Source organism: Plectropomus leopardus, chromosome 12 (genome assembly GCF_026936395.1).
Source record: "Plectropomus leopardus strain MGB_pleo_1.0 chromosome 12, ASM2693639v1, whole genome shotgun sequence".
Classification (NCBI taxonomy): domain Eukaryota; kingdom Metazoa; phylum Chordata; class Actinopteri; order Perciformes; family Serranidae; genus Plectropomus; species Plectropomus leopardus.
The window spans coordinates 17,233,403-17,367,075 of record NC_142187.1 but is presented as its reverse complement, the minus strand read 5'-3'; the positions used below and the strand labels follow the sequence as shown (position 1 = coordinate 17,367,075).

The 133,673-nt window shown below is 41.3% G+C and overlaps 1 protein-coding gene across 2 annotated transcripts; it reads left to right on the top strand.

Moving 5' to 3' along the window:
• The first annotated feature begins 15,343 nt into the window (after positions 1-15,343).
• Positions 15,344-127,097, top strand: LOC121952031 (ephrin type-A receptor 3). 2 transcript variants are annotated; one of them, XM_042498541.2, is made up of 19 exons: positions 15,344-15,530; positions 36,082-36,146; positions 43,311-43,511; positions 45,831-45,938; positions 47,669-48,020; positions 71,985-72,140; positions 75,887-76,222; positions 77,114-77,226; positions 79,776-79,938; positions 83,932-84,040; positions 98,467-98,534; positions 99,539-99,664; positions 99,800-99,985; positions 109,667-109,728; positions 115,463-115,672; positions 119,183-119,332; positions 120,025-120,218; positions 121,792-121,932; positions 122,149-127,097. In XM_042498541.2, exons 1-19 carry the CDS (start codon positions 15,413-15,415, stop codon positions 122,246-122,248), a joined length of 2,958 nt encoding a protein of 985 aa, XP_042354475.1. In that variant the 5' UTR covers positions 15,344-15,412; the 3' UTR covers positions 122,249-127,097. The 2 variants fall into 2 exon arrangements, with proteins under 2 accessions (XP_042354475.1, XP_042354476.1); XM_042498542.2 differs by lacking the exon at positions 121,792-121,932.
• The last annotated feature ends 6,576 nt before the right edge of the window (positions 127,098-133,673 follow it).

Genomic DNA, 133,673 nt, shown 5'->3' with positions numbered 1-133,673 from the left:
GTTAAAGTCGTATGTGAAACCAATATTTACACCCAAAATGTTCTCTTTCTCAGCCAAACCATGTCATTTTGGTGCCTAAGCATAAGAAAGCAAAAGTGAAACCTAACAAACTGGTAGCAGCTATTGAATGGGCTTATAACTACTTTTTGAACCTAATAAATGCAGCAGGTCACCACTGGCCCATATCTATGAGGCTTAAAACTACAGGTAGCAGCCATTTAATGGGCTGATAACACTTTGACTGGGGAATGAAAAGGGTACCAGCTCGCAAAGAGAAGTCAGCGACCTGTTAATTCACCTTTGGCATCAAGCCCTGAGCAAACACAACCAAAGCACAGGTGACCTGCAGCTGCTAAAATGACTCAACAGCTTGAAGGAGATGCCTGCAGAGAGGCTGTATAATTCCTTGTTCGCACAAGTAATGAAGAAAGTGTTTCTGCAAGATGGAAACATTCCAACAAGACCTGGTGCACAACCCACACAGAACTGATGATGTCCTTGCAGTCTTTCCAAGATTTTGGGATGTGAAAGGATCAGTGAGTTCCAGAATAAATTACGAACATTTTAAGTTCTGTTACACTTTGTGCACAGGCTCTAATCACATAATCAAAGTTTGTGTGTTTTGGGTATCTGTATGTAGGTGAATCAAGACAAAACATCCCAAAAGATACTCCAAAGATAGAAGGGATAGACCCTTTAAACCTGAGGTCATCAAAGGACCTGTTAGTAAGCAATTGCCAACCCAATGTGTGGTTATGTTTAGGCACAAAACCACTTAGCCTTAGTTGGGAAAAAGATCATTTTTTGCTCAAAACAACCGGCAAAATCAAGGCTGGAAATCCTGCTGATATCTCACAAAGTTAACACCTGGTTGTTGTTGGTCACAAACAGTTATCTGCATTGGTCTATAGTTGACAGCAGTCTTGTCCAGATGTAACAGCATCCACCATCCCTCCACCTCCCGATGACAAAATTAGCTCATATCAATGTAATCTGAACCCTGCTGCTTTAGAAAAATTGATATGATACGTATGAAACATATAAATGTATCTGTGGTTTGCAGAAACACACAAAGCCAACATTTTCATCTGGCAACTGGGATGAATCATAACTTGCTTTCATCAAAAGCTTTTATGTCACTCCTATAAAATGGTCTCTTTACTGTCTTATTGTGATATGTTGTGCTTGATTCTGCAGCATTGACGACCACCTAAGGAGAAGACATGGTCAGTGGCTGTATTTCATCCCAATTTATATTATTGAAGATAATGGAATATCGTTCAATAGCTCCACAAACTGCAGCCTCCAGAATGATCATAAAGTTGAATCAACACCTGTCCAGAACACTTTCACCAAAAACTAAACATCATAACCTTCACCTGTTGTATTCAACTGCATTTGTTTTAAACTAGCTAATAATGTGGAAACTGGATTTATATTAAGACATATATCCATCGCTGTCTTTTTATCCATTTGGGAAATTCTGACCTATACATGTTGATATATTCTTTGTACAGCTTGCTCAATTTTTCATGTTGTCCACTCCCAAAGATGATAAAGTATATAACATTATGGTTTGTAATAAACACAGACTATATACAGATGCTCCTCTGAATCTGATTGGGATTTAAAAACATGTATAAGACAGCATGGCGCTTACTGTCAGAGTCCACAATGATAATCTTCTTAATTTTAGCATCCCCTCTTCCCCGACAAGCATCTAACCCTCTGTACTTTCAGTTTCCTTTGTGAACCTTCATACTGGTGCACTAGATGGCGCACTTCCCCTGCAGTGAGTGAATGGGGAGCCGTGGGCTTGACAGCCTCTGAGAGAGTCATCCAAATTTAGCCCAGTAGTCTAGAGTGGCAAAAATACAACTACAGCAACCCCTAGGCTATAGCTGACATTATTCAGCTCTTCATGGCAATACAGAAGGTTTTGAGGCTAAAGAGATAAAATGTCAACTGGCCTTGAATAATTTACACATCCCATTCTTGACACTACAGTGCTTAAATAAAGACTACAAGTTTGATATTGTGCTTTACAAGAAGAAAAAAAAAGTGTTCAAAAACCGCATGTGTCTTTTGAGGGGCAGTGATGAATCCACTGATTGATTTTTGTGTCTGGTCGTCAGTCATTTGTCTCCCTTTGGTGGTGGCATTTCAAATGAGTCTGTGTTTGAGAAATATTAATAAAGGTGGATCAAAGCGCATGTGTCCCTTTTAGACCAGTAAATCTATTCATGACTCAACTGCAGCAAGGTCTCTCTTCATCTTGCTCGTTATTTGTCTGCTTTGATCATACAGTCCATATCTCTCTCCCTTGCCTCTGTCTTTCAGTGGGCATGCGCTACATCTCTGTTTGTTAAGCACATGTCCCATGATTGTCCTTTTTATCCCCGCCACCACCACTTTTCTGTCTTTCTGCCCACGTAGACCCCCCACCCTTCAAAACTTTCTGCCTAAAGCGCTCTCTTCCCCCTGTGACACCCTGCCATTCGTTACTCTGTTGGGTTAAGCAGGGTCATATCAAAGCCTTAATGCCTAAATGAGTGTGTGTGTGTGTGTGTGTGTGTGTGTGCATGTGTGTCCCTCCTGCTTGAGCTAGATTATTCTAAGTTCCTGACCTCTGGGTGGTGAGAGGGGCCCATGTTTGGAAACACAGGCACTTGTCTTTGTCTCCTGAGCCCGGTGGGGGAGCTCGACTAGGGGCCTCTCTTCCACGGACGCACTCGGCCTGTCCTGGGGCTGCCGGTCTGTCCTCTGATCCTCCCCATCGCCATCTTTATATTAATATGCCGTGAATAAGCAGACAGCTGGTTGGGCAGGCAAGCACACACACACACACACACACACTCATACAACAACAGGATCAGTTTGGCTTGCAAGCAAAAACATTGATCCTGAGTCCCCTCACTGTGAGTCAATCTGGCCCCAATAGCTATTCAAGTGTATCTGCTTGATCTGATGTTTCCCGATAAGAGAGATTCCTCCCAGGGTGTGTGTACGTGTGTGAGAACGAGTGTGTGTGTGTGAGAGATATTGATTGTTGAGTGACATGGCACTATAGATCCCAAGCAGCTGCTAAGAGTTTAAATGAGGCCTATAGCATATCATTAAATCTCTCTGATAATGTCAAAGGAAACTCTGGTAAAGTGTTTTCCCTTTTTGTCGTCCTCTAAAGTGTGTGTGCGCCTCGCACTGCAGGTGCTTGATTTTCATACTGTATATACAACCATAAAAAGGTCAGGGGTTGGCAGGCCAGAGGTAAGGAAGCTCTCTAATTGAGGACAAACAGATCGATCACCCTCCGTCTGATTGGGGTACGGTGGCCTTGACCTTATAGATGCAGAGGCCCAGCACATTTTGAACTCCTTATCAGTTTTTCTTTGACATTTAACCGAAGACCTGCACAAACAAACATAAAAAAATTCTGAGTGCTCATACCTGCTCTGTGTTGTGAGCGAGGGTCTGTCATTGCACAGTATCAGTATGGTCACTTCCACTTCACTCTGCCTCTGAAGTTTTATGTCTAAGACAATTTCTGAAAGGAGCATCCACTGATTTTTGATGTGGGTTAGACAGGGTGAGGCTTCTTTAACAAAAACTCTATTTCTTTGAATTCAGGGAAATGTAGGATCCAGACTAAATTTCGAGTTTTACCCATACAATGGCTAAAAGCATGCATACTTGATCTACATCAAAGAACTGGTTGCGTTGAAGGCTGTTGCATCGCCTCACACTGCCTTTGTCTCAGCCAAAAAATTGCACTTCACACCTCAAAGACCACAGCCAACTTACTGTCACGCTCTACACCTGCTTGAGATGAAATAACGCTCCATAGCAGCAGCCATCCATAGTCTGTATTCATCATTCAAAAAGGGAAACCAGAAGACCGACAAGATGGATTCAATCTGATATTGAAAGAACAAATGACAGTTTCGTTCCATACGCCCCAGGTCGTCCACTGCACTCTGCTACTGTCAACTGGCCTGCTACCCCGTCACTACAAAGGAGCCTGGCAACTGCTAAATAAAATCGAAAGTGATTGCTGACCTGGCTCCACAATGTTGGGATGACCTCCCTAGCACAATGCAGGACAGCAGAAATTCTTCCCATCTTCTGTGACAGACTGAAAACTCATCTGTTCAGACTGCACTTTGGCCTATAAAGTAAAAATAATCTTTATCTCATATTGTTTCTACATGTAGAACTTCATGTAGAAGTTCAGCATATTTGCTGAAATAGACCTACTTGGATGATTCTTGCCATTTTTGAGCTATATTCACATGGTTGAAAGCACTTAAGTCAGTTTGGAAAGTGATAGACAAACATTGCCATCCCTGGAGCCATGCCTCTAGCATGGCTAAAAACATACAGGTTAGGTGACAAAGTGACTGAAAATTACTTTCTGTTGTGAATATGTGGTGCCCTATCCACGGTGTTCCTTGCCTCATACGCCCAATAGGTAATTTTTTTGAGCATTTTCAAACTTTTTTTTATAGAGAAAATGACAGAGTTGACAGAATATGAATGGAAAAAGACCAGAGACATTGCCACCATGACATTTCTGGGTGGATTATTTTTATACACCTTTGAATGTGAATTTTTTTTTTTTTTCCAAAAATGATTTTTGATTAAATGGCGTATTTCAGGTTTGAAGAGCTCTGACTAATCTTAGCTGAATGCAGGTCTTTTAAATAAACCAGAGATGAACTCTATGAAACTGTGATCAAGTTTGCAATTTCACTGGGTGGTCTGGATGATATCTCTGTACTGATGCAGCATGTCAGCACTGAAAAGCATCAACCCTCCACTTCATACAACTCTAATGTGACTGCAGTAATTCCAGATGAAACAAGGCCACCACAGTGCCACTGAGTGGAAACTCTTTTTGCTCCATTCACTTTGATCAAACAGGGTTCGTTTTCATATATATTCGTATAAAGGAGTTTATGCACACACACATAAACACAGGCTTCCAGATGGCGGAGGTGCTGTGGTTATGAGCTGCGTTACCACAGGTAATGCGATCACAGCGCAGAAGGAATGATGTGTTTATATCATCAGAAGTGAGACAGGATGGAGGGAGGATGGAGAGCAGCAAAGGGGAGGGGAGGACAAACATGACGTTAAAAAGGGGGATTGAAAGGAGGTGAAGTGAGAGGGTGTAAAAGAAACACAGGAATGTACACATCAGGAGGGGGAGATAATAAAGTATGAAAATGGATGATAAACGACAAGAAAGAGAGGAGAAGACAGAGAGAGAGGAGAGAGTCTGTCTGTCAATCAGATTATGAACCAATCATTTGAGAGAGGATTGCTTTGACCTGAAACTTGCCGGATCACATTCTCACACACACACACACACACACACACACACACACACACACACATACTTGCAGATGCACTCAGTATCGTTTCCACACAGTTGCATGGAGATAAATGTGTCTCGCTTGCATCCAGTCTGGTGTTAAGTGCACGTATTAGGGCGTATCAGCATTCATGTATGTGCTCCGCGCGTGTGTATGTGTGTATGTGTGTGTCTGAGAGTAAGTAAGTGAATGAGTAATGAGTGAGTGATGGATGGACGATAATGCACATTTACCTTCTCTCACGAGGGCTCGAAGCGCTTAGATGTCTAGCCACGGTTCACACATACACACTCAGACACACAGAGTTGTGTTTGATAAGACGACTTCCCTCTTACTCATTGTATAGCATGCATAAATCTCTTCCCTGCTCCTCGTTCTTTTTTATGTTTACCTCTCGCTACATTTATCTCCCTTTATATGCCTTATCTTGGACCTTTGCCTCTCTCTCTCTATCCGTGTCTCTCACCCTCGCTGTCTGTCTCTTCGTAATGGAGCTAATTTGTTTAGCACACAAAGAGTGTCCGTCCATTAGCACGGGCCTGTCCGTGCCAAGAGAGATGGTGACAAATCACACCAACATGTGTATCTACTCTGTGTACATAATTGTGTTTGTGTGTGTTAGGGGAAGGTGAAAGAACAATCCACACTTCCTGGAAAAAAATGTTTATTTTTTTAGTTGAGAAATACTTTAACTTTGAATCAAATGTGACGTAATGTTGAAAGGGTCTGTGCAGCTTTCAGCCACTTTGAGCTCACTGTTTTTGGTTTGTCAGGCTCAAACTGATTTTTGCCAATAGACAGACTTCCTCCACACCCGCACTTCGCTTTATTGAATTAAGTGAGCACAGCAGGAAATTTGGCTGCTTTTGTGTTACCTGCAAATGCAATTATTTCCTGTAGCCTGCTACTTTTGCTATTTTCTGCCCTTTAGCAGACAAAAGTGACTTAATACAAACCTTTAGCCTTCTCCCTACTACCAAACATTAGCTGAGGCCAATATTTTCTTTGCCTCAAGCTTTTATTCTGTCATAGGTGCTACTTTTATCTTGAATTATTTGAATTAAAACTGATGATTCCAATGATATTTTATCTTATTTTGTTTTAGTTAAGTTGCTTTTGTTTACTTTGATTTATTAGTTCTAACTAGCAGCTCAACAGTTTGCTTGGTTAGTAGGATCGCCCCAAAAAATTTCCCCACCCTTTGGCAGCAACAGTTTTTGCCCTAGGAGGCTGAAATTTAGCATGCAGGTCAAGTGAATGTGTGTGTGAAGGTGTGTGTTTATGTTAAAGGCAATAGGCTAAAAGGGGGCATTGCAAAAGAGGGGTGTACAGTATGTGGTTAAAATTATTGTGAATTTGCACTTGTTATTCTCTGAGTAGGTACTCCCTATAGACACTAGCAGCCAAGCCAATTCCCAGAATAGATGTTGGCAGTACGGTTCTGCAAATCATGGATACCTTACATTTGTACATTATTATGAAGCAGATATGTGGAAATTTGCGTTTCTTTCAACAAAAGTGATGAAAGTGTGATGAGGTTTAGGGGAGAAAAAAACACTCGGTTATTGTTAGGAAGACATGTATTTTGTCATGTTTTGAAAAATACCCTGTTTTTTAGCCACAATCCTCACCGGAAAAGCAACAATGTCTTGGTAAAAAAAAAAAAAAAAAACATTCGCTTTTCATGGCACTATCCCAGCCAAAGCAATAGGTCCTTGAAAACATCTCTTTATAATGGCCGAAAGCCACTGAAGGACACAGCAATGACGCACTAAAAACAGCTAGTTTGGTTGTTTGTTGGTCGTGCTTGGCAGGCATCTCCAATAAATGCCTTACTTTCCACCATCCACTTCACCATCTGATAACAATGTTACCTCATACCGAATCACTTAAAAAATTGATATTATATGTAAGGAACATACAAATGTAACATGTCCGTTGTTTGCAGAAACATAAAATGCCAAAATTTGTTGACTAGTAAACTGACTTGTTGGACAACCATTACTCAGGTGAAGAGTCAGTAGTGAATCCAACAGTGTGTTAAATGAAAAGCATTGCACTGTTAGAATATGCTGTACATGCCATGGACAAACCTTTTTGTGTTGTTGTGTGGCAATTTGAAGGGCCTTGCATAGTGCATCAATTTCACAGTCAGAATTTAAACACTCAAGGAAGTAGACAATAGATTCAAACAAAATAGGAAGTAGCACTACAGGGTTCATTTGGGCAAAGTAGACCTTTTTCCATAAAGGACTTTTTCACTATAGCAGGAAAAGCAAACAAATTTTGTTCTCATTCAAGGAAATAATGACTGAATAATTAAAGCTGTCTCACTCGTCTATCAGTGTCCGTTTCAGACATTATTGGACCAAGGATTAACTGTCACTGAGGCATCAGCAGCTACAAATCCTAATGAGACTGGAGACCTGATGACGGCAGTTCTATGTGATCCATATGTATGACAGTGAAGCCTAAATCCCTATTCATATTCTCCTTGATCCCAGCCAGCCTCTCGATGTAAGGCACTGAGCAAGCAGGAAATGATTGAGCTCTGAGCTGGGCATCTCTCCCTCCTCTCTCTGCCAACAGACTGTCACTGTTTGGGCAAACTCCAATTCGTCATGATAACTCCATCCCTCCTTTTATCTATCCATCCATCCCTCTCTTTTACATCATTGATGTGATGTGACACTGGCTGAAGCAAATGACATAAATGTCCAGACCTGCTCCCTTTTGTACTTATCACATTAAAGATAATTTCATAAAGGATACAGAGATATTTTTCACATTCTGTGGAAATAAAATGTTTTGCAGATCACCTTATTTTGTTCCCAGATGTGGTTTAATTTGTCGCCTCACTTAACCTCCCCATAGTGAATCTGCAAACCAAACACCAGGAACATTTTGGCATTGTACATTTCTGCAAACCACGGATATGTTAAATTTGAACGTGATTACATTGTGAAAACATTAAAATGTCAACAACACCTGTAGGAAATGCAGCGATGTCTTGATAAAAACATCTGCTTTTGTGGCACAATCACTGCATAATCAAGGCATGACAGAGAGCAATGTCTTGATGAAAACAGTTGCTTTTGTGGTAGAATCCAGACATCAAAAGCAGTCATGTCTCGGTTAAAAACAACTACTTTTGTGGCACTATCCCTGGTGGACAAACAGCAACAGGTCACTCAAAAGTACATCACATTCGGTGGCTAAGACACCGCTGGAAACTCAGAAATGACTCGCTTAAAAACCAACCACTGTGTTGTTTGTTGGTCTTGAACAGTGCAGCTTGGCAGTCATCTCACCTAGGTGTCACACCATACACCACCCCCTCCCTCTCCCAATGACAAAGTCAGCTCATACACTATGTCACTTTAGAAACACTTACATTATATATTTAAAAAGTACAAATGTAACACATATGTGGTTTGCCAGCATTTTCTTCAGGCAGTGAGGCTGGAATCTGCATTTGTTTTCACATCATCGGCCAGTAGGTCAGCTCATGTAGGAATGTGATACAGGAAGGCAAGGTCAGTTTTCATTGATTGTCAAATCATTGCTCTGTTTGAGAAGGACACGACTGAGACGGTAAGACACTGACTGCTCTTCCCCCAGCCGACTTACAGTAAACATCCTTCTCTGGGCTCAGCTATATGCCAGCCAGGCAACATTCACTTCCCTTTTGAGTCAGCAGTTAGTCTGTGTGTGTAGTGTGAGTGTGTGTGTGTGTGTGTACCCCCAATATTTGGTCGCTAGCAACCAGAGAAAATGAGGAACACAAGGCCCAGATGAGAAGACACTTGGAACGGTGTGAATACCCTCCGCTCTCAGCCTTTCTATCTGTCGGTCTGTTTGTTTGCTGCTCTGTCTACATAGCTGGTATCAGTCTCAAGGAGATCCTCCCACTCTTTCTTGCTCTCTTTTTGTGGGTAGAGCTGGCAGAATTTCCCTCCCTGAATAGCTGTTTTTATCTCTCTCTCCCTCCCTCCGTCTCTTCCTCCTTCTATCTCTCTGGCTCAATGGCTGTCTGGACTGAGCTAAAGGGTTTTTTCTGGGGGGCTCCAGGGAAAACGATGTCGAGATATTTTCTTGCACACTATCTATGACCTCATGTTTAAGGATTGGTGGCCACAGTCAAAATCCAAACCTCGCTATTGGCGGTTCTAGTGCCTTGAGCTGCGGAATACTGCACCTCAAAATTAACAAGTACGCTTTGATTGGTTGTGTTTTTGCAGATGGGGGCCTTAAGGACCACAGGGTGGGGGATGCTGAAGGGGCTCCCGGGCCTGGGTATGCAGCGGAGACAGGGAGACAGACGGGGGCAGGGAGGGCTTTGTGCACCAGCCCTTTCCCACACTCCCTTTCACCTTTTGTTGTATGGCAGCACCAGGGCTCTCTGACATGACGAATCGCTCTGCCTGCTTAACTGAGACGCTGGCGGTAGGAAAGTAAGAGTGGAGTGAGGTGGAATGATGTGTGTGGTGTGTGTGTGGTGTGTGTGTGTGTGCGGTCTCGTCCTTTAATCTCCGTGCCTGAAACTTTCTCTGCTTCCCATCTACTGTCCTGCTCCTCTGCTCGGTCTGGAGCAGAGGAGAGGAGCTCTCAATTCTTCGAGCTCTAGATGGTCAGATTCCACAGCGGATGAGCCAGATTCACACATTCGTGCACACGCCCATATACACACTAATTCCTCTGCCCAAATGCCAGCACCAAGCTGTTGCCCATAAAGCGTTCAGCCTGTCACAATAGAGACATTACCACATGAGTGAGTGGCTTTGAATAGGGCTAAGGGTGTGTGTGTATATAGAGTGTGGTGGCTACGGGGGGAGTTCCTGGCAAGGCAGACGACCCTGTCATCACCTCTGCCCCTTGTAAAACAAGCAATCGCCGCCAATGACACATGCATGCAGCGCGCACTCTTGTACACACTCCTGCTACGCTGTGCTTATCCAAGTTTCATCTCCACTTTGTTACAGTGTTTTATTTTCTTGGACAGGAATGAAATGTGTGTGTGTGTGTGTGTGTGTGTGTGTGTGTGTGTAAGGGAGGGGAAGAGAGAAGCAGGGTGGCTGGTTAGCTGACTAAAGGCAGATAAAGTGAATAGCTGACCCATCCAGGCTGAGCAGGGTGAGGGGTGAGAATCCCGAGGTTGAAAGAGGACGGAGAACGAATGAAAGGAAAAGTCTTCTTGAAATGAATGAAAGGGCGAGGAAAAGATCAGTGCTTCCTGGTGGAAATAGATTCTGTAAGCTTAAGTCAAGAGACTGCAGATAGAGTTATGTGTGTAAAGGCGTACGGAAACACATGACACATTTCAAATGTTTGTTGTAGGCTTCTGTCGCTCAGCCCTGACAGTCAATTGTCACTGCATGCGTGCATGCGTGCAGCCTTGAAATGTCATTGTGAAAAAGCGGTGTTTTGCACTGGCGAGATCACTCTTCCACGAGACATGCAGGATGTGCGTGTTGGGGTGCACGCGTGTGTGTGTGGTAGAGGGACTGACAAGGGTTTAAGGGGCCGTGTTACATTGTCACTGCTGGAATGCATGACAGCGATGTTTTGTCACTGTGCGGATGACTGCAGCGTCATGGCAGTAGAAGAAGAAAGAGAAGAAGAGAGAAAGAAAAGGGAGGAAGGAGTGAGAAGAAGGAGGAGAAGAAAAAGGACTAGTATCTCTCTTTTTCCTCTCCCCACACTCAATGAGGAAATTAGGTCATCCAAGTAAAGCCATTGCAGGGAACAAATCATCATCATAATTGGACCCTTAACAAATCTGTGGAGGTGGCTGCTTCACACACACACACACGCGCGCACACAAGGAAAAAAAACACAAAAGCCGACACACCCACACACACACACACACACACACACACACACACACACTCCCATAGCAGCACACATGGCCGGGAGGGGGTAAAACAGAATTTCAGCATAAATCAGCGTATGTTTGACAGTTTTATAGCTCTTTCAGGAGCCTCATTTGGGACAGAAGCGTGATAGAAGAACGCTTCTTGTGGTAAATATAATTGTGGTCATGATCCTTCCATAAATCACAGCAGGGTTACATCACATTTGCCTGCATGCTGCAGGGGAAATATCCCAGTGCATCAGGTGACCTTTGGGATCTCTTTACCCCATTCTTTCAGCCATGCTGAGCATCCACAGCAAGAGGAATGGCACATTAGATATGAAAATAGGTTCTAATTTTGTCTAATTTATATTCAAAACCTCACACCAAAATTATCTTGGCCAAAAAATAGTCTAGCACATGACTAAAATGTGTCATTTTGACACTTTTTTTTGTTTTTGTACAGATTAAACAAAAGATGTATGTTAATGAGTGAGCTTTAGAGGTGCCGGTGGGTGGATTGTGTTACTTTGGACAGAGTCAGGCTAAGTGTTTCCTCCTGTTTCCAGGATTTCTGCTATGCTACTATAACCGATAAAAGCATCATTATTACTGCACAGACATCAGAGAAGTATTGATCTTCTCATCTAACTTCCAGCAAGAAAACAAATAAGCACATTTTCCAAAACACTGAACCCCTCCATTAAGAATTTGTCCTGCACTGGATTCAAATCTAAAATCAAAAAAGATTAAAAACAGCAGCGTGTAAAATTTGCAGGGGTTTAGTCGCATCAAGTGGTGAGGATCGCAGACTGCAACAGGCTAAAACTTCTCCCAGTTATAATTCCTTTATTGTTTAGGTTTTTACCAGGAGCCAAATTATCCACAGAGGTGTCCTTCTATCCAATGAGACATAGACCCGGTGATTGAAACGGATAAAAACACTGAACAAGCAGTTTCACATAAAAAACAATGTTTCTCCAATGCTCTTCAGCATGTCAGACATGGCCCACTAGCCTAGCACCTGCCAATCAGTGCTCACATTTTTTCTCTCATAACTTAGATGTTCAGGAGGTTTTTATCGGGAGCAAAATTATCCACAGAGGACTCTTTCTCTCCAACCCACGTGGTCCAGGTGATCTCATGTTACAAATCAATTCCAATACTGCTCCTCATGGTGGCTGACACAACAATGTTACTGGAAATACCTAAAGCCAGTGTTTGGTGGTCTGTTCGAGGCTACTGTAGAAACATGGGGGACTCCATGAAAGAGGACTCGCCCCCTATGTAGATATAAATGTCTCGTTCTAAGGTAACAAAAACGCAACAATTCTTATTTTCTGGCTATTATACATGAAAGAAAACAGAATTATTAGGTTCCATTTTTGACAATATATACCCCTAAATCCTACACACTGGTCATGTAAAAGCGAAAGTTAGATCAAGTTTCCCTTTAGTCTACTGTAAATACTAAGGACTAATTAGGAAAAATAAATAAAAAAAAACAACTAATCAGACGCCTAAACGAATTCTCAGGAAATTCTCCTCTTTTGCATATTTTGTGTTGATGCACTCCGGTTTCCAGAGTAATGTTATATTTTTGTGTTGCCCTCTACTTACAGGTGATAGATTTAGTTAAAACAAGAGAAGAAGCAGATCCTGGAGGCACAATATTCTGTATGAACACACACATGCACACACTCAAGCAATTAAGCGTGAGAAGTAGCAAGTCGCTCTTAAAGGCGTCCTCGCCCGACTGGGGCAGGGGTTTCACCACATGCGCTCTGTCAGGAGGCGATGTTAAAGAAGAGGAAGATTGAAAGGTTGACCTTGCACACTCTCAGCTTCTTCTCGCACATTTCACATGACAGGCTGCACACGTTATTTATTCATGTTTAAAGACAGTCTACTCGATACCAGCAGTGAGATTCACACACTCATTCCTGACACCCAAACTGCAGTCAAACACGTGTTATATAGGCAGAATAAATCTCCATAAAGAGTTTGATTGGAATCTGTTGTGCATGTCAGTGTTGTCTACTGCTGGTAGCATCTGCAGGAACTGAATCAGCTACTGGGCAAAGACAGAGAGAGGCAAGCCTGAGCTGACACTGATCCAGTAATTGCCACGTGCCCATGTTGCTTATCAAAATAATTGACAGTATTTTCTACAGTGAGATGGAAGTGTTTATCCTGGTGGTGCTACCCGGACAATACTGTAGATCCCAACAACTGTGGATCGGTAATGAGATGGTTGGGCTTTGTCGAGGCTTGTTCTTCCCAAAAATACAGTTCTGGGTAAATCCACTGCATGAACGCTTTCCATTTAAAAACACTATTACAACTAAGTATTCCAGCATACTCTGAATCAAAGTGATGGTAATAAAATTGAGAAATAACAACAAAAACCTAGCAACTTTGGTTCATAAAACAACTTTGGTGGAAATGGGAATTGATAAAAATGTATTGATACAAAAGCCATTAGCAATTTTGTTTGTCTTCATTGATTCCCTTATTGATTCCTGATCAATTTCTGTGTGGGAAAAAAGTAGGGCTACGCATTTTCAGCATGAAAGCAACTGTTTTATTATCTATGAATCCAAACACACTGTAGCAACAGTCAGTCTGTCATCATCTGGATAGAATGAGAGAATATTTACAGCATTCATTTTAATTCAGGTTTTCTTAGTCAAAGAAAAAGAACTGCTGAGCCTGCCTGTGTGGCTCTAATGTCATTTCAGCAGGGTATTTTACTCTCTGTAACGGATGTGCTGCTTGGTTTGCAAGCAGTGGCGCGAAGTGTCGAATACAGTACATGACCTGAAATTCGAGCCAGTGTTGCATGGAAAGATGTTTCAACATATTGCTTGTAAAATGAACATTTTACAGACATTACATAAAACACTTCTGACATGTTTCTTTGTGAAATGAAGCCACGTTTTGAACAGTCATTGCTTCTCTGCAATGATTCTTTCTTTTTCTTTCTTTCTTTCTTATTCTCTGTGATAGCATCCTTTACTGCTTCTAAAAGCGGGATGGGATGCTCAACTGCCACTATTTGAGCTCAAATAAGTCGACTATTAAATATGGTTGAGCAAAACAATAAATCAACTCTAACGATACCTGTGAAGGTCGAGTGTGTAGGATTTAGGGGGATATATTGGTAGAAATAACATATAATGCAATAAGTATGCTTTCTTTTGTGTATGATCAACTGAAAATAAGATTTTTTCTGTTTTCGTTACTTAAGAATGAGCTGTTTATATATAGATTCACCACCATGTTGTTATTACAATAGCCCAGAATGGGCAAAACAAACACTGGCTCCAGACAGGGCCATTCGTGTTTTTGCATTTTCATGTCGGCCACTTTAATTAGAGGACCATCTGCAAGGCACAGTATTAAAGTTCTGCTCATTTGTATGTTGAAACGACTTTATACAGTGTATTTACCAGTTTATATCACTGGGTCCATTTGTTTTGAAGAGGGAGAGACCTCTGTGGATAATTCAGCTCCACAGTAAAAACCTCTTGAACAACTGAAGGAATTCTACCCAGGAGAAGTTTTTAGCTCATTGCAATCTGCAAACCTCATTGCTCATCACCACCAAATCCCCCTAAATCCTACACAGTTCACCTTTAAGCATCTCCTTTGCAAAAAAAGGGGCTCTAACATTTCGAAAATATGCATATTAACATCTAATCCCAACAAAAGCTTTGGCTTTGATTCACATTCAGATTCAGATTCAGACAACCACATTGCGGTGACATTTATAGCCTATTATTACGTTTGAAGCTCCATTGTGCGTGGCTTCCAGGTTTGCCTTACATAATTTTGATTATGCCCTTGAAGCACTGACAATTAAATGTTTTCATGTTTAATTGGGAAAAAAATCAAAACTCAATATCGGGCCAATTTCCTAGTTCAGGTGGATGATTTTTTTAACAGTGTAACCTTGTGTGAGGAGTCTCCTGAGGTCGCTATACCACGCCAGAGCTCAGGCGGCTGATTGACAGGACTTGGCTGGCTGTGGACCCTCCTTCCCAGCGTCTCCTCCTCTCTCTCTCTCTCTCTCTCCTCCTGTCCTCTCCCCTGCTCTCTCTCTCCTCTCAATCGCAGGGCTGCGCTCACCAACTCGACACCGCCAACAGGGATGCAGCGAGGGCGCAGCGCAGCCTGAAAAATGGCACCACCACGCGTCCTGTGGATCTATCCATCCCTTTTCCTCCTGTCCCCCCTGCTTCTGCTTTTTCACGCGTTGTCGCCGTGCCGAGCCTTAAGGAATTACCCGGAAAATGAAGGTGGGTGCCCTGGCGAGGTTGTATATGTGAGTGTGTGAAGCTGAAAGTGGAGTGAGGGAGATGACTCTGGTTGTGCGCTGTGTTGGCGGATGAGGAGCCCCATCCCGCGGTTCCACTTGCCGTGGAGCGGAGCGGCGGAGGCTCCCGTTAAGTGCTCGGCTCGGTTATGAATGATGCATAAAGAAAAAGCGGAGAGAGAGAAGGGGCGAAACTGTTCGTCACGTTTTTCCTTTTCCGAGCACACTGACATTAAATTTGTATGACATATATACACACAAGCATGCTGAAGATAGAGAGCGCTGATGGAGACATTTCACTTTCTGACATCTCTCCACATTTCATGCATCTGTGTAACTATATTTCTTGCATTAACTGAGAAAGATTACACCAAAACAACATTGACATCTCTGCCAAAATCCCTCTCAATTATAGATATCTTCATTATAAAGCACTGATAAATGTTTTTCCCCCTTCTTTAGCCTCAGTCTGCAAATGAGGAGCAGCAATTACATTAAATTTGTCACACGCTGCTGCTGAGCCTCTCTCAGTTATTGTATTAACATCGATGCTCGGCCTGAAATGAGCCAATGCATTTACTCACTAACTACTCTTGACTGCTTGGTGGGCTGAAACATGGTTGGGAGCTGGATTGTTTAATGGGAAGTTGCACTAAATGGAGATAAAAGAAGAGAGCGACACAAGTTAAATGCACAATAACTGCTTTATAAAGCTGTTTGAGGGTTATTTAAACTTTTGTTTGCTGGCTGGCTGTCAGACTGTGGGAGTGGAGATGATGCAGCTGTGACTGTCATTCTGGGAATTATTTCACTCAGTGCTCCCCAAAGCTCCAGTAAGTCCTGTTTTGGAGCCAGGGGCTAAGGTTTTGTTTCCAGAATTGGGGGGGGGGGCTAAAACTGGGGGTTTGGGTGTCCTTTTCCAGAAAATTTTGAGTGTCAAACACTTAAATTGCTGCATTTTGGTGAATTTTTATTCATTGATGTGTGCATTTTCTGCATGTAGAAGTCTTTAATTTTGTCAAAACAAAAGTGATAATTTCATGTTTTCAATTACGAAGAACAAATGCACATGTTCTAGAAACTGAGGGTGACGTGTCCGCTGCTTCGCCCCCCAAGTCGAAACCTATGTCTATAGTGCACCAAAGCTTTCCATCCCGGTTATGAGCTTGATGATTTGCCTTTCATTGATATTTTCTTACTCACTCTCTCCCTCACACACACACACACACACACACACACACTCAGATGAAACAATCCAGTGATCACCTTGAACATGCACACAATGACACAATGACAGCCTAAGGTTTGATGGGATCTCCTGTCTCCAACAGTATAAGCTGCGCGTACGTACATGCTGCTGAATGTATGTCACAGCCCCGTGGAGTTCACATAGAACAAAGGCTCTAGAGGATAGATAGGGAGCGAGACGCACACAAACACACAGAGGGAGAGTGGAGGAGCGTTTTAACAGCGGGAGACAATGCATGTGAAGGAGACACTAACACACTGTTGAAATATTCATTGAAATGAGCGTGAATGATGAAACCAACTGGAAGCCAAAGGAAACTCTTGTTGATTTAGATAAACGGCCAAGGGCATCTGTGAGTTGTGTGTGTGTGTGTGTGTGTGTGTGTGTGTGTGTGTGTGTGTGTGTGTGTGATATGTCTAGCTTGATAATTTTTTGTGGTGACTGAAGGTTTTTCATAATACACACTTTTCAAATAATCTGCCAGGCAGTCCACGTCTGTGTGATTCACTTTGTCTTTCATCCTCTAGTTAGTTCTCTGTCCTGCTGTGTCAGACTATTGGCCTAATTGGCACCTATAAACCCAATGCCGGACTTATGTGGGAGTGTGTGTGTGTGTGTGTTTGTGTGGAGGGTGTGTGCACATACCCCAATGGGAAAGTAATTCAACGAAGCCATTTTTGTCAGCTGCTCTGTGCCCTGCATTTACCTTTTCGGCCTGCCAGTTTTCCTGCTGCGACTGCATACTTAGCTGAGGGATTGCTCTTCTTTGTGCCTGTATGTGTGTGTGTGTGTGTGTGTGCGCACCTTGTGTTTGTCTATGAGTGCGCATATTCTCCACCCACGTATCTCGGCAGTCATGTTATTCCAGGAAATCCTCCCTCTGAGTCTGTCGAGTTGAAGCAAGGCTGTCATAAAAAGGAGAGATAGAGCTCTCAAGGCTCAATTAAGAACACAGTCCCTTTGATATAGCTGATAGTGTTAGCGGGAAAATAGTGTTAAGCTGTCAACAAGCTTAGTTTACTACTAGAGCTATTGATCTGCTCCCAAAATTGTTGGCATTTACAAGAAGCTCAGTTGCGAGGGTGGACCGGCGGCGCACGGCGCTCCCGGAGAATTGATGTTTGAAACTGCTGCAGACCGGAGGACATGTAGTGGAAGAGGGTTCATTCATAAGTTGTTTTGGTGAGAAGTGTCCTCTGAAGGTGTTTTGACACTAACAGAAAAAGGAGGAGGAGTGGAGGAGTTTTTGCAGACCAGCAGAGGGAGCCCAACACACCCTCGGTCTGAACCCTGAGGGCATACTGATGTAACAGTAGGGTGGATGCTCGCAGGTCTCCCATGGTTCCTTTTTGTCCTGCTGTCCCGTCTTTACTCTTTTTCTGCATCCCCTCCTCCCTTTTTTTCCCAACTACTTTTATGCACCCAATCCTGGCTTTTTGCATCCTCCTGTTAGGGAAAGGAGTTCTATTTTTGCGTCTTCCCCCTCTCTCTAAATATACCTCCCCAATCCTAGAAAACACTGGGAGCGCCATGCTTCCTTCCACCGCAAGTGCATGCTGATTAGAGTTTACTAATAGAGGTGGATAAATGATTTAATTCCAAATTCTGCCTGAAAACTGCTGTGCAAATGGATGTGTAATTGAATTAATAATCAAGAGTGGGCAGGGAGGGAGAGGAAAAAACAAAACATGGGGAAAATGTGACTCAGGCATGGTTTATGTTATAGTCTTGAGGTTTACTGTAATCTGTAATTGGTCTCGGAACTACGGTACACTCCAAGCTCTTTATTGGATTGGCCTTAGGGTGCTGGGAGAAGGGGGTGCTGTATTGCTTTGTAAGGTTAACATGAGGGTGAGCGGTTAGTGCAGAGGCAAGCATATGTAAAGCCTCGTCTTACACACACGGCGTATGATTCACACGGGATCCTGACTGCGGTATGATGTTGGGTCAAAGGTCTCCTCTCGTTTAATTGCTTTAATCTATAATGGTTGCTTGTAGTTATCGGCAGAGTCATACCTCACTAAGTATGTGCGTGTGTGTGTAAGTCCGAGAGACTGCTATGCTCCCGTGTAACAACCGTGACCTTGGACAGAAGATGATATAGATCTACGCTTCCATCAGAGAGCAGCGGAGACAGACAGCGAGCACGAGCACCCTCCTGTTCGTCTTGTCTAGCTCCTCTACCCCAATCCATCTCTAATTCCTTTCTTTCATATCTGCCCTTCTCTCCCTCCTGCCCTCCGTCTCTCTCTCTCGCTCTCCTTGCTTTTTTTTACCCTTTTGTCTTCGTCTCTCTCTCTGACCTCCGGTTACAGTGTAACAGTTTGACAGTCGCTGTATGTTTTCTGTAATGATGTGGAGCTCCTATATATGCTTAACACAGGTCCATGCACAGGCACACACAGATGTATGTGCACATGCATGCACACACACCCACATACACTCATCTTATCGTAATGTATGGCTGGGGGGCAGTTTGGTGGTCTCGGTCCAGAGAATAGTGTCATGTATTCCCGGGGCTGGCTGATAGATGGGGTTATAAATACAGCTCAGTGACAGAGAGGGATTCTGCTGTGAGGGCTTCACCTCATGGATCCATTTTGTGTGTGTGTGTGTGTGTGTGTTCGTTGGGGGGTAAGCGATAAGAAAAAGAGAGAATACATTTCTGTGTGTTCTGTTGTGCACCCGCAGAGCTTTTGTGTTGTATTTGATAGCAGTCAGTGGTTGCTAAATATGGTTTTGTATCTAGCCCCTCCGATTCAAATCCTATTGTTTTGCCAATTTGAATGATAAACCGTTAACCCTTTACAGTCCCTTTATGCATGTCTAACCTAAAAGTTTGACATTACATGTATTCACTTTGCTGCAGAAAAGATAGACACCATTTCTTATGTCTTTATGCTAAATATGAAGCGATAAAAAGTAGCTTAGCTTAGCATTAAGACTAGAAACAGCAGATTCTGAAACAGCTCCTTTAAAGCTAACAAAATAAAGGCTGTGACACATCATGCCGATGGTCGGATGTCTGCCCTTGTTGGGCAAATGGCCCTCATCGCCGCGGTGTGTCCTGCACCATTGGCCCTTGTCGACCCTCATCTGCTTTTTTTCCAACGATTCAGCATGTTCAATCGATGGCGGCAGCCGTAGAGCCCATCAGTGACTGAAATTACTCTGATTGGCCATTCAGCTCAGCTCACGAGAAAAGAAACGCAAGGGAATTATGTAAACAAGCTGCTTTAGTCAAGGGGGAGTGAGATTTAAATAAACTTGTTATATGAGGTAAGATTTTTTTCTTTAGCTATGGAGCTCTTAACAGAAATGTGTCCTGGTGGTTTGTGTTCTTGTTCACTGACGCACAGTTAATATGCTTCGTTCTTTCCGTAGTGGGTTGTGTTGTTAATGTGCTAACTGGCTAACTAGTGTCATGGCGGTATTCCCGTTCCCGTTTTTTTGGGTGAGACAAGGCAACACAGCAGGGGGCTTTCGTCGCCACTAGTTCTCTGATGTCGGCTTTGCGTGTCACCACCTTTAACACATTATATCTTTGCAATCTGTTAACAAACAGACGTCTAAAAAAACGAACATTTGTGGTTTTACAGGGGTTGTTGTTGGTGACTTCCTGGAGTATCATCGTCAATTTCCAGCAGTTTCCAGAAAGTCATTGCTCCCGGCCAGGAAGTAGTCCGGCATACAACCCGCATAAAACTGCAGATAGTCATTTTTAAAGTATTAAACAAAGGAGAGATAACTGTTAACTGGTGAATGTTATGGTGAGCTTTAAGGCCTTTATACACCAAGGGAGTCTTGTATACCATTATTTCAGACATCAAAATATTATTTTGAACAGCTGTTTGTGTCGTGAGTGCTTTTACTCAAAACACAAATATTGCGTGATAATATAGCATTTTTTTAATAAGGTAGGTTTTTTTTTAATTTTTCATTGAAGATAAAAGCATCAACCAATCATGTTTTGTGGAACAACAACAGCACGGTGGCTCCATAATCCAAACATAGATGGCAAACTTTATTACTCCTTTTTAACCTTAACTAAGGCAGCGCAAACTAGATCCACTCCTCCTGCTCTTACTTTTCACAGTAAAAGCCCTAGACATATACACTGGGTAATAGTTTACCAGAGGGGACTGAAGTTTACACAGAGCTTTTCGCTAAAAGGAAACTCAATAAATTAGCTTAGAGTAGCTTAGGCCATAAAAACAACAACTCCCGGTAGTTGGTCCTCTGTCTCTGGGCTACCATCATCAGAAGGACCTCAGACTGTCATAATGACCTGCTGCAACCGAACAATAGTTGCAGCTGTTGCAGATTTGCATTTCTGCCAGTATGAATAGTTTTGATATATGTTCACAAGTGTCACAAAGTATTTTCCTTGTCACACTGTCAGTATGTAAAGCCCTTTAAAGGTGCCAGGCGAGCTTTTTCCCCCTGCTTCAAGCTTTTATGCTAAGCCAAGCTTACCATGTACTGGCTGTAGCTCCATATTTACTGGTGTGAGAGTAGTATAGATGTTGTCTAACTCTCTGCAAGAAAGTGAAAAAGCTCTATTTCTCTCAAAATGTCAGACTATTCCTTGAGAGTTGTTAGTGATATGTTATTCAAGCTGATCTGCAGACTGAGCAGTTTTAAAAAAGGACAGCAAAAGCATCTGAGCTACATTTACTGTTGTGCATATGTATATGCATAAGTTTAGTTTTTCTGTTTATGATGTGAATGCAAACAAAACCTGAGCTAAATGAACTACAGTATAGCCACAAATCACAGGTTTTTCCTTACTTACTTTCCCTCCTTGCTTTTTCTTCAGTGTTCTCATGTCTTAAAAATCTGTATTGTATTTCAGTGTGTAATTTATTGGATTTTTACATTTTCCACAAGTTGATACACAAGACAGAAACTGATTTTTTATGCATTATTTTAGTTTCCGCCAAGAAGGTGAAAATGTGTGTCTTAAACAGCTAGATGGGAATTTTAGGGTTGAATGATTTCCGTCGGATGCAGAGTTCATTAATGTCAGAAGAAGCCTTCCCTCAGTGTGTGATGTCTGATGGCTGCAGTGAAGTTTGGGTATAAGTGGGCCCCCACCATGTAGGCTGACCCCCTCTGTCTCTGAACAACCCTTAACTGCTGGTCAAATCACTGATCACTGGGCCTTGACCACTTTCTACCCACCACTCGTACACGTACACACACACACACGCACGCACGCACGCACACACACACACACACACACACACACACACACACACACACACACACACACACAACAATTCCTCCTTTTTTCCTCTCACTGCTCCTCCTCACTCACACCCTACCCTCCTTTCCTGACCTTTAATTTGGCTAAATTGAATTTGGTTGTTTCCGTACCTCTCCCTCTCTTTCTGTTTTTCTCTTGTTGTTTGCTCTGCGGGTTTGGCTCGTGCCGCGGCTGTGAAAGGCTGCATTAGCCAGCTTTACAAACAAACAGCCGAGGATTTGGGTCAGCCGTAGATATAGTATGTTTGCTGACCGGCGCTCTAGTCTTTTCTCTGCTGATGATGAACGGCTGTGAAGGTTTTATGAGAGCAAAATACCTGAGGACTTAAGCTGGATTGTAACTGCCAGGAAATATTCACACAGCTTCTCCTTCATTTTACTTTACTCTTGAATGTGAAAGTCAGTTTACATATATAAGGGCTCCTACAGCTTAAGACCAATTAGATTTAAGACTTTTTAAGACTTTCTAATATAACTCAGAATGAAATTTAAGACTAATTTTACCATAATCAAAAATCAAGACAAACACGAACTGACCTCAGTTATGTCGGGTTAGGGAAAATATTGCCCAAATTACCCTAATATCAAACGTGACTTTTTTGCTTCATGGCGAAGACAAGGGCAGAACAGGACTGGGAAATATTTGTTTTTTAGCACGTTTTCTTGCCATTTTGGTGTTTCCCCTCTGCTCATGACGAGCTTAAAAAACGTTTCGCATTAAAGACACCAAGCCTCGTATGAATTGCCTTTTACTGGTTCACCTATGGCAAAAAATATTTGTGAATTAGCGTATTTTCATTGTATTTGCACTTTCCCATGTGATTAGCTGGCTAGCAGACAGTGGATTATCTACCAGGCCAGAAAGAAAATATGAGTGTTGTTGATTCTGCTATCATGACATCATGAGGCATTTTATGAATCTGAATTCATAAAAAACTTAATATTAAGTATTGGCATTTTTTTTTTAGACTTTTGTAAGATCAATTGAAGACATTTTAATACCTATTTAAGCCTTATTTTTAGATTAATTGAATTAATGCCTTTTAAGACTTTTTAACGGATGTGCAGGAAACTTGTATTATATCAGCACATGCTCGAAATTGATTTATTTATCCTAGTATAGCTGTGAAGTACAATCCCACCATGACAGAAACTGCCATCATATAAAAACAGTGTGAAACTTGGATGACTGTTTCAAAGTTTTCCTTACTAGAAAATGTTGTGTTTGTAACTTTTCACGTCTTTTTGTGCAGCTTATCAGACGCCTTCTTGAGAGTCACAAATGGGACCTTATTTCCCTTTGTTTACCCCGTTAGCTAATTTGCCAAAATGTACGTTTGTCTCGCCACACAAGCAGAGCTTTTTCAATCAATACATGGATGTTAGCTGCGTCAAGTGGTGGTGTGCAAGACGTAATTGAGCAACAGCAAACTGGGAAGCTAACAGACTGTGTTGGTTTGGGGTGTTTTGTGAGCATAATTCCTTCAGAAATGCTCCTGCTGTACACCCAACCGCCTCACTTATTCTTTTTAGCGTTGATGTAAGCTTGTTCTGTCTCTGTTTACTATTTTATGGTGTCCACATCAGTGCAAATTGGTTTAAGTTTGATTTGACATGTTGCCAGACAGGCGATTATCGCAGGCATGTGTTATGTGGGTGTGTACCGACAGTAGCGACCTGTCCAAGCGCACTTTTATCTGACATGTGATTTCCAGTCCTCACTGCCGTGGCTCACTCCTGAGATTCTAGGCCAATTTACCCTCCTGTGACCAACCACTGTGTGACAGCCGTGTGCATGAGTGTGCATGAAAGTATGTTTCCATCAGGAGGAATGTCATAAGAGCTAACAAAGCACAAAAAAGGTCAAGAAAAAGATGAACACACAGGAAGAGTTTAGAGAAAGAATTATCTGTTGCTTATTAAGAAGAAAAGCCTTTTCTCTCACTGTTCATTCACTCTATTCACTCCTCACCAGCTATTTTACTTCACTCCTGCAAATGAATGGTAAGATGTGTCACAGTGTGAGTGTGTGCGTAGCATGTGTGGGGGCGTATGTGCCTGTGGTTTGTACTTTAAGTTGTTTCTGAATCCTCAAGGTCTCTGGATTGTGTGTGTGTGTGTGTGTGTGTGTGTGTGTGTGTGTGTGTCGTTATGGTTGTGTGCGGATGTGTTTGTTGCTCTTTGCCCTTGATGAGTTGCTGGCATACTGGTAGAAGAAGCTTATTAAAAAAAACAAGTGTCTGGATCTGACTGGGTGTCACAGTTCAACACCACAAGCGTTCAACCAGCACGCACAGACAAACCCGTACACACAAACACACACACGCACGTGCACACTCCAGAGCCTCTTCAAGCGACAAACTAGGGCAGTGCTCCTGTCATAGTCTGTCAGAATGGCATCTTTTCTGTTTTGCTGGTGCTGCCAGTGTATATGAAATAGCAGAGTAGGCTAATGTACTTTCTGCCACAGCTGAAGGGGGAGTGGGGGTCCAAAAATGCAAGCTCAACGAGGTACAGTTCATCACGTACACGAATATTTTCATAAACATTTTTAGCTTTGCGCGCCATCTGCCTTTTTGGTTGCCAGGCTTTTTTTTTTCAAGGCTTTGGAGAAGGTTTTCAATAAACCATGTGCATCCCATTTAGAAATCACTTCACTAAAGCAGCTGCCTTGAAAAAGAGCTTCTTAACATCACATTTATACCCGTGTGGGACTGCAGTGTAGTAGACATCTTATGGCTGTTATCTTGACTTATTTTTACCTGAAATTGGGTTAGATTTCTGCTGGCTTATTCAGGAAAATCCAACCTCACAGTTTAGACATACAGTAAGAGCTTTTGATAAATTATGCAGATAAATCTTCTTGTTTGTTTTGTTTCATTTTATTTTAAGTAGACATCTCTACGTTCAATTTCCCCAACACTCTGCAAATCACACTAAAGCAGTCTAGACTGATAAATAACACTACAGATACGTTGTGTAGTGTACTGATATGTATTTCAGATTTTTGTAAAGAATTGTCCCTTTAACAAATAGAGTATTGCACAAAAATATACAATATAAATAGAGTAAACTGAAAAAAAAACATTTTTTTTTACTTGTTCTGACATGAAGGATTTGATTAAATCCAACTAGATTTGATAAATGTCACCATGAGTTGTAAGAAATAACTAAAGTGTTATTTACATTGTTGTAAGTTGTTTTTATCATTTTACTTCTGCCCTGCCTCCACAGTTTATTTTAATGTTTCACAGCACAAATGCTGCAAAGTAGATATTATTTTAAGAGTCTCGCTCTATTAGCAAGTCAGTGATGCATGAACACTAGTGTCCCGATATAGGATAACTATATGGAACATAGAGTAAAGCACATGAAAATTATCCAGCCTTTTTCTGTCACACAATCACATTTATTTTTTGGTGTAACCCAGCTAACATATTTAAGTTTCTCAACACTATTGTGCATTGAAACATGCTCATATATGTTTCTATGGTTGAATTAACTGATGAAGATTTGTAGGAAATCCTACAATATATTGTTTTGAAATAATATAATAAATGTCAAAGGAAATTAGTATTTAAAATTAAATTAATCAATCTTGTCATCATTTATCAGCTTTGTTGTGAAATTTAAGGGTAAATGATTATAATAATTATCTTTTTAATGCTTTGATCCACTTTTCTATCAACTCACGACTCAGACATCCAACTATTATTAAGCCATGCATGTAATAGCTAATTTAATTTTATTGGTGTGTTTCACAGACTCCGTTTTTACCTTCAGTGATCTGCTCCTGTCTATCAGTCATTTGTATAACTATATGCTGCTGTGTAATTATCTATACGATTCAGTCCAACCCAATTTAATTTTGTGTTTGTCGAAGTGTGGAGGATCAACATTACATTTTTTTTCGAACAGAACAGGAAGTTAGAAAGCAGGGGTAATTGAATTGAATCGAAGAAGAATTAATTAAATTTAAATCCATTGAATTATTCATAGACACATTCGGTTTGCAGACAGCTATCACACTCAAATAAGAATAACATTTTCCCTCAGAAATTATAATAGATCCCATCTCATCCTTCCCCAAACTCTGTATGGAAAAAATGAAATTAAGAAAATTAAAGAATGGGATATGCCTGCTTTAGGGGAAATGCGTCGCACGCACACACAAACAGCACATAATACAGGCTGAAAATCTGTTTTAATATCTTTTGTATTTTAACTGCACCTTGGCGTATAACTAAAGAACACTTTAACAGGAGTTCAAAATAAAGCTTCAAACTCAGGATGTAAAAGGAGGGCCAAAAGATGAATATTTCCAAACACTTCCAAACATCTGTTATGTGTTATACAGCGATTGTGTTCATCAGTGCAGACTTTTAATACAAGAGCAAACTCAGTATTGGACAGCAAACAGATTTAAGTCTGTATGTTTATGAAAGAAGTTGAAGGACTGTTGATATAAATAATATCTGTATAGTGTAGGCATAAAGCACCTGATCAACTGGGGAAAACAAAATTTAGATTGTCAATTTATAACTCAACATGTTCAATTTTGAACGGAAACAGATTTCACATTTATATTTGAACACATTTATATCCCGTCACTGCTGGCCATACAGCTGTTCCTTTCTTGTAAAATGCATGCAAAGTGCAAGATGGATTCATGTTCAATATTTCCTCCAGAACAATGTCTTAATGGAAGTCCAACAAAAGCATGAGAGAAAAGATTATTTTGTATAACAAAATAATAGCAATAAAAAGTCTCTGGAGATTAGGGAGGGGTACTGAAACCTGTTGCCAATATGGCACTGGTCCCTAATGGGACCAATGCAGATTCCGGTGCCTCATTTCGGTGCCGGATTTCTTGCATAGCGGGCACCATTTTAAAAGTCAAGTTTTGGCCCCAGTATCAAAAAAATATACGTATACCTAACCCCACAAACCTACTTGATACATATCATCATCTTTAAAATACGTTATTTTGACATTCTCCAAGCCATTACGATTCCCCCATTTCCATTCAGCAACGCTTCCTTCAAAAATTCAAATAATGCTAGCAGTCTAACATCATGAGGATAGTGGCCAAGCCAAGAAAAATACAATGAGGAGTTTTACTGGTATCATGTGTTTTTCATAACATGCCCCTAAATTGAATCAAATTCAAATCATATTGTGGCAGAATTTGCGATATCAGCAAATATTGTAAAAGAATCGATATAACATCGTATCATAATGAAACTTAGAATTCACACCAGTAAAAATAAGGTAATCAGAGGAGGAATATAGGAGGAAGGAAATAAAATAACACACAGCTTCTATAAAATGGCATGAACAGAGGATGAGCGCACAGACGGAGAGAGAAAACTAAAAGAGAGCAGACTGATTGAGAGCCTCTGGTGGTTTGTGGATGAGTGGAGAGAGGACTGATGAAAAGACAGCGAGAGAGAAAGAGTAGCAGTCTCCGTATGACGCCAGCTTGTTCCTAAAGTTCAGAGCTCAACTCTTCCCACTCCTTCATCCTGCTCTCCGCCGGCCCGTTTGTTGCCCTGACAACACTCTCAATCGTTGAACTGCACTCTCAGTGGAGTGGAAGCAAGGGAAGGTCTGTGTGCGTGTGGCGGCACTTATACTGAGATATTGTGTGTGTGTGTGTGTGTGTGTGTGTGTGTGTGTGTGTGTGTGAACTCGTGCAGTTGTATAACTGTTTTATTTATTGCATCTGAGTGTATCTGAGTACAGTGAGTTGTCTCATATATGGAGAAAGCTGCAAAGCCTTGTTGTACTCGTGCACATACTTGAGTTTTACTGTGTATTTTCTTTTCTAGATGATTAGCAATTACTGTTTTTATGATGAACTAAATTTAATTAAATTACATTTTTCAAAAAGCTTACCAATTTATAAGTGAATGTTTTTCTTGTTTCATTTGGACAAAAATGGACACATCCAGGCTAATGTCTTGCCCTGTTATTATGCTAAACTTAGCTAAACTAACATTGGTCAGCTGCTCTTGCGGGCTTCATGTTTAGCGCACAGACATGAAAGTAGTGTTATTCCTCTCATCTTATTCTGTGTTTCCCCCAAATATTTTTCTGTAATAATGAAAGAAATATGGCAAACCAGGATTTCCCACACATTCCCACAATCAAAACATCTGCCCCCACAAACTGATTTTATATGTTTGGAGCTGGACCATTCATTACGAGTGCTACTGGACTATATATACTACTTTGTTATTGATAAAACCACACAGTAGCAATTGCTTTCACAAGCCTCTCTGCAGCAGCAGCTCCTTTTGTCCATTGATCTGATCAGCACTGACAGGATTGACATCAATTATCGACCCTGCGACTGCAACCCCTCAAACTGCCGCTGAGGGGGAAAAAAGATCTCATGACGAGTTGCGACTGCACTACACTCATGGATCCGCAAAAGTGTCCGACTTTAGGGTGGGGACACAATGCTCCCCAGGCATAAGCTACACACACACATATATATATATATATATATATATAGTGAATACCACTCACTGTGATTTTGAGAGCAGTTTAACTTATAATAATATTAGAATTTTGTTATATTTTTCTGTTATGTCTTACTGAATAGGCAGTGCTTAACAGATTCTGAATAGATTAGTTTACTGTTGTTTTTTTTGCTATTTTTTTTTAACTTTTTACCTCAGCTGAGTGGGGGTACACACCCATAAACCTCCTGAACACAGAAAATAAGAAATTACAGGCAGAGGGCAGACATTGCAAAAACATTCTGGTGATGACCGAGAGGGATTACTTAGACATACATTACATAGTTTTTTTTTTACATAGCATACATTTGAATAATAATTAGAACTCTGGAAATCAGATTAAAAACATAGGAATACGAATTAAATTGAAAATAAAAAAACTGTAACACAACCTCTGCAGTATAGCAGCATATCTTTAGATTATTTTGTGCTTAAAAGGAGTGATCAGCATCTTATTTGCATTTTCTCTCCATTTTTCTCCTCTCTTTCTATTACCGGAAGATTTTTTGCCACAAGAGCACCTTGATTAGTCTAGACTGTAGGTGTCAGCATTTTCTTGCAGCAGGAAACATAACAACTTTTGGGGGTGTGGGGACATAAAACCCGGCTGAAAATCGTTTTAAGCTGATTGAACGAAAACAACGAGGCTTACATGTCGTATCAGCATGTTGAATGTGGTGTCAGCAAGCCCCCCTTTATTATATATCCTGTCTACCAATGTAATATTTTGTGTTCTGAGCCGAAAAGATCTTATGAACTCATTATGCAGTCACATATTGTACTCTATATTGAGTCTGTGTGGTGGTCTTATTGAGCAGTCTTTTTCTTTGTGGCATTGGCACCATGCTAAAGTGTGTGTGACTCAGTTTAGTGAGTGAGTGTGTGTATAAGCATCCTGGTCTCTTTGTGCGCCAGTCTGGCTGTTGGCAGTGCTGTTTGATTCTTGGCAGGTGGATCACAGCTTCTTGCGGCCCAGCTGAAGCGGTGGATACCAACCAGAGAGAGAGAGAGAGAGAGACAGAGAGACTTAAACAAATAGAGAAGGAGCAAGAAAAAGAGAGGAAGACAGAGAGAGAGAGAGAGAGACCCCAGAGGGAGGAAACCGGAGTGAGAAGAAAAATAGACAGACACAGAAGGAGCTGAAGAGACAAAGAGACTGAAAATGTTTTGGCTTTTCTGCACACGGTTCCTTAAGTACTGTAGCTTCGGCATTTTACAGCGTTTGTACAAGAATTTACGAATTCACACCCTCCGCCACCACCACCACCTCCTACTCATCTTTCACTCTCAGAATGTAAACCTCACAGTTTGGTGCTGAAAATCAATAAGGCAGCATGTCTCTCTGTAATCGAACAACTCTCACAGTAATCAGCTCACATGTGCATGCGTATAGATCTGTGCATTTATACCCCGTGATGAAAGCTTGGGAAAAATTAGATGTGTGTGTCTGTGTGTGAGTGAATTGTTTGTGTAGGAAGAAAAAGGTTGAGGAAAGACACAGGGGCGTAGCAACAAACTATGGACCTTATGTAATAGTAGTCTCTCTGGGCCCTCTGTCCTTCCTCTGTCTCCCCATGTCTCTCACGCCCTTTTTTTATTTTTCTATTTAGTTATTTTCTTTTTTTGTTTTTACAAAGTCAGTTTCCGTTCCTTCTGTCTTTTCTTTTTTGGAGGCCCGATTTCCTTTCCTTGGAAAAACATGACGGTGTTAACTGGTGCTCAAGCAGCGTAAACAGTCACTCGCTCAGCTTTAGCTGTGTTCAGAGACAAATCCTGACGCAGGGGTGGACTAATCCATTTGGCGCTTTTAAGGGATGAGAGGGGCCTCTGGGAGCTTCCACATTTTTCTATACATTAGTCTTCTAACTGATCTATTCAGACAATTTTGATTTAGTTGTGCAGCCCGTTCTCATTCCTAACTCATAAAGTAACGCCGTTTTGTCAGTGCTTTTTGCGTCAGTGCATAACACCAAAACAGAGGCACCTTTCACATGTGCATGAAACGCCGCTGGATGGCGTCAGCTAGGAACCTGCCTGGACAGGACTTGTCGCAGTGTTATTATACGCTGGTGGATGGTCGAACAGCACCTGCCGGGTCCACATGACACACACGTGGGTGGTGTCACTTGAAAATGTGTCTGGATGGAGCCTGATGCATATGCATGAAGTGCAGCAAGACCGAGCACACTGAAACACAGTCAATAACAATGTAATAGAAGGAGCGCGAGGGCGTTTATAGAGCAGGTGGGAGAGGAGGTGGATGGGTCCCACAAATAAAGGACTCAAAACTCAGGTACAAAACTGATGTCGCTTCCTGTCTTCCACACCTTACCACATGCCTCTTTCCCCTAATCCTAACCATCCATGCCAGCATGTGCTTTTGTTGATGTCGGCAAACGCAGAAGGATACGCAGAACGTAAAATATATGTGGAAGTCCACTGCAAAGCAGCAACGTGTGATGAGTTGGGATGAGAACACCCTGAGTTATGGCACTAATTACTTCGAAAAAAATTACAACCAAAACCGAACTTTTCCTTCCAAGTTGTTTTGAGGGCCCCCTTCCATTGGGGCCCTGGGTAATCAGTTCCAGTTTCCCCCCAATACGACACCACTGGAAAGATACGATAGTACTTGTAGATAGATTTTTGTTTCATGTTGTCACTGAGTGCTTAGATTTTGAAGGTGCTCCACTGTGAGTATGATATGTCATGTTAAGCAGCTCAGCAGCCTGGAGAGTGTGTGTTTGCGTGTGTGAATGTGAGTAAGAGAGAGAGTCTGGTCATGAGACGGAACATGAGCCTGGCCTGAGTGACTGACTGATGAGCTTGGTGTTTTTATTCTGGGCCAAAGCAGGCCTGTCCCAGGCTTAAATTTCTCTCTCTCTCTCTCTCTCTCTCTCTCTCTCATACACACACACACACACACACACACACACACACACACACACAATTTAGTCAGTTCCATGGAGAGAGGAGAGCGAGGGAGACAGAGCAGAGGAGTTTAGAGATGGATGGATGGATAGATAAGAGGTATGGCTTTAATTCTGTTCAGGGAAGAAAACTATGTATTTTTTTTCATAATTTCTATTTTCTTCTCATTTTTGACACACACAGATACACATCCATACACTGAGTATATGCATACTGACTATGTCAGCAGACAGGAAGCTATAGCTAATACATAATTGATGAGTCCAGTCATTGATTACAAGTGATAAGTGGTATTGACAGGGGGTGTGAGGAGAAGACAAAAAGTGTCGATGTGTCGGTTTATGTACGTGTGTGTGTTTTCCCAGTGGGCTGCAAAATGGCTTTAGAATAAGTAATGCCTCTGGAACACATTAGCATACTTTACTTTGGGGCAAATTTCTACATTATGTGTGACACCAGACACAAAAAAGTATCTAAAAACAAAAACTATTTGCATGGTTAGATTAACTGACTTCAGGAGGTAAGCAAAATAATAAGAACGATAAGATATGAAATTCTGAAATTATTTCCTTTTTCAGTTTTTGAGACGTGTCTGAGATTTCTGCCTTCGCCCCAGCAGTGATGGAATTTCATGGTGGAAAGTTACAGTTAAAAGAATAATTAAACATTTTGGGAAATACACTTATCCACTTTCTCACCGAGATACATGAGAAGATTGATACTACTGTATGAAGTGTGGAGCTGGTGCCAGCAGGATCTTAGCTTAGCCAACAGATACATAACTCTTCTTATAACCACAAGGTCTTTGTACATGTGTATAGACAAAACTAAAAAGACACAACTTCTGCTGGAGAACAGATTTTTGAACTTTCAACGGTGCAAGGCCAGCTGTTTTATGCTCAGCAAAGGTTAATCATGAGTTTTGACGGTAACCATGTTACCGAAAGTGTTGAGCTGTTCCTTTCAAGAAATTTGCAGCTTTTCAGAACATAAACTGAAGCATGGGAGTTGGGACATTTGCATATATTTCAGGGGTTATTTAATAATTTTTATAAACATAAAGAGAAAAGAAAAAACAGGGAGATTTGTGTAGAAAAAAAACAAAAATTTGAAAAAATCTTGAAATATTGCAAAAAAAGTTTTAATGCTTGGGGGAAATAGAAAAGTTGGGATATATTAAATGAAAGATATGACGCGTAACATATTTGCCTAGGCCACTGCTAACTTTACTTTTTTGTCTCTGGGTGGCTTTTAACATGTTTTTGTCTGCACACAGGGTTGTTACCAAAACTCTTTCAAGAGTACACAGCTGTAGTATTATTTGTTCAAACTTCTGTCTCGATTGTCCAATGTGCTCTCTGTGATTATTTGTTTTCCTTCGTTTGAAGTTTGACTTGTGTTTATTAGCGTTGCAGTGGTATAATGGCTTCTGACTGGAGCATTAGCACACCCTACTGCTTATCTCAACAAACCAAATCTCAATAATTTTTGCAAGCAGTAGTGTATGGAAAAGCCCATTAATTAACATTTCCTTTTACTGATTTTCAGAAAACACGACTAGAGAGAGCTTAAGTTCTTGGTGAGTTTTAAGATCAGATCAGAACTTGCACGGATTCACATACAGACGGGGCAAGTGTTTCTAATTACCTAACAACTAACATCTGTACAGTCCATAAATTGGCAGATTGGAGTAAATAAAAACAGTTGTAGCGTGAATAAGGAAGTGAAAATTCACACATGATAATCTACAGAATAACAATATAAATATGGGGCAATGCCTTCAGTAGAAAGTAGTTCCAATGTGTCCACTGTTTCTGGAGAGACACTGATATTGTATTTAATTGGGATATTTCATTGTTTTCAGCACTAAAGATACCACTAAAGAAGTGAGAACATGTTTTTAAAATTTTCGTGAACCGACCCTTAAATCATTCAATTAGATTCTTTGGGAAACACATTAAAGGTTTTGGAGTAAGTGAGTCACAGGGAATATCACTGGCAACAATGACTGTATGTGAAACAGATAATTTTGCTAAATTCCACGAAGCTTGTTGATGGGCTTTAATCTCCGAGTGTGTCTGTGGGAGAATGTGTGTGTGTGTGTGTATGTGAATGCCTCTCCATTGGGTCCTGAAATAACATATTATTATACCATTATGTCCAATTTCTGCACGCCACTCAAATGCCCATGAACTGAGGAAAGCAGTCTAAATGGTCCTTAGTCTCTCTGAATACACACATGGGCTGGAGGCTGCCTGTGACCTTTTGCCGCTCAGCACCTCTCCTCCACTGCATCACTCTCATTTAATCTATCTCGCCCTCCCTCTCTCACCTGGGCTCTGCTGTGCAGCCTCCCTCTCTGCTTCATTATACCGTGTGTGCACTATTTTCTCCGTAGCTGTTTTCTCACGCAGACGCTGCTGTGTGTGCGCTGTTACACGCGCATACGCACATGTACACTCACTAATACAGCATGACATGCCTCCCTGCTGTCATGGTGTGCTGAGCTGAGGAGAACGGCTGGGATTCAGTGAGGGCTGATGAACAGCATGGGTGCGAGGGGAAGAGAAAGAGGGAGAAAGATAGGAAAAGAGGAGGTTGAACCAATTTTACAGTCCCTTTGTTATAGCTACAGGCAGTATGGATACACAGAGGGGCTTGTAAACAGGCACTTTGAATCCTCTTCAATTGAGTGATTAGTCTAATTTGCATTCAGGAGGGCAAACTCTGTTTTCTTTTTACTTTGGAATAGTTTTTCCAGGTCACTGCTTATACAAAAAATTGAGGGAATATGAAAGCGTGCTGCTTTAAAGTGATGCAGTCAGTTTAAATTGCGTCAGGTCAGTGACTTACTCGTCTGATCTTGGATCTGTGGATTGAAAGCATAGGTTCAAAGATTTCGATAGAGAGAGGATAACCTGAAGGAGCCACAATGTGTGTGATTGAGAGAGAGTGAGAAGAAAGAGAGAAGCAGCAGTCTCTGCAGATGGATACTGATTAATTATTGATGGTCAGCGGTGTTGAAGGCTTGATTAGGACCTGACTGAGCCAAGCCTTAACGCACACACAAACACACACTCACACACACACACGCACACAAATGCGCACACAGACAAGTGACACTCACAGGTGGAGAACCTCGCTCCAGAATCTGCGCAGGTTTTCATTATGCCTCCCACTGGTCAACCTGCCACCTTCCTCATTGTCACCTTCCTGCATCCTGCCTCCGTTTCCTCCGCTCACACACAGAGATCACATACAGGAAACAACACATGCAAATCTACATTCCTGCTACTGTTGCACTCCATCCTTGATGACATTTTTCTATTTAAACCCCAAGAAATCTTTTCAGTAGAAAAGTTATATTATTAAAGCCCTTTTCAGGCTTTAAATGGTGTTTAAAGGGTCATTTCACCCACACGAGAAAAACACTTTGGGAAGAACTAAGCATATGAGCATATATTGCTGTTGTCAAAGGTTCTCCAAGTAATCCATATATCACTTTGTTTACCGTTTCCTTGGAGGCATGGGAGAAAAACAATGTGCTCTTCACGAACTCAAGGTAACACAGCATGACTAAGTGACTCACAAATGTCATTTTATGGCTGAAGTATTCCTTTATAATAACTAAACTTGCCTTTTGGTTTTACATTGGACACAAACCTCAGTCTCCTGGGTGAAAGTCCTGTGCCTGAGCTGCCCACAATCCTAAAATCCAAATCCATCTTTTTTCCTCTTTATACAGTGAAAACCTTACATCAGCTGACTCTCTCTGTCCCTCACAACCGTTTAAAACATTAACAGCACACTCAGCCTACAAATTCACCACTGATAGCTCCCATTTAATTGAGTAAGAATATATGAAACATGGGTACAGAGTAAAAAGACAAAAGCAATTCATTTAGCCCCAAAAAAATGGCCAAAATGTGACTGCTTGTACTAAGAACCCAGATGAACAGCAAAGTAGATGGTTTGAGAAACATTTTGATTCATTTTATATGGCATAAAAACTTTCCACACAATGCATTGTAAGCACTTTGAATACAACTCGACCGCAGCCCCCCTCTCCCCATAAAGTACACAAGCTTCAAATGTTTAACGGCCAGTTTTTTTCAAACCCACAGACGATTGGTCTACATTCAAAAGAGAGGCTTTTGGGTGGAGTATCACTTCAGTGTCTAAAATGTAAATGTGAGTGTAAAATATACTCTTGCCTCTGTGTCTAAATGCTGTTACACTGACTGACTTTGTGTCCCCCTTGAACCATAACAGCTGCAGCACAACCACAGTAATCTTAAAGTTGAAATTATAGGTTCACCACTGCTTGTATTCCACTGCTGTTGTAGTGCGACACAACAAAAGACACCCTTGTATGAAACAAGAAAGCATCTTGGATTTTTTATATGGAAGGTTTTGATGTTGTGTGATGCTTTCAGGAAAGCAATATCTCTACAGTGTATGTGGAAAACATTGTTTTAGGGAAACGGGAATTGAGAAATTAAATGTTTTTGGTATGCGTTCATTAACAAGTTTGTTCTCTCTCCTCTGTGGCTTTGCAGTTACGTTGCTGGACTCCATGTCAGCCTTAGCTGACCTGGGCTGGGAGGCTTACCCTAATGAGGGGGTGAGTATATGCAGCACAACACACACACACACATACACACACACAAACAAAATTCATCGTCTCTTTATGCCGGAGCTGGGATCAAAAATATAAATCTGATCACAACTAGTTGACGTGTTTTATTTTCAGCAAAGGAGCGGGGACTTGGAGGTAGCAGCAGCAGCACTGGAGTGTGTGTTTTAGAGAGCACTGGGTTCTTGAGCACTCCTTACTAAATCGGGAGTCTGCAGGGGGAATTTACAAATTATTTCCGCTGCGCTGAAACGTGTGGCACCAAAGCCTCGATTTAGTACGGGTTGCGATTTTTGGGGGGATGGAGTGAAAGGACAGGTTGGAGGGTAAATATTCTTACATAAGCGGAGATGTTGTGTACATTTTTGTGTTATTTGCATGCGTGTGTGTGTGTGTGTGTGTGTGTGTGTGTGGGGTTACATAACTAGCCTTTTGCAGGTATAGGGACCAAGGGAGTCTGGAGTGCAGCCACCATGCATCAGAAAATGACAACAGGGGAGTGAGAGGAGAGGCAGAGGGCGAGAGCGTAGAGGGGAAGAACGACAAAGTGCATTGAATAAAGAAATAAGAGTGGGTTCTGTATGTCAGGAGCTGTTGAATGGCGCTGAATTAATTCTATTTCCCCTTGAGTCGCACTTCCTCCCCACTATTCAGCATCAGTGTGTTAAATCGCAGGATGCCACACGCAGTTTCATGGTTGTGTGCAGCAGTGAGGCAGTTGAAGTGAGCAGAGCTAAGTAAGGTTGTTTTCTCAAGCAATCAAGGGTTTCAAGTTCCCTTTATTAAAATGCTCTGATGACTGTGTGGCCATATTGTGGATGTTTATGTTTGTTTTTCTTTTTTTCCACCAACATTTTTATGGAAGAACAGAACACGTTCCATCTGTGGTTAAGCCAAAAGGTTCAGTCTAATTTTCTAGTTACTTTTATTGAAAATATGGTTCAGTTTTGGGAGGCTTAATCATGGCCCCAGAAAAGCACATGTGTTGTTAGTTTACCCTCAAAGAAATGTGTTGACTGCAAAGTAAAATATATATAATAAACTCTGCCCTGTATATCTTCTTTCATGAGCTGTCAACATTGCGGGGATCTGGCATCTCCTCCCTGAATGCGTGCAGAAATTGAAAGGAAACCGACTCAACAGGCATCCACATAACTCCTCTGAAAAAATGAATAGGACAAATAGATTCCTGATAACACTGTTGAGACTGAGACATTGTAAAAACAAAAGTGTTTGCTTTGAATTTCTTTACTTGGGTCAGGCACACAAGCCTTATTAGCCGCTTATCTGACAAAGGAAATTATTAAATTGGTTAAAGCTGGTAAAGTCCTTGCTCTCATCGTGGTTGTTCTTATTTTGCCTCCTGGTACAACATAAAGGTGATATTATCTTTCTTCTAAATAAACATAATCCTGCTCACTCTTTTCAGTTTAGTCACTGACAAGTAAAAGGAGAAATGCAAAAGGATACATAGGATGAAATATCTGCTTCTGCTTCTTAAAATAGGTGCACTGTTACATTTAGTTAGCTATGCCTTTGCCATAAAATTAAAACTGTATTTCTCCTAAAGAGCTGGAGGCAAAGCACAGCAAATCAAATGCACCTGAAGTTGCAAAAACAAACAAGGACTGGGGAACTGAGAGGAATGAAAGGAGATTTTGGCAGACGAGATTCAGAAGTTGCAGGAGAAAGAAAAGGTGTGCAGTGTCTTATCAATGCTTTAATTAGATTTGTTTGTGAAGCTCCTAAAGCTTCAGTGTGCAGGATTTAGGGGAATCTATTGGCAGAAATACTATTCATAACACAGCTCTCGTTAGTGTACAATCACCTGAGGGTAAAAACTCTTGTGCTTTTGTGACCTTAGAATGAGATGATTATATCTACATAGGGAGCGGGTCCTCCTACACAGAGCCTGCATGTTTTTAGAGTAGCCTACAACGGACAAACCAAACACTGGCTCTAGAACGGGCCACTCGCTTTTTTACAGTCAGGTGAAGGCCCCTGTAGGCTCCTGTACACTCTTGGAGAGGGAAGGGTGAGGGAAGGGGTTTTCAGTTGGTTGTTATTTGCCTTGAACATTTCCCCTGCATCCTTAGGACAATTGCATGCTTTTATTGTGAAAGGAAATGCCACTAGTAGAGCAAACACAAGTCTTTGCAGCAAGATATGGACTTTTTCTGTGCTACTGATGCTGTGATATACCAGTATTGATCAAAACCAAGACATTTTCATGATAATAATACACATACGATAAAATTGATTAAAATAATCCAGTGCCTCTTCAGTCATTTCTGTCTTTCTGTTCTCGCTTTGTCTCCTTCCTCTGACATCATCTGTCTGCCCTTTCTCTATCAATTAAGAATAATTGCTCTTTTTTTATATACTTTTGTACAGTTATGATTACAGACGCTCTCTCTACCTCCTTTCACAATTTTGAGTGCAATTCATATGAGAAAAAAAGAGATACTAAAAAAATATTGTTATTATGACTCTTAATAATCTTGTAGTAAAAATTTGATAGCCATCCCTATTCTGTCCTCCATGCACAGCAGTTCAGTGTTATATACTGCAGGGAGAAGTAAGCAGAGAGAATGGCTGTTAGATGAAGAGCTGAGGATGACAACTTTTTACTGCGGATTGTGGCAACCTGCACATCTCCAACACGCCATCAAGGCAAACAACTTTTTCGCCTTGCTGCCTTATTCTGATGAAAACCAAAGCTAAATGCTTATCTTTATCTTCTTCTCTTTGCCATTCTCAGACAGATAGCACTTCTTGTATAATGACGTAAAACTCTGTCTCCTTTTTGGCCACAAAACAATCCAGCAAATTTGTAGTTAAATCTAACCTGGCGGCACACACCAGGAAAGCAGTATATACTGGTGGAGGCTGCAAATCCTGTTGGCAGCAGTATTATTTGTTTAATATAATTATGCATATGTCTCTAAATGAATGTGGTTAAGATTTATTAATATGTTTGAATCTAATGTAAGGGAGAGGAAAGGACAGAGAGTGATAGCAGAGTGGCGCACTGAGAGAAGAAGGTGCCTGGGCTGTGAGATGGTCTTATGTTTCATAACAGGAGGATTATCTAGTTGACCTTTGAACTTTAAACCTGAGTATTAGTCTCAACGAGAGGCAATTCCCACCAATCTGAGACCACTGTCTACCTGAATTAGTCCAAAACCACACTTGACCCCTGGGGGTCACGCTTAATCCAAGCCGTGCGGGGCCGGATGTGCCTGAGACTGCGTGGAGCGACCCACTTCTGTCACCAGGCAGGGGTGTTCCTCGTGAGGGACACAAAACAGATACGTCTTAATGATGTTTAAAAATGGAGGGGCCCCACAGCATCTTTACTCCCCCAGAGCCCCCCCCCCCCTCAACCTCCTTCCTCTTTCTTCATCTTCCATCTCTGTTTTTCCCTCCCTTCTCCTCCTCTGCGCGCCCCTCCTCACTAAGCCAGAGCTCGTTTCAGAGTTTGGGGGCCAATTATGTCCTCGTAGGTGTACCCATCAGATGATTGCAGAAGGAGGGATATTATGTTAAGCTGGTGAATGGTTGAACTTAAACCATGATCTGACGTCTCTGCTTCACTTCAAAGCAATCAAGTGGGCTCCGTGCTGATTGGCCGAGGTGATTGAGGGTTCAGGGAGGAGGGTTTCGTTCTGAATGTTAATTAGTATTCAGGCTGAACCAACACAGGCAACAGTTTTCACTTCGTGTGTGTGTGTTTACAGAGTAAGAAAGAAAGGGAGCTTAAACACTTGCGTCTATCCAAACATTTTCTCTGTTGTGTTTTCAGTTGATTTTTCTCTCAAGCGGCTGGTGTATCGTTAGCAAATATGGGGGCGAGCAGGTTGTTTTCATGTTCATAAACACACCTGTGCTTTACACCAGGCAAATGTGACAATGAACAGACCCGCCAACTAGGGAAATAAGTCGCTCACCAGGAAGTGGCAGTAATCCAGCCACTCCAAACTCTGCCTACAAAGAAATAAACAAAGACATCATAAAGCCCTCTTTATCCCTCAATGACTATTCCCATAAATGCTTTAATCACCACTCCCTGGGGACTCAGCTTTGTGTGTTTGTGTGTGCGCGCGTGGGTGTGTGCGACCGTCCTGTGATGTCCGACTGGTCTCAGCTCTGCACAGATGGGTCTATTTAGCTGCCAGGCGCGCCTGTAATTTACCAACATTCATTCCTCTCCTCTCTCTCCTTCTCCCTCCTTCTTCTTTTTTGTTCTTTTAATTGAATCGAGTGCTCTCAGTTGTTGTGTGCACAGAATGTCGAACAAGACTCCAGTGATACATCCTTTATATATGTAATCTCCAAACTCTGAACTGGCTGTCAGGGACATTTGTGTCAGATGACTTCAGCAGCTTAAATAATTTTCAGCCTCCTTTTCTTCTTCTCCAGTCTTTCTTTCCGTTCCTGCAGCTGAAGGACTGCTTGGGTCAGGGTCAAGAGAGAGCTGGTTTTCTTCGAGCTCCAATTCATACACAGTAGACGTTTCAGTGGAGGCTGTGGAGGATTAAAAGCATCTGAGTGTGCGAGAGAGAACTGGAGAGTGTGAGTCTATGTGCGTTTTTTTTTATGTGGGTCTGTTTTAGCGCTCAGGACTCTGAGGTGAAATGCGTCAAGCTTTTGCCGGGTTGTTGGGCCGTCATTTCAGATTAACCTCAAGAATTCAACCTTAGCTTGGACTCCACTTGTCTGAAAGTTTCTCTTTGCCTTTTTTGCTGCTTTTTTTGCTTTTTATTGGCCTTCTCTTGTCTTTTCTCTTTTTTTTATTTCTTTAACTTCACCTCTCGGTTCATCTACCGTTCGACTTTGATTTGAATTTAAGAGCACGTTAGGGATGACGGGTAGTTAGCCCCGTGAGTCTTTGTGCAGGCAGGTGTGTATGCACATGTGAGTGTGTGTATCATGCGTGAATCAGCATCTGTGTTCATACGGTTGGACTACTGTAAGGTGATATGTACTCATCACTCTGGAGCTTAGTTTCAGTCTTGAGATGATGACAGGAGCTCAGAACAAAGATGGTGGTCCTCTCATCCCTTACCACAAACTAGGACTCATCCAGCTTGTGTGTGTGTGTGTGTGTTTCTCTGTGTATGTGGGTTTGGAGTGTGTGTGTCCAAGAAAATCCAGTTAGCTTCCCCCTGAATGGATCAGATATCTTAAGACACTGAAACCACATTGGTTTATTTTCATTTTTCTTCATGGAATAGAAATGTTCTCTCTCTTTGTGTGCGACGGTACGTGTGTGTGTGTGTGTCTGTCGGTGTGTGTAGATAGAAATGTTTTCCTGCTCATGCGAGAAGTGTTCTCAATTACTGCCTTAGTCAGAAGTGGAAACAGATGGTAGCAGATGACGGGAGACAAAGTAGCTCTGTCCTACCTACTCCTTCTTGCTTGCTCTTTCTCTCTGTCTCTCTCATGCACACACTCGTACCTCTTAAGAACTAAATCACGCATTCACTCTAGAAAAACATGCTCACTCTATGCACACGTGCAGCAAGGACAAAGACGGTCCTTCAGTCATCTTGACACAGATCATCACTCATATTCACCCAGACATGAAAACAGAACATGCAGGCTTAGAGTCGGTTTGCACCAAAACCACAGTTCATTGAACTTGGGCCCAGTTTCCCCAATAAGCAATCTTTGGACTGAGATCTCCTTTGTCCATTGACTGCCACTGAAATAAGACGATCTCACAGCTGAGTGGTGCTGTTATCGAGCCTGCCCTGTGCTGCCGGACGTCACTCTACCATTTGATCTTTGATTTTGAAATGTATGTTTTAGTGGAAGGGATTTCCCCGTCAGCACTCCTCAAACACTCACCTCTTCTCTTTTGCACTCTCCTTTTTTCCACTCCTCATCCTGCTCAGCCATTTCTCCCCTTTCCACTGTTTCCTTCAACTCTCTTTCCCTTTTAATACTTTTTCTCACATCCCTCTGAGTATTTTGCTGCTTTCTTCACACCAAGGTTTGGTGATTTGTTTGGATATACCATGCAACAGTAGCAATGTGTCCACTGGAGTTTTGGCCATACTGCTGTTCAGGGCTGGCTATGTAGTGATGTTACAACTAACAAATATTTTCATTATCAATCATTATCTGCCCATTATTTTCTTGATTAATCGGTTAATCATTTGCCCAATAAAATATCAGAAAACAGTGAAACAGCCCAAGGTAGCCTCTTCAAGTGTTATATTTTATCCGGTCAACAGTCCAAAATATCCACAGCTATTCAGTTTATATAATGCATGACAAAGAAAGCATCACATTCAAAGAGGCATGAAAATAGGATCTGTTGGGCTTTTTTGCTTAAAAATGATAGTTGTAAATTCAATTTATTGATTTTACGAACCCCTGCACTCCCAAATGCCAACGCTTGGTCAGCGTCAGAGATCGATGCATCTAAAGCTATGAGATGCACAAAGTGGTGGGACATTTTGACACTCAGAGCGAGAAAGCCTGCATGGGATGGTCAGGAGGGGAGGTGAATGAGTCAAACATATTGCGGACTTTTACCCTGGAGACTACTGTTTGTTTCCTGTCAATCAAGATATTTAAAAAACAACATAGTGCTCTAGCATGTGTAGCATACTACACTTGTGATGTACTGTATGTCACATGGCGTATGTGACATGTCATGTAACAAACCCACTTATTTCAAGCGAAACCATGATGTTTTTTTCTAAACCTAACCATATGCTTTTGTTGCCTAAACCTGAGGAAGTAAACCTTAAAAAAAGTTTTACTGACGCTCTAAATTCGTCTATTTTGAAAAAAAAAAACCAAAACTATATGTATTTAACAAGCAAAAACTGTACATTTCCTGTGAAAATAACAGTTTAAGTTGAAAACAATGCATGTAACGAGCAATGCGTGTAAATCAACATGCCCTCCCTGGATTTCCAAAACTGGGGATGGAGTAGTATCTAAAGCATCATAGTCTGATGTCTTGGAGGATTTTGGCAATATCGCACATCCCTACTTCGCATCCTCCTTCTTTTTATCTGATACGTAAAAAGTCCTTCAAGATTTTTTTTGTTAAATAAACACCTTTGTTTGTCATCTAGTAGACCCACTTTGCTTTTGTGTCCTTCTCTTTAAATCTCGTCTTTTTTTTCTCAGTGGGAAGAGATCAGTGTGATGGATGAGAGGAACACCCCAATGAGGACCTATCAGGTGTGTAATGTCATGGAGGCCAACCAGAACAACTGGCTGAGGACGCGTCACATCAGCCGTGAGGGAGCGCAGCGCGTCCACATTGAGATCAAGTTCACCCTGAGGGACTGTAACAGCCTGCCAGGGGTACCCGGGACCTGCAAGGAGGTCTGCATCCCTTTACTCACACACAGACACACTAGACAAGACATTAATTTTTTTTCAAGCTTAATGGTTGCTGGTGTGTAGCAGTGTGCACTCTGAATTGAAAAAATACACATTTCTGCTTTGGGAAATCAATAGCAGAAGGAGAAGTTTGATTTCGAACATGGTGGAGAGAGACACTGTTTGGATTCTGTGGTTTGTCTCAGAAAAATCACTTTTACAAAGCTACAAAATATCCTCTGGGTATACAGTGGTCTTAGCCTTTTGGACAAAACAGAGTTAATGTTCAATCAGTATTTATTAGATCCTTCACTTCTTAAATGTATATCTAGATGCATATTGTATTTTTCATGAAAACAGTTTAATTACAGATTTATGTCCACCCTACAGCTCACACAATCCAGTTGCCAAACACTTAAATTGGCGCATTAACTAATAACACTTGACTTCAGTTAAAGCTGCATGATCTTCAGATTTTATAAGATACAATTAGGCCTATGCTGTACTGTTTGCTTTTGCTGCTTCCTTTTATGGCTGCTGAAAATCTAGACACTCAAGACAGCAAACAAACATCAAAGGAGCTGTACATGACAATTAGATCACATCTATGAATCAAAGTAGACCTGGGATTGTCTACACATGGTTCTCAACATGGAGGTGGTTGTCCTGGTGGCTAGCAGCTAACTATGGTAACAACAGGACATTGTTAACAACAGCAACAGTGCTGACAGAGCTAAAGGTGTTGACCTGGGGGGCAGTGGCATCGTAAGGCCTGGATGTTCAAGGCGTCCATGCCTCAGATGTTTTATAAATTGCCTAAATCTAAATATATAGGCTTAATAGGCTGTATATATTTTTCAAAACAGGAATAGGCCGAATAATGAAATGATAATAATCTGTCAATCCGTTCATGCTTGTTCTTGGAAAATTGTACTTATTACATTCCACCACTGTCAATATAAATACATTCATTTAAACATTTTTTTCAACTCAAGTCAACATTTTTTATTGATAGCTATTTTACTTATCACAATTCATAATTCATCTGAAGAGAAAAAGGGTTTTTAAGTACAAATAAGTTACTAAAGAGCATAAAAATAGAGCTTGTTCATAAAAAAGTGGTAACTGCCTTAACCCCCATATGAACACAGTGCGAAGCAGCTACGATTAGCTAGCCAGTAGGATATACACACACAGGGATTTGCATGCACTAACATCCACGCACAGCCAGACCTTCTACCACAACAAAGAACAGAGAAGCTCGGATTACAACACACAAAAAGGAAGCGTGACATCATTCTCTGCTCAGGACGCCATTATGCCACTATATCTTTATGTAGTAAAAAGTTGTTTGCTGCTGTATAAATGCTCTGAATGTTGTAGACAGCATTTCAAAAGTAAGTGGGAGTAAAGTAGAGCACTAGAAATGTACTTTTTGATTTGAGACAAAGTTAAGCATTTATTGCTTGTAAAAGGCATGAAGCTAGTTACAGAATACTTCTGAAATGAAAAATAAATCACTGAGAGTGAAGGCCTTATGTCCACCCATTTCACAGAATATTGGATAATTTCAGTATCACAGTGTGGCTTCACATATGTTAACATACTTATTAATGAGAGGCCATCAAACGGCAGTATCTTCTGCATTTACGATAATTACTTGGTATGGAATCAATGTTTATTCCGCTCATTGTACTACATGGCAGTGCAGAGCAGCTAAAAGGGGATTCTGAATACTTTTTGTGATTGTATTTTCCAGTCTTTCCATTCAGTACTCACTTGACACTAACGCACAGATGGAAGTTCACTTTGATGGCTGATGAATAGATAAACAGACAAAAGGCGGGAAAAGAATGACATGAGAGAATAGCTGCAGAACGAAACAGACGACGCTCTAGAGACTTCTTTTGTGGTTCCTCGTATATTTTAACTTCATATAATTTTTTTTTACTGTCCCCCGTTCGCTCATATCAGCCTGATATCACTGCTCAGCTGTATTCATTTCTCTCTACTTTGTCTGCCCTCTGCACCCTTTTCACTCTCATTATATCTCTAGAATGAGTAGTGGAGATAATATGAGACAGTACAGAGCTGCACTTTTCATGAAACTGCAGACAGTGTTGCTGACTGGCCATCGAGACAGATGGACTGAGATTTGAAGAGAAGCAGCAGAATAGCTAGAGAGCTATGGGAGCCTTGTTAAAATTTCACATTGGATGGACTCTCTCACTTTCATCTGTCCTGTTTTACTGTGTGTTATTCTGTTTTGTCTGATAAGTTCAATTTCTATAGTCTGAAGGGTGATGGATGTTTGTCTTGCAGACTTTCAACATGTACTACTACGAGTCCAACAATGCCAACCTGTGGTTCATCAAGGAAAGCCAGTATGTCAAGATCGATACTATCGCTGCAGATGAGAGTTTTACACAGGTATGGAAACACACACACATATATAACCTATAGCATACATACACAGAGGCACTTACATGTAGTGTGTAGACCAGTCAACCACAACATTAAAACCACTGACAGGTGAAGCGAATGACATTGATCATCTATTTACAATGCAATGTTCTGCTTGGATAGCTTGGGTCCAAACCAAAGACCGTTTAATGTACTCAACCCATCCAAACACTGTTACAGGCCAATAACCCTCATTGCAACCTAAGTCCCTGATAGCAGTGACTGTCTCAACAAGACAGTGCACCATGCCACACCGCAAAAACTGCTCAAGAATAACCCGAAGAACGTAACAAAGAGCTAAAGGCACAATTCCCAAGATTCCAATTCGAAGGAGTATGCATGGGAGGTACTGGTACCTACGTCCTAGGTCCATGCCTTGACAGGTCAGGTAATCTGTTGAGGCATGGACATAGGACCTCTAGGGTACTAGAACGTCCCATGGATGCACTGTCAGATTGGGATCTGGGAAATTTTGAGGTCAGCTTGACCCCATCAGTTGTTTGTCTTGTTTCTCGGGCCATCCCTGGGCAATGTTTGCGGCATGACATGGTGCACTGTAGGGTTGCAGCAGTATATCAGTTTCAAGGTATTTCACATTTGATAGTTATCATACTATGGTTTTGGAAAAAAAGCAAGTGGATGGAGATCTCACCTTTATTTATATTCAAAAGAGAGACTTTTTATAGATACTTCCATTGAAAGAAAAAAATAAATAAAAGTAAAGAAATGCTCCTCAACCGAAAAATCTGTTATTATTTCTTTAAGAATCATAGTAACTGATAATGAAAATAATTCTGTAACACCATGAAGCTGTCATACTTTCTGAGACAGGTTATCGTACAGTGAAAATCTAATACAGTTGCAACCCTTACACATTGTCCTGTTAGGAGGGCCACTGCCATTGGGGACTGCCGTTGCAATGGGGGGATGTACTTGGTCTGACACAGTGTTTGGGTGGGTGGCATGTGAATTTCAGTACCCAAGGTCTCCAGGCAGAACACTGCATTGTAATGAGATGATGAATGTTATTCGCTTCACCTGTCAGTGGTTTTCATGTTCCGTCTGATCAGTGTATACAACATTTATACATACACTGTTACACACTCGCACATGTTTATTGTGTATACATCTACGACATAAAATAGGGAATTACCAAAAGCATAATTATGCAACAGGATTAGATAAATTAAGATTTCTGAATGACCTTGTAACTGTCACTATAGTGAATGTGACTTGTTTTTTGTGTCTTCATTAAGGATATTATTTTTTGTCCTCCTTCTTTAAAAGCAAAAAAAAAAGTGGTAAAAATGTTCCATTGCAGCTGAATGCTGGTTTAGTCCTAGACTTTGTTTTCTATATTTATTTTGGCATTACTGTCTGTTTGCATGTGTCCATTTGAATCTCTAATAGAAGAGTTGCATTCCAAAATTGTAATATATCCACTTTTTGCCACCGCCTCTTAGAAAATAACTCTGGGTTTGAATATGGGTTATATTTGAACTTGGTTATCTTATCCCATTTGCTGCCAAATTGTCAGGGTTTTGAGGACATAATTATTTTTGCCTTGCAGTCGCTAAGTTTCAGGCAGCAACATTGTACCAAAATAGAATAATACGTTTTTAGACTAAGAAAAAAACTATTGAGTTTGAATGCTCATATTAAAATGAACTGACATTTAAAATGTCCTTCTTCCGCAGGTGGATGTTGGCGACCGCGTGATGAAGCTGAACACGGAGGTGCGTGACATAAGCAATCTGAGTAAAAAGGGTTTCTACCTGGCCTTCCAGGACCTGGGCGCCTGTATTGCTCTGGTCTCGGTCAGGGTCTTCTACAAGAAGTGTCCCCTCACCGTGCTCAACTTGGCCCAATTCCCCGACACAATAACGGGCGGAGACACGGCGCTGGTGGAGGTCCACGGTGTGTGTGTGAATGCCTCTGAGGAGTTTGAGGCTCCAAAGATGTACTGCAGTGCAGACGGAGGCTGGCTGGTTCCCATCGGGAGGTGTGTGTGCAAACCAGGTTTCGAGGAGAACAAAGACGTCTGCCAACGTGAGTGGGGATCCGGGGACGTGTGTGGGATGTATTGTTAGTGTGTAAATGTGGGAATTTGTGTGAGAATAACAAAGACAGAGAAGGACAAATTTAGAGAGCAAGAGGAATGTGCATTGTGCTGCTTTTTTTCTTTAATGCTTGTGTGTTTAAGGAAAGTGACTTTATTATCATACATTTTATACCTGAGAGCGTGTTGTATAGTGTCTGTCTCTGTATACACAAATCTCATAAACATTGGCCTTCTGTAATGAAAGAAACCTGAGTGTCAGAGTATGATGTGAGCTTTCAAAAGCATGCTTTCAAATGAAACTCAGCAATCATATTTATTCCACTCTCTTAGACTTGAATATATGATATGTAAATATGTGTGTGTGCATCTGCTGAAGGAGTGTGTGTGTGTGGAAGCATTTCGGCATGCTATGAATTCTGCTGTGAAATTCAGAATGGAATGACAATGACTGTGTATTTAGGTTACCGATGTGTGTGTGACTTGTGTGGGTGTCATCGCTCCGAGTGACTTTTATACTGCTCCCAACACTGCAAGGACAGTTCTTGCAGAGAAAAGGGTAGGAGTTGCTCTGAGGCATCTTCTCTCTTTTTTTTTATTTTGAGTGTGTGTGTTTGTCAGAGCTGAATATCTCATTTTCCCTGCTGAGTATGGGAGAGTGGTACGAGCGTATGTGAGAAAGTGCTTATTGATGTGTGTTTGTGTCACAGGAGAGGAAAAGGTATGCCTTAGGAAGCAGATTATTGAATCGTAAAACTCCACAGATGGCGTGTGCAGTATGTGTGCATTTGTATGTGTGTGTACATACTGTGTGTGCATGCATTTGAGAGCGCAAGCTGTATTAGACTCACACCATCACCTGTCCCCACGGGCTTACTTCCTCCCCGAAAAGAAAATGGAATCATAGATATTCATCGCTGCAAACTCGGAAATCGGTGCACATAATGCAATTTCAGTTGTTTTGGAGAAGCAGCAGCCAAGACGCCCAGAAAACTTGGCAGTTGGGCCTTAGAGACAAGTGAATAAGAGCGGAAGCTGTTTTTCTTTGCAGCTTGCATACTGGTAATGTGCACAGATTGTGGCAGAACTCTGGCTGCATCTCAATCATGAAAGGCCGGTTGTTGAGCCACATGTCTGTCTTGTAAGAAACGACGCGCTGCGGTTATTTGACAGGTGATCTCACTGACAGGTTTTCAGATGATTTCACTACTTACAGCATGCGGGTCTATGACCCAATCTGAATACACCTCTTGCCCTAACCACTTAGCCCCTATCCCTCCATTTTGCGCTTTCACATCTCGGGGTAGCGTGTCCAGATTATTCTTTGGTTAAAGGAGCAGGGTGACGTTTATCAGAAGTTCATTGCAAACAGAGAATTATAAGAAATCATCAGCAAGATGGCTTCACATGCAATAAGTTAGAACTACAAATGTATTTTCTCTGTCAAATAAGATTTGGAAACTACAATTACCATCGTATTATCTTAGGTTAATGTTGTTTTAATGTATTATGGCTTTTTTCTTAATTACAAGCAAAATGAAAGAAATTGCTAGTATGTTGATGTCTCAGTAGCTAACTAGCTAGCTACTAACTTAACAATGTTATGGCTGATTTGTGCAAGACAGTCCCACATTTTGACATATTTCCATGTGGCATTTAGACCGTTTCATGGAATCTCACGTCTGTAATTTAACTAAAGTCCAACTAAAGTTGCTGCATTTGTTACTCCTACACTAATATTAGTGCAGATTAATAGCACAGGTTGCTACAAAGCACCGTTCGTAGCCTGGTAATGAAGCAGTGTTATGTTTTTTATTTGATGACCTGTTTTAACCAATCGATAGCGTAAAACTTGAGCTGTGAACAAATCGCAAACATTGTGACAATCTCAAAAGGGTGACCGTAGCCCACGCAAGAGAAATCACAGCAGAAGAAGACCTATTCGCATTGTATGGCAACACTCATTATATCTGTTCACATAAATACCAGCATTAACGAGTAGCAATTACTTATCAGGGTTTTAAAATGTTTCCCCATTTCACATGGGGGACGATTTCAACCCCTACCCTTTGTAACACTGTTCAGAAAGGGAAGGTGGCACTGGAAAATGAGGGATAGGAGGTAAATATGAAAATGAATTGGGCCTGTTTCACATTCCCTGTATTGAAACTTTATTTAAAGTCACTCTAATGCAGCAAAGCAAAGTTTGACCTCAGTGATCTCCATGACCTCATCAGTCTGCTCCTGGGGTCTTATCACTCCGGAGAGAGTAAATACAGCAAGGTAAGCACGATTAACAAGCTTGCTTTAACTCAATAACGGCATTGGTGGTGTAGTTGTGTGCTGATGTAATGAGTCCTTGTGACAGTCCGAGGTCAGAGGTCAGTACATATATATGGGTCCTGTGTCTAATAAATTATGGTCACTACAGATGTGGATGCATATGTGTGCATGTGGAGGTAAAACAGGTGTCAGCAACACAGCAGGGAAAGCCAGGTTTTTGTTCATCTCAAGGCATATTTTTGTGGCGAAACAATTATTCTGGAAACAATCAAAAAGCATTTTCCAATAGATTTTAATTCCTTTGTGGAGAATTGAAATCACTGTGCCGCAGGGTTGTCTGTGCCACCTACTCAGTATTAGGAAAAACATTTTTCTGTGGGATCTTGGGAAGGATTTGCATAGCAATGAAATTCCCTCCTCACACAGCAAGAGAATTTGCTGTCCCACGTATGTCAGTCGAACATATCTCATATTTGTGTGCAGCCTGTTAGATAATGCCAAATGAACACCCTGGAAACCAGCTTACTTTTGTCGAAATGACATTGGTGCTGGTACTGTTTTGCCTGCACGTGCCTCGATTCTGATATTATTCCCTCCCCTCGTCAAAATTTCACTTAGCTACCTAATGTAACTGCATCTGTAATCAGTCTGCTTTTAACAAAGACATGGGAGGACACAGAGAAGTACAACAACCCCGGTGCGTTGCGCTTTAATGTGTCCCTGAGAGAACGAGGGCCAGGCTTTTAAAGAGTCCTCTCAGCGCTTGGCGGCAGCTCCAAACAAAAGGTTCCTGCCCTGACACAGTGTGTAGGTCTTCCATAGGGAAAACACACTCGGCTAATGCATTTAAATCACCCTCTCTCATTTTCTGTCACACAAAGAGAGGAAAGGGTGAGGTGGGGGAGAGCTGGGGAGAGGACTGGAGGGGCATTTGTAATTACCACCATCATGCAGGTGAACAAGCCTTTTAATGGATGCCTTGAATTCCCTTTTTTCTTGTTCTTTTTGTGTCTTTTCTTCCTTTTTTCACCATTTAGCTGCTGTCATTGTTTTCTTGTTCTAATGTTCTGTGTGAATCTTCTCGTAGTGTTTTAGCCTCTCCTCTTTTTGTCTCTGTCACACTCATTCTCTCCCTTTGGCTCCCATTCTCTCTCTGTCTCTCTCTCTGCGTCCCTGTCTCTCTCTCTTGGTGTGAGGCGCTAATGGAATCATTACTAGCCTCTCTGTGTTAGACAAACACCAGACACCTCCAATTACAGACCTTTTTTTCTCAATCTCTGGCTCTCTCCCTTCCTCTCTGCTATTTTCTACCCTTGCTCTGATGTCTGCTTCTATAATGGGACCTCTCTCCCTATACAACCCCCCCCATTTTGGTCCTCACCCATCCTTTCTGATACTGTCTTCCTTCTTCACCTCACCATTTTTCTCTCTGTCTCCCTCCTCCTCCTCTATGCAGCCCTCATCTCCTCTGTCTGCGCTCGTTAAACATTTATAGATCACGGGTTCATCTTTCTCTTTTTCTATTTTCCCACCCCATGCTTGCTTCTTGTTCCCTACAGTGAAGCGCAAAGTGTGTTTAAATATGTGTGTATGTTTTGATGCTGTCAATGTCGGACACTGGATTCGATTAAATCTTGTTTTATGACAAGAAGGGATGCTGCTCACACAGAAAGAGGGCCACTATTCTACCAGTACAAACAGAAGAAGATAGTAACAGAGGAATTGATGTGGTCTAAATTTTGCAACACAAGCACCAACAAGCCACCAAATTGTGGTGGAAGCTACCATGCATCTTGACAGTGATTTCATAATAAGTCATTTTAACCACTGCAGGGTTTCCCACACATTCACTTGTGTGTGGTGACCCACCAGGAATAAAACATCTGCTGCCATGTTGTACTAAAGCTTACGCCGCATTTGAAAATTCCGACCGTCTACAGGTCTTTAAACGCACCACAGACGTGTCGATCGGCTCAGAGCAGACGTCGGCTGAACATTCCCTGCAGTGTGTGCGTCCATAGAGCCGTGAGTTATGTTGTTTGACATGTTGTACATGTGGTACACTGTTAATTCTGTTTATCTTTGAGTCAATTGATGACTTAGCAATAGTTTGTCATCTGATTTGGTAATATGAACAGTTAGCCGCTAATGAGTGGAGTTGGATATGAGCTAACTGCTAACTAGCAATAGCCTGAGAGGTGTATTTGCTGTTTGCTAGTCCCTGTTGTTTATACATTGCATACTGCATGCTATGATCAGTGGCACCATCTCTTCTGCTTATGTTGCATATCTAAGTGATCATTCTGTGTTAATTGTTCAATCCTGACTTTGAGTTTATAACTCATTTGAAGCTGTAATTTCCGTTGTTATCTTGTTAGAGATACACATCCCAGCTCAGTATATTTTTATGTTTAATTGGTGATTTATTTTCTAATCAGCCTGTATTGTTGTGTTTATATTGCAGTAACCACACACATGCGCACGGATTTCATAAAGAGCTGAAACTTTATTCCTGGACTCTGTTTTCCTTCTGCACTTACCTGCACATTAACAAGTGTCCTGACCGACACTCTGAAGTGATTGCTGCCACCCAATATCCCCATACAATCTCATACAATGTAGTGATTTTATAGTTTTGGAGGTGGACTTTCTATGGGAGTGTTTTTCAGAATATATATATACTGTTTGGTTATGCATTTCACCACCACACTCTTGGAGCACAGAGTGTACTCTGGGCGCAGACAGAGCAGCAGAATGTAAGATGCAATGAAAGTCAAACCGTTCATTGCGCTGGGTCTAAAGTTTGCTTTCACTCGCCTCTGCAGCAGCTGCTCCCCCATATCCATCGATCTGCTGTGATCAGATCAACTGATCAATTATCAACCCCAAAAATCAAACTCCACAAACTGCTGCTGCGGGAAAAAATATCTTATAAAGATTTCTACCCGCACTGCATTTATGGACCTGCTAAAAAGTTCGAATTTAATTAGGGAAAACGGAATACCCTGCTGTTATCAGCTACTGCCTCAGATAGATTTTAATTCTTTGGGAAACACTGTGTAACGTGATTACGTGAAAACACCTTGCTAGTGACAAACTTTACAATGACACAAGTCAGTATAGTCAAGGTCAGACATTTAAGGTGGTATAAACAGAAGAAAAACACATTTTTGAGTGGAAGGGGACATTATAATAAAAGATTTGTAATATTTCTTTTGTGTTGTTTCATTCACCTGTAAACATCTGTGTACTGCACTACACACACTGCTACTCCAGCTGTGGCTTTGCTGCTAAATCCCACAAAATCACGCTCATCTGCTTTGTCACCACTGGAGTTACATAACCTCTCTCTATCTCTCACTCTTATTCAAACACATACTCTCTCTCTCTCTCCATGCCTCACTGTCACATACATTTGCTCACCCTCGTCAGCTCTCCTCCATCTCTTTCCACCCCATGCAGAGGCCTCTGTCAGGGCAGCCAAAGCCCCCCCGCCTGGTTCGCTCTCTTGCTTTCTTTTCTCTCTGTGTCTTTGTCTCTTGTGCATTCTGTTTCTGTTCTCCCTCTCTGTTTCTGTCTGCCACTGTTTCCTCTGCAACCCCCCCCCCACACCCTCCATTTCCACCTCACACTGCCTTGCCCTCTCCTGCTGTCTCTCTGTCTCACAGCTGGTAGGGAATGTAGTGAATTCTCCTCTCAAACCTCTCCTGCTTTAAGCCCTAGAGGTACATGCTGAAGGGCAGCAGGGTGTATGTGTGTAGCTGAGACTAGCTGTGTGTGTGTGTGTCTCCTGTCCTTCTCTGTGTGTCTGACAGCACCAATTACTGCCTCAGATGCCTGAGAGATGGAGGAGACAGAGTGGAGAAGGACAGACACCTGTCACCTAGACACAAGTTCTCTTGCTCTCATCGGGCAAAAGTAATATAGGTCAGCACGACATGTCTCTCTGTCTGTCGGCTATACCTAATAGTCTCTTTCTTCCCTTCTCTTCTTATTCATTTGTCTGTTTGATGCTGCCAACATGAAGCAAGAACTTAGTTTGCAAGAGGAACTTTTCAAAGTCACACCACACTTGTTAGACTGTTTTCACTTAGCTCTCCCGCTGTTCTTTTCACTTCTCGAATTAGACCGAAACCAAAGTGAAAATTCACAGAAGAACGAGTCCAATGAGTCGTGTTCATTTGGAACGCTGTTGGTGCAGACACAATGGGTTGCTGGACTGCTACTTGACTTGAAATAATATTTTAAGGACATGTAATACACTTATCTTCTCTTTCTTAGAGCTAGAAAAGAAGACTGATATCAATCCGATGGCTGAGTGTTAAAGGAATAGTTCAAATATTGAGGAATATGCTTCATTAAAGCCATTTTTGTGTTAGTTTTAAAGTATATTTTCACAATTTGCCACAGTATTTCAATAAATTCAACTTTCCTCTTTATGGCTCAGCGTCTGCAATATCTAAGGAACGCCTTGAAGAAATTTCTTCAAATTTGGCACAGAAGTCCACTTGGACTCAAGAATGCACTGATCTTTGGATGTCAAAGGTCGCTGTGACCTCATAAAACATGTTTTTGGCCATGGCCTTATTAATTATAACAAAACTTCACACAAATGTCTAAAAGGATTTAATGATGGAGTGATGACATTTTATATCCAAAATTTCAAAGGTCAACTTCACTATGACATCATAATATTCTCCAAAAACACTCTTCTGGCCATTAATCATCACCATAATTCAGGAGCAGAAGGGGAGACATTGGTCGGATACTGAATTGGTGACACTTATTTTCGGTGTCCACCTTGAAACTGTGCTGCCACGTTGAAGATGTCTGTGAAGCATCTATGTTTTAGAATTTGTAGCATCTTGCAGCAACATCCTTATTAGAGGCACTGTCTACTGTCATAACTACATATGAGTCTGGACATACATGAATGTAAACCGCAACTTGACTGGTTTGTGGAGGCATACAGCCACTATTTGGTAATTCTAGTTAACAATTCTATTTTGTGTGTTTTTTTATCTGTATCTATTATAGTTATTTAGATGATGAAAATGATCACCTGCTACAAAAAGACCAGAGGAGGAGAGTTTACATTTATTGTAGGGAATGTGCGCAGAATGGGGCATTGATCTTTGACCTCAGGAGTGTTGCCAGGTTTATACTTTAAACATTAAAATAAATCAGCCCAATGAGTGAAACAGTTAATGTAACTGTTTCTTTGTCATTGTTGTTTAAAAGTTTAAATGTTGCTCAATAGAAGAAGCCACCACATCCTTATTTGCTGTCTTGCCAAGAGTTAGATGATGAGATTAATACCTCTCATATCTGTGTGGTAGATATAAAGCTAATGCCCACAGTTGGTTAGGTTAGCTTAGTCCAAAGACTAGAAACATGGGGAAAGAGTCTGGTTGTGTCCAAAGGTGACAGAATTAGTTTATCAGCACCTCTCTCATTCACAAATTAACACATATCTTGTAATCTATGCAGAAATCATGTATAAAACAACATGTTGCAGTGTTTTGGAGATTTATGTGCTAGAATATTTCTTGGCCAGGCGCAGTAATTTCTTTGTCATCACAGTTAATTTGGCAGGTTTGGTCTCATTGTTCCTGTATAGAGATCAAAACCCAAATCTGTGCCCACCAACTGTATCTGACACCTTCCAGCAAGAGACGCTACACAGAAGTGTCAGGTCGACAACTTTTTTGCTAAAACAAAAAAGCTCCATTGTTGAACTATTCTTTTATGGCATTGCCATGTACACACCAAAAGCCAGAAAAAACATCACTGCTTTAAGCTCCTTACGCATTCAGAACCCCCATTTGACCACAGCTATGAGATCATAACTTTTGGGAGGAATAACTAAGTCCTGTTCAATGTCATTTTCAAGAGAAAAAAACTGTATATTGCTCAACCTGTGAAGGCGGATTCGACTTTCTGTCTGCCGAGTGACGAGCAGCGATCAAAGGCCTGCTGCTCAGCCTCTCAGTCGATCAGACCTGGCTCCAACAGTGGTGCAGCAGGACAGATTTACAGTAAAAACCTTTGTTTGTTCTCTTGCATTCGGTACAGATAACTGAAAGTTATATGATACATGTGCTATAAGGGCTCCATCAAGATATGCAGTCAGATGCATATAATGAAAGGACTACTCTCACAAACACACACACACACACACAATAGACTTTAACATTTTATATCTCATAAGAGGATTGCAGCCTGTGTTCATCATAAAAGGTTTGAGCCGGGAACAGATGTAGGAAAAGGCTAATCTTCACACCTGTGAAAGAGATTGGGCTCACTTACGAAGGGCTGCGTGTGTGTGTGTGTGTGTGTGTGTGTGTGTGTTGAAAGCTCAGAAAAGAACCTGCCTTTCTTTATTGCCCCTCCAACACAGAGCTTGATCTCTGCCTCTATCCTTACAGCAGAAGTGTGTGTGAATATGTGTGTGAGATGTGGACAGTCGAGGGTAAAGTGAGCATTTTTATGTTGATCACATACAGACTTTTGAAGGTCAGGCGCTGCGCGTAGTATGTTTGTGCGCACACACACACACACACACACACACACACACACACACACACACACACACACACACACACACACACACACACACACACACACATTTTCTTTGCTCTTCTCTTGGTGGCAGCTCAGGGAGCCTGAGAGCAAGGTGTGGGTAGACATGGAGTGGGCGGCTAACAGGAGGATTTAGACAGCAAGTCGAGAGATTTTTTGTGTGTGTATACAGTCCAAGCAATGTGCGTACATTTGTGTACAGATTTTGTGTGTGTGCACTGCTGCAGGCATTAGGGCATTAAGCTGTTGAAGTGTCAGGCAGCAGTGTGTTATTACTGGCCAGATGTTCTTAAAGGACAAACGTATATAAGGGCCGAGTAAAGGCCGGTCATCGGTCCTTTTACATGTCTGTGTTTCTTTGTTTGTCCGTGTGGCTTTACTTTTCATTTATTTAGATAAGGAAAGCCACCTTTTACTCCATTCCGCCTTTATCTCTTTTCTCCCACGTGTCCCTCCTAAAACTCCTTCCCCCTCTCTCTCTGTCTCATCTCCTCTCTTTTGTGTTTGACTAAATGACACACAAAATCACAAAGGCTTAGGCGCTCACTATATCCTCCACACACCATAGACCCCGTCTACATACCCACACAGCACTGACCCAGATAATGTCTATTCACACAGTCTCCCCTGCCCCCCACCAGCCAGCATGGCTTCTCTTTTGCCGTGGCGGATCACTCGCCAGACATAAGCTGAGTTGCCAAAAGCCACCTTAGCACCAAGACCCGTTTGTACGACTCAAGTGTCAGCCATGAACAAACCCGAGGACATCAAGGTGGCTTTTGGGAGACGGGACCTCGTATAGCTCAAGCTGAGTCTGGTGCAGTGGGTTGAGCCGTGTGAGCAAACCCTTGGAGAAAAGAAGGAAAAGCAGGCCAAGGACTGAGAAACTGTTAATGCATGTTTCAGCTTCACGTCCTTATATAGCACTATTCCCCACAGACGGAGGCAGAGAGAGGGAGGATAGAGGTGTAGAGGGGAGCGTGTCTCCTTTGGGTACAGTTGCTATTAATTGGAAGTGTTCCATAAGCTGTTGAGTTCCAGTTAGGGATAAACATGTGTGCACTCATGGGAAAGTTCATCATTTTCACATTTCTATAGTGTTGAATCAGTGTTGAGTTTGTTCCACTTATGATCTAAAGGCTTCGAGAGATGTGTGTCATGAGAGAAAGCAGAGGAGGCATGCAGGCAGCCAGCGGGTCTGCTGAACAGGAAACACAGGAACAGGAAGACAGCCATTGACCCCTTCCCCTGTCGTCCCCTCCCTCTCCCCCTTTTTCTCTCTTTCGAGTCTATGGATGGCTTCCAGATGTACGATCAGCCCGTCAGACTGATTGGAGCGGCGTTGCTCAGGCGTTATTGCTCAGCTCCGAACATGACGTACAGATGTAGCCACGGTCGAAGTCCAATTTGTCGCTGCTTTCGTATGCAGTACAGCTGCACTATTGTTCTGCAGCCAAGAGGAACCATTCAGAAAATTCAAATAGGCTTTTCAGCCAGAGTCGCCCAGAACAAAGAACGGTTTACACAGGACCTGATGAGAGATATGACAGATTAGGTTTTATTTTTCAAATGCAGATGTTTAAGCCAGCTGCTGCATTATCACAGGTGGCTTGAATCGACAACGTGTATAGGAAACTAAATACACCTGCAAGCTAGGCATGTTTACGGGTGATGATTTGTTAACACGGACTTCTAATAGCTAATTTGACATACTTTTAATGGTTACAATTTGCCTAAATGTAATGCAGCTGTCTCAATTGTCTCAGAGGGGGCCACAGTGGCAGACTTTGAAAACTCAGATTTTAAAACAATACTTTTTTGAAAACTCAAAAAAGTAGTTGATTTTGCTATTTCTACCCTTGGATGTAAACAAAGATGGTGCTTAACAGTTCACAAAAGTGGTTCTTAGGCTCATAATCACAAGGGCACTTGTTTTAGTGCTATATGGCTCCCATCTTTAAAAAGCACTATACAGAGCCTTTGTCAAATAGTGCAAATTGACCTTTTTTAAAGTGTGGGTGTCCCTTTCACTGTCATTCTATGCCCCCTCTTTAAATTAATATGTTTTTTTGCTGGCCTGTGAACGCAGCGCAGGCAGAGCTCTTCATGAGATCTTCCTTGAGCAGCAGGTTGTGGAGTTTGAGTCATGGCTGGATAAGTGATCTTTCAATTTGGTCAGAGCTGATCAGATCAGATCAATAACTGAGTGCAGCAGCTGCTGCAAGGGAATGAAAGCAAAGTTTCAGACCCAGCACAATGTACAGTTATGTTTCACTTTAACGGTACCTGGCATTCTGTTACTCCATCTGTTTTGTATACATTCTGCGCTACAAGAGGAGCAATACATAGCTGGACTGTATTTATATTTCAGTAGTGGTCCTGATAATCAGTCCAGTTTAAAAAATATTAAATAAATTTGTGGCAGCAGATGTTTTGATCTTCGCTGACCGCCACAAAAAAATGAATGTGTGGGAAACCCTGCGATGCATGGTAGCTTGCGGAAGGCCGCTGCTTGATGCGTTTTGGCAGTTTACTGGGGAAAGAGCCAGTAGAGAAGCTTTAAGGATCTCACAGGGGCTTGAAAGTTCTTTATGTGGCAGCCGGTTATGTAGCACCTCAGAACAGCTAAGAATCCAATATTTTTCTGGGTTATAATGCTTTATCAGCAAATAACAAAAGGATAGCCTCTTGTAAATTGTAACACACAACAACAACAATTACAACAACATACAACAATTACAATAATGTGCAAACTTTAGGAAATAAACTCATATTCGAACATCTAAAGCAAACACAGAACCTTAGTCCTCATACTTGATTGAAGCTGAGAATAAATGAGCTCAAAAATTGCAGCACAAATCATAAAGTTTATGTTCCATAGTGACTTGCCAACATGATTCATACAGCGCTGTGTTGAAAGGGCGTCATCGAGGTCTGTGTGTCATTATACATTTCAAGGCTGCTTCATAAACCAGATCTGACTATGGACGTACTTGTTTTGGCGATATTTATATTCTGAAGTGTGCAGATTTTATTATGGTGAGTACAAAAGCGACACGCGGCAGCAATTTTCCCAAGAGGGGACTCTTTTGTATGTGACACCCTTGACTTCCTGCATGACGCTGGATTGGCCCCGTGGTGTCAAGGAGGTGTGTAAGGGGGAGGAAGTGTTATTTATGGAATACTTCATTCGTAACAAGGTTATGGCGGGAGGTGGAAGATGGCACTTGGGGACACACTCATACAAACATACATTCATTCACAGAGATGTATATTTAGCACACTCACAAGCCAGCGAGGCAGTGAGCTAATGTATTCTCTTCCAGGGCATTTATGTGCTTTGTGTTTTTTTTTTATATATATATATAAAACACTGAGTATGAAGTCTATGTGATCTTGTCCTGGGAATAACACTGAGAACAGATTTTTCTGCTTTTGACACTTTGCTGCAACTTTGACTGACAAAGTCAAACAGTGCCCACCCACAGATTAAAGACAGCTAGAATATGGCCTCTCACTTGACAGGTACATCTGTGTGTGTGTGTATGTGTGTGTGTGTGTGTGTGTGTGTGTGTGTGACTGACAGAGGAAAAATGCACGGGGCTCTCCTTTCTGCCTCCGCCTGAGAGAATGAATTATTGAGAGTGATGAACTGAAAATAACGTGGGTGAGGAGGTGCACAGCTCCTCCTACACACACTCTGCCTGTCACGGGGCCGGCCGATTTGGGCACGTTTACTGCTGTGGTATGTGTATGTGTATGTGTGTGTGTGTATCACAGGAGATAAGATGTGTGTTTGTGTGTTTATAGTGTGTTAAAGCTCTGCAGGTTGGGTTTTAATGGAAGATGTTTAAGCTACATGTGCGCCTGGGGAGAGAGAACGTGTGCAGTCATAGTGAAGGTTTGAATCTTGTGCGCAGACTTAAAGGGCCAGTGTGTAGGATTTAGGGAGATATAGTGGCAGAAACTGAATATTATAAGTATGTTTTTTTATGTAAAAGCAGCAAATATGAATTGTTTTGTTTCCATTACCTTAGAGTAAGTCAATTCTATCTACATTAGGAGCAGGCCCTCGTCTACAGAGATGTTGCACCGCTATGTTTCTACAGTAGCCCAGAGCAGTTAAACCAAAATCTGACTCAAGATAGGCACAAGATTTGCATCTTTGCATCTACTACCATACTTCACAGCCCCTCCAAGTGTCAGAAAAACACTGATGTGAAATAGCTTTATTCAGTGTTTTTACCGATTTAAATCACTGGGTCCAAGGAGACCTCTCCGGATAATTCAACTCCTGCTAAAAACCTCCAAATGTCTGGACTGGAAATAAGGTGAGCACTCAGAGGAAAGGTAAAATCAAAGTAAAATCTCTTCTTTGTCCATAATTGAACTCTGTTTAACATCAATGAGATTTTCACCATTTTCTCAAATTCAGCCGCTGAGGAATAGCCTTCTTCTCGTCTCTGACTGATTCCAGTTCAGGATCTTAAGATGTTTTTTTTTCTCTCTTTCACTACAGTAGTTGTTACTTGTGAAAGAATCAGCTCTTGAGATAACAGTAAGATCCTGAAGGAAACTTGATTGGCGTTTTGGTGCAGAAGAGACCTCTGTGGATAATGTGCTCCCATAATTTAAGAAGAAAAAGAAAACTAATGAACAATGATCACTGAAGGAATCCTACCCGGGAGAAGTTTCAGATGGTTGCAATCTGCAATCCTCACCACTCGACACCACTAAATCTGACAAAAACTTACACACTGTTCCTGTAAGCTGTGTGTGTGTGTGTGTGTGTGTGTGTGTGTTTGTGTTTTATACTAGTATGCCGGGCTGTTTTGAAAAGGAAAAGGTGAATCTTTGTGTTCCTCTGGCCTTTTATCTTGATACCAAAACAGACAAACAGACAGAATAACTTATTCAGGCTGTGAAGCAAACTCCCAACAGACTCCTTCTATAGACCTGTCATGCTCTCTCTCTTCTTCTTCTTTCTTTGTCTTTCTGTCCCTCGTCCATGACCCCATTCACACAGAAACACACACGCACCTGGTATCTATTTAATCTGTTTTTACACTGCTGGATAATCACCCTGGCTCAAAATTAGTGAGCCATCAGCTTGGGTTACCACTAGCAAAGTGTGTGAGTGTATGTCGATGTGTGTTTGCTTTAATTGCACTGAAATTGAGCTCGCTCTCTTTTCCTCAAATTTTTGAGGGGTCTGTAGGTGTGTGTGTGTGTGTGTGTGTGTGTGTGTGTGTGTGTGTGTGTGTGTGTGTGTGTGTGTGTGTGTGTGTGTGTGTGCCTGTCAGTGAGAGCGTAAATATTTGTGCAGGAGCTCTGGAGAAGGTCAGGGTCAACGTATGACAGACAGCCCACTGGGAAATAAGACACACATACAACGGCAGAATACACATGCACACACTCAAATAGAGAGAATAAAGTAGAGATGGCCAGCAAGGAAGACAGACAGAGAGGACAGAGACAGAAAAATAGAAATAGACAGACAAGAGGGCAAACAAGGAGATAGAAGGAGGGAGAGAAAAACAGAGAGAGACACAGAGAAAGACAGTGATGGACAGAATGAGGAAGAGGGAGAGCTTCATCCCGTAGTTCCCCTTGGCCGCTCTCAGTAATTGGCTGGTATCCAGAGGACAGAGAGTAGATCAGACAGAAGCCTGAGTGTACTCATGTGCTTCATGTACTGGACATCACGAACCATTTCATATCCGGTTTGACCGTCCGTGCGTGCGTGTGTGTGTGTGTGTGTGTGTGTGTGTGTGTGTGTGTGTGCGCGCGTGTGCGTGCGAGTGTGGTTGTGTGAGAGTCAGAAAAGTCATAAGTTGCTGTAAACACACTAAGGGTCTGTCCTGAGGCGTCAATCATGAAGTGCTATGTCTACCAGCTGGGCATAGCTCATATCTCTCGTCCACTCTGAGACCATGTGACCCTGCCTCGTTTTTCCACAATAAAAGTCTTGGAGGCAAAATTAATTGATGACAATATTTGCTTGAGGATTAAATCACAGTTTCTGAGGCACTGCCCCATTTGTAGTCTCTTGTAGTGATGACTGGTAGTTTGTTAAGCTGGGATAAAAAAAAAAAAAACGTTAATACCGCGGTGTGGTCAATTTTAACAATTTATGTTATACATATTGATTCTGAATATTGAAACATTTAATTCTTATTTTCCGCAGTACTGATAAACCAAGACCAGCTGCACTTTTTTGCTCTTGCAATTAACGTAAGTCTGCTCTTCTCTGCTTCTAACCAAGAAAACACAAGTCGTCGTCGTCGTCGTCATCATGTTGTAGCCATGCCATATTTATCTTTTATTAAAAACATTACATTATATGCCTTAAATGTCATTTTTCCATGACAAACACTGAAAGACTATCACACATTTTATTTATACATGTTTGTGATGCCATTTACTTTAATGATGCAGTTAAGCCTGCAAATGACTCCTTTTAGCAGGCATCATTATGTCCCATAAAGGGTTAAATTGATATACCGGTTTAAAAGTATCACACCGTGTATATTCGCTTATACGATATTGAAAAAAAAAATGAAACTAGAGGGTAAATCTCTCCTGTATTTTAGACTTTTTACACGCTTCAATTTTAAAAAATGGTTTCAAGCCTTAATTATAACAAAGTCTTCTATTTTCATTCCTTTAAGGGTCATTCTGACTGATAATAAAAGAAATTATGTAATATGGTGAAACTTGAATATTTTCTGAGATGGTTATTGTACCCTGAAAATCTTATACTGCTGCAGCCCTAGTCCCATAGCTTCATAACCTTTTTCAGAGCCTTTTCCATCCGTAATACAATTAAGACAGTGAAATATTAAATCTCTAAATTTCTGGCCTAAAACACAGTCAAACAAAACAATAGTTAATGTCAAGTCGTGAAGTTTGTTAAGATGGGTTTACCAAAATTCAGTAGTAGATACCCTTATAAACGTATTGCCATGCAAACCTGTAGAGCTTCACAAACATGAGAAGTAACACTGTGATGCTGAAAGTTTGACAGTTTATACTTAACATGATGTGATGTCTGGGTTAAACTCGACCAGGAGTTGTTCGAAGTAACTGTTTTCTGAACATTTTCAGTATTTTTCACTTGATATTTTTTCCCAAAACAATAGCATAGGACATCAGCATGACTATCATTATTATGACAATCATATCCAGCACATAATAATTTGCATCTTTTTTATTAAGCTCTTGAACGTTACTCGTCTGCCTGGCAACACTTCTTTCTTACTTACTTACTTTCGTTCTTACTTTCTCAGAGCTCTCATTTACGCACTGCTAAATTAATGATTTCTCATAGTACTGCTCAAAACAATCCATGTTTAGATGCATATGTTTGAGTATTTTTGCAGTGTTTTTGTGAGCTGTTGCAAGTAACTACTGGTGGAGGTCAGATGGTTTTAGCATCTCTGTGAACCTGTGAGTTACTGTGTATGACTATAATGGCTGTATATGACTGCAGTGGTAATGGTATGTCTTATTAAAAACTGTCCACAATAAAAACAAAACACAAAGGCAATGAAATGTTGCAATGCAGTCAAGCATTGTTGTTCATACAGAGCAAACAATATGAGGTCATTAAAGTTTAATAAGTAGATATTATGATGATAATCCTTCAGATTGGCAAGAAAGAAATAAACATCAAGTGAGGAGATGTAATGTCAAAACAGGCTTGCTCAGGAATAGTGTGTGTTTGTGTGTGTGTGTGTGTGTGTGTGTGTGTGTGTGTGTGTTTCAACGGATTAGTAGTTTTGGTGAATATTATGACGTTAAACATTGTTATGAACTGTTTAGGGATTAGAAGATCACAGCAGGGGTCTGAACTCTAATGCTGACATCTTTATGCCACACAAACCTCATGACTGCACACACACACACACACACACACACACACACACACACACATTACTTCCACTTATCAACAAGGAAAATTGCTGACTGCACGAGCGAGCACACACAGTTAATGAAGTCACGTTTTGCTTTGCCCCTGCAGCTCTTTAAAGAAGTACCATTAAGCGTAATGATATCTTCACATGTGTATGTTTTTTCACATAAAAGTTATTTTTCAACTTTTGTTAAAGTTTGTTTAGCATGAAAACGTGTACATGGGACCGAAAGCATGTTTCACAAGAAAGTACACATAAGCACAAAACACACACAAACATACACACACACATATACAGATGCGACCCCGGTGGCCGTAAAGGACGTCAGATTCAATCTCGTCAGATTTCTCCACTGACGCTTGATGTATCAATTTTTAAGTAGCTGGCCTGAACTAACGCCTGGGTTGCCTACACACACACACACACACACACACACACTCGCACACTCGCACACACTTGCACACAGGCTGCTCTGTGTTCCCGGAGCTGTGGCACTCGAGGGGTACTAGAAGGGTTCCATCTTGAAAGCCTGTTGCCATGGTGACCATTATGGAGCTCATCTCCCGTGGGCCAACGAGCTTTACACTGGCCCACGGGAGATGAACCACCGACTATGAATCCCTCTCCAAAGAACACACACACTCACTATACCCCCTGGTTTTCTCCTCTGTCTGCCCTTTATGGTAAAGCCGGCGGGAAGCCAATGTTTGACTTGACCCAAGTGCGACAGAAAGCAAAAGAACGGAGTAATTAACAGTTCAACTAGCAGGAACATTTGAAAGGGAAGTGGAGGAGAGGAGAAGGCTCCCAGCCAGGCGGAGGAAGTGTTTGTTTCAGAAAAGTGCAGCTGATGTGATTCTGCATACGCACAGAGCCGCCTTGTTGAATGTAATTAGAATGTAATGACTTTTGCTACAAGATATCGGGTTTGTGTGTTTTGTGTTCGGCCCTTTTCAGCATCAACTGAATGCATTTCCTGCACTCATCTGGCACAGTCGGCAGCTCCCGTCATTCACACAAGAAACTCCTAAACCTTATTTTAGCATGATGTAACAATTTGCACATAAATGCAGTTAAAGTTGTCTGAAGCCAGAAATTCATTCACCACAGCGCTAACTAAAGCATAATATACTTCTGTTAAGTATGCTACTCTCTGATTTAATCGCTAGTGTCTTAAGCACTCAGCTCCATACTTACACATGACCTCTTAACAGTATAACTTAAATTAACTGTAAAGTTAGTGTGTGTGTCTGTGTGTGTGTGTAAGAAATCCTGTTCCCTTCCTAGTGCAGTTCATTTTGCTTCTCTCTCTGTGGAGGCTTATTCTATTATGTAAATCACATTCATTTTATGCTATAAACTAAATCTGGACTGTTAAAAGGAAGGTTGAAGAAAGAAGTGACTGAGAGCTTAAGTGCACAGAGTAGAATTTGTCAGTGAACAGAGAGTTATTTAGGGGATCGATTATTCTTTTAAGTCATTTATCAAGCGAAGACGGCAAACATTCACAGGTTCCAGCTTCTAAAATGTGAAGATTTTCTGCTTTTTTTAATGTATGTGACTCTATTTAAGAATTGGTTGGAAAACAAGAAAAAACAGTATTGAAAGATTTTTAAGAACCAATTTAAGGCCACCTGGGGTCTGCTGTTAACACAACACTGACTTATTAACCTCTTTAAAGGAATACTTCACCCTGGAAATGACCATTTGTATATCAATTACAGACTCCGTGTTACATTGAATTTCTGAGGAAAACCTTGTTTTTCTTGAAGAAAAGAATCCAAAAACAGAGACTTTCTTTATGAATTAAGGTCAGAGGGGTTTTTGTTGAACAACAGCAAAACTACATCAAAACATGCATTTTGGCTCAGCAAAAGTAAAAGTTACCTATGCTGTCATCAAAGCCAGACTCCATCGACACAAACCAGTCAGAAAACGTGAGCTACTGGTCTACTAATGCCTATTGCATATCTCTTTTCTGTTAGTAGGGTTAACGTGTTAGCAAACTCTTGCCTACTTAGACAACTAGCAAACATGGAGAAGATCAGCATCCATCAGACGATTCTGGTCACCTGATGATTGCAAGTAAAATATTCACTTTGCTTTTACTCCTGGTTTACTTTTCACCAACTACTGAGGCAAATATTTGTCAGTTTAGCTGCTAAAAGCTCTACTATATTTAGCAGCTATCAACTAACTTCATGTGGCTGCTGCTTGGTGCTGTGCAGATAGCATGCATCAGTTTTATAAGAACTTTTGAGCTGCCTGCTGCAGCTGGATACATAATTGATCTGTGGTTTGAGTGAACCACAATTGTAAAGTTGTGAGCCAAAAACCAAAACAGTGAGTTAAGAGAAGTTAAAAAGGTCCTTAATGCTGAAGTTAACCGCTAGCCTGACATTGCACAGTCTTAGTGGAATTGTTCAGTTCATTATTGGTTGCATTATCAATTGTCGTAGACCAAACTGCCTCTGGACGCATTGGTTAGACCAACATTCAATCAGAACAACAAAACATATGCTGTAGTGCTGAGTGATGGACATATGTAAACAGACTACAGCATGCAGAGCTGTGACGGTGTAGCATTCAAATATATTTGAAGGACTGTTGACGTTTTTGCCATCAGATTTTGAAAATAGTACTTCAACAAAAAGTTCCACATCATCAGCAGCCATCTTGATTGTTTTCAAAAATGACTCAGCAGGACTTCTCTTTGCCAGGCTAGCTTTATGTTCGCTGTAGTGTCCCTGGTGCAAGGTGCGTGAGCCAAAAATTAAGTCATCATGTATTTTATGTAAAGCCTGGAGGCTTACTTAGTTGTCAGTCATCATCTGAAACACACCCCGAGATAAACGGCTGTGATTAGTCCAACCCATCTGAGGCCGGATGGAAATTTGTCTGAACGGGAGGGCACACACATGCATGTACTTAAGCAAATAAAACATGAATTTGCAGATCCATCTGGTTCTCTGGCTGGGGAACCACAGAGTCAGGGGAACATTCACTGTGGGTCCATCACTTTGAGTGACACAATTTACATTACACGCAGCTATTTGACCCTCTGTTATTATGACTATATTGAGGAGATCATCTTCTTAAGACATATCTCCATGGCTTGGAAGACTGTCAAGGCCTTATCTAACTATTTTAAGGAATTTAGTCTGTAGTTGCAACCCTAAAAAGATTAGAATAGAACAGAAAAGGACTCAATCAGGTCAGTGTTCAGCGTTTTCCCAAAGGAAACAGTTGGGCTGTTGCTTTCTCAATCAGTGTGTGGTGACTGAGGGTGTGTCTTGAGTAGCAGTACTATATCATATCTAAGAGCTATCGATTGGCATAAATACACTAAGTCTCTCTAGTGACCAGATGAATATTTAATAAGACATTGGATCTGAGGCCACTCTTTGTCTTTAGAAGGAAGAAACACACACACACACACACACACACTCTATATACTGTGCAGCAGCATTGTCAACTGTTACTGTGAAGATGATGCAAATTTGGAGTTAGCTCATACTTCTACAACATATTTTTGTGACAAAACTTTTTCTGTGCTGCTGTGTGTGAGTGCATGTTTATGTGAGCGCCGTCTCACTGCCTCAGCCTTCTTGTCCCTTTTTCATATCTATGGTAAATCATTAATCATAAGGGAACCAAGTCAAGTAACACATTTCCCATGGGGCGCACACAGGGAGAAGCTTGAGTAAAAGAAGGAGGCAAGAAAATTGGGAGAGAGGGAAGAGGGGAACTTTGAGAGCGAAAGAAAAACCGTATTGAGAACGAGGTGGAAAAGCAGAGTGGAAAACATAAGGAAGGAGAAGGATTCTCCAGTCGACGCAGCCAAGCCGCCATTCTTGCAGAAAGTTTTTGATCAGGCAGTTGTTTCGACGCCAGGCCTGGCATGAAGCTCCCTGTCTGTCCTCTAACGCCAGGGTCCTTTTGTACCACTGTGGCCGGCAAGAGTCCGGAGCCAGGACTCTCCGGATGAAACATCCCCAGAGAAAAGCTGCTTTTCCACCCTGCTCCTACAGCCCAGCCAACAGGAACACACACATACACACACAGTCACCAGCACAGCACATAGGCACCCATTACCTTGGAAGCTGACAGGAAGGAGGAAAGAGAGCAGAACCCCTTTGAGAATTATCACTCCCTTTCCTTTCATTTCTTTCTTTTGCTCTTTCTCTCTCTTTTTTGCACCTACACACACACAAACACACACACACACACACACACACACACACACACATATCTCTTTTCCAGTGTTCTCTCAGGTCTTTTGGGGATTGTGCTAGTGGACTTTGCTCCCCTATGATGAATGATTTGCCTAAAAATACTGTCTGCATGCGAGCGAGTACAGCGTCCAGGTGGAAGAACTTACCTCCACAGTGAGAAAAGACACTACTTTTAGGCCAATTTTCTATTCCTCTCTCCAGCAGGTTAACCACAGTGTTGAACATACACACAGTGGTGGAAAGTAACTACGTACTTTTACTCAAGTACTGTACAGTTTCAAGGTACTTGTACTAGAGCTGCATTAAACACAGAAAATCTTGCTCAACTGCAATTCTACCTACTTTTTAACCAATCACTCGGTTAATTGGGAAAAGCTCTGCAACTTAATCTAGATTAATTAAATTGCCACTACTTTGTTACATTAAGCCACTGTCTGTACCATTACTTGTAACAGAATATTTGTAGACTGTGGTATAACTACTTTTACTTGAGTACAAGGTCAGAGTACCTCTTCTACCATTGCATACGTGTGTGTGTGCCTGTGAACGTGTGTTTGTGTGTGATAATTTACAGCTTTTCAGGGACGAGTGACGTGTAGCTTGATTAAATCCGTGACCTTCACCACCAGCACGAGCAATCAGCAAGTGAACACACACGATCCCACACACACACAAACACCCTCGCCGCATACTTAACACCTTCACGCACACAAGCGCTCAGCACACGAACATGCAATCAGCACCTGGCGGGTTCTGTCGCATCATTGATCCAACCTATTCACACACACACACGTATGCGTACACACAGGGCATCTATCGAATTGCATTTGAGACGCCCTCATTTTCTTACACGGGGTTTTGTACTCGGTAATACTATTTACCGGCGTGGCAGAAAAGGCTTGCGAGGATGGAAATACCAGGCCTATGAATGTATAAATAAATACATTCGTAATCTATATTCAGATTACCAAAGGGAAAGTCAGGAATTCCATTTTACTGCCTAGGATGCAAAAGGGAAATCATTCAAGTCCCCAGTCTATTTCTGAACACTGCTCCATGTTGAGCGGAAGCACGGTTTTCCCTCCCCAGCTTTATGACTCCACATAATGACTAATACGCAGCCACTGTAACAGCCGTAGCAGTAGTCATATTACGTTATTGTATGACTATTGCTGTGACTGCCGCTGTGTATTTTTGCTCCCACGGTTGCCAGAAGATCTAAAGCTTATATAACAGGAATGACAGTTGATCTGCTGTTGCACTGTGTTATTGTACTGTACGGCCCTGTGGTTATAAAGGCCTTCAGCCGGATGTAAAAAGATCTCACGTAGACCTAATGTCACAATATATCAAATCAAACTTTGTTTTCTTGTTCTTTGCCACGGGTGCTGCACGGCACATCTTATGATCTATGAGTATCTGTAGTACCTTTGTTTTAGAATAACTCCTCATGTCGTGTTGTTTTTCAACAGTTTCTACTTGTTCGTGTTTCTGTTTTCCCTGATAGTCTACTACTGCATAATCTTGGTTTTATACTTGATGTTTTGGCAGTGTTTCTATGATAGCATTGTTCTCAACAAGTTGAGATTTGGGAATTTGGCAACATCACTACAACAATGTCAGACAGGGAAAAAACCATTGGCACATGTTGTAAACAAGCCGACAACTTATGCCGGCTTTTTCAAAGATTTGGAAAGTCAAAGTAAAATCATGACAGTTTTACATAACTCCTGTGTTCCGGTGTTCAGAAAACTCCGAGCTGTTAGGGCAGTCTTTTTTTGTGTGTGGCTGTTTTAACAAAATCAAACATGTTTAAATAGGTTTTTAGATTTGGCACATGCTAATACTGAAGTTCAACAACATGAATATTGTAAACAAGCAATAGCTGTGTTTTCTCCAGCTCTAAACAGACAGCAGAAAACCAGGTAAACTGCAAACATGGAGGGAACTCCAGGGAGGCCAAAAATGTAAACAAGTCTCTGTTCTTCAAAAACTGGTGGAAGAGTTGCTCTTAAATCAGCACATAGCAGATCCACTTAGTTTTTTATTTTAGTAAAAACAACGGAGGCTGGTAGATAGTTGAGGTGGCAAAATCCAAAATGTTAACTTTGCAATACTTTGCAAACTATGCAAATACAGTTCATGTATATCGATCATATTGATGCTGGATTGACAAGATTACTGTCAATATATGATGCATTCATCATGTATTTCTAGTATTATGTGTTTTTACTGAAACACCAGTAATTGTTTCTATGCTGTATATTTTAAAGGGAGTTTGGTGTAATATTTTGCACCAGGGGTGTGGGGAAAAAAAAACCTCAAACTTTAGTCTTGCAAATAGTGACCCTGCAAGAACCCCAGCCTCTGCAAAATCGTATAGCGTGTGACTAAAATTTACATTGTCTTTAGATGTGAGAGGGTGTCAGACTTTAGTCTTTTGAAAGTCTTGTCAAAGTCTTCCAGTGTATGGAGGGCATTAGCCAGATTAATTAAACCACTTTAATTTGGGGTAAAACTGAAGCTGAATTCATCTCAAAGGTCTGAAAGTGTATGCCAACACATCTGCAGTAGGTCTGAAAAATGTGATGGATGTTTGAAAGGGGCAGTTTGAGAAATAATTTCACCATCCACCTTATTTCAATTAAGTCTGGCTTCCCCGGAGGTTTGTTTAAAACCTCTCTGATCATCTGACTGCCCACATTCGTTGCCTCATGATTACTTTTCAGCAATGCTACTGTGTTCGCAGAGCTCAGCAATTACTTTGGCAAGTGTAATGTTACAGTGACTGACAGAATCAATCTACAAAAATATGACCCAGGCTGTAATAAACTAGAATTATCCAATAAAAGCATTTCTGGAGCATAAGAATTTCAGGTCTTCAAGGGTCAAAACAGCAGAGCCTCTAACCCTGTGTTTATCTGTCTCCTCACTCCAGCATGCAGACCTGGTACGTACAAAGCTTCGGCCACCGATGCCTACTGCACCAAATGTCCTCCTCACAGCTCATCACCGCAGGAACAAGCTGTCGAGTGCGTCTGCGAGAAAGGTTTCTACCGTGCTGAGACCGACCCACGCTCCATGGCCTGCACACGTAAGTAATACACACACTGGCAATGTCATTAGCTACAAACAGTCATACAGCTGGAAACTGTTGTGTATTCTATGCTTTCGCATAGCACAGTAGGCATCGCATTTTTTTGTTGTCAAATATTTACATTTGTCTGTGTACATTTTGATGTTATAAAACGGCTTAAAGTAACAATGATTGGATTAAATTTCATTTAATTAGTTTGCAATGTATTCCTGTAAGAATTTAGATTGCATGGCTGCTTTCTATTTCTGTCTATAATCCCTCCATGCATTTCCTCCTCCTCAGCTGCTATTGGTTTACACAACACTAGAGATACATAAATGACACACACACACACACACACACACACACACACACACACACACACACACACACACAGAAACTCGTATATATGTTAGCTGTGTCGTTACAACCCAAAGATATCTCAGATGAGAACACTGGTACAGGTGATACTCTGATAAAAATCTGATGATATTTCCTATTCTTTGTGTGACTGTCTCTCACACACTCTCACACACAAACACACGGACAAACACACAGCCAGGGGGATCCGACCGCATACTTATGAAGAGGACAGAGGACAATAGAAAGGATGAGGAGAGAAGACTGAGCGAAAGACAGGGACAGAAGGAGATGGATTGAGGTAGATAGAGGGATGTGGGGGTGGGAAAGGACGGTGACATGGTGGGAGAGACGTAGATAAATATGCAGGACGAACACACACATGTGCACGTGCACACACACACACGCACACACACACACGCACGCACGCACGCACGCACGCACCCAAAGCCATTATCAGGTTATGGTAGATTACACTCATTAATCGTTGTAGCAGGTGAGATGTGTAACGCTTGGTGTTATCAGCTGGAAATGAGTAACGGTTCGTTCAAATATGTATGTGCGCACACATGTGCACACATGCTGGTGAAGAGCACTGAAGAGGAGGTAGAGGGGGAAAATGAGAAAAGAGGGAGAAAAGGTGAAAGAATTAGTCATGGAGAGACATGGAGAATGACACTTAAGACACAGGCAAAGAATAGAACAGCAGGGGAAATAGTGGACTATCAGAGGCATATAATTTAAATGTCATAAAAGGCCGATCAGTAGAGGAGATGATGGACAGTTAAGTGCGGCAAAGGGAAGTGGGGGGATGGAGTAAAGAAAAAGACAGAATTAGCAGGATCAGTCAGCACACCCTGTCAGGAGATTTATAACCGACAGCCTCAATTATCCCCAGCATGGCCTCCATCCCCCACTACCAGCTATTCCCCCATCCCTACCGTGCTTCTGAGAGGCTAGCCACTGGGAAGGCTAATAAGGAAAGTCCCAGGTTCTGCTGGTGGCCTCCTGGCGCTTACAGTTTGGCCTAATGAGATGTCAGGCTCACTGAGCATCTACTGCCATATTTACATACTGTTGCGATACCTGCAGCGTGCTGTGATGTCAACAATCGAGGGTTTCCTTAAGAGCAGTTTCCATACAACAAGAACGTCATAGTGCTTACCTTGATGATGAGTTGAAGTTGAAGTTTCTGGATCCCTTAAACTGTCCTTTCTGACAATCTTCAGAAGTGATCTGTCGATGGAAAGCACAAAAAAGGCCTAAATTTATATCAATACTAAATAAAGAGTTACAAATCGGTTGCCAACTTAAGTGACAAAGTCAACACGTCCTGTATCTGCTTCACAATAACGCTGCTTTCAGACAGACAGAGCGGTGCAGGAATGAGTCCTAATAAATAGTGGACATAGCTACCCTGACATCACCCATTGGATTGTGGACTACCATTTTGAAGCCTTGTGTTTGGCATTTTGGCCGTTGCCATCTTTATTTTTGGAGGCAAAAGTGACCACATTTGTGCAAGAGGTTGGATCTGTGGAGGAACGAGGGTTAGATCTGACTCACAGATTTTGGTGACACCTTGCAGGCAGCTTGTCACTCAGGCGACCTCAAATTTAAATATGTGTAACTTTGAGTCTTAATAAAATGTAAACTGGTGAGTTGTATAAAGATTCACCCCAAAAAAGTTGACATGAATGTTAAAATTAGGTATAGACACAAAAAAAATTTTTTGAAACAGGCTGTAAACATTATACAGTAACACTTGAACATGGGGGTCTATAGGGATTGACTGGGTTTTTGATCAAGCCTCAAGTGGCCATTAGAGAAACTGCTGTTTTTGTGATTATCTTGCTGAACAAACCATATAAGTAGTCCCACAGAGCTTATTTTCTGCAATAATCAAAAAGCCAATGGAAAAATCCCATAGGCTTTTTGGCAAGGGAACCAGGGTGATGCTAACGTCTGGGCTGGTCTACAAAAAAATGCAATTCTGCACTGCTCTGTCTCTAAATGTACTGCTCTAACTGCAGCCCGCTCATCCTACCACTATGTTGACAGAGAGGTTATCAATGCAGAGGGCTCCAGCAGCAAATTATACGCGGTGGGGACTTGTAACAACAAGCCCGTGCATGCAGGCCCTTCACACCAATGATACAATATATTTTATCCAGACAGTGGGAGGGCAAGGGTGTATGAGCACCATCCAAGTTAGTTATCCACTGTCTAACCCAGATGTTTTTTGTGGCCCTAAACAAAATTTCATTGAATATAAACTCAAATTTGGTAAAATTAAAATGTTCATTTTTTATGCCCCTGAGCTGCTGTTTAGTTCTGTTATCCCCCAGCTGTCTCTGCTCCCTCTTACTCCTTTGATCCATGTACAAACATGCTGTTGAACATAGAGTGTTAAATATAATTTTGTCTGGTATCTTTCATTGGGAGTGTGCACAACAATATAACACACATGAAGTCACATCTAAAAGAATTTGCCCTCTCAGATTTACTTGGGGAAAATACCCTTACAGTGTGTATGTTAACATGTCAGTCTGCTGCTTCTGTCGCAAAGAAACCACTTGAAATATTACACACATATATTAGGCTTTTTTAAATTTCTGCATCAATATAAACACACTTCACAAAATGTATACTTAGGACAAATTTTGTGTCGCTCTGTCGTCTGGCTTTTTGGAGAATGATCGCTGACACCCTTTTTGGACTCTGCGATACACCAATCATTTCAGCTGAAGTTTAGAGTAATATTAATGGCTCTAAATCATACAGTATACCTGACTCATGAGAAAATTACTGCAGGCACTTTCTATAGATCATTGTCCACTCACTATTCATTGTCTGCAGGGCAGCTCCAAAGAGTATCATTTAACTTCACATGGTAAAACCCTCCCTGCAGTCGAGCGTCAACTATTTAACAGCATGTGAATTCTCTTTAAAGATGGATTTAAACTTCAGAAGCATAATATATTCTCATACCGTCCCATTTACAATCAGCCAGGCTCTTTTAATCACTGTCCATTCCATAGCTGTTCATTAATCGAGCGCTAAGTGTCCACCCTCTGGCTTCAGACAGTTAATTCATTTTTAATTAAATCAATGTGAATTCTGTTCTTAATAGAAACTGCAATAGGTTTGGCAATGAACATGAAGACAATACACATTTAGAAAATTTACATTTGGGGGAAAAAATCCGTCAGTGTTTCATGAGCTGGCACTGATAAGGGTTGGAGCCACTGAAACTCCTCACATTCACTGTCAGTTATTTCCCAGCAAGTTAAATAAGACTCTGCCTTCTTAAAGAAAATGCCTTTTTGATCTCAAGTTGTTTTTTTCATCCAATAATTTTTATAAATTGACAGGAATAAATCTCTGCCTCTTTCTTCACTCAGGTCCTCCATCTGCTCCAGAGAACCCAATCTCCACGGTGAATGAGACCTGCGTCACCTTGGAGTGGTCGTCGCCCAGAGACACAGGTGGCCGAGGAGACATCACCTACAGCCTCCACTGTAGGAAGTGCTCTGGTGACGGCAGGAAGTGCACACCGTGTGGTAGCAGCGTTCATTTTGTTCCCAGACAGTTTGGACTTTCGTCTGCCACTGTGCTGGTCACTGATCTGCAGCCAGACTCAAACTACAGCTTCACTGTCGAGAGCCAGAACGGAGTGTCGGACTTAAGTCCCACACCCAGGGGAACTGTGGTCATCAATGTCACGACATCACAGACAGGTGAGAGGATACAACCATTATGTTCAATTTTAATTTTTTGTTAATTTTTATGTGTGGCAGTGTGTTTTCACATTCAAATTGCAGTAAAAACTTGAGAAAAAAATAATTTTGCATGACTTCACTGATAGCCACATTTAAAGGCTGATAAGAAAATAAAATCATCCGAGGAAGAACGCATTCGGCAGCCTGAACTACGAATTTGTACGATGGATCAGAGGGAGCATTTATCAAAATTGTCTCCTGATTGCAGTGTGCTCACAAATAGCACCAGGCTTTTTACATGAGGACTGTAAAAGCACTGCTGTGCTGCATCACTCCAATACCACAAAATGACACCTCTGCAACTCTGCCTTCACATATATAATCACGCATGAATCTTTCACAGTGTGGCGCTGCACAAAATTGGCGCAAGAGAGGTGCATATGACAGGGTGGTGATGACTAACAGGCCTCGTACTATGGATGTGTTAGTACTAACAGGAGGGGGGTGAAGGTGAAGAGGGTGTAGGAGGTTGTTAACCTCATTAAGATCCCCACATGTCACACGGCTGCTCTCAACACATTTATACATAAGTAAAAAATACACTATTAATCCACACAAGCATGTGCTCCAATGTGGGGTGGCAGGGTAGGAAGTCGCAGGGTTTGAGGATTTGCACATTTATAACACAAGCAGCTTGCACAACATGCGCACACGTCACACATACACACATGGAAGAATGCTGTAATCACGCCAGTATAAAACACCTTGTGAGCTCTCTCTCATTAGCAAAATTACATGAAGCGCTTCAAATATGGGTCTCCTCGTTATAGCACAGTAGGTATCTATCTGAAATCTGTCTCCTCTCCCGCACAGCCTGAACTTTACTCTTTTATTCTTTGTTTTCCACAGTGAGCGTAGTGTTGAAGGAGAGGCGGAGCAAGGACAGTGTGACTTTGGCCTGGCAGGGTCCAGAGAGACCCAACGGAGTGATAGTGGAGTATGAGGTCATCTACTATGAGAAGGTGAGCAAGACGCACAGACACTCATTTTTTAAAGAGGCACTCTACCAATTTGCAGATCAGTTTACTTGTTATGTCAGATTTGCAACCAAAAACCTGTGTTACAAACTGTTGGTGTAGAACAACTTCAAAATTATGGTTGTAATTTAGGAATTATTTGCTTTCTTGTCCTTTACAAACCAGTGGTGTTTCTCAAACTGTTGTTTTTTCCAAAACGAGGCCAATTTGTGTCAACCAATCATGCTGTGCCAATAGCTATTAGGATTATGAAACAACAACACTGAGGCTCCACAGTCCATACAAAGATGGCAAACTTTATCACTCCTTTCAACCACGTCAAAGGGAGTGCATAAGAGAGCCACTCCTCTTACCTTTCACAATAAAGGCCCTTGACATATACATTGCATAACTGTTTGCCAGAGAACTCATTCCCTTGGAGCATTTTGCTAAAAGTAAGCTCAATAAAATAATCTGCTATAGCTTAGGTTATACAACAACTTACTTCAAACAGACTAAGACAAAGGCTCAGGGTCAGTAGGATCCCTGTAATTGTTTTGATTTGATTGATTTGCATCACTGCCGCTGAATCTATTCCAATCCAAATTTTTGATCTTTAAGTGTTGCAACTGTTGTAAATTCACATTGCTGCTAGAATTAATAGTTTTGATGTGAAATCTTTGCAGGCAAGTATTTTGCATTTTCATTATGGTTTTTTTTTTGCACCTGTCTGTGCAGTAAATATAAAGCTATTGCTAACAACAGGTTAGTTTTGCACAAACACTGGGAAGAAGGGGAAACAGCTAATGTTGCTGTGTCCATTAGGAAAAAAATGCCTTTACCAGCATCTCTAAAGCTCATAAATTACCACATTATATTTATAGTTTGTATAGTCCAGGATTTCCCACACGTTCACTTATTTTTTGGTGGCCCGCCACAATTTAAACACCTGTCATCACTTTATGAGTTTAATTTTTTTGGAGCTGGACCATTCATTAGGAGCGCTATTGGAATATATATTCCATTCAGTTATTGATCACATCACACTCTTGGAGCACAGAGCACACTCTGGACACAGACAGAGCAGCAAAGTGCCCAGCTCTATCAGTCTGCAGCAGCTTCTCCTCTCACCCACCGATCTGATCAGTTCTGACCAAATCTACTGATTAATTATCTACCTCGCGCTCAAAACTACTCAACCTGCTGGTTCTGCCTGCGCTGCATACATGAACCCACAAAAATGTCCAAATTTACAATGGGGACACAAAATGATAAACCTAATAAAGGCTGTCCATCCCTCACCTGCCACACAATTTGTGGGAGAGGGTTTAGTCCATTAAAAAAAAAAAACGTAGGTGTTAAAATGTCAATGTGGTATTTCAAGAAGGGTCATTTTACAGATAATTCTCTTTACCAGAACCAACTACCCAAGAAAAGTTACTGATCCTGACCAAGACATTGTCCAGCATATAACAGTTGGTTAAACAACAAACTGTGTCCTTTCAGCACTTTCTTAAGAACGATATATGTTAATTTCTTAGCTTCAGTGTTGCTAGTAGGCGGATTTTGCTCACCGACTGTTTCCTAACCGGCTGTAGCTTAGCCAACAAATGTGACTCTGACTCTTAGCAAGAAAGCAAGTAAGAACCTCTCCAAAATGTCAAACTATCCTTGCACAATGCTAAACTTTTGGAGAAAACCTTTAACAGGTTAAATGCAACACATTTCTCTCCCCCAATTTTGTCCTCTTCATCATGCCGTCTACTATCGTAGGATGTGAGTTTAGCCTTAGGGCATGTCTGTAATGACTTGTTCATCACAAACATATCTCCCTCTATCTCTCTATCCCTCACGTCTCCCCTGCTGCTCACACCAAGCCAATTAACCACACATCTGTCGAACAAACCTCGTAAAACACGGCCAAGGTGATGAAATTAAGCCTCTGTGTGTGTGTGTGTGTGCGTGTGTGTGTGCGTGCGCTTGTGTTGGCAGGCATTAGCTGTAAAATACTGTTAATCCTTGTTGTAGAGTGTCTTCCATTAGGTAGAGTATCAGCCTCTCTGCAGGGAATCAGCTTACTGACAGACACACTTATTCTTTATTCATCCTCCTACACACACACATTTTTAAAGTGCACACACACACACACACACACACACACACACCTACAAGGTAGTCAAGGAACGAAACGAAGCAGGACTTGTGTAACCACATATTGCCCCCAAGTGTAAAGAGCATAAGATTTGGGACTTGACAGATGCTCATGTATAAATGCGACCAAATGGTCCAGTGATGAACAAATGAAAACTTAGTGAGGTGTATGTGGCCCCTGGAGACATTTAAATTAAACAATTTGAGATTTCTATTATTTTCAGACTTTGCTGGGTTTTTTCTGTCCCTCTTGATACCACAGTCCATTGCTCTTTATATAACCCTTTAGAGTACATCTATAATATCAGCCCTTTTTTATCTACGATGACATTATTCTCTGACACTTAATATTATCCACTGAATTTAGGATTAAATTTGCTCCTTTTGTCTTTCCTCTTCTTTAGAACCAGCGGGAGCAGAACTACACAGTCTTGAAGACTCGCTCCAACATGATGACAGTGGACGGGCTGAAGCCAGGGACCACCTATGTGTTCAGGGTCAGGGCTCGAACCGATGGGGGTTATGGGAGCTATGGTGGAGAGATCGAATTGGAAACCAGCCATGAAGGTAAAGGGATGAATATTACATAGGTATTCCTAGTGAATGACTCACTCTAGTCTTCCTTTTTTTTCATTCTGTGCTGTTGGTTTGTTATTGTTTCATCTATTCTCTTCATTTTAAAATTTCCCTTTAGTCTTTATCAGAAAATTGGAAAAGCACACAGTTCTTTAAAAACAATCCAAAGTGTTTAAGAAGTACTTCACTACTGCAAATATGAACTTTGCCCAAAACTAGGATATCTATTCAATGGAAAAATGCAAATACCTTTTAAATTTTGTGCTACATGATGAAAGAAAACAGCAAAAAAGGGCTGTGGCATTTGCTTTTGCTAAAGAGAGTTGTTTGTCCAAAACCAATATGTTGGCTGACTGGTAACAAACAATCTCATATTAGAATTAAACAGTGCACTAAAAAATGTTTCTAAAAACAAGAACTAGGCAATGCAGTAACAGAATTTTGATCAGAGCTGCCTAATTTTACCGTTTGATATGAGTTTGAGAGAGAGAAAGGAGGACAGAGCGAGAAGCGCCTCTATCTCTGGATCCGCTTCTAAACTCTTTGTGTCAGTGGTGGAAGGTACACACAAATGAGGAAGTAAAATTCGTAGTTTGAGCAAAAATCGAAGACCCACAAAAAGAGCACGGGGATCTGGATGCTGGCAAGATTGAGGGAAGTTTACCATAGTTCATTAATACATACTTCCCACATAGTTATGACTTAAAGCTGGTTAAATATTGGTAAGGTTATCCCTTTGACACAACAAAAAACAGAAGTGAATGGTGCAGGTGAACTAGAGGCCCAAAGATTAACTGCAGAGTCAAGAGTACTGGCATGTTATATCACAATCCAATACTGTAAAGAGCCAGCTTCATCCCTCCTGCAGTTTAAATCAATCCACCTGATGGTTATAAAATAGCTCACTTTTCATCCGAATGACTTCCACAGTTCTGTTGTCAGGCGGAGAAACGTTGGCAGCCTCACAGGTTGTCATCTACGTGTCTGAACCAGTGGCTTGAAAGCATCCTTGAATACGTATTAGGAAAAAAAGGAGACAACCCAATTTTGCTATGAAGGAAAAAGAATCTGCAAACTTGCTTTCCTGGATTATGAGGTTTTGATTCCCACCAAGGACTAGAGCAAAATCTAAAAAAGGGTAGAAGAAGTTTGCAACTGACAGAAATCATAATTAAAAACCATGAATTCAAAGACAGAATAAAACACCAGGCATCCTCCTGAATGAATTTAGGCTTAGTACACAAGGACACCAGTATTTTAGTAAACATAGCTTTTGTAAATGTGTTTTGGCCTCTAGCACATATGCAAACTACACTTTAAGTCACTGGGTGTGAACTTTTAGTAAAACTGTCCAGAGTGAAGATTTTCAGAAACACAACTTTCAGTTTTGGCGTGTAGACATAAAATATTTTGGCATGTAACTTCAGAGTGTGCGCTGGTTTTACATGTTTACACATAAATGTTCAGTATGTCTCTCATTATATATAGGAACAGAGATGTCAGAAAGCACTACAGAGGTCTCTGCTACAGATAGACATCAGATAACAGAATTTTTCAGGTTGCTGATTGACCAATATCTTCTTTTTTATCTTTGCATGGCTTTAGGGTGATGGTTATATTGCAGCCTGTGGATTTGGCATGCTTTTGTCAGAGCTTCAATTGTGTTTTTGCATTTTAATTTGAACAGACATGCTTTATGAGAATATGTGTGGAAGGGAGTTTTTGAGAAGGAAGTAAGAAAAAACCCTATTTACAAAATGCTCATTTGGATGATGCCTCAATCCTGACTGGACATCAGGGGCCGTATTTACAAAGTTTCGTATAGAGTTGCTCCTAGTGACAAAATTCTAAGAAGATTCTTATATGGATGACGTTTTCTATGAATTTCTCTTTAAAGTTAAGACTAGATCCTGGTTATAATAAAAGTTATTCACAAATCATCTTAACTCTTCAGAGAGCTTATAAGGTGAAAAACTGTGAGGAGTAGAGATGAGGACTTTTAGGAGGCTTGAGAGTTTGCTACATGGGAGAGAAAACGGTCAAAAGACAAAGAGATAGGACAAATATTCTCCAAACACTTACTAACAGTGAGTTAATGTAATGCTGTTGATTAGATGGTGCAGCGATAATGTTTGCGGTCAATCTCATTGGAGAAACGCACTTCCACCCAACACAATAATGATATAACACCAGAAATGACCACAACAACTAGATATCTGTTAACTGGAAAAATGTTAGCATGCAGATGAGTGATCATACAAACAGCTCTTTCAGTCTCATGACGCATTTGATTAATTTCTGCTTGGTGTCCACACCTTACAGGCTCACAAAAGGGTCTGTCTGTGACAACCAATCACATCTGTTAAAAGAATGCATCATACTAGCAACGGGATCAACCATGCCTCCTCACTAAGATAAAAGTGCTAAGAGTTGCTCTGAGAATTTTCCAAAATCACTAAAAATAAGACTTCTCCATAGTACTTTTAGGCCAAGTTATGAGCTTTCTGAGACTATTCTTGGAGTGTCTGTGAATAGGACTCCTGACTCCTATTTCTGGACTGGTTTCATTACCCACCAACTGCAACCATGTTGCAACATCAGTGAACTGTTTCCTTTTCTGGTTCAAGGAGACTGACCACTTATGTTTAGCAATCTATTTAATGCTTAGACTTTGGGAAAGAAGAGGAGGAGGCTACATGAGAAATCTCTACTGGGTTCGATCCAGACCAGCAGGGCCAGGCCTCACAAACAGCTCTGAGGAGTATCACGCTGTATCTCGGTCATGATGGTTTCAAGCTCTTTGTCACTCACTTGTCCTTTTCTCCTATCTTTGCTGTCATCCACTTTCATTATCGCTTCATTATGCGCTCTTGGATTTTCTGCTTTAGAGGCCCCATAATGTGCTCTTCAAAGTGAGCATTGATTCCCAGACAGGCAGGCAGAGGGGGATAAATCAGTTAATGTATAGCACTCCACTATAGACTGTCTGTGTAACATACAATGGGCACACATTAGCCTACTAATCATTCAATAATCAATAAAAGAATTTGATGGGTTTTGATTCCTGTTTTGCAACAAATATCTTGAATGTGGCTGTGAAAAAAAGATAGTGACTGTGCTGCAACTTATTGGGACACAGGTTGGGTATCACGGGTATAAAGCTGTTACTGAAGCTTAATACAACAGATTCATAGTCAAGTTCAACGCTGTAAAATACAGGATCTGCCACATTCAGCTGACCCCACAGCAATCACATCAAGGTTATCTAATCAGATCAATGCTATTGATTGTTAAAGAAGGGTGTGTCTGTGTGTGTGCGCAGTAAATGTAATAGGAGATCAATGCTCATCTGTGGCTGCCTAGGGGCATTAATTTGCCTCTTCAACACACACACATTCATACATATACAGTATATATATATATATATATATATACACACACATATATACAGACACACGTGTCTGCTCATGCTTAGCTAAGCCAGATAAATGGGGTATTTGTTTTGAGTAATGGCTCGATTGGTGTGGCGTAAAAATCGATGCATCTTTGCAGAAAGTTCTCGGCGGTAGCCTTGTTATGTGCAATGTTAACATATCCATTTGGACAGCGTGGCCGAATGGGAATGGCTTTCACGTCCACTCTCATACCCTCATAGGCGATGCAGCGAGGGAGAGCGCTTTTCATCAAGGACCTTACTTACTATTCCGTCCACCTCCCTCGCTCTCCTTTTCTCGTTTGCCGCTCTCTCTGTTCTCCCTCTCCTTCAACCTCTGTCTTTTATCTCTTTTCTAATGCTATCATATTTCATTCTCTCTCCCACTTTCCCCCCGCCACACTTACCTTGCTGTCTTTTTTTATTCCTAGCCTCCCTTCGTCTTAACTCCCCCTTCACTTTCTTGCTGGAGAAAACATCCTCAGCTTATATCCATCCTCTTTTATGCTTTTGTTTATTAATCCACTGTGTTTTCTTTGTCTTCTATATAGACGTTTTTGCTATCGGGGACCCTAACCAGTCCACCATTCTGGCTGTGTCCATCGCTGGAGGAATCGTACTCCTCATCTTCCTGGTGACTTGCTTCGTTGTCAGCGGAAGGTAGGATCAGAATAAAAGAGACACTGAGGTCCCTTTCATATGATCAGTATGAACTGCACAAGTGCAAAGAAAAGTCTGGTGTAGGTATATGTATCAAAAAATTTGGTAGGCAGCCAGGAAATGCCAGGAAATTTAAAAAAAAATCAAAGTTGCTTAACATGCGAAATACAGATGGATAAGTCAAATAATATTCTTTATTTTACTTAATATCAGCAAATCCCATGAAAAGACCAAAAACTACCAGTTAATTGAGCTCACTAAGTAAGTGATATATTATAAAGCCCAGTTTCATAGACCTTCATGTTGTTGTCCAAAAAGCCACATCTTTGCACTGTCTGACATATTCTGTTGTTACAATGAACATGACATGGGCAATGTAGCACTGAAATTAGTCCCCATCATCATATACCGATGCTTGGTTAGTGGTCAGCAGATACTGATGCACCAAGGCATACTTAAACGGTGCTATGGGATGCACTGGGCGCTGTCACTTTTGGATGTACTCAGTAACTGCCGTAGTTTAAATAGTGACAAATTTTGCATAGGGTTAGAATGGTAAAACACACTTTCACCCGTGAGACTGCTCCTCATGTTCCATGTGAAACCAAAAGTCAATTTAGCTATTTTATCAACAGTGTAGTGCGTTAGTATGTGTTGGACACTACGCTTAAAATTATGTATTTGATAACAAATGCATTTATTTTAATCCAAACTATGATGCTTTTTTCTAAAAAGCCATTTAATCTTGTTGCCAAAACCTAAGCAAGTAAACCTAAAAAAACAAAGTCTTTTATCTACATTCAGTTTACTTGAAAAGAGACTGCAAGCATCTAACAAGCTGAAAAAATTCCACATTTTCTTTTCACAGTCTCTGTGAAAACGGTTTATTTTAAAAAGACACAATGCATGTAATGAGCCTAAATTGACACACCATCCATTGTGTCCAAAACTAACGCCACAGGGTACCGAGAGCATTATAGTTCCATGAATAGGGCCATTGGCCAAGCGTCAGTATTTGACAAGTTGGGAGTGAGAATGTGTTGATATTTCAGTTAAATATGTGTAAAAACTACAGTGCCCAGCTGTTTCTGAAAAATGTTTAAGATCTGAAAGTGTAGATTTATGTCTTCAGTTGAAAGCAATGGTCTTGGGGTGACAGACCCGCAGTGAATTTGCTGACAATAGCAAGAATGTAGAATATCACCAGCTTTATTCCTTAATTTGGTGCAGTGTTGGGTATTACAGAGAAATCAAATATAATGATATTTATAAGGATATAAGGAGTTCTTTGATAAATAGGTAGTGATGTGGATGTAGTGACTAAGTGAGTAAATGCAAATAATACCACAGCTAGACATCTGGTAAGTTCAGAAAATTACATAATTTTACTGTAATGCAGCCTTTAAAACCATGAAAAGACAACACTCATGGTATAAAGAAAACCGAAATCTAAGACTACATATTTTCTCATATTGCAAATCACATTAAAGGGTCATCAACAAAGAAAGTTCAATTTGAAGTTGACAGATCTTTGAGTGCTACATCTAACGTAATACTGCCATGAGGAAAACAATAACTCATGTATGCTCAAGGCAAATCTACCAATAATCATAAAATAAAGGGCCTATCTGGTAGTTCAGATGTGCATTCATGAACACGAGGGTTAAGCAGCATGTCCTGCTTGGTCTCACTTCATATCTTTCTGCCTTTCTCTGAGGGATTACATGTAGGTTTGCAAAAGCAGGGCCCCAAGCTTTGACATTTACACAACTGCCGAAGCCTAAACTAAAGGCTGTGTTTTTCTGTATGTGAAGAGCACCGAGTCTCTATGATCACTCTCTTTGAAGGTTAGTCTGCTGTTAATGCTCCATCTTGAGGAAGGCCAAAGAGGAGAAAGAGATGAGAGGGAGAAAGGAAAATAAAAGAATGCCGATTGGTGAGAGGCGAGAAAGATGAAAGGATTGGAGTTAGGAGAGGGCTCTTTGGACGGAGAAGAAAGGGACGACGGCAACAGAGAAGGGGAGGAAAAAGGGACGACAGCATCTGTGATTTACCGAGCCTGTAACTAAATGTTTATTCCTCTATGAGCTCCGCCTAGATTAGCTACATGTTAGGAATTACACACACACGCAAACATGCACACACTGACGTACACACACTAAAAACATTACTATTGATTCAGGTGATTGCTTATCAGGCTGAGTGCTCTATTCACTATTGACTAGGAGGGATGTAATCAGTGGAGACTGTCCTGTGTGACACACAAATGCACAAGAATGGGAGCACATCAACATTTTCTTTAATCAGAGGGGAATTATGAGGTTGTGTGTGTAAAAATCAAAACAACCTGTTAAACACAGTGTGCTACGAACACACCGCCGATGCCACAAACACACACTCGCATCCAACTAATCAGGTTTCAGAGGCTGGGGAGGTGTTAACTAGATTTTACAGAGGGGTCGATGCACTGCCATCAATTTCAGGCCTCGCTCTCTCCCGCTCCTCTTCTCACTGCGTCTCTATCCGTCTTCCATTTGGAGGTGGGGACGCTTGGGAGGAAGTAGTGTTGATTACCGCTTTCTATTAAACAACATCTGTCAAAATGTGCGTGCGCATAGGTGGGGTGTGTTTGTAGCTGGGGAATGAGGCGAGGATCAAAGGTACATCAATAGAGAGACAAGAGAGAAAGAGAGAGAGCTCAGGGGGGAGAAAGTTGGACAGAAGCAAGGTAAAGGAGAGACACTAGTGGAGGAGAAAATGACAGTGCATTAGATAGGCAGTGGGAATGACAGACTGTAGCAAGGGGGAGAAAGGGGGGTACATCTGAAGTGTGTCTGCGCCACTAGAGAGCTACATTTTGAGATGGTGTGAACGATAGAAAGAGGAGGAGGCTTGAGAGAGATGGAGAGAAAAAACGGAGATTGATGGAGGGAGGAGGAGAACCAGCTGCGCAGCGGGAAGAAGGGGTGAGGTGCAAGGAGCAAAAGATGAAAAGGTAGATTACAAGTGTGTTTGAGAAGAGGAGGCGGAGGAAGGGCAGAGGGAGATGATGGGTGGGCGATTGTGCTGTTAGGTGCAATAGGAGTGTCATACTTCAGGTTTTGGAGGAACTGGGATAAATCTAAAAATAAGGATTGTTCCTCACTTGTTGCCTCCGTCTGAATCTTCCATCTTATCCGTCAATCAGTCCATTTCTCTCTCTTTTCACTCGCTCTGCTTTTCTCGTCATTTCATCTTTGTCTCTCCAGCTTTCATTTCCTGTTCCGTTCTTGAAATTCACATTTGGATGAAACCCCTTCTTTCTCCGTAATATATTAGGAATCTTATGTATTCGTGAGACCAGTTCAATGTGGACGATGATTAAACTAGAATTGAAATTGACACTGAGAGTCAGCCAGGGTTGAAATGATTTCCCACCAGACCTTTGTAAGGCCCTTTTCTCCCTAAATGTCAGCTGTTTAAATCATTTCCCCAATAATCACTAGACTGGATACAAGTGCTGGAGAGCTTTTTTGTTCTTGTTTTACACCTAGTTCAACTATTGAATCCACAATCCTGACCACATCTTCAACACCCTGATTGGGCTTTTTTTATATCCCTGAACTATAAAATAACAATGAATGCCTGTACAGTTTCTCTGTCTTCCTCGCTCACACATATCCCAACACACACTCCCTCCCTGCAGCCTTTGCTGGCAGGGCACCGCACAGCTATGCCTCATAAACGGGCTGATTTGCAGGCCATTCTGTTCTGTCCTGTTCTCGTTTAATAAAGTGCTGTTATGCTATTGTTACCGCAGGAGGGAAAACATGAAAAAACGTCGAAAGCTCCTCAGACGCAGCACGGCGCTGACAAATCACACCAGTTATTGCTTGTGTGCGTGCCACATTATTGCTCTGCGAGCGTACGTGTGCGTTTGTGTGTGTGAAGTTGGTGCTTTCGTCCTCCTGAGGGTGCTTTGGCAGGCTGGCAGGTGCGAGCGATGGGAAAGCTAGCAAGCGACTGGCACTGCCACTGATTCAGCAGATGGCCTTTCACTCAAAAAGCGTTCTCCCCTTCGGTCCTCACTTTCTCTCGCTCCTTGTTAAACATGTTGCAGCTTCTGCCTCCCAGCATCTATGTGTACATGAGTGTTTGCGCCTCTGTTTTGTCTGCGGTCTAATGATTCTCCAGCCTCACAACCGTCTCCTTTTCTGAATAGCTGCGGGCTTTGGTTCTACGCCAGACTCCCGTGTGTTTATCTGCGTTCATGTTTTTAATGTGGGAGTTCTGGTGGGAAGTCAGCGTGAAGTTGTTCCATCTATGTGATGCCTGTTTTTTTGTCTTTCTTTTAAGCTGCTATGTGTCTCAAGATCTGTCTTTATGGAGTGCATCTGTTGTCAGAGCTGGAGATATTCAGCAGGGAGTCAAGGGCTGCAATCTGTTAAGAAAAATCTTATAATAATAATAATAAGTGCTTAATTGGATTTAGTGGGAATTGAGATGTACAGTAATTTACTAAAGCCTGATTTTCCACAGAGGTAAACAGAAATCTATTGATCATTATCTTGCAGGGTGTTTCAGCTTTTATCCACAACAAAAAGAAGACAAAACTTCCCAGAGGCAGATGCTGTAACAAATTCGAATTCAGAGAAACAACCTCCTCTGATGAGAGTTTTGAATAACAAAGGGCGAAAGGCCAAGAGAGAGAGAGCAACACAGAAAAGTGAGATGTCATTATAATGTAGCTTATTCTTGCAGAGAGACTTCTCGCTCTCACTAATAGTGTTAACAGCTCTACCTTTCCAACACAATAGCAAGCTCTTTTACCTCCGCAGCATCTGTTGTAGCAGCCCAGGGTTATTCTTAAAAACTTAATGACACAAAAGAGGAGGGGAAGTATGGAGACAAAAAGAGGAAGCATGCTGATGAAAACATGCTGTTGAGAGATTGGAGTTTAGACCTAGCAAGATAAAGAAACTGAGGAGTGTAAAACCGCTCTGAAATGTGCATGTGCCTAAAGGGGATGTGAGAAATTAAAAACAGCAAAGACTACAATTGTTGAGGGTTTTTTAGTTAAGAAAAGATAAATAATTAAAAAATAAAATGGTAGGTTGCTGAGCCACAAAATGACAAAAACGGGAAATAGAAAAAAAAACAGGAACAAAGGGACAAATAATAGACAAATGTTTGCCAAATAGTACTTATGGTGAGTTTGGTGGACATAGAAACCAGCCAATGGATTCCCTTCCCTGTGGGTGGTGTCGGTCTGTTCGCCTGATAATAGCACTAATAACGATTTGGCAGCCAGGCGATTCTGTGAAACAAAACAAGTGAGGAGGTGTGTGTGTGTGCAATATATGTGCAATGAGGGCGTGTGTGTAATGTCATTAGACAGATTTGTATGTGTTGCTTGGATGCCGGTGCTTTCAATTAATGCAGCTAAGCTGTAGGGTGTAGCTGAATCCAGCTTTGTCTGCAGAATGCCCAGAAAGTAGCTTACAAACAGTGCAATAATAGCAGCGAGTTGCCGCAGGTGCAAAACTATTTCACACAGGCGTTATGCAAATGAGCAGATGTTGCAGTGGGATTGATCAAATGTCCCATAAACATCACACAAATCCAAAACTGTTTTCAGTTTGGGGTTTTTCAAAGTTTATAGTGCGTTTAAGCAAATTTGTTGGATACACACACACACACAAGCACACACGTTACAATCGTGACCTAATCAAGTTGTGTCTGTGTGGTAACATCATTAGGGGAATTAGTTTCACTCTCATCTACACACTGATCTGTTGGCAAATATAAAAATACACTTCACCTAATGATACCGATGACATGCTCCTCTGCTCAGTCTTTCACTCTTTCCCTCCTTGCTCATTTGACCTTTTCAGCAGGTTGTTAAAAAATTTTGCTACATTACACCAATTACCACAGACCTCAGTGCTGCTTCTTTCTCCCACCTTTCCTTTCCTTACTTTTTCCCTTCCTTTCCTTCCATTACCACTCTCTTTAATGAGCAGGAGCTAAATGAAATGTTTCCAAACAGGTTGTTAATGAAACATAGACAGATTTATTACTCATAACTCCTCAGCTAATCATTTCCCCCTTCCTAATAATTAGCCAGAGCTGAGTAAATCTTTTCACACTGTGGTCAGAGAGTCCTGAGCCGCTGCCAGACACGTCCAAGATGGAGAGAGAGAGAGAGAGAGAGAGAGAGAGTGGCAGGAAACTCACTCACTTGTGTTCCTGAATCATCCAGTTTTTTTTTTGTCCATTTTTTTTCATGCTGTTTTGACTCTTAATTAATTATCCACAATCATCTTTTATGAACCTCATAGTTTATTAGCGCCCAAGCAGTGAGTGCGTTTTGTTTTTCGGGGGGTTGGTGAGCGAGGCTGTGAAATAATGAGAGTGAATTTAATCCATTGATTTCATTCCCAGTAATTATTTTTTATTTAATAGCTTGATATTAAATGGAATCACCATTATCATGAGTAATGATGAGAGCAGATACCCACAGCAGGGTGTGTGTGTGTGTGTGTGTGTGTGTGTGTGTGTGTGTGTGTGTGTGTGTGTGTGTGTGTGTGTGTGTTCATATTTGTGTGTGTGTGGAGTGGGTGGCGAAGAAAGGACGATAGACGTGTCATTTCATTGTGTCATGCTGGAGGGGTGACTAATGATTTACTGATTTCATTTTTCTAGGCGTTCTGATTAGCAGTGGGAAAATAATGTGAAGAGACAGGAAATGAAAGAGGGGAGGAGATGAGAGGAAAGGAAAGGGAACATAGGATTTTTTTTCTGTATGAATGATCCCCTCTGACTCCCCCGTGTCTCGAAGTGTATCAATTTCTTCTTCCGTCTTCCAGCCAGTGAGCAGACGGCCTCTAATCCTATAAAAGGTGGCCAGTCATATAAAACAAACCGGGCGATACCACGCAGCTCAGAACTACACACACTTTATTAGCTCAGGTTAACATTAGTCCAAGGTTATTTACTCGAATGGAGACAAACAGTCTCTTATCTGTCTTGTCTCTCTTTTTGTCAACAAAACGTCACCGTCCACACACAACTTAGTCTGTTTTTTATCTTACTTTGTTTCAAGGTTATTCCACCATCCATGTTAACCTCTTCTCTCCATCCTCTCTCTGCTTTTTAGTGCATAATCCAGCTTTTTTATCCTGTCCTGCCGAAGTTTTCTGTCGTTTGATCTCCTCTATCCCCCTCTGTCTTTTCCTCTCGGTTTTCTCTTTCCCTGTCTGCTTCACACCCTCCCACCTACATACATTTCTCCTCCGTTTTTCTTTTGATTCAGGTGGGGACTCTAGTGGCTCAGCAAGCACTTTTCATCAGAGAGCTTTAGTGAACTGCAGGCTGTTATGGCTCTAAATACATTATATCACAGAAAAATGAATGCCAAAAACTGCAGTTCCTCTGATAACCACCAGAGGCAGGGGGGCACGGACCCCCATTTAAAATACCTAACTTTGCAGCAGAAAAAACCACGTTTATAGTCTGATACATAAAAAGGTTTTGGTCTCTACAGCTAATTTCAAGATTCATGGCAGGGAGCAAATGTGTTTATGACTCACATGTTAACATTTTATTAAGACCCAAAGTTACGCATAATTAAGCACAAGGCCACTTTGGGGACAAGTCCAACCCACCCCTTGCTCCTTCACAGCAAGCTTTCACTGAAATATGGTCACTTGTGGCACGAAATAACAAAGATAGTTATAGCCAAAATGCCGAATTTGAGGCTTCGAAGCAGAAATCCACAACCAATGGTTGCTGACATCACGGTAGCCACATCCATTATTTATACCGTCTATGCACAGAGTTGAAGCATCCAACCGGTCTTGGGAAATATCTGCCACTGAATGATGAACACAAGATTTTAGTTTATTTAAGAACAGCAGACAAAAATGTAAACTAGTTCATTTATTTGTACTATGACCTTGGTTCATAATTTAAATTGTGAATTATAAATGTGAACTACTCAGTTTAATTTGTGTGACCTGAACTCTGAGTTAGCTCTTGTGACGTGTTAACATTCACAACATTGCTCATTCTCTTAATGCCACACTACAACATCAGGCTTTAGCAGCCCTGGCAAACTAAAATGACAGCAGAATCACTGAGTGCTGGTTTTAATTGTCAGAGGAAGTACAAATCAGTGTGGTAGATCTTGTCTCTCACATATTATAGCCTGGAGTTAGATTGAGGGGGGAACAGCAGCAGCAATAGCGCTTTAGGCTGAATAGACCAATCAATGAAGACTTGGCATAATAGTGTCAAACCAGAAAAAGGAGGCGGGCTGCTTTGTCAAAAATTATATAATCTTCTTAAAGGTTTACAAAATCAGGCTGATTCACAATATGTTCTCAGACACAACTCCGGCCACCTGCATTTTGACTTGCCACCAAAAAACTGCACACCATCACTGTCATTTAGTGTTTATTTTGTCAGCTATTTTAGATTTAGTTTTAGTGGTCTGCAAAAAGTCCTTGTTAGTTTTTTATTATATGTAGTCAACCTGCCTTTTAAGTCAAGTTTTAAAGTGTATATTCAGTGGCATATTGATTTGGAATTCTCTGTTTTTGAAGGTCAACATGTTTGCACAATTTTTATTGTCAGAGCTTTCACCTGACAGTCCGAGTTTCTGTTCTCACCCTATGTTCGTTAAAGTTGACCTCTATGTGCTCCAGTGTCAAGTGGACTGAATAGTCCAATCTGAGTGTGTTCATCTATCCTGTGTTAGCCCTGTGATGGGACTGGAGACCTGCCCAAAGTGTTTCCTTGGCTTCTGGACATTGCACTCTAAGATGGAATCCAGCTTCCTTGATCGGGTCAAGGAAGCTGGATTCTTTAATGTAATTAAGATAATTAAAACCAGAGCAAATTGGCTTAGTTATAAGAAAATTACTTGAAATTTAGCAAAGAGAAAAAGAAAAGAAAAATAGGTTAAAAATTAAAAAGTAAGAAAACCATGTATATATATATGTATATATGATATATTTTCTCACTATTTTTTAAATTATCTTGATCAATCTCATTTCTAAACTAATTTTCCGGTCATTTTCTTGTAAGCTTTTCTTAATTTCTTGAAATTTTTGAGACATCTCTTGCAGAAGTTTCTCAGTGACTTTTAAGCCATGTCTTCAAAGGAAATCAAACTAAGTCTCTCAGTTTCCAAAGATTTAAATTCATGTGAAAGGTGTCTGAATGCAGAAAACTCATGTCGTTACAGGTTTCAAAGGGTTAAACAATGAAATCTAACAGTATTCCCTTAAGGTTTATTTTAACTACTTCCTCAAACTCATACTACCTTTGGTTTATCACTGATTGGCCTTGTTTTCTCCAGTTAGATCCAAGTTTAGGTCTTTTTCTTTCTGTCTGTTTGTCAGGACATGTCCTGCAGCCACACTGCTGACTGACTCTTCTCTTTGTCATCTGCTCTTAATCTGTCCATCAACTCTCTTATCCTTTCTTCTACTCTCCCCCCACAGGGAGCTACACATGTGCTGATAGCGTTGCACTTTGTTGTTGCATGTCCTCCTTCATGTTCAGTCCGTGCCGTCAACACTCGACGCCTCCATCCCTCCTTGTCTCAATTGTCTTCTCTCCTGCACATTTAGCCTGTGTTTCTATTGTAAAGATCTGACACCTCCCTCCTTGTTGCTTCCCTTTTTAACTCTATATCTATTTAGTGCTTTCATCTCATAACATGTCTTTTCTTTGTTCATCCTCAGCTCTTGTTGTTGCGGCACAAAACTGCCCCCACCTCTTTTGCTTTCCACCTCTCTTATGTTAACCTTACAGTTTCTATTCCTATATGGCTGCCTCCCCCGTCTCTCCTCGCTCTTCCCCTCCATCTGATTGCTTGTTAGTTGGTATGCAGGCTTGGACCCCCATTGTGCGTTCTTGCCTGTCAGCACTCTCTTTTTCCATCTCCCTCTCCACCTCTCTCTTTATTTCTCTTTCCAGCTCCCAGTGTCCACTTTTTTTTTTTTTTAAGAACAGCTCAGAGAAAAGAGGGTGGCCTGTTGGGGGGAGGATAAATGGATGGAAACAGGAGGAAGAAAAAGAGGATATATTGTTTTTTTGAAAAGGGAATGTTTTCACTTAAAGGAAGAATTAAGTATGAATGTAACACCCAAGAGAGATAAAAGGCAGGAAGGGAGAGAAAAATGAGGGAGGGGCTTTGGCAGCGATAATATATGGCTGGAGTTTCCATGAAGGTGGGAGCTTGGTAGCAGAATGACAAATGGGTCTCGAGTGACAGAGTATTATATTAAAAAGTAAATTGATATGCAAATGTGGAGTGTGTGGCTTTGGAGGACAGGGATAGCCTGTTGTTCTCACTGAAGTGGAACAGAGAGAGGCAGAGAGAAAGGTGAGAGCCCCGGTGTGATAGTGATATCGCAGTCCATTAAAGTGTGTGTTTTTGCGTGATTGGTGCAGGCGTGTGTACTTTGAATCTGCATGAATATACAGCCGTGTGTGCGGGCGGTTGTGTGTTTACTGTATGAAACAGCGGAGTATAGTGTAATTAGATGGCAGCTAAATGGAACAATGATTTCTCCCGCGGTGACAGATAGCTCTAAATTCACGCTGCAGAATAAAGAAGCAGTGAGTGGCGACGCAAGGAAGACTACCCCATTACAAAGTCTGTTCCGGCTCAAAACCCTGTGGCATCCAAATCAATAGGAGACAACTAGCCACTCAACAAGGCTGTTTGGTGACCATAACCATGTTTTCAGCAGTTGCACAAAACTAAAGCCATCTGTGGTAAATAATAATACTATCATTACTAGAAAAGTGCACAGAGTGTAGAGTGCAGATCTCTGCAAGGTGTGTCTGGGGGCATGTAGGTGGGGAGCAGGGAGTGCAGGACTGCTTGTGGGTACAGCATGCGTGACAGTAGTGGATCGAAGAAGAGCTGAATCTTGCTTAACTGTCCCTTTTGGTACCCTTACAGTCAAAATGACGCTGAGAAAACAAAAAATGGGTTTAATTAATTCCATATTGGGCCTAACTTCAGAGAATAAAAACATATCAGGTTTGTTATTAATCTGCAGCTGCTCTGGGTCAAAATAAGACCAAACTTTTCTACAGATGTAAGTTTTTGACAAAGGCCAAAATGTTGCCTTCAAGAGATCAGTTAAAACTCAATTTAAGCGTAGCTGAATGCCACAAATATCTTTTGCTATGTGATTGTTATTTTCCTAAGATTATTTTTGTTCTTCTGTTCGCATTTCATTTCATTGTACCATTGTGGGGGGGACGACAACATGCAGCAAAGGACTAAGCACTAAGCCTACAGCATATGGGTCACAAGCGCTACACTGCAAAAATGGCCTGTCAAATTTAAGGCCAAACACCCTAGATTTAAGCATACTTGCACTTAAAAGAAGCAAATTTGGCTGCCAGTGCAGTAAGCAAATTTTGCTTGTTAAGATGTCTTAAAACCAGTAAAACTGTGTGCACTAGATAATCCATTTATACTTAAAACAAGACTAACTAGATTTTGTAATCTAAATATAAGATTATTACACTTGGTTAGATCGGCAGTTTTTGCAGTGAAAAGATATATAGGATATATAGGATATCAGAGCACCCCAAAATTGGCTGATCACCTGCTGCACCTAAAAGCAGTGAGGAGTCAGAAATCAATGACAGTAAAAAGTGAAGCTGTCAATGAGATAGGTGTCTCATAAACTGTATCACTGTAACCAAGAAAGTTCCTTGAATGTAAATGTGCACAAAAATATAATATAGTATACTGTGAACTAAGCTGAAAAAAAATAAATAATCAGGAACACAAATCATGAATGCAAAAAACAAAGACATAATGCAATCGCATGTAGAGGCCAGAAAGGAAAAGGAAAGAGTGATGTCAGTTATAAAGCCACTGAGCGCCATATTACTGATGTGTATGTCTGTCTCAGCTCTGCTTATTGGCTCTTGGACAGGGACGCCAAAGCAAACACCAGCAGCAGGCAGAGGGAGGGACATCAAACTGTTAAACATTTGGGTAAAGTTAGGGAAAGATCTGGTTAAATGCCAGCAGCAAGTCAGGGTTGTCTACAAATATTCAACTTAAGATCTTTTTCTAACCAATACCAAAGAGCCTTGAGAGCCTAAACATAAGCATTGAAATATCAAGCATGCTTTTAAGGACTGTAGTAGATAGTGCTGTATAATGTATATTGGATAAATTGGAGAGATTATAAAAAGTGGGAAATGCATGATTTAAATACCGCTGTAGGCAACAAAAAGTGGAGTCACTTTAAAGCTGATCCTCCGTAGAAAGATCAACGGCTAAATATTGATTGGGAAAACTGACCGTTTTAGAGTCAAAGAGAATATTCTTAACAGGAAGTGGAAACCATTTATATGCTGAACAAGCAGCCTCATTGTTTAAACATGGAATAAAAGCAAATGAGAATCATCCAGAGAGATGTGTGATTACCCTATGGCAACTATTTGTTCTGTTGTGTTGTTTTTGTACCACTGCCACACGTTGCCACTTTTAACTCAATGGAACAATTATTTAAAAAATATAAATACTTGTGGCAACAGCAAATAGCTTCCACATCATCCTCCTGAGTCCAGTTCTAGACTCCTTAATAAGCGAATTACAGGTCAGTTACATTTAGTTGGAGGTTTTAAATAAAACATCAGTTTCAAACACACAGAGAGACACAGCTGTCGGGGGAAAAACAAAAGCCACAGCCATGTCAGGTTTTGTGCCATGTTTAAGACTGCAGCGCTAATGATTCATGACACTTCTAACTGAAGAGGAGAAATGAGTCGCTCTGTAATTACTATGGAAATGTGTTCATTTCCCATCAGACAACCACACACACACACGCACACAAACACACACACACTCACATATGCAGCCATGCACCCGTGGAGACGCACTAACACAGATAGACATCCAGCAAGTGTTTTGAACGTGGGTTTTGCAGAACTACACACGTGTGTATGTGTTTGTGTGTGCTCCCCCACGGGATTATCACAGTTGGAGCAGAGGTGTGACCCATGTCCCCATTCCCCATATGCTCTAAACACATGCCCCAAAGCACTGTGAGTGTGTGTGAGTGTGTGTCAAGGGAGTAATGATCGTCCCTTGGTGTTTGACTGGCTTTAGCCCAGCTGATAACCAGGTGGGGCCCACAGAACATTATGCCCCCCCTCTTCATCCCCAAATACCAGCAACCAGTCTCTACCCATGTGTGTGTGTGTGTGTGTATTCCCAGGACAGCCTATTGATGTCTGGGTTACACCATGCATTCAGCTGTGTAAAATCAACACAAGGATTAAACACCAAATGACTGAGATTTACAGAGCCTAGCGAGATCCCACCTTTCTACATTTCTGTCGCTGCGTTTCTCTCTTGCTAACACTCTACTCTCTTTCTTTTCCACTCAGCATTTATCTGTTTTGTCTTTATCTAACTTCTTCCTTTCCCTTTTTTTTTTTCCAGTCTCTGTTTCTCCTCTTTCCTCTATTCTGCTCCTTAAATCACATACCATCTGTGCTGCTGATTCCCAGTTACTTCTGGCTCTAAGCCCGAATCAATTTATCTCCATGATGGACAAACATACTGACTGACTGCTGTTTTACCTGTACAACAGTTAAGGAGCATTGGTTAGGAGAGGGAAAAAAAGATGAGGAAGGGGGGCCGCAGCACTTGTGTCATGTTTAGTACCTTGTTATATGAAACAGCTTTTTACATTTTATGTTTTTTGTCCTAAAATGTTTGTGCCGATTCTAAAAGAGCTGTAAATCTCAGCGACAGCATTATGGGGGATCAGGACTGTTAAACACTGTTTGAGGCAGAAGCTCGACAAAGTGGAAAGAAAATACACTGACACAAACCTATGAGACACCAAACACAGACACACTAGCAGCACACCCCCTCTCAGGTCTGTAAAACAGAGTAGGTTAAACACTTCCTCACAGCTGGGCAGCAGGATTGAGCTGATCAATTTGTCAATATTTTGTCTTGATCGTTGAGCTGACCCGCGCTGCAGGGTGTTCACATGTGTGCACAGAGGGGCGGGAAAAGGGCACAGAGGTGTGCGTTTGTGTGTGTGAGATGCATGATAATATGGAAGACAGTTGTTAACAGCCAGAGGGGTAAGAAAGAAAGAGAGGGGTGTTTTATGCATAGATCTGCCTCCATCGGGACATCTATGATGCAAACACACACACACACACACACACACACACACACACACACACACATTAAAGATATAATATATCAGACACCTGTGTGGAACTGCACATACACTTCAGGCTCAAGGGTATGTGATCTTCCATATACGTGATATGAAGCTGGATTGGTATCTGTGTGGTGGAAAAACACACCAATACTGTGTATAGCTATAGGACTATATACAGGATCATAATCCAGTTATGCTTTTCCCTTTCAGGCATTGTGGATATATCAAAGCCAAGCAGGACCCCGATGAGGAGAAGATGCAGTTCCAACATGGCCGAGGTAAAAAACAAACACGTACACACACAAACTCATGTATCCTCATACAAAGGTTCGTATGAGATCTTACAAAAATACAAACATAACAGTTTGCATGTTATTTAATGAATTAGCGCCCCACGAATTGTATTATCGTGTTACATACTTCACATAAAGTTACATAGTTTAGATTTAGGAAAGTAAAATTCATTTATTAGTCGCACTATAAGAATATACTTACTGCAGGGTTATGCATTGCACTACACTTTTGGAGCGCAGAGTGTACTCTGGGCACAAACAAAGCAGCACAGCACCTGCTGCAGTGAAAGTAAAACATAGCTGATAATTGTACTGGGTCTAAACATCTGCATTCAGTCAACTCTGCAGCAGCTGCTCCTTCCTTCCATCAATCTGATGTGATCAAGCTCCAACCGGATGGACTTATTAGTTATCACATCACTGTATTTATGTCTTAACACTTCTGAATCAAAAGAACTCCAAAGTAACAACAACCTGACAATTACTGTTTGTGTATTCACATATGACAGTCATACTTCACGTGCACTTAACTTTAAATGATCATATGAACAGTCAGAGCAACAGAGCAACTTTAAGTTGCCATACGTGAGTCTTCAACTTTTTAGCATTCCCAGCTGAATTAATCACATTGTTTCACACGTTCTTGCACAAATGTTTGCTGGCACAGTGTAGCTCTTTATGGGTTCCTATTAAAAAATTATGAGTCATTTTAACACCATCGCTTAATTATGTAACAATTTGCAGTGTCACTCAAACAGAGCACCCACGCTCAAGCTCCCATTTCAACACGCTGAAATGTCTGAGTAGGAATCAGTGTCAGCTGCCACAGCAAACCATTTCCCTGGAGGGATCAATACCTCATTAAGACTATTAAATTTTAAATACATGTAACACCATACATGGAGCAGAAGCTGGCTATATTTCATCACAATTAGCATTTAACTTTTATATTTATATCTCCCCATTTCTCCACTTTCCCACTCACGCAGTCAAGCTGCCAGGCAGCAGGACCTACATCCATCCTCACACCTACGAAGACCCCAACCAGGCTGTCAGGGACTTTGCCAAAGAGATCGATGCTTCCAATATTCGCATTGAGAGAGTCATTGGGGCTGGTAAGTTGGCAGTAAAACAGTGGCAGACTTTAATAAACTAAGAAACTATAAAATTTTAACTGGAATTCAAATTACTACTGCTCCTCTGTGTGTGTGTGTGCGTGTGTGCGTGTGTGTGTGTGTGTGTGTGCGTAGGAGAGTTTGGGGAAGTGTGCAGTGGCCGACTCCGTGTTCAGGGAAAAAGGGAGATCTACGTGGCCATCAAGAGTCTGAAGGCAGGATACTCTGACAAGCAGAGGAGGGACTTCCTGTCTGAGGCCTCCATCATGGGACAGTTTGACCATCCAAACATCATCAGGCTGGAGGGCGTCGTCACGAGATGTGAGTGCTGAACAAAAACTTCATGCCATTCTGCGTGCGCGTGCAGATCATGTGTTGAGGTTTTGTAACCAAACACTCCTCTTTCCTGACTCTGTATGTGTGCAGACGCAAGTGTGTCACGTAACTGTGTTAGAGCTGTCCGTGATGTAAAGAGGAGTGGACCCTGGATCAGATAACAGTTCCATTACCATGGTTACTCTTTGATGACACATGCGGTGCAGCATGTGAGCAGCGCCTGTCTGCCTCTCAAAACGGCCACTTGTTTACTTCACATGATTGTGTTAGGCAATTAGAGCGAGAGTGTCCATGTTGGTGAGATAGACACGGGTCTGGTTCAACAAGATAGCTGATTCGTTATCTCTGGGCCTCGCTTTCAATCACTCTCTCTCTCTGTCCATCTATCCCTCTTTCATCTCATACCTCTCAGTCAGTGTCCATCTAATCTTCTCTTTCAATCGCTCCCCACTTCTCTTCTGTCCCTCTAGTATTCTCCCTCTGTCTCTTTGTCTCCCTCACCACAGACCTTAATCTTACCGTTACCTGTATCCGTGTCTTTATGTCCCAAATGTGTGGTCAAAATGCAAAGCTTGGTTTGAGTGGTTTGGTTCAAATAATTTGTGAAGTGTTACAAAAATGTCAAATGTTTAGTATTTATGTGATCTTGAGCTGCAAAACTAGCAGATAACATTAGATTTTACATTTTACATTATAATCACCAGGCTGGTCAGGGGCGGCGTGGCAGTAAATTTAAAGGGATAGCTCAAATTTTTTTTTAACTGGAGTTTTATGAGGTACTTATTCATAGTGAGTATTACCTACAGTAGATGGTGGTTGGCATGCTGCCAGATTGGAGAAGTAAGCAATGTACTGTGGACAAGGGCAGGAGCAAAAACGTATTTAGCCACCTAAAAAAAATGAATATTAATTTTTTTGTACATTACATTCATAATATTTCAACGGCTTTACTTTGCCATTAGACAGCCCTTTCTGACGGGGAACTGAAGCTGTTTTCTAAGCTCTCTCAGAGCCACCAGACTCATTTGACAAACACATTAATTTTACCTCGCAGAACACAGGAGCTGCTGGTCTACGACTGCCTTAGTCGGTTAGTTTGTTTGTGTTATTGTGTGACTTTGTTGAATCCGAAGTAAACCTGTGCTGCAGCACACAGAGAGAGACTGCACTGTAAGGTGAAGCAGTGGTGAATTTACAGCTCACAGTAAGTTAATACAATACAGTCTCTGGCTTTTGTTGATATCTAGTGTTGGCAAAAATGTTATTGTGCATTTGTGATGCATCGTTAGTGCCATTAGCTTGTTTACTTTATGATGTGGATGTGGCTGTCACACTGACCATCCTGCAGAGCCTGTCCAGACCTCAATACTTTGAATGGTAAAAAAAAACAATCGTTAAATATCCATATTTAACAGCATAATTCTGACTCATATAGACTACAGCCCTACCATTTTCTGCTCTTTCGTATGGCCACCAGTTTTTCTGTATTAAAAAGGCAGTGTCTGTGATTACAGAAAGCATAAACAGCCGTTTTCCTCTGTTTACACATTTTAGAGTGGACATTGTCCTGAAAACATGAGTATAGATGCACATTCTTATCATGCATAAACTGAGTTGTAAAAATTAACCATCCTAGTGTGGTTTCAAGACTTTTCTCCTCTTGGTCATGCTTCTCAGTGCCATAACTGGTGTGATACCTTATTATGCAGATGTTTCTTAGAGATCTACAGACAAGCAAAAGGAAGAGGGAGATCGTCGCTACAAATAAACAGAACTGTAAATATGCAGGCCAACAACTAACCCCCCGTCCTTCAGTCTCTCTCTCAAACACACACACACACACACACACACACACACACACACACACACACATAAGACAATCTCAAGTCCATCACACACTGGTGCTCAGTGGCACTTAGGCCAACAATAAAAGAGCAAATGCATATGCATAGGCTTTTATCATGAATATTAATAATTCATAAAGTTAATTGGATGTGTTTTTTAGCCTCATGAATATGCAGCAGCATGCATATTAAGAATGAGACCCCGCTGCATTTCTTATTCACTTCCTCTCTTACTCTGTCACTCTTCCTCTCTCTCTCTCATTGTCTAAATAATGCTCGATGTTAACTATGACCTTTGGTTAGCAAGATTGAAGCAGTTTGTGGAAGTACTACAGATTTTTTTTTTATTCACGCAGGCAGACATGTAATTATAGCACTTTCTTTTCAATGACACACACCATTCTGATTTAAAATACCAGAATAAATTCAACAATTACTGACAAAACCTTGAGATTTTCTCACAGAGGACAATAACGGAGCTGACAGTGGAAATGTTGGCTTGACAAGCAACTTAAACATAATAACTCTTTACTTTGTGCTTTATGAATCTAAAAATATGTTTTGTGTGTGTTGTTTTTGCCTTGTGTGCATGTAATGAGCGTCTGTCTACTTTTACAAGCATCTCTTTGTGTCTGCTCTTTTCACCTGTCTTCACGGCACATTGAGAAGCTGATAGAGCTCCTCAGAAACAAATCTCACCAGCGGAGCAGTAATTTCACAGGTCACAGCCCAGGGTGCGTATGTGCAAGTGAGGGGGTGAGAGTTGAGATGGGTCAATAATTCCTTCAGGCCTTTTTCTCCAGCACCAGCTGGTCCCTTCACACCACCCTCAGTCTAATCAGGCAGGCTGACCCTGACTGCTCTGGGCTCAGGTGTGTTGGATTGGTTTGTGTAGGTGTGAGTAATAGTAGAATCAGCAGTTATAGGAGTACTATGGGTTGGAATAGTACTTGTTATTACAGTTCTGCTGTGGTAGAGCTGGTACATAGACATGGCAGCAGTAGTAGAAGTAGCTGTGATAGTACAGCAGCAGTTTTAACAGCATAACTGGCAGTGCTTATAGTGCTGTAGCAATACCAAGAGGACAACAGACAAGAAATAAGTTGAATGTCCTCAAGCTAAAATACACTTATTTGCTTTCTTGCTGATACTTAAACGAGAGCACCACTCTCATATTTCTCTGTTAAATATGAAACTGGGTCCTTAGCTTAGCATTAACACTAGAAACAGGGGAAACAGCTTACCTGACTGTCCAGAAGTAACAAAAGGTCCTCAGAAAAACACCAGAAGTCACTGCTCCCAGCCAAGAAATAGTGTGGCACATAACCCTGCAACAACAACAAAAATAGCCATTTTAATGCTTTCCCTTTTTGTATGGATTAAAGACATTGAGACGTATTAGTTAAAACCAGTGGTGGAGATAATTAGTAGGTATAAGAGGTATTCTCACTTCTTCTTTTGGTCGTTTACAGTATACCCACCATTCAGCTAAAAAGCCATCGTAATATATAGGAGAGTATACCCATCTTATCAAGTACCACAACACCACAAGTTAAAACCACTTTTCCACTGGGGAAAAAAAAGCAGTAACACCCACTAACATGTGACTTAGGCCTTTAGCAGGACATGTTAAATCTTCAGTAGCTCTGTGTATTCATCAGCCCCAGCTCTAATCAGCAGTGATGAGACAACTTGGAGGACACATATACGCCCCTTTTTCTGCGTGATGCCACAGTTTGACGTTTGTCTCCTCTGTCGGTAACTTCTATGGCTCTTTGTCGTCGTAGCTACAAATGCCACCAATCCCTGTGCCAGCAGAACTCGAACATTGTTATAAATTAGTTGAGGCATCAAGTTTGAAAGTAATAACTGACAGATAAGATAAAAGAATTAACCACCATAAAATTTTCACTGGCCTCCTTGCTGCTCTCTCCTGTTTCCTCATGTGCTCTGTGGCAACAGAAAGGCATATGTTTCTACTGACAATTGTAAGTGACTATTTTGAGTGGATTTTCCACTCTGTCTCCTCCCATTTCCACTCAATATACTAAGCTACGGCAACCTGCTGGTGGCTTTAGCTATATATTTAATAGACAGACATGAGATCAACATCTGACTCAAAGAAAGAAGGTGAATAAGTGCATCTTTTGAAATAAGAAGGAAATCTTTAGATCGACTGATATTGTTAGTGATTGATCTTACAAGTAACTCTGTCAGCAGCATACTAGAAGCAGTACAATGACAAGTACTAATAGTACGGGTTATATACACAACTTTGCAGTTGTAGTAATGGGTTTTAGTAATGGTAGTGGCAGTTGTGGAAGCATTACTTATTGTAGTGGTATTTATTTGAATTTTGCAGTTTTATTTTGTATTGCTTATTTTGGCTCTATGTCTGCATTTTTCTTTTTCAGTTGGTTCTGTGTGTGCGTCTCTGTGTGCCTGTGTGTGTGTGTGTATTCTCTCCGCTTAAAACCTCATAAGCCCCCAGCCCCTGCCATGTGCCACTCTAATAACCTACTCTGCTGTCTGTCACCTGATTGTTGCTATTGTCATGCTAATTAGGGCACCGCATGCGGGGAAAAAAGAGAAAAAATAGATCTTTCTTTTCTCTATCTGTCTCTCTACACATCAGGAAAGTGCAGCAATCTGTCCCCTTCCCTCTCCCCTCCCTCCCTCCCTCTCTCTCTCCCCTCCATCTCCTTATCTTCCCTTCATCTCCCTCGTCCCTCATTTTATCCATCCGTCCTTTATGTGTTTTACAATCACTGCAACAATCGGCTCATTTGGAAAACCCTCAATTACCGAGCTCCATCTCATCTGCCCACATCATACACACACATTCACACACACGTACTTGCATGCGCGCGCACGCACACACACACACACACACACACACAAAAAAGCTATCCTACAAAGGTGCTGTGAAAACCAGCAAAACCACCCGTCTTCTGTTTGAGGACACTAGTGATTAGTTTTAACTGTGCGTCTTTGTGCGCTGAACAATAGGTGTTTCAGTCTTTCCTGTCAGAGTGTTTGAAATTATTCATGTTTTGAATACGTATGCAGATCTGTAGATTGGACTGAAGGGACGAATGAGGAAGAGGAGAAACAGGAGTGGGACATAGAGAAAAGGTGACAACGGGTGCAGGAAGGAGGGGATGGATGGATAAGATAGGACACAAGAGCGAGGAAATGAGAGAAGATGGGGCTTGAGAACAAATGAGGGCAACAGGAGAAAGATGCGCAGAGAGAGGAAAAGAGGGGCGGATAGGCGAAGGGGAGAGATGGTGAGGAGACAAACGTGAGGAAATGAGAGGAGATGAGAAAGCGAGGACAGGAGGGAGGAGAGGTGAAGAGAGGAGTGAAGATAAGGTTATTGAGTTTCTGTCTTACTGTTTCTCCGCACCCCACACCCTTGCATGGCGCTTCCCAGAACAGAGATCTGTCCTGTGTTAAAAGCACTGTATCACTTAGTTCAGAGCCATAGCATTAATCAATACAGCAGTTATTTCATTTTCTCGTTTGTACCTTGGGTCGTCTCATTCAATAATGCGGTAATGCGGCCCACTGGCGCAAACACAGATAGCCACCCATAATGTAATTGTCCAGATATATACAGACTGTATCACTTTCATTTACACTCACAAACACACAAAGAAACAGCCTCTCTTAATGTCATTAACCAGATACGCTGTATACGCAGTCTGCAAAACTTTGAAACACATACACACGCACGCACACTACATACACACACAAGAGTAATTCACAAATTATCACTAGAGTTGGGTTGATTTCCGGTTTTGCCAGTCTGCTATGGTGTACAAGCTTAAACTGGTTTAATTGTATGAAAACTGTCATAATCACATGTTCAGGCAAATTAAAAAGTATCTGATATGAGCAGCCTGCACTGATGGCAACACAGGGCTAAATCCACCTTCAGCTAATCGGCAATATGACAACAGGATAAACATCATATTATGTTTGTTCATAAATAGACTAACAAAGCCACTTTAGTGTCTGACAGCAACATTAAGGAGATGAAATTTCAGTGGAGGTGGGGGAGGGGAAGAGTGGAGTTTGTTTCCTATCAAGTTTAAGTGTTATCAAGTTTTTTTGGGGTGATGAAAGGACACATTGTAGAGTTAGTCTCTAAATAAAACTGACCCAGTATGGCAAAATTTTAGATTTGAAGCAGATGAAAGCGGTGTCCTAACCGGCTGCAAGCGACGCAGTGTGCTATTTGGAGCCTAACTTTTACCACCCTTTTTCAGTTTATTCCTGTCACTGGCTTAAAGCGCCACAATAGATGAAGGATGGCAGATTCAAACTCTGAAAAAAGGAACTATCTATATAACACTTTATTTCCCCTCAAAAACCTAAATAGGGTTGCAGCTGACTGCAGGCAGATTGCCAGAGAGCTGAAAGTTTCCAGTAAGCTCAATGACCATCGCTAATAACGAGCAAGGCTACCTGCAGTGGGCTATATTGTCATTTTCAGTAAAGATCATAATAAAAAAAACGTGTTTTCTGCTCCAAAAGTACAAATGTAGGAAGATGGCAAGTAGGGTACCTATCTTTTAAGTGGTTACGTTTCCAGGCGGATCTCAAGCACACAGCTGATAGCTAGCCTTCATGGTTTGTTTACATGACATAACTAAGGTGTATATTTAATGGATTCAATGTGGACAGAATGCTGCGATGTTTGATGAAGCAAAATGATAGGTGGACACTCATTTACTGTTATGACACACAAACACTTTCTACTTTCATGTTATGAACAGCTGTAAAAGAAAAAAAAAGAGCAAACTACTCACTGATCGTTCTATAACACACTCCACCTGGCAGAACATCAATACCCAATCTGTACACACACACACGCACACACACACACACACACAGTGGTGTTTTTAACGCCACAAACTGCTGTGTTCTTTCTAAAGGCGATGAAAGGCTAGAAATTCGAATGAATATGAACATGATTAGTTAATTATGTGCTTTCAGGAGGAAATTAAGAAGTGCTAGCAAATGTTTGGCAGAGACGACGAGTTGAAGAGGCTCTGTCCTGCCAGTGTGTTTTTGAAATGTTGATGACTTGAAGTCGCAATAAGATGTGAAAGGGATTCATTGAGTGTGTGTCTGTTTGCACCGGTGCTTGACATAAAAAGACGGAACAAGCTCATATACAGTGTGAGTGCGGGCGGTCGGTTTTATTGGTAACCTCTGTTATCTTTCAGAATTGCAGGGATAATTCTGTATGGCAGGTGTCCAGATGATGGCTAGTGATAGCAGAGTGTGTGTGTGTGTGTGCGTGCGTGCGTGCGTGCGTGCGTGCGTGTGTGCGTGCGTGCGTGCGTGCGTGTGTGTGCGTGTGCGTGCGTGCGTGTGTGTGCATAAGTGCATGCCAGGCTCACATGGTCCTCTCAGCCAACACAACAGGATGAATGTGTTTTATTGTGCTTCTCTTTTGACCACATCTAACACCTTGGGCCTCAAAGTAATATTCTCCTTCACTGGTGACATACATGGGCTTACACACACACACACACACACACACACACACACACACACACACACACACACACACACACACACACACACACACACACACACACACACACACACACCTCCCTAGGTGCTGACAGAGTGCTGTGAAGAGTCAGACCTCCTTTCAGTCGTGATCAATCCCATCAACTGTTTTTATCTGTTGCCGTGACAAACACACACAGAGGCACACAGCACACCCGATCGGAGCTGAAATCAGTTGGTCATCATCGTGCCGTCCCTCCCAACTTGCCATGCCCTGAAACCAGCTCTGTCTCTCTCTCTCACACACACACACACACACACACACACACACACACACACACACACACACACACACACACACACACACACAGAGCGACACACCACACGCAACACAGGCCCCGTGTGGAGATAAATGTGACCAGCAGTCCTCACCCCCAGCAGAAGAAAATCCAATTCTCTTTCACTTTTATCCCTGAGACTAATGTTACTGTCAGAGAAGACACCACCACCAGAGACCAGGCGACTCTGTTTGTGTCTCTGTCCCTGTATGTGTGTGTGTGTGTGTGTGTGTGTGTGTGTGTGTGTGTGTGTGTGCATGTGTGTGTGTTTGTCGCAGTGAGATAGTGAATTCATTTAAGGTGATGTATTGCTGTCTTTACCTACAATCTCACTGTAGGCCTCGGTGGTGTTGTTCCTGCCTTTCCATGACAAGCTTTTGACCTCTCCTCTCCTCTATTCCTTTTCCCTTCTCACTTCTCCTTTTCTCCTCTAATCAACCCTTCTTTTCTCGTTCTTATTATTTCAAATTGTGCTTGTTTTCCATTATTGGCCGAATTCACATTCCTTTCTTTGCTGTTTTTTTTTCTCCAGTACTGTAGCATGAGTACTTGAATATAATTTGAAAATGGAAGTTACTTAGAAAAAAAACCCCAAAATAAGTGACGAATTAAAATAAAATAAATAAAAACACGTAACAATTACAGTTAAATAACATTTTAAAATGATCAATAAAGACAGACAGAAAGAAATAAAGAGTATGAATGAGCCCCTTGGAAGGGAAGGTGAGATTGGGATTCTGGGGGGTAAATTTTGTAAAGAAAAAAAAAAAAAAAAAAAAATCAATTTTTTCTGTTCTTTAATTAAAGGTCTAGTGTGTAGGATTTAGTGGCATCTAGCTTTGAGGTTGCAGATTGCAACCAATTGACACTTCAAACATGAATGGCCCTTTCAAGAGCTAATGTTTAGTTTGTCCCTTCTGGGCTACTGTAGAAACAATACTGCGGGCTCTGTGGAAGAGAACGAGCTCCGTATGAAGATAATAAACACTTCATTGTAAGGTAGCAAAACATATGTCTTAGCTTTAAGTGATTTTAAACTAATGAAAACATAGTTATGAATATTAGATGTCATTTCTGCTGCGTGATCACCCTAAATCCTAAACACTGGACCTTTAAGAAAAGATTGCATGAGAAGACACTCTGTCTCTACTTCTTTCCCTCTCCGTCCCTCGTGCTGTCTTTATCTCTCCCCCAGGTTTTTTCCCCAGCGTCTCTGAGGTCTGATTGAAGAAATGTGACCTATTCATCACAACTGACATAGTCTTTGTGTTTACAAGGCATGCACGCACACACACACACGCACAGGCGCACACACACACACACACACACCATTTGAAGTGTACTTTGCGTGTTTGCTTGTGATTTGCGAAAGCTCGGCTGTAGGGGGGCGGTGCCCAGGGAGAACCCTGTAAAACAGGGACAACTGCTGTTTTTGGTGTGTGAGTGTGCGTGTGTACATGTGATTGCAGGTACTTTGTTAATCATTTGTAAGCCCCACCAGATGCCATGCAGGGGACCATAGTGCGCGGGGCCTGTCAGTCAACCACCCCTTCATCACACAAACACACACACAAACACACACTCGTGCAGGTGCAGGTGCATATAGCGATCCAACCACAACCCCCTTCCCCCTTGAGGCTGATTAGTATTCATGAGATCTCATGAGGCCCCTTAATACACACGCACAGACACACACACACCGACACACACATATTCTGGTGGATTGGTCCATTCTAATTATCTCCTGGCGTTTATGGAGAGGGCTGATTAGAAGCTGTCAGTGTGACTGATGACGACATGCCATGTTATCCCCCAGAGAGAGGCAGAAAGACAGAGGGGAGGCTGGTCACAGCTGTGGACTCCACTACTTCTCTGTCCTCGTCTCTTTATAGTTGTTGTCTTTTTTCCTTGTAATTCTGCTCCACTAACAGCTGCCTTATTATGTGTCTCCGTAGGTAAACCTGTGATGATCATAACGGAGTTCATGGAAAACGGATCTCTGGACACTTTTCTCAAGGTGAGTCACGGACCAGCTGGAAGGAACACGGCGCACACATTTCCACCAAGGTCAGGGCCTCAAGTCTTTACTAAGGTCATGTGGAAAATGATGTCCCAGCTGTAAAGTGTTTGAGTTCATTCCCCCAAATTGCTGTACTGGAGGGCACATTCTTTTAAAAATATATAAAAGGTGCCAGACTGAAATTGTCTTTAATCTCAAGCCGGAGAATTCAATTTATAAAAAGTTTTCACCAAGGACTTATGTTAACAATGAGCCATTAAAATAAACACTATGCCAGACAATTAGAGGTTATAAACTTGTATTGAGCCACATTCTCTTTTGCAGTCACCACATTAATGAAGTATTTTTCTCTTGGAAAGCTAGTCTTTTTACAAAGTGATTCTGTCTATGCAGTAGAAAGATGCAAATACTTTTGAAAATTTTGCTAAATGACCAGAGACAAAGAGCTGTGGCATTTGCGTTTCCTTTAGAGATACAGTACTTTTATACCTGCTGCTATTGCACTATTGAACAAAGTGAGCACAAGATGCACTTTGTCATGACATTCTTAGTTCTTCTTTAACTGTTCTTATTTTTTGATAAACTATTTTAATACTAGATGATACTTGTTTTTATGCATCTGTTTTAATATCTTTTTATTTTGTGTACTTGTGATGTCGTGTTTTGGATTGATGAATTTCCGGTCTGCGCAACAAATTTACCCTTGGGTACAAATAAAAAAACCTTGAGATAGTAAACCCATAACCACAAGAATACACTGTGCCACACTGGACAAATAAATGCTCCTTCTGGTGGGTGATGTAATATGGTTTGGTTTTGGCCAGGCCCCTAAAAACGCTGCTTAGCTGTGAGCTGTGCTTCCAATATTTCCAAGTTGCCACTCATGGTATTGCAGAAAAAAAAAAAAGCTCCTGCAGCCCTATGGACAACCATCATGAATAGGGTGACTGTAAAACTGTTGACAGAACACCTCAAACTGCAAACACGGTCAATTACTTTCTGTCATGAATTTTTGATCTATGGAGGTTTTAAAGTTATAAAACTCTCCTCAAGCTAAAAAAAAGCAGTTTTAAAAATCTGTTATTTCATCATGTAAAGTCTATGAGCAGACCGGGAACTCACAGGCGGAGCCAGTGGGAGAAACACTACTGCGCATATTCAGTGGGCCGCATACCCTTAAGGAAAACCAGAAAGCTAAGAAAGAAACCTTTTTGATTCTGGCATATGAGCCAGGTGAGCAATTTCATTGGACTGACTAGGCACCATCTTGGTGCTCAGTATCTCGGAGTTGTTCTACATGTATGGTTTTCACCTGCTCATCCAAAAAAACATACGACCACCTACCGGTAACATACATTCAATCAGGAACACTCTTGTCATAGATTAAAGTATTTATTGCAACAGATGCAGAAATGCTCCCTGGATTAGACGAGTAGCATGCAACGCCAAAACAGGGAGTGAAATGTAGAACACCCACACCCCACATGTACACAAGAGTAGGCGAAAAGCTAAACATTAAAACATGAAATACCACTGTGAGCTTTGATTGATGATTGGACTCTGAATTAGAAAGGTGGAGGCTCGGTTGGCTGAGGCAAAGCTTTTGCCAGCAGCGGTGTGTGGTAGAATTGGTGCAGCCGTATCAGAGAGTTGTTGTGAGAATTGTGATTGATGTGTGACTGATTAGAACGATGATTCAATCAGTGGGCTGTCAGCTGATCACAGCTGCGGCATATGACTTCCGTGTCCTGCATTAACTAATGGGATGCTTCATATCTCATATTACAGTTAAAGAGTAAGCTAAAATATGTTTCAGAAAACATGTAAGGCAAGAGGAAGACAGAATAAAGAATCTTTGTTCATATTTAATCAGCACTGCTTAGTTCACCGTTTGATCTCAATTTGGCGCCCACTTCCTGTTTACAGATGAGCACAGAGATCTGAAGCTGGAGGAAAGTTTAAAGGGATAGTTCGGGTTCACGCCCCATCTGTTTCTGCAAACTGGGGACTGGCCCAAGGCCAGCTACCGTATGTAATACACTGACTATACATGAGTATCTCATACAGCCCCACCTCAAAAATCCTTAGGTATTCCTTTAATGTAGTTCATATACACAAACTACCCACACAAAGATGGCTGAAAATCTTCAAAGTATCCCCATAAAAGATCATACATTATTTATTGTGTGACGCTAGGAATACGAAAAAGGCAGCACATCATCACTGAACGGCCCACTGTAGAAGAATAGTTGCCATGTATAATTTTGCATTATGTGAGTTTAAGTGATAGAAAACGCTAAGGCAGCGCCTTCAAGTTCGGAGGCTTGCATCATCACTCGTAGACCTTCAGGCAATTGAGACTGCTTCAAGTCGAGCAGTGCGGTGTACGTGCAGTGTAAGGTGAGAAAGTGGTGAATTTACAGCTCACAGCAAGTTAATATAACACAGTCTCTGGCTTTTGTGGGTATACAGTGTCGGCGAAAAATGTCGTTGTGCATGTACAATTCGTCGATAGGGGTGTAACACTGAATGCCCACCTGAGCCTGTTCAAACTTTATAACTCTATATGGAAAACAATGACTCGTCAAATATTTATAATCAACAGTTGGGTACTGCCCTAGAAAAAACAGGAAAAAAGTAAAATTACTACTGTCTTTGTATCAGTGAGTATGGACACAGAATTGTATGAGAACAGAATGATTCAGGCGGATGAGGGACCTCCCCAGGCTTTCATCACATGATGTCTGATACTGGGTCTATGAAATGCACTTAGTGTCCATATCCCAGAGCAGAAAACAGCAGCAGACTGCTGACAAATGGGCAATAAAGCAAAGAAAGTGTATTGCTTTGTGAGCAACATTTGCTCTGTCGGGGAATACAAAAAATGAACAGTTCATGTCAAGAGCAATGTAATACCACAAAAGTCAGAATAGCAGCCGAGTAAAACTACAAAAATAACTTCAGAAAAACCAAAAGGAACACAGTTTAAACATGAATACATGGAGAAATACAGTTGGCTTAAGTATTTCCAAAGACATTTGCTGATCAGGCCTCTGAAAATGAACTCTAAAGAGACTGGTTTAAAAGAAAATACTGTTTGCAGAGCAAGTGAAAGACTATAGAGTTTAAATCCATGCCAGAGTATAACAAAACTAAGTCCTGAAAAGCAGATTCAACTGAAGGTTATTGCTGAACCCCTTATCAGTGAACTGATTAAAAAATCTGTGGAAGGAAGTCTGCAAAGGTATTGCTTTGTTATTGAAATCGACATTATGGCATCGAGTTAGACAAGCCTGTCACTCAATATGCCATTACGTGGATTGATGTTTTTAAAGAATTAGTCCTAAAAGCCTCCCTCCGAAACATATCACAAACCTGCAGGCTTATGAAGTCTATTTGGGAAATCAAGATATAATTTTTCAAAATTGATAGAAGCATTTCTTAAAATGCCAATTACATAAACAAAAGCGTGGATCTTTATTTAATTGCAGATGCGGAAGACAAGCTTGGTGTTGTAAATTTTGATAAATGTGTTATTTATGATTCCTATTCATCCAAAAATATGCGGCAGAAGTAGCAAACATAGCTGTATTGATTGAGCTAAGGAGCCTTGAATTGGGTTTCGCAGACGCCCAGATGAATAGCTTGTTGCAGCCGTGGTGCGTCTCACATTGAAAGTCCCCCTGATTCATATTCAGAGTTGTTTGTCAGCCAGTAAAATCACTGCAGTGCTCCAAAGCCATTAAAGCCTGTGATGATAGGCCCGTCGCTAAATAGACACCAATCCCATCAGCAACACTGAAGTAAAATGAAATAAAATCTGAGGGATAAAAAAATGGCCTGAAACACACACACACACACACACAATCACAAAGACACACACACACGCATGTTGTGTGTTACAGTATGTATTGTAATGAGGGTCATAAAGAGTGTCCACAGTGGCTCAATATAATTATGGAATTTTATGGGTTTTACAGCTCATCCGTGCTCCTGGCATCCATATGTGTCTTTAATTATGCTGGCCATTTATTAAGCAGTCATCCCTCGGAAATAACAAAACCACTGCTCTTCCTCTCTTATTCTCATGTCTCTACCTCCTGTACAGTAGCCTTTCTATAGTCTTTAGTGCAAGCTACACTGTGCAACATGGATCTGAAAAGCTTGGGTACGACATCAAGTTTGATGTATGCAGACTGTACAATGACAACTGCTACTGAATTGCAGACTACGACGTAAGTCCATTAACGTCAATACTCAAGAACAAAACGTCATCAGCGTGCGTCATCATCTATGTCCCTGTAGTCGTTAAGAGAATAATGAAACAAACATGAATTCAGCCCGTGCTATCGTGGCCTTATGTGTGTCAAAGTCTGAAGAAGAGGTCGTCGCTGGGTAAAAGAGGCCAACTTGGCATGCCAATTTTGCAATGAGAGTCTGAAGTGAGTATTAGCATCCACTAGCATTTAGCATTCACTAGTAGTGTCAGGATGAACAGTGCGTCATTTCATGCAGCATTGCTACTGGTTGGTTGGTAGATGTAGGTCATAACAGCAGTCCCGCATTGGGATTTTCATCCTAAATTTGTGACACTGGGTGTGTGACCGTGACAATGGCCATCTTTGAACCTCTCTTAATGCCGCGTTTCTTTTACAATGGTCATTTTTGTCTGGGACTGACCAAAAATCGCACAGTGTACACCAGGCTTTAGAAAGTGTCTCTTCTGATAAAAACTTAAGTAATATGCCAGAATTTGCCAAAAGTCTCATTTGCCATCGTCACCTCTCTCATCCATCTCCTTCATCTCCTTGTCTAACCTTTCTGCCCTGCATTTGTCTCCTCTCTCTTTCCCTGCCCTGCCCACCCTTCTTCCTCCTCCTTCCTGGCAACGCAATGTGGTGGGCAGATTGATAGAGGAAGTCTGTAGGTTTGTTAGACAGTCCAATCAATCAGCATCTCACAAAACCACCGGCTAATTAACTTACTCCACAGCTGCCGAGGGAGTGAGAGAGAAAGAACGATAGAGGAAGGGAAAGAGGAGGGGGGGCCACACAGATGCAGAAAGATGAGGGAAGATAGATAGATAAATGGAGATCGAGTCAAAGTAATACAGAGTTCTCTCTCTCTGAAACAGAGACTGAGGACAGACAGAGATGGATGGAGGGAACAGTGAGACAGAGGGAAGGAGAGATGATATAAAGGAGAGAGGGTGACTGATAACATGGATGGCTTTTTAACGGGGACCGTTGGCCCAGGGCAGAAATAATTGGCAGAGGAAGGTGAGCTGGACCATCATCGATCAACAGGCGCCGCACTCTGCCAAAGACAGCTCAAATCTGAAATCCAGTGAGTTCTGCTTGCACACACGGTCAGTGTTAGAGAGGAAAGTTTTGTCTGCTCTGTCAGATCCAATCCTCTGCAAGTAGGATTTTTTGGTACTGCTCTATTGATCCCCGGGTAGAGAAATTCATCTTTTGCTTGCCGCCCTGCAGAGAGGTCAAAGCGGAGGGTTAGCAGGAGCTGGAAGGGAATCAGAGTCTGGCTCGGGACATCTCAGTTGCGCGGATTGTTGCCATCACAGACGTTTGAATCCTGGCTCGAACCTTCACTTCCAGCTGAGGTTGTTGAAGGACTTGGCTGTAATCACTGTGCTGCTCTGGTGCAGCTTAATGTCAGCATTTACACTCTGTGCTGTGTATCAGTTCGCCTCTCTCCTTGTCTCTTGCTCCAGAAACATGACGGCCAGTTCACGGTGATCCAGCTGGTCGGCATGCTGCGTGGCATCGCTTCAGGTATGAAGTACCTGTCAGACATGAGCTACGTTCACCGAGACCTGGCAGCGCGGAACATCCTGGTCAACAGCAACCTGGTGTGTAAGGTGTCTGACTTTGGCCTGAGTCGGGTTCTGGAGGACGATCCAGAGGCTGCCTACACTACAAGGGTAAGACACACTCTCATGTGCTGCGGCTGTCATAAACAAATGTTACCTCCAATTACAGTTCACCTCCTTATTGACCTCTGTATTGTTGGATTCAGTCCAAATCTAAACCAGAGATGCATAAAATAATCTAAAAATAGACTGGAGGATGATTAGACCTGTTAAAAAATGTGGTTGACCCGAACAGACCCAAAAAAAACCAAATAATATGTCATGTGTCTCTCCACACTCTCCTTCTCACGGTTAAAAATCTTCGACACACTACAAACTGATTTCACTTGGATCGACTCAGGTATAACCCTCATTCAACACTCATATGGACTCAAAAACAAGAGGCACAAGAGGCTGCTCTTCACTGTGAATGAATCCTCCAAATTACATTTTCTCTGCATTCATGACTCAAAAGGTGGCCAAAGGGTGGGATGTGAAGCAGTTGAGAAAGTTGTTGCAAATTTCTTCCGACACGGGGTAGTGAAAACCCAGCGTGAACCAATCATGCTTGTTTTGATTCCCACAGGAAACAGAAAAAGCACTTCAAAACAAATGTGGGAAAAGCTGATCACTGCAGGCAAAGCCACTTTTCAATGCAATATAACTTTAACAAGCCACTTGAAAATGATGCATGAAAACACATCACTCAGGAAATTAACCACTGTGTTTGTTTTCCAGAGTAGAAATGGGAGAAAATTACTGTCCAATCAGAGCTGAATATGTACACTGAACAAAAATATAAACGCAACTGTTTTGTTTTTGCTCCTATTTTTATGAGTTGAAATAGATGGTGTAAGACTTTTGTCTATTGCACACAAGACCCATTTCTCTCAAATTTGTTCAAAAACATGTTTAAGTCCATGTTAGTGAGCACACACAGGTGTGCCTTCGGATAGTCACAATGAAATACTGCTCTAAAATGTGCAGTTTTATCTTGAAAATGACATTTATTAGGATTTCACATGACTAGTGCTACAGAAATGCATTTTTCAGTCACAGACACCAGCAAAGAATCAGTCAGTGTCTGGTGTAGCCACCACATGCCTCATGTAGTGCGACACATCTCCTTTACATATAGTTGATTAGGTTGTTGATTGTGGCCTTTTGAGTGTTAGCCCACTACCCCCTTATCATGCCTTATCATGCTACACTATGAGGTCATGGCTACGAATAATTTGCATGATAATGGGTGTCGAGATCTCGTCACAGTGTCTCAGTGAGACGCACCTGTGTTCCCTCTCCATAGCTTGTTCCAGCCCATACCATAACCCCAATGCCGTTGGCATTAGCAAATCGCTCGCCCACACCAAACACGCTGTCCGCCATCTGCCTAGTTAAGTGAAAACCATGATTCATCCATAAAGAGAACACTTCTCCAAAGTGACAGATGCCACTAAAGTTGAGCCATTGCCCGCACAAGTTGGTTTTGATACACTGCAGTCAGGTCAAGACCCTGATGAGGACGATGAGCACGGAAATCAGCTTTCCCGAGACAGTTTCTGACAGTTTGTGCAGAAATTATTTGGTTGTTCAAAACCAGCTGTTGAATCAGCTGTTCAGGTGGCTGGTCTCAGATAATCCTACATAGACGCTAGACGTGGAGGTCCTGAGCTGGTGTGGATACACGCTATCTGCGGTTGCGAGGCTGGTTGGATGTACTGACAAGTTCTCAGAAACAACACTGGAAATGGCTTATGGTAGTGAAATGGACATTCAATTGACGGGCAACAGCTCTGGTGGACAGTCCTGCCTCAAAATTGTGACATCTGTGGCATTGTGTCATGTGACAGAAGTGCATATTTAAGAGTGCCCTTTTATCGTGACCCTCCCAAGGCACAACCTTTGAGTAATAATGTTGTTTATTCAGCATCTCAATATGCCACACCTGTCAGGTGGATGGATTATCTTTGGAAAGGAGAAGTGCTTTGTAACAGAGTTTAACAAATTTCTTAAAAATACTTGAGAGAAATAAGCCTTTTGTGTGCATTGAAAAACTCTTAGATCTTTTACTTTAACTAATGAAAAATGGGAGTGAAAACAGAAGTGTTGTGTTTCCATTTTTTATCAGTGTAAATTATGCTGAATACAAAAGGAAGCTGCAGTTTTATGAGTGGAAAGTGTTAGTTCAAATGTGAACAGAGTGTCAGGTAGACACAGACCTGACCCCCCTGGCTATAGAGCTGGACTCCATACGAGTGGATATAATTCTGACAACTCAAGCCCAGCGTCTGGTCTCACTCACTTCAGTGGAAACTGAGTGAAACTGTGATATGTATATTAATAATGTTCTGTAAAATGCTTCTGTAACACCTGGGCAAAGACATATGCCTCCAAAACTGTATTACATGTTGCAGTTGGTTTTCTAAATATGCGATAATGACACGCAACTGATGGCAAAAACGTTCATAACATTAAATGCACATATGGGGTGAACACATGCGAACTTCATGTTCCTTCCTATATACATTCAAATCAAAGACCTCTTTGGTAACATCACCATACTCTCATAGAGCACGGAGAGAATGAAGAAACTCAAACGTCAGTGAGTTAAACCACTGCGGAGTAACTCATCTAAAATGCCCACAAGGAGATGGCATTATTCATATTCATAGGAAGTGTTGGGGATGTTATTTTTAATATGGCATTAGCATTGCCCTGGGATGAGTGTATCAGCCGCTGACTGCTCTATTGCAATCACACACACACCCCCACTGATGTCAGGAGACCTAGATGGAGAGCTGCAGGCATGAAGGGGGGGGGAGAAAGGGAGAGGCCAAGGCAGAGATGGGGAAGAGACAGAGAGAGAGGAGTGGATATCAAATAAGACGGAGATCAGGGGAGGCTGAGAGAGAAAGAGAGAGAGAAAATAAGGAAAGGCAAGGGAAGGATCCAGTGAGAGCAGTTAAGAGAAAAAAAAGAGGATGGGGTAGGGGTGGACAGGGGGTGGTGGAAACAAAAGTACAGTGCCGAGTGACTTGGCAGCTTTGTCTTTTATTTGACTTTGACCAAGCAGAGATGGGGAATGCTAGGTGGTGCAGAGGCAGCTGCCGCATGTTAAAAAGCTGAACCGAGCCCTATAGAGGTATGGTGTGTGTGTTTGTGTGTGTGTATTAGACAGAGAGAGAGCGAGAGGGGGCGGGGTACCTTACTGCCTATTGTGTCTATACAGTGGAATCCTTTTGATCTGTGCACCAACAACAAAGGCAGGAGAAGTGCGGACGAATAAAAAAAGACAGCAAAAGACAGTCAAGTGTAAGGATAAACACTGGAGCAAAGATTAGAGAGGTATTTTGTTAAATTGTTTACAATCTCACCCGCTCTGTTCTCAAAGGCAGCACTTCACTGAGCTTGTCCGCAGCTGCCATCTTGTAATTCGTTTTGTCAGCCCTACTCTTGATTTATCACAGCCCTGAGCCACAAACGTACTAATAAAGCAACCTTAACATATTCACACCAGTTTTAGGGTGTTCAGCGAGACATATTCTATGTATTCAGTGTGTGCTGACTGTGTTTTTGTTACAGGGAGGAAAGATCCCCATCAGATGGACGGCTCCTGAGGCCATTGCCTACAGGAAGTTCACCTCAGCCAGTGATGTGTGGAGTTACGGTATCGTCATGTGGGAGGTGATTTCATATGGAGAGAGACCCTACTGGGAGATGTCCAACCAGGATGTGAGTCACAAACACATACATCATGTCTCAGTCACAGTCGCAAAGATTAAAGCCCCTTTTACGCTGCCTGCTCCAGGCAGGAATGTTCCACTGTTATTCTGCTTTGCTGTTCTTTATAAAAACGTATGATCGATGAATAAGGGAAGAGACTTGTCTTGTCTCGGCTTTAAGCAGCCTAGGTAGTAACAGTGTCTGTGTCAAAGGAACATGGACGGGACAAGTGTGGTGTTTTGCGACGTGTGAATATGTGCAACCCACTCCTGGAAGACTTTAAAGGCAGCCAGCAGCAGTTAGCAGCTAACTCAGAAAAGAACAGCAGCCGAAAATGTCCGCAAATTGGTGAGACAGTGATGTCAGGGAGCTCCTTACCCTCTAAGCAGAGGGTGAGATCGGCCACCATATACCAGGAACAGTAAATTATTATTATTATTGCCTTGTTATTCCTTTGTTATTACTGAGAAAGTGCTGCCTGCCATTATGCTTGCATTGTTTGGTTCTGTATTGAAACCAAAGCCAGCGTAATGAAGAGTCTTCATTAAGGCCTCATCGTAGTATCTCTGTGTAAGAAGTGCTTGTGTTTTCCTCAATCTTCAGCTCCATTCTTAACAATGAGAGGGAATATTCCAGGACATTTTTATTTCACTCTGCTGTATTGATCACAGAACCTGATATTTTATCCTCTCTCCCTTCAGGTGATCAAAGCAATAGACGAGGGCTACCGTCTTCCCGCTCCTATGGATTGTCCTGTGGTGTTGCACCAGCTTATGCTAGACTGCTGGGAGAAGGGACGCAGCGACAGGCCAAAGTTTGGACAGATTGTCACAATCCTGGACAAGCTCATCAGAAACCCAGCCAGCCTCAGAGAGCTGGCAAACAGCTCAGCATGGTCAGTGGGAGACAGCTCTAAATTAAAGCTGTAAATTCAACATTTTCACATGCATATAATCTTGAGATACTTGGATTAGATTACAGGGTGGCGCATGCATACAGTAGACACAATCTCTGCCTTCGATCTACATTATAAATCTACTTTGTCAGTTTTGAAAATTGTGCAAAGCAGGAAATGTCATTTTTTTCTATAAAATCACATTCTTATCTTTTCTCAACAAAGTAACATTTATCAGTGAAAGGGTATGAATATAGGATTGTGGACTGTCATATACATAGTCTTACATTGAGTTAAGACTTCCTGCCTCCCCAGCTGTATTGCACATATCCACAGAATATCATTATTTCTACATTTACATTTCATACTTCAGGTATTTAGCTGATGTTCAGAACCTGACCAGCATAGTGTGCAAAAGAATTCTTTTCAGTCCCTTTTAGGAGGCGACACATCGAATTGCAAAAAATAACAAATCCCAGCAAAATTGAAAAAACAACAGAAGCTCAAAAGCACCACTAACAAAGGCCTACACACTGTAGACACAAAGAACATTGTGACCTGAAAGAAGATACAGGTCTTTCAGACTATGGCATGGCTTTAAAGAGACAGTTCACCTCACATTGAAAAATGCATGTTTTTCCTGTAGTGCTATGGATCTATCCAGATTATTTGGTGTGAGTTGCAGAGTGTTGGAGATATCAGCCAAAGAGATGACTGCTTCCTGACCAATAAAATGGAACTAGATGGCACTCGGCTTGTGGTGCTCAAAGCAATAATAGTTCATACATGAAACTGCTCACAACAAAGTCTGTGGATTATTTTGAGTAACTTCTCATGATTTCTGGATACAGACATTGCTGTAGAGTTTTTCAAATCTATTTTTTGCACTTTGACCACCATAAGCTGAGTGCCATGTACATATTTCCATAATATTGGGAGAGAAGGCAGACATCTCTACAGCCGATATCTCTCAACACTCATACCAAAACAATTTAGACTGAAAATCACTACAGGTAAGAGGAAAAATGTGTAATATTGATTTTAGAGTGAACTATCTCTTTAACTAAAGTATGCAGAATGGTATGTGTGTCCAGATGCAATTGCCTTTACATATTCAAGGTATTTTCTAAGTTGGACCATGCAAATGAGTAAACATAGAGATCATTTATAACAATTTATAGCAACAGAAAGCAAACCAATGAGTCAAAGGGTCCAACAAGTGAGTTCATGTGCGCTTATACGAGGGGCAGTAGTGAGGGGATGAATCATTTTTCATACTTATCCATTAATGGTTAAGTTAAGTTTAGGTTTATATTTTCTTTTTACATTGGATATGAGTCTGTTATGCTGCAGTTGTAGAACTTAAGCTATTCTATTCAAATGCAGAACGCCATGAAAGAACATTAACTGGCTGTTCACATGGCTCTGCAAACACTTTTTATCCCAATGAATAGAGTTAGACAACAACAACAACTCCAAGGACAAATAACTGGTTAGCACCGATCGGAATCTGTTATTTAGCCACTCAACACGACAACATGTCATTGAGTTGTGAGTGTGCTTTGTATCTCAGCAGGGAGGACCCGTCCACACCAGAGTTCAGTGTGAGCACAGTGGATGAGTGGTTGGAGGCCATCAAGATGGGCCAGTATAAGGAGAACTTTTCCAGTGCTGGATATGTCAGCTTGGACTCAATCCTCTACATCAGTGTCAGGTACAGATGGCTGGTGACTCATCCCAGTTAAATAAAACACTCAAAGGGTCAACATTGGCAGTAGACATACTTTATTCCACTTGAGTGTCATTTGAAATTAAAGAAGGGGATTTACCCAAGTATCTAGGACATGGAACTTCAGCAGCTGCTTGGCATTTGAGAGACATAGTAAATTATTTCTGTCATTAATGATATTTTTTTCTGTCTTCCTTGTAGTGAATTGGCTAAGATGGGCGTGAGTCTTGCTGGCCACCAGAAGAAGATTTTGTCCAGCATGCAGAGCCTGCAGACCCAGGGGACGCATGTCCAGGTATAACAGTTTTCCACATAAACACACAGTGAGACAGAGCCAAAATGGATGCTCCTGCGAAGAGTTTCCCCAACCGAAATGGAGTTGTAATGGATACTCTGTGCTCGGGCCTCCATTGATTTTGAGACACACACTGAGACGGAGACAACATGGACGCTTGACTCCTTCACCTTCTCGCAGTTTCACCATTCTTCCCATCCCTCGATGGGCACTACTGGCTTTAGCACTCAGCAGCAACACAGCCACCATTACGGAGCAACAGAGAGACACACGTCCAGCAACTAGAGCATCCAAGACCATTTCACATCATATCAGCTCAACAAAAGAAGAAAAAAAATATTCTTAACAAAAGAAATGACAAAAAAAAAGACAAATTAGAATATAATTATCATCACTGTCTGTGAGGTGTACAGTTGTTTTTTACTGTCATTTTGTTTTGGAGTTTTCACCTTGAAGAGTTTAAAAAGGGTCAGAGGATATGTATATGTGTAGATATATGTTTATATGGGCTGTGTGTCCCACAACCGTAGAGATGGACCTAACGTTTGTATTGGTGATGAGGTTTATATCGCTCAACCTTAATGGGAGTTATTACCTAGTACATGTATGGCCCCTTCTATTGCTCTCTGTATACAGAAAGCCAATAAATGAGCTGAGATTCAGAATGACATGAATGTGTGGGGTGAGGGGGAAAGAAAACTGGACCTTTAGCGATAGAGAGGGATGTAGATTTTGCTTGCTCATGTAGGATGGAAGTATGATTCATTTAAATGGTGTATTTGACCAGGACAAGGGCTTCCCTAGAGACTGCTCTCAAAACACACTTCCATAGCAACTAGACCCAGCGCACCTTTGCCAGTCTGCTTGCACTTGTGATGTAACTGAGTGCAAAGAAAGTGCTTGAGCTGCAGTTGGCACAAACACATTTTTACTCTTCCATAACTGTCTATTCCCAAACAACATTGCCTATTCAGCTGTTACAGTATGATGTTGTTGGGAATGTTTCAGCCCAAAAGTTTGCCTTCCCATGATGTGTTAACAAAGTTATAGTGTTTTGTGTAGAGCGAAGGTGATGCCAAGGTCATCATAGAGTTGACACTGATGAGAACGTGTACTTTGTTTTTCCAGTGTTGTGCCATGTACAGTAGTAACCTTGAAATGTTCATCTGGCCAACCATTCCTACGATACTCTGTGCTTTCATCAGCTCTGGATGGTAGCACAAGGCCAGTCCCAGTAATTACAGTGTTTTGTTCAAATAGTCTGCTTGATGAAAAGGAGCATTGGAATGGACCTTTTTTTCCCCAGCAAGCCGAAAATACACGCAGTGTTGATTTTCAGCGGTGCCACCAACAGAGGGTAAAAAAAAAGATCATTTGTGTGTCTTGTACTGTCTCACATACTTGCTATCAGTCATGCCAACCTGTTTCAAGCATACCAAGTTTCAAACCAATACTGATAAGGTAAATTTACAAAACAATGTTTACAGCGAGAAGCAAATAAATTGGTTTGTTGGTTTTCCTTATCAGAGGGAAACTGCTGCTTATCACAATACATACAAGCTTAGATATGATGGGACCCTCTTTGTGTGCACTGCATTAATGGCACTGAACCTGCTTTAGTGTACTCCAAAACCCAGTTTTAATATATGTGGTACTCTATAGGACCAACAGTGGCATAAAGTACAGTATATATGATTGTATCATAGTGTAAAATATGTACAGTGTTGATTTCCAATGTTAGAATGTTTGTAATGATAACGATGATGATGATGTACTTTCATTGTGAAAAAGAGATTTCAGAAGTACTCGTTCAGGGGCGGGTCATACAGGAAAAGTGAAGGGAGGTGGTCTAAACAAAGGAATGTAGCATGGCGTAAAGCTTCAGCTTTGATTGACAGGTGACAGTGACTGCAGTTTCTACCATAGTGTTAGAATGAGTAGAATGGACTTTCCTTATTGATACACTGGCTTAATTTGCGAACATCTCTTAACAGTAAATACATGCACCTTTTAAAGCCTGCATCAGCCTTCAAAACAAACTTTAAAAAATGCTTGTTTGAATGAGGTAAGGTGGAAGGAGGGAGACGTCCACAGATCAAATTTCTATCCACTGACATCACAAATATTTGCTAAACCCCTCCCCCTAGCAGAAATCGTCCAATCATAGCTAAACAAGCATAACAGGTAATGGCAGACCTGTCATGGCTTGCATTCTCTGCATGCTGAAGCAAATTTGCACGAAGTACTTGGCATTTAAAGAGTCTGGAGGGTCTTTATGGCCTGTCCAAAATTCAAAATACAGGGCAAAAGTGTAAGGAACAGATTAAACAGTGTTTGTCTGGTCTAATGTGAAACTATAACTGTTTGCATGTACAACTAACCAGCTAACTAAGCATTTTCTGGGGCGCCCAGTAGCTCAGTTGGTGGAGTGGGCACCCCGTGCACAGAGGCTCGCTGAGTCCTCACCGCAGCGGCCGTGGGTTCAATTCTGGCCTCGGCCCTTTGCTGCATGTCATCCCCAATCTCTCTTCCCTTTTCACGCTTAAGCTGTCCTGTCAATAAAGGCAAAAAGCCTGAAAAAATAATCTTTAAATAAATAAATACATACATAAATAAATAAAGCATTACTTCCAACACAAAGTTGAATGGCATTAATGAACTAGGTTACATTTGTCTGTGGGGTTACACATTTTACAAAAATAAAAGCCCCATTCACAACTAGCTCATAAACTGTATCGCATTTCTCCACTGAGTTTAAGCTGGTTTTGGATACCATCAGAGTAAGGATACCATTAGCTGTTGTCTTGTTTTTTGATTGGATTTGCAGAAGCAAAACCACCCAACATTACCCTAGATAACACTATGTTTGGCAAATACATTATTTTGTTCTCATACTAAAAGCCTTTTCTCTTATAATATTAAAGTAAACTGTGTTATTTGAAAATCTGAACAAGTTTTGCCCATTTTTAACCCTGGGATTTCATTCAAACTTGTGAGCTTGACACAATAAAAACTCAGCTGGAGATAGTGTTTTCAACCGGCTCATGGAGCTGAGGTTACCTTATCCAGCCTGGCTACTGAAATATGCCAGTGACAGTTGTCCTTTCAGCCAGACAAAAATGATGTTCAGTGGCTAGAAATGAGAAGTCTGATTTTGTCTACGTCTGTCAGAAATCAAGGACCCAGTGATTTTAAAATGCTACAAATGTTGTCCACAAATGTTGTCTCTTTGTGTTCGAAATCACATACTAATATATTTCCTACTTTCCTAATGTATCCCCTTTTACATACTCAATATGTATTTACTGCATACTGCCTAAAAAATGAAAAAAATTAGTATGCCATCACCAACAGACTGTTCACACTGATGCATACTCAAGAGACTGACGGCTGGTTTGACGCAGCCAGCGAATTTCACGTCCTTAAACCTTGCAGCAAATTTATAAACAGGCATTACTTGGATAAACTGACCAGATATTGTAAGTATAAATAGTTTCTTATTTAAACTTATAAAAGTGACATAATTACATCTTTTTGCCTGGCTTAAAATCTCTGCCATCACGCCATCTGATGAGATGTCATGCATTATGGGGCTGTTGAATATGTCCAGTAACCTCACATCTCATACTCAGAAATTCTTGCTGTTGTACATGCGGGCATTTCTCATGCAAACAGAACCACACACTATGCAGTGTTAATGCTTTACATACTCTTCTTCACATCATATGAATAGTATGCTAGTATGCGATTTCGAACACAGCCTTGTTGTACAGTATATTGTGTGCCACTCTAGAATGGAGAGTTTTACAAGCATAATAGTAACTATGAGGGCCAGGCTTATACAACAGTCAGTTGGCAGCAGATTGACAATTTCACCACTATAAGTCGTTTTACTTGTGCATTTTCTGCCCAATTGTGACACAACACAAAATACAATTTGGAGAGTCTGAAACTGTTAGTACATTCTACTCTTGCTAACTCTATGATTTCACTCTAGCGGACTACCCTTGACCGCTGGCCTTTTAGATGCCTTATTTACTGAGCTATTGTTCTTTTCTGTTGCCCTATAGAGGCGATATTAAGAGTAAAGTGTATGTACAGGTAGTATTTATCTGTGTTCTTAAGATGACCTCACATCAACACCCTGGTTTTGTAACATCCCCTCCAACAGCACCTTCACTTTGATTCCTCTGAGCAGAAACAAAGTTGTTTTGTTCTGCAATTATTTCAATGAATCCTAAAGCTGATGACCTGTAAAAGCTGATAGAGAAATTTGCAGAATTGTTCTTATTTATTTGAGTCATGAGATATTCAATTAGACTATGGATGTGATTAGCTTAGAACTTGGTAGACTCCATTTGGTTGCAAAATTATTTTCATGTGCCAAATTTCCTCATGCGATGTCAGGGTTAGAAAAATACCATTTCACTCAAAAATATGGGTGCATTGCAACAAACCTCCTTTTTACAAGTTTATTCAACACTCAAATTTCAACACGAAATTTAAAGAATACAAGGTTCATACCTGCACTTTTCAACTCTCAAAACCCCAGGTTTGTGTCACTATTCACCCTATCAAGGTTAGCTATGTGGGTTGGTTTGCTTGATCTCAAATACAGTGTTTGTCCTCCATTCCCCACCAGGTCTGTATTGTAAGTGTTCATGAGTGACTCTCATTCAAGACTTTTAGCTCTCTCTCTCTCTCTCTCTCTCCTCTATCTCTCTTTCTTTGCCCACCGTACAATGCTTATTTGTCCCCATGCCAATTTCCTCTGCGTTGCTTGTTGTAAAGGGTGTAGGCATTCTAATGTCTTTCATGTTGCTGTAATAAATATGCTAATATTTCTAATTTCTCACCTGAAGCCTGCAGTGTCTTTTTCTTTCACACATTCTCTGCCTTTTTCTTTCTGTCTCCCTCCCTCAGACACACACACACACACACGCACCAGAAATATGCTTATCCATTCGCACAATTCCACAGTACAATTACACTGCAGAATACGACGGTATAAAACTCAAAATGCCTTTACATGAAAGTGTTATGAAGCCCTCGCTTAATTATTTTTCCACTGTGTAACAAAGCCTGAACGTATTACATTTTGTTTTGTTGAGTGTCTGATCAGTCTTGCAGAAAATCTGCACATGGCTGGGATAGCAGTGATGAAATTCCCATCATAACATTCTTGAATGCCAAAAATATGGCCCTCCTGCAACCACATCTTCATTATCAGTGTGTGTGTGTGTGTGTGTGTTCCTTACTGAAAGATAATTCTGTCTCATGGGAGGAGGAGGTCAGCGACTCCTGGCCTTGGTTAACCCCTTAATGTACTGGCCCAGTTGCTGTCACTCTATGTTAGCGCCATTACACCTCATTTACCCCATCATATTGGGCTCCATATTCCCCTATCGCTCGCTCCCTCTGTCTCTTGTTCTCACACACACACACACACATACAGCTAGACATACAAAAAAATCAGGGCCTGTTCTCCATTTCCTCAGTATCTATCTCCTCCTACTGCCCTCCTCTTAATCTTTCTGCTGGCCTTGTGCATCCCCATTTTTTCTCCCCTATCCTATCCATCCTGTGCAGACAGACAGAAAGGTTGTGGCTGCTTCTCTGACCTCGAATACCCCATTATCTCCCCTCTTCTTGCTTTCTAATTTACCCCACCTCCATCCATCCATCCATCCATCCAAAAGTTTTCTCCACATGCAGCCCTCTCTTTGAGGCCCATTGCCTCTTAATGCCTCACTGCTATCACCGCTGGGTTCCCTTTCACCATTAAAGGCCAATCCATAACTTTGGGCTTTTGTCTCCAGGTGTCTCAATAGCGAGAATGTCATCTCACGTATTTACTGTGGATAACATGGAGGCTACTGGGAGCCGTAGGCTTAGGCAATTGATTCATCATGCAGCTGCTATTGGCATCATGTGAAAAGGTCAGGTGTCCCTATGGAGAACACTTTAAAAGGCCATTGGTGACTGATGAGCCTGTCATGTTTGCATCACTACATGCACAAGCACACTGTCGCTCAGCCTCTATTCCTGCATTTCTCCGTGTTCCTCTTGTATGTAATTTCTATGAGTGAGACAAACACACACACACACACACACACACACGCACACACACACACACACACTTTCTCTCTCCCACGGGAATGGTAATTGGGCCCCTCTGTCATTCTGTCGGCCGTCGGTTTGAGTGTCCCTTCATGTGCAGCTGCGGACATTAAAATAACACAGGAGACCAAACAGCCATAGATCCACCATGACCTCTGCAGGGTCAGCCATATGTGTATGTGTGTGTGTGTGTGTGTGTGTGTGTGTGTGTGTGAATGTTACATCTCTGTGCTCATAATGCCCGTGAGACCAAAAGCGATGCTCACTTGTGAGTGAGTAAGTGGTGCTAGTATCAAAAAGGGAGACAAAAAGAAAGATAAAATCTGAACCAGAGGAAAGGTTTAATCAGTCATTGGTAAAAAAAATTTGCTTGAGTTCCTCTTGATTGCATTGATTGTGTCCTCTCTAATCAAATATGGCTGAGTTCAGTTGGGCTCCGCACACACACACACACACTTACATGCACACGTTGGTGCTTTTCTGTCTCATGAGGTTTTAGTTTACTATCAAAGCGATTTCCTGTCTCAAATTTTCATCAGTAATCAAAGTTCCTGATTGAATTTGAAAAGTGAGCCCAGCTCTATAAATCACATTACATGCCTCACTCCCATCATGCCTGCTCTCATCAGCCACAGGAATGAGACGCCACCCTGGGTGTACGTCTGCATCATGGTCTCTGTGTATGTGTGTGTGTGTGTGTGTTCTCATGCATGCAGTGGGACAGGAAAATGGATGTTGACAGAACTGTGATTTGATCTGTGCAAATCTTTTCTTGGGACAGATAATACAAAAAGGAGAGAAGAATGGGAAGACGACAACAAAGATAACACACCTGGGTCTGATTGTATGTGGACACAATTCTTGGCATTTGTTTTATGGCTGACTGGATTCCATATAGGTTGAGTGTATATCCATCAGTACAGCTCAAATCAGTGTTAAAAGTCAAGAAAAGTGAATGTGGTGAAGAAGACTCTGAAATGTCTTTGTTGTTGGCATGGATAGATTAGTGAACAGGCCTAGGGGCCCAAGGGATCAGAGGGCCCTAACAAAATCCAGTCACATATTTGTTTTTCCATATTTTTTTCTTCAAATTATAGCTTCACTACATGCAGAAGCTACAGTGACATTTTATTAAAATACAGTAAAATAAAGCAATTTCAATTTAAAGTTTGACAGTTAAATAGCTCTGCATTAAGAAAATAGAACCAACACGCTGATGTTCAGGTGCGGTTTTTCATCTGACAGCAGCACCTCAGAGTTCTGGTTCACAAGCAAAATGTCACTGAAACAGACACAACTAACACAGATGCAAAATGACCACAAAGAGTCACATAAAAATATAAACAGATGCTAAATGAAAGCAAAGAGATGCAAAACAACTACAAATAGATGCAAAACTAGGGATGCATGATTAATAGAAATATTATCAAAATCGCAATATGGTCAAGTCCAACATCTAAATTAAGGGAACTACAAGTTTTTGATAAAGGTAAAATGTGTCACAACATGCCATTAAAATGAAGCATTGGGTGCCATGCTGGCATAAATATAATATTCCAGACATAAGGAAACATGACTGTTTGTACCAAAATAACATAATTTTAAAATGTTTTTAAGTAAAAATTAAATGCCAAAAAAATCACTATTTGCACTAACACAGCAATCCCAAAATATTTGTCATAATGCAATACAGTATTGTTTGCATATTGTGCAGCCTTATGCAAAACAGCTTCAAAGAGTCACAACTACAACTACAAAGAGATGCAAAATGACAACAGAGACAGGAAACTACAACAAAAAGATGCAAAACTACAGTCAATAAATAACCACAATAAAACAATAAAAATTACAACAAAGAGATGCAAAACTATGACAAGACTCAAAGTGATAACAAAATCTGATGCAAAATCACCACGGAATGACTACAAATAACCACAAAACCATACAAAACCACGACAAGACTTGAAACAATAACAAATACTGATGCAAAATGTCTATAAGGAGACACAAATGACCAAAATGAGACTGTGCCCAGGCCTTCAGGTTTTCTTATAATCCATCCACGGTTGTTGGCACCAAATGCGGTAAAAGCTGTAGTATTTCCAAATACATTTTGACCCAAGTCAAATAGGTAACCAGAAAAAGAGACTCAGCAAGAATACTGCCTGTATTGGACAGCTGTCACCACTTAAAATCAGTAACAGATTTCGAAATGGAGCAGAAGTAGACAGAGGATAAATAGAATAAGAGGAGAGGAGAATAGTGTTTGAGTATGAAAAAAAGGTGAAGAAAAACTTGGAGTTGTTTGGAGGAACTGAGATAATATTGACCACATAATCCCTTACAGATGTGAAAATCCTGGCAGACATGACAGGCTGAACTGCTATTGGCTGACTCAAGAGGGACTCTGACCAAAGACAAACTCTTGCTCAAATCGTTCTCTCTATTGACGAAGGAAAGATGATGAAAATCTAAATTTAGTGCAAACGTGGCAAGACCACATCAGTTGTTCTACAAATTGCACACAGAGATACACACGGGCTGTATATCTTTCCAGGGCTAAGTAACTCATTATTAATATTAAAGTAATAAAATAATAATGCTCAGTATTGTGCATGTATTGTACTTATTCATAAGTGTAAACAAACTGCTAATGGCTTCTTACTCAGAAATGTACAGGTCTAGTCCTGCCCTCCTGTGAAATCCCATTATGAGCCCTGTGTGTGACAGCTGATTGCAGTGTGTTGCATGATTTCCTGTGTATGTCGCCTGTGTTTTGTGTATGTGTGTGTGTGTGTGTGTGTGTGTGTGTGTGTGTGTGTGTGGAGTGTCATGAGTGTTCCTTTGTACACATCACGTGTTTACGTGTGTTTCCTATCCTGTATAATCAAACACAGCTCTTCAAGTGCCATCAATCAAGCTTTGATGTTACAGGGAAGAGCCTAGAAACCGCAGCAACCCCCTCTACGAGCTGAGACTGAGCTGTGGGGAAGCTGTTTTAGTGTTGGTGGATCCATAGGAAATGTTTCCTCAGGCAAACAGAGGTGTAGAAGCTCAGCAACTATCTACATTATGAAGCCTATAAGAAATGTGGTTATTTCAGGGTACTCAGGGTGAAAATACAGACCTCCAAGGTTTACGTCGACACAGTTTTCTGTAACATCAAAGCATCAGCACAATATGGTTTCACTCGGAGCGTCGCTCTTCGCACTCGTGCCCCTTTTATCATGCTATTCCTTCCCTTCAGCAACTGCTGCTTTTTTTTTGCTTGAGGTAGCACACCAATGAGGTAGCTCAACACCTTTAAATTGTTGCAGGCATTAACACACATCTAGTACTGTATGGTTTTGGTAGACAGAGTCATTGTGCCATTGTTACACGTAAAACAAGAATGTAAAAATACTGTCCCTTGGCAATGCTCTGCACCAACTCACCTAGTTCGAGAATTATTTAACAAACAGGCTAAAACTAAATCTATGGTATCCAAACTTTAAAAGACAAGGTTGACGGGATTACCCTGGTTTAACCTAAGATTTTGACTGGAGTGCTGTGTCATCAGCAAACGCACCTCAGTTTCTTGCAAAAAACCTACAAAACCCCTCAAACTTCATCACATGAAAACTATCAATGATATGCTTATTGTAAGAATGCCAATCATGTGCTTCTGCATTCTTACACTTCCTGAAGTCAAGGCACGCCTTTGCTTTCTGTTGTTTGATGTTTTTCAAAATAATAATAAAAATTTAATTGCAAAAAAGGATGTCAAAACACTTGGAAGTTATCTAGTAAATGCTCAATGCATTTGTCGGTGTACCACTCACTCAACAACACATACACTCATTTAGCAATTGTAGTAGGATATTTAATAATTAATTACTACCAAAACAGTTAACTGCAATTTATAACTCCAAATAATGCTTAAGAAACACATCATTGGGATAAAAGATGAGGAAGGATGATGGGACTCAACTCTGGCTATCATAAACAATGAGTTTTATATTAGATGACAGAATTGAAAACCGCAGAGCACCACCCATCAAAATAGAGGGATTAATAGCCAATAAGTGTAATTAACTTAGCTACTCTCAGATATTGAAGGCAGCGAGAGTTATTTTTCCTGGTGTACAGTGATCGCAGCATTTGTATACACACACGGGCTCAAGTTTCTTTCTAAATGAAATATTTATTGAACGACTAACTACAAAGCTAAACTATTAGAAGACAAACAGGTGAATAAGAAAATAAAAGAATGAGGACCATTAACACATTGATAAACACTCTCTGAATGATGGATCATCATGTAAACCACGCAAAGCCACTGAATGACCTCTCTGATGTTTACCAGTTACTCTGATTTGATTAATGCACCGTTCAGCAGTTTGGAGATTCATATATAACATGGGAGAGCATGAGGCAACTCAATTAACATGACATATTTTGGTCATTAATTAATCATAGATTATTAAATTACTACCCTGTAGTTTGCTACACTCACATCGCTGGACACGCAGCTACCATGTGAGACGACCTCTCAGGGGACAGTGGAGTTCAGGGTCTTGCTAAAAGACACTTCAACATGTAGGAGAAGTTGAGATTCATCCTTCAACCCTGCAACAGCCCGCTGACAGCCCGCTCTACCTGTTGGGCCACTGCCAAAACCTAAAATGTTGTTGCAGGATTTCAAGGGATTGACCATAGGATAAGGAATTTTCACAGTTTTTTTTTTATATTTATTTATTTTTAAATAAAACAAGAAGATTGTTGATTTTTGTCCAACTAGTACTTCCTAAGTCAAAAATCAACTTTTCTCTCTAAAATGTACAATATGTGTGTATACATTGCAGTGTCGATTAAATAAGATCACATACCCATAAGACTTTCTGTCCCCTAAAAATAATTTATATCATCATTATCTTTGGGAGAAAGCCCCCTTTTTTATCACTGCCTCCAAGAACATTTGGTATACCACTATGTCAAAATCTTCCAAAGAATTGGGGTGGTCTCTTAATTTTTTCCAGAGTCGTGGATGGAAAGCAGAGAACACTTTAGTGGTGAGTTGGAATGACTTTAAACTCACTAGGACATAACAAGACTTAGAAAAAATGTGCCACTGTGAGTCAATGAGTGTGGATCGCTACTTTAAAAAAATGGCACATGCAGTCATCTCACAGTCCTCTTATTGGACCATGTTTTCTCTCCTATGCTGCGTTCCCTCATGCTTCTACTCCTCTTCTTCCAGCCCGTTTGTCATCTACATAATGGTTGCCATTGACAAGTGGGCATGTCTACTCGGCATTGATTGGTGGAGGCC

Excerpts from the sequence above, each read along its gene's own strand:
- LOC121952031 (XM_042498541.2), top strand. The coding sequence starts at position 15,413 with ATGGCACCACCACGCGTCCTGTGGATCTATCCATCCCTTTTCCTCCTG. Across the intron at positions 72,141-75,886 it reads ACGCTCCATGGCCTGCACAC|GTCCTCCATCTGCTCCAGAG; the intron begins GTAAGTAATACA and ends TTCTTCACTCAG. Across the intron at positions 121,933-122,148 it reads ATCCTCTACATCAGTGTCAG|TGAATTGGCTAAGATGGGCG; the intron begins GTACAGATGGCT and ends TCTTCCTTGTAG.